The sequence below is a fragment of the Podarcis erhardii genome (assembly GCF_964252035.2).
Source record: "Podarcis erhardii genome assembly, chromosome: 17".
Classification (NCBI taxonomy): domain Eukaryota; kingdom Metazoa; phylum Chordata; class Lepidosauria; order Squamata; family Lacertidae; genus Podarcis; species Podarcis erhardii.
In genome coordinates, this window is record NC_138515.1 from 32,523,488 (window position 1) to 32,647,867 (window position 124,380).

The 124,380-nt window shown below is 44.3% G+C and overlaps 2 protein-coding genes and 1 long non-coding RNA gene across 3 annotated transcripts in view; 2 read left to right on the forward strand and 1 right to left on the reverse strand.

The window, feature by feature from the left end:
• The first annotated feature begins 32,439 nt into the window (after positions 1 to 32,439).
• On the forward strand, positions 32,440 to 102,305 carry LOC309332632. The gene is made up of 2 exons (XR_014152266.1): positions 32,440 to 32,703; positions 101,627 to 102,305. It is a non-coding gene; the product is annotated as an uncharacterized lncRNA (long non-coding RNA).
• Positions 83,179 to 100,496, forward strand: C1S (complement C1s). The gene is made up of 11 exons (XM_081845094.1): positions 83,179 to 83,326; positions 84,371 to 84,575; positions 85,042 to 85,219; positions 87,078 to 87,203; positions 89,026 to 89,225; positions 89,952 to 90,105; positions 91,587 to 91,702; positions 93,668 to 93,746; positions 95,707 to 95,841; positions 97,390 to 97,464; positions 99,408 to 100,496. The coding sequence occupies exons 1-11, from the start codon at positions 83,307 to 83,309 to the stop codon at positions 100,205 to 100,207; spliced, it is 2,088 nt and encodes a 695-aa protein (XP_081701220.1). The 5' UTR covers positions 83,179 to 83,306; the 3' UTR covers positions 100,208 to 100,496.
• A 7,686-nt stretch (positions 102,306 to 109,991) lies between the features above and the next one.
• C1R (complement C1r) overlaps positions 109,992 to 124,380 on the reverse strand; it is an 18,483-nt gene continuing 4,094 nt past the window's right edge. The window contains exons 3-11 of the mRNA XM_081845064.1: positions 124,079 to 124,271; positions 122,294 to 122,434; positions 121,153 to 121,349; positions 120,046 to 120,193; positions 119,838 to 119,959; positions 116,320 to 116,398; positions 115,240 to 115,377; positions 114,075 to 114,149; positions 109,992 to 111,035 (exon numbers count right to left, since the gene is read on the reverse strand). Coding sequence (XP_081701190.1) covers positions 110,200 to 111,035; positions 114,075 to 114,149; positions 115,240 to 115,377; positions 116,320 to 116,398; positions 119,838 to 119,959; positions 120,046 to 120,193; positions 121,153 to 121,349; positions 122,294 to 122,434; positions 124,079 to 124,271 — 1,929 coding nt within the window. The 3' untranslated portion in view covers positions 109,992 to 110,199. The remainder of the gene's footprint in view (positions 111,036 to 114,074; positions 114,150 to 115,239; positions 115,378 to 116,319; positions 116,399 to 119,837; positions 119,960 to 120,045; positions 120,194 to 121,152; positions 121,350 to 122,293; positions 122,435 to 124,078; positions 124,272 to 124,380) is intronic.

A 124,380-nucleotide genomic window follows, 5' to 3' on the forward strand; every position in this document is an offset into this window, starting at 1 on the left:
AAAAAGACTGGGATCCATCTTGGGCTGGCTGGCTGAAGGCGGGATGCACTGCTGTGGCAGACAAGCCCCTCTTGAAATGACCGTGCTGTAAGATCTGGACTCCCTCCATGTAGGCTGAAGGTGTAAATAGGTGAATAAACCATATTTCTTAAAACTATGACAGTCTCCACCATGTCTCCAAAGGAACAAAGACCTGGGGTGTGCCACCACTCAGCAGAGAGAGGGGGAGGCACCAAACTTTTGCAATACTATTTAGATTTTTAGATTGCTTTCATTTTTTAACATTTGCCAAGGAAACTCCTAACTAATGACCCTAATCCAATTCCGTATTGGGTGGGTGTTAAACACCAGGCAGAGTAAGTAGACCCTGAGAACTATGTATTACGGATTGAATGTGATATGGGGCAAATATTGCAGTGGACCGACACTGATATGATGCCTTAGGTCAGCCATTAGTGAGAAGATGATTTAATATATCAGTACCTTCAAGTTACATCAAAGAGAGCTTCCCTGCATGAAGAAGGAATGGGGACGGTGCTTCAGAGTTACTCTACATGAACACAACTGAAGATAACATGGCTCAACATTTTTGGGGTCTTCCTAAAAAAAAGCTCAATAACGGAATCTTACTTTTTGAAATATGGCAACTGTATACAATAGATATTCAAGGCAAAATGTGTCTGTTAGAGACACATCCTAGTCTCAAACTATTGAGTCCTAAACTTCTGATGTAGTTCATTAGTGCATCTTACTTCATTAAATGCAGCACAAATGTCGCACAGAGAATTTCTCAGGTATGTTTGTAACAAGTCACAAAGGGTTCAATTAAGGAAACAACTTTTCCACAATGCTATGAAGCCAACCGTAATAAGAAGCTGCAGTGGGCTTTATTAACAGAGAGTAAGTGAAGTTGTTCATCGACAAGCCATTAATTATTTTTTTGTTGAATCACCAGTGTGTGTTGTGGCTAATTACGCTAAAATGAGTCCTTGTTTTCTTTATTTTATCTTCACGTTATAACTGCCCTAAAGATCTCATTTCGGAAAAGCAGGATTTGAATATTTATCATCTCCACGGGCTTTGGGCATGTCTTCGAAAACATAGCACATGAGTGCAGTGCCCATTTGGTGTGGGGAACAAGGGCAAGATAATTGGTCCCAATTCTATTCTACTGTCACCACTACCAGTTCTTTGCCCTCTCCATTCATGCCCAGTTTGCACCAATGGCCACAATGCCATAACATCAAACCAATCAACTATATTAGACTCCAGAGAGAAGACACAGATACAAAAAGATTATTCCAATTTAGATGCCTTTTATTTATTGTTGGCAAAACAAAGTACCTACATTTATAAATATGACATTTTCTTTTTAGTGAAACTATATAACATAAAGTGATAAGATTTTCCAGACAGGTAAACCATGTTGGTCTCTTGCAGCAAAAACAAAACAACTAAGACTAACAAATGCCATATTAAATGTATTAGCCATTAAGGTGCCTTAAGTTTCTTTGATAATTTAATACAACTCAACAAAATACACTTTTAAAATATTGCAGTTGTCTAATTGATAGTTGAGGCTATTACCCTAAAATGCCTCAACAAATGTGTATAAAAAATTGGCCACCACTAAATTAGATTTTAATTTGATGATAAGTGAGACTAAAAGAAAATATAAAATTTTTTTAGAAGAAGTGCTAGATTATATTTGAATGAGTGGACATGAGATTGTAAACAAGTTGATAATTTGTTTGGAAAAAACTTTTAACGATGTAAATGGGAGCGGGAGACGCGAGGGAGTCCAAAGAAGTGATGAAATTATGTTTGTGACAGAAGTAAGATTGTTTATTGTTTGTGCATTTATATTTAAAAACTTTAATAAATATTTATAAAAAATAAAATAAAATGCATCAACAAATGTGAACAGGGTGTTGTTGTTTTTTTAAAAAGTTTATATCAGATGTGAACTTCTGAAGCAGTATCAAATTCTAATTCTGAAGTGTTCCCAAATGCTGGATTTATGCAAGATTTCAATTTAGCTCTTCTCTATAGCTTGGAGAAGGAGGGACACGGGTGGCGCTGTGGGTTAAACCACAGAGCCTAGGACTTGCCGATCAGAAGGTCGGCGGTTCGAATCCCCGCGATGGGGTGACCTCCCGTTGCTCAGTCCCTGCTCCTGCCAACCTAGCAGTTTGAAAGCACATCAAAGTGCAAGTAGATAAATAGGTACCACTCTGGCGGGAAGGTAAACGACGTTTCCGTGCGCTGCTCTGGTTCGCCAGAAGCGGCTGAGTCATGCTGGTCACATGACCCGGAAGCTGTACGCCGGCCCCCTCAGCCAATAAAGCGAGATGAGCGCCGCAACCCCAGAGTCGGCCATGACTGGACCTAATGGACCTAATGGTCAGGGGTCCCTTTACCTTATAGCTTGGAAAGGGGGGGGGGGGAGCAGGAAAAAAAGCCTTCCTCTTGAACACCTTCCTGAGGAGCTCTCATTTTATGTAGAAAATCCCTAATGGAGAAGTGATAAAAATTCTATCACCTCATATTATACCGGGGAGAAGTCACACATGCAATGTCACCTGTGGGCTGACCCTGAGCTTTAGCTGCGGGCGATCTGAAATTTTGGAGGACCCCCAGTGCTTGTTTCTTGAGTTTAGGTTTCCTTGCGATAAAGGTGACTGCTTGTGCTGAAGATAAGATGGAGAATGCTGCCACACACACGAAAAAACCAGTGCTGGAAAGTGGAATATCAAAATTAATTACACACCACGCGACGTAGTATAAAACATAGAGAATTAGGAGGCACATCAAGGTTTTGCTGGCATTTCTGTGAGCACTCAGATTGGGTACTCCAGATCCTGTCATGGTCCTCTTCATTTTCTGGACATGTTTCCAAATACCCTGAAGAAGTTGTATTAAATGGAAGGATGTGACAACAAGGGGCCAAGTAGTGTCCATTAAAGTTAAGAACAGCTTCCCAGGAATGTTGTCGTAGGGGCGGGAAAAGGACTTTGAATGATTGTTGGTGAGATTGGCTGAAGTTTCAGGAAACGTGTTACGGAAAACTTGGTAAACTGCCAGCAGACTAAACACAAAAGTTAGCCCAAAACTGAAGCATATTAGCTGAAACGTATACTTAATGCACTTCGTCTTCATCCACAGCAAGAAGGGCTGTTGGGTGTTCATCATCTCCAGGTTGTAGTATACAAATAATGAAGAAGTAATCCAGAAATTACTGTGGTTACCGAAGAGGAAAAGCAACCAAAACAGTAGCATGCAGAACCCCGTGAAGATGAGCTCCCCAAAGCAGAAAAATGAAAGCACGCCTGTGGCTGAGCTGCCCTGTACACAGAGGCTGGACAGTCCGAGTGAGAGCAAGATTTGATCATTAGGGGTCAGGGCAATGCCTTTAGCCCAACTGACAAGATTCACTGCTACAATAAACACACTGGCGGCTGTTCCCACAAGGGACTGGCACACATAGATGATGAGGAGAAAAATGGCAGAGACAGACGGCATGTTTGCCCCCTTACTTGGGTAACTGGTCCTCTTCTACCTGGTGCCTTCGAGTATGCCAGTTGTACTGCCAGTATTCTGCGACAGCTGAACGGGGGTCCACCGAAGAAGCAAATAATGTTGATGGAGATATTTGAAGAGAAGTTGCACTTATTTCCATCAGAAGCACAGCAGATGCAAATATTTGAGCTGTTCCGATTTCTATTTATTTTGCTTAGCCTTTGAAACCATTTTGTGTTTCTGGCTGTGAAATAAAAACAAAGCGGGATGTGGCAGCCCTTGTTCTGCTTTGTTGAATACTGTCATTCACTCATGCTGTGTACATAATAAATGTAACTTCTTGATGTGATACTTGAATGCTGTCCCTGTCTTGAGGATATTAAGGACAGAAGCCGTTATAAACAAATACAGATCAGCTTGGAATTCGTCTTGAGTGACTGCCCAGTTAGAACATCTTTAAAGGGCTAAATACAGACTCTGCTTTGTTAATAGTTAATAGTCACATGCATACAGTGACAAGTGCATGTAGGTTCCGCTTGCTGAACTGTTGTGAACAAAAATTGCCATTTTCCCTTATGAGGTATCCAAGAACCCATATAGAGTCCTTACATAGGTTCCCTATTGGTAGGAGAGAATAACACAGGCCAACCAGAGAATATTGAGAAGCAAAGCAGCTAGTAAGCCTGATCTTTATTCAACTGTTGCAACAGGGTGCTCCCCTCACCCGCAGGAAAGGAGGAGGAACCCAGAACAACGGCATGCAAGACCTTATACAGACTTTTGAAATTCCCACCCTGTAGATCAAGACCCCCCCCCCCCAGAAACATCATACATACATCATAGAAGGGGTGTAACCTAAGACCACCCCTCAGATACATCACACCTACATCACAGAAAAGGCGGTCTAAAACAGAAATTTGAATATTGTTTTTCTCCTGTTGTTGTTTATCTCCTGTCTGGCAGGTTACTTGATTGGATTTCCTGGGGAGCCTGGCCAGTCTTTTGTAATGATAAATACTTAGTTCCTGGGCCATGTCACAGGCTCACACCCTATTCATATCTAAAATGTGCCCTTAAGACAGGATTTGTGAGGAAAGAGACAATGGGAGGTTTCCCACTTTGACCTTGCAGAGAAAACATTGGCTCAGTTTAGGAATCAAAATGGTTCCAGGTTGGTCTTCCTGTGCTGATCTATGTACGTGTTTGGTTGGTACACTTATGAACATTACCATATATCTAAGACCATAAAATTCCTATCACAGAACTCAATGCATTCCCAGGAAATGGTACTTTAGGCAAGCATTTACCTCACGGGTTGGCAATTTCCATTATTTCCAATGGAAACATTTCTAATCCATGATTTGTCCAATATCTTTCTTTCCCCCACCCACCCCAATGATTTCTTCCTGAAATGGCTGCAGCCAACCAAGTTTGGGTATAATCCTTTGTGTTTGGAAAACTGAATTTGTGAATACCGAGCCTTCTGATAGCAGGACCTGTGTATCACAGTTCCGATAGCGCGACCTGCATTGCCATTTCTTTTGGTCAAATTTCCTTCTTTAATCTTTCAGCCTTACTCTCTTCCTGCATTATAGCTGCAACCCTGTTTCTGGCACTTTCCCCAACTTCAACCATCTTGTAAAACCTCTCTACAAAATATTTTAATTTCATTAACCATAGAGTATGTTGAAGTTAGGGACACGGGTGGCGCTGTGGGTTAAACCACAGAGCCTAGGACTTGCTGATCAGAAGGTCGGCGGTTCGAATCCCCGCGACGGGGTGAGCTCCCGCTGCTCAGTCCCTGCTCCTGCCAACCTAGCAGTTCGAAAGCACGTCAAAGTGCAAGTAGATAAATAGATACCGCTCCTGCAGGAAGGTAAACGGCATTTCCGTGCGCTGCTCTGGTTTGCCAGAAGCGGCTTAGTCATGCTGGCCACGTGACCTGGAAGCTGTACGCCGGCTCCCTCGGCCAATAAAGCGAGATGAGCGCTGCAACCCCAGAGTTGGCCACAACTGGACCTAATGGTCAGGGGTCCCTTTCCCTTTACTATTTTGAAGTTAAACGGTCAGCTTTTACAAGGTGTGCACCTGAACCCACTTGTATGCACCACTCCCATGTATTTCTACACACACTATCAGGAGGTTTAGAACCTTTTGCTGGAATTAAGACATGTGTCTGTTACGAATATATGTTTACCCTTAACCCTTAGCTCAGCTCCAGCATCTCTCAGGTGGATGCCATTGCCATTCTAAGAGAACAAGGAAGAAGTTCAAGTTGAGCTCCAGCACCTCTTTTTCTGGAAAAATATTGCTGGAAATGAAGGTGCTGCTTTCAGACAGCAAAGTTACAAATATCAGCATATTTTATGAAATCGACGTGAGTATTTTTGGATGAGTGATTGCCATTATAGTCTTGTTGTTTGTACCACTGTTTTGTTCTTTGTACCACTCCAGAAGCTCTGGAGCCAAGTGAGGATTACCAATTAAGATCCACCCTCTATTGTGTGGGCAGGTAATCCCTCCCCCTACCTGGCCTGGTTTCCCTGGCAACACTTCCCCCAGGTGGGATTGGACAACTCACTGGGGTAGGCGGGGACCTCCAGGTATCCCACCTGAGGGAAGGCAAAGCCTATGTTGATGGGGCCACTCCAGATCCAGGGCTGCGCACGTCCACGCAAAGGGCGCCCCCCGTTTTTTAAGTGGGGAGCTGTCATTATAGTCTTGTTCTTTGTACCACTGTTTATTTCCTACAAATTCCTGTCTGTTTGCTGTTTTGTTAACCTTGTCCAGTTTGTACTTGAAAGGACAAATCTAGTGAAAAATGACTAAGTGGTTATCTTGTTTGTTTCTTGAATCCTAAGGTTAACTTTGGTAGAAGATTCTATCCAGCATTGTTTTTCTAGAAAAAAACGGGTCCTAGAATTCACCAGTAACACCTCCCTTGTTCTCTTAGAATTGAGTCTGGCAGGGGGGAAAAGCCCTGATTCTATTGTATATTGTATATCTACAGGATGTGATCATTAAAGTTCAATAGTAACACCAGATTAGCCTGCCGATCTTTCTTTAAAGTACTAAGAAGTCAAGATATTTCACACATGCCTTCAAGGTCACATTTAAGATAAAAAAATTAAAATATGTCAAAACTGGGATCTCTTTTTCCATCAACTTATCCCAACTTTATTAATATCATATTCTGCAGAAATAAGCTGTAGAAAAAGTCCAGACTGACAAATACCAATACTCAGCTTCGTGATGTTTAAATCCCCTAGTTTCCATTTTCCTTAGGAAATGTAATTCTAGACATTCCTGCTATTGGCCGGCTAATTAAACACCCTGCTTTAATTATACAAATAATCAAATCAACTTCCCACACAAACACAATAAACATATTAAATAATTAGATAAATATGTTTTCAGCTGGATTAAAAATAGTAACACTATCAAATAAACTTTCTTCAAAATCAACAATTCAAAAAAGAGTCATGCATCATTGTTTGTTAAGCCAGATGCAAAGATGATATTTAGCACCTCTGTAGAATTTGCAAATATGGCAACAGGACGAATGATACAGATTTAGTAATAGTATCTTTCCAGGTGTGATTTGCATCTGAAGAGAATCAACAACTGAAAATAGCTCCTTCCTCTCTCTACAAGCATTTCTGTTATAGATAAAAGGCGGAAAGATTGAGCTCTACACTGGTCATATAAAGGGAAGCATCAGCAGCAGACAGGGCTAATATTCAACATTATAGTGGACGAAACGCTTTTATTACGTGCTCAGAAATATGCCAACCTCATATGAATTGTTCGGCTTCATTCTTCTTTTTATTGAAACCCTCATAGGAATGGTGGGAAATGGATTTATTGCTATCGTTAACTTCATTGACTGGCATAGAAGCAGAAAACTTTCCCCAGCTGACATGATCCTGAGCTGTCTTGGCTTGTTCAGATTTCTATTTCATCAAGTTGTGATACAGTCGGCAATATTCAGCCTCTTTTTCATGGACGCTGTTCGATTCACGGACGTAAAAATGGCAGGCTACAGCAGCTGGACATTTGTTACTACTACTGACCTTTGGTTTGCCACTTGGCTCAGTGTCTTGTACTGTGTAAAAATTGCTAACTTCTCCCACCCTCTCTTCCTCCAAATGAAGCGGAGATTCCCTGGGCTGGTGCCTTGGCTGCTTCTGGGAACTGTGGGCTTCTCTGCCATCACCACCACTGTGGCAGTAATAGGAGGTAGCAAAATGACTAAATGTAATCTGTTTGAATCATTCCCAAGCAATAACAGTGACTCGAAAATTAAAATGTCTAATGACTGTTGGTATGTTGCTCTTCTATATACCGCTCCAAATTTCCTTCCCTTCATGATATTTTTGTCCTCGTCCATCTTATTACTAACTTCTCTGTGGAGACACAAAAACCTTCTACAAAGCAGTGCTAGGGATGCCAGCACAGAGGTTCACCTGAATGCCATCAAAGCCCTGGCTTCTTTCTTCATTCTCTACATATCTAGCTTTCTCGTGGAAATGTTGAGCATACTCAACTACTGGATAGGCATTACAGATATTTGGGTACACATACTTATTTTAAATGTGTTGGCTTCATATTCCTCTGGCCATGCTGTTATCCTGATCTTCATGAATCCCAGGCTGAAACAGAAATCAATAAGGATGCTACATCAACTAAAATGTTGAATGGAGCCATCATCTTAAGGGTCACCAAGACCTTATGGAAGTGACACCCCCTTGCAAGAACAATACTATCTGTGTGTGTGTGTGTGTGTGTGTGTGTGTGCATATGCATTGAGGATACAGTCTACCAGACATTCCCTTGCACAAGACTGCCTGGCCATTGTAAGGAAGTTTGCACAGGAGAACTTCCTGCTGGGTATCCCCTTTTCTGAATTTTACTCTGTTTGCTTAATGATTACTATGTCAAAATTTAACAACGATTGTTCTGTCAAAGGGGGTTTCTCCCCCATACCCATACCAGTGGAGTAAGTGCCTCAGAGAGAGGAAGCACCATTGAAATTGGAATGAACCAAGTAAGCTAAAAATGGGGGACCCAGCACCTGGCACCTAAAATTGGATAAAGGAGTGTTAAGGAAGGCAGTTAATGGGTTAAATCTCTATGAGTCAGTAGAGATTACTCATGCCCCACAATGCAGCTGTAGGCATTTTGTGACTCTCTTATCTTTGTTACTGGACACATTTGGCAATTAACTGTCTCGGTTTACAAAATGCTGATGGGTCCTGGTAGGACACTGCAGGAGTTGTTGAAGGCTATCTGTTGAAACTGTGGATTTGAGTGAATACTTTTTGAAGAGATCGCCTAAGAAAGAACTTGGAAAACCGTCACAGATCAGAACTCAAAAAACTCCATCAGTTGCTAGGCTCTTAAAAAACTGAATTTGGACTTAGCTGTGAACCTTAACACAGCAAGGACTTTGAAGCAGCAAAATGCCCTCTCTGGGCTCAGAGAGAGAAGGCATCATGTAGCCTTAATAAAGTGTATATGTATAAACAGATTGTGTGTTTTGTGTGTACCAAGTAAAACAACTTTCCTTAAACAACTCTTTTGTGTTGGTGAGATCAACCACTTGACAGAAGCATCTGTGGGCATACAAAGATAACAAGAATTGCAGGAGGAAGAAAAACACGAACCCCAACAAGTTGGTGCCAGTCATGCCTCCCTGGGGAGAGCATTCTTTAAGTGAGAGAGCAGCACTGAGTCACACTGCTCTTGTGTCTCCCCTCCCCAAACGACAAATGGAGGAGGTGGGACAGGGAGAGGAGTTTGCTTCATGTCTGGAGACACCGTTAATGTGAGGTGTGTATGCTGTTGTGCATGCACAGAAGGCAGCCATTGGCCTATTGGTATTGGGGGACTTCGACATTCATGCTGATGCCACTCCCTCCTCACAGGCTCTGGACCTGGTGTCTTCCATGGAGACACTAGGGCTCTCCCAGTTTGTATCTTGCCCCACACATCAAGCAGGCCACACTCTGGATTTGATCTTTGGCGTAGGTATAGATGTGATCATGTCTCCTTCGATGAAGGTGCCATGGTCTGATCACTACGCTCTGAAAGCCAGGATTGGCTTTCCACCCCCACCCTGCTTAGGTGGTGAGCCGATTTGGGCTCGCCCGCAGAGGCTGATGGACCCTGATAGATTCTGCCAAGCCTTGCCAGACCTTGCTCCCCTTGGTGACTCATTGACTGAGCTTGTTGAGGGCTGGAATATCCAGCTCCTGGCAGCCATCGATGAGATCGCACCTAAGCGCCCTCTGCGACCCCGCAGAAACCGGGCTCCCTGGTTTACCGAGGAGCTCCGGAAAATGAAGCGGGACCTCAGACGGCTAGAGCGAGTATGGCGGGGTGCCCATGACGGAGCCTCAAGAACATCTTATAGGGCTTTTATGAAAACCTATGAAATGGTGGTGAAGGCTGCTAAGAAGTCTTACTTCTCAGCCTCCATTGCATCTGCTAGCTCTCGCCCACCGCAATTATTTAGTATAATTAGGTCTTTAACATCCCTTGAGGGACAGCCAAATTTAAATAACAATTTGACACACAGCTGTGAGGTATTTACGAGCTTTTTTGCGGAGAAGGTCTTGTTGCTCCGCCATGACCTCCCTGCCAATTTGGATACAATAAAGGAACTGGAGGCCCCTTGACTGTCCTCGGGTCCAGTATTGGACCACTTCGACCGGATATCCCCAGCCGATGTGGACAGACTCCTCCGAGCTGGAAAGCCCACCACCTGTCCTCTCGACCCGTGCCCGTCTTGGCTGATTAGAGCGTGTCCAGACGAGGTGCGGGCCCTCCTAGGGGATATCATCAATTTGGCACGGGGACATTCCCAGGGGAACTGAAGGAGGCAGTGGTGCGCCCGCTCTTAAAGAAAACATCATTAGATCTATCCAATTACCGCCCGGTTTCGAATCTTCAGTTCCTGGGTAAGGTAATTGAGAGAGCGGTTGCTGAACAGCTTGGTGGGTTTCTGGATGAAACATCGGCTCTGGATCCATTCCAGTCTGGCTTCCACGCTGGTCATGGGACCGAGACGGCTCTGGTTGCCCTAACAGATGATCTTCATAGACAGCTGGATAGAGGCGGGTTGGGGCTGCTGATTCTTCTAGATCTGTCAGCAGCTTTTGACATGGTCGATCATGAACTCCTGGACCACCGCTTTGCCGACGTGGGGATCCAGGGAACAGTCCTTCAATGGCCGCGCTCGTTTCTCTCTGGTCGGGGACAGAGGGTGGCGCTTGGGGGGAATTGTCATCGCGCCACTCCTTGGTGTGTGGAGTACCTCATGGTGTGATACTCTCCCCGATGCTTTTCAACATCTTTATGCGACCCCTCGCCCAGCATGTCCAGAGTTTTGGTCTGGGTTGCCCTCAGTATGCTGATGACACCCAACTCTATCTGCTGATGGATGGCCATCCTGACTTGGCCCCAGACACACTGACCAGATGTTTGGAAGCTGTGGCTGGATGGTTACATGGGAGCCGGTTGAAGCTAAATACTTCGAAGACAGAGGTCCTGTGGCTGGGACAGGACGATATGGGATTGGGGGGGCAACTCCCATCTCTTGTGGGGGCACAATTAGTGCCAGCACTGTCCGTTAAGAGTTTGGGTGTAATCTTAAACCTCCCTTTCCATGGAGGCGCAGATTGCAGCTATAACAAAGGAGGCATTTTTCCATCTCCGCCAAGCTAAGCAGTTGGCTCCTTACCTCTCTTGCCCTGACCTAGCCACTGTGATCCACGCGACGGTCACCTCCAGACTGGATTATCGTAACTCACTCTACGTGTAGCTGCCCTTGAGACTGACCCAGAAACTCCAGCGGGTGCAGAATGCTGCAACGAGACTCTTTACGGGGTCTTCGCTGCGAGATCACATTCACCCGGTGCTATACCAGCTGCACTGGCTCCTGGTAGAGTACAGGATCAGGTTTATTCTGCTGGTTTTAACCTTTAAAGCCCTACACGGCCTAGGACCCGCATACCTATGGGACCGCCTCTTGGGGTAAACAAAACCTGCGTCCAGTCAGGCTTCCCCTGCGCGGCTCTGTTGGGAGCTGAACTGGCAGGCGAGCAGAGTAGCAGCGGTCCTGCGTCTGTGTGAGATAAGGGATAAATCAAGTCCAAAGACAGTTCGGTTCTTATCTCTAGAATCGTTTATTTACAAAGCAGTAGATCCATTGGAAACCTCCGACATTCTCTGTGCTCCCAAAAGCACACACACGCAGCCTGCAGCCTGCAAGCTGAGCTGCGTCTCAGGCAGAAGCGAAAGCAAGTCTGAACAGTGACACAGACTGTGACGTACTTCTCTGCATTTATACAGGACACCATGGAGTTTTAACCCTGTCAGTTCCAAACTCCACACCCCCTCTTGTCCTGCATCTGGGGACAATAGCCAACAATGCTTTCCCCATACACAGACCCTCACAGAACTCCTCGTGCTTCTGGAAGGTCAATGGTTTTGTGAAACCATCAGCGAGGTTCTTGGTTGAGGGACAGTATTTCAGAGCAATTTTTTTTTTAATAATATTTATTAGAAATTTCCAATTACAAAAAAAAAAAGAACAAAACATCCCAATTTAAAATCTTATTTTCAGTAGCATCTTTCCAGGACTTCCCCTCCCCTCCCCCTCTTGTATTCCAATTCTTACAAATGAATTCAGCAAATTCTTATCCCAGATTTTGAACTTATTATCATTAGCCCAGTTTTAAAAATATTTTCCCATCCCCTAAAATCGACCTGTTCCCTTCCGCGCGTTCCCTCCTTTAATATACAGTACAGATTAAAATAATCAAATATAATTAATTAAAATAAAATTGTAAAAATATAATTAAGATAATCAAATATAATTTTACACCCTTTGGATTCCAAATTTCCCTCCCCCCTTTCCCGGTTGCGTTCCCAATGTTCATCAACGTCTGATGTCTTCCTGGAGCTCCCACATCTATCTAGGCCATAGTCCTTTACCAGTCATCTTTAATTTCGAATGTCCAATCTTGGAAGGAGTCTATCTCAAAAAGGCCCATTTCTTCCATCCAGATTTTTATATTTAGGAGTAAAAACTCCAATTTTTACTCGGCCTTTTGGCTAAGATCAAGTGTAGTATTTCAGAGCAATTAGCCCCTCATGAACGCTCTGACATACATTCCGGAAACGTATGTCCAAATGTTTGGTCCTCGCCTTGAATTGCCCCGTCTCAGCCAATTTGAGACACGGTTGATTGTCTTCATGCACCACAACGGGCAGACAATTCTCTCCACAGATTTCCTCGACCAAACACACATAGAACTCCAGCTCTCTGCAAACATCTGATAGCGCACTGAACTCAGCTTCAGTAGATGAAAGCGCTATGAGACTTTGCTTCTGGGACCTCCACCCAACTACTGAGTCCCCAAACTTCACCACTAGGCCTGACACTGACTTGCGGTCCACAAGATTAGCCCAATCTGCATCCACCCATGCAGTCAGCTTGACACCACCTTCAGCTGACATCTTGAGGCAAAAGTCTTTGGTATCTTGCAGGTAACATAGCACCCGCTTTATACCATTCCAGGCCGGCACACTAGGACTTGAAGCCTCTCTACTGAGCAGACTGACAGCAAACGCTATGTCTGGTCTGTTCCACTGTGACAGATACAACAGACTACCCAGAGCTGACTGAAAGAGTTCAGTATTTTCGAACACCACACGTTCTACTTGCTGACACTCCTTCACGTATCCAGCCTCCATGGGTGATCTGGCACCCGCACAATCAGACATCCTGAACTTCTTAAGCAACTGCTCAATTTTACCTTTCTGGCAAAGCAAGAAGCTTCCATCACTTGCTCTTGTGATCTCTACGCCAAGATAGGACTTGACATCTCCAAGCTGCTTTAGCTTGAACCGCTTTCCAAGCTCCCTAGCAAACTTCTCCACCTGTTTACCTGTCTGTGTCATAATCAAAAGGTCATCAACGAACACCTGAACCACTTGCTGTTTCAAGCCTGAATCTTTAATGTAAAGACAACTGTCTGCAACAGATCTCTTAAAACCTAGCTCTTCTAAGGCTTCATGTAGGCACATATTCCAATTTCTGGCAGACTGGCGTAATCCATAGATGGATTTGTGCAACCGCCACACGACGCCTGGCTCACTGACTTCAAACCCTGGAGGAGGAAGCATGTACAACTCCTCCTGGAGGTCTGAGTTCAGGTAGGTGACATCTACATCAAAATGGTTCACCATCCAACCTCTCTGTGCTGCTATCGCCAAAAGCGTTCTCAAAGTCTCCGCTCTCGAGGTCGGCGAATATACCTCTGTGAAGTGGACACCCTTTCTCTGTGTGAATCCTCGGGCCACTAACCTCGCTTTATACTGTGGTTCTCCCGCTTCTGTGGATTTCAAGCGGTAAACCCATCTGCAGCTCACAGCGTGCTTGTTAGCCGGCAGCTGAGTGAGTGAGAACACACCAAGAGACTCCATTGAGTTCATCTCCTTCTGCATCGCCTCACGCCATTTGCTAGCTTCTTCCTGAGGCAACTTCTGAACATCCTCAAAGGATTCAGGTTCACATCTAGCCACACCAACCCAGACACTTGTGGCTTCATACCTTTCAGGTGGCTTTCCCTTGGTTGACCTTGCTGACCTCCTCAGCGTGAATTCTGGAATTGCGCCTGATTCACCTGGGCCAGCTACACCATCCCCTGTGTCTGAAACCTCCCCCTCTGACCTGCTGCGCCATTTCGGGCATACAGCTGGCTCTGCTGGCGAGGATGGTTCACTCCTTAGCTCAGACTTGACAGAGACCTGTGGAGGGGTCCTGGGACTCCCTTTTGGAGAGATACGGAGCCTCTCCCTTGGAGATCCCGGCTCTGGACTCTGTGGCTGTGGACTGTGCCTCGTCCTCCTCCTCTTCCTCACCTGAGTCTAACAGAACATCCGGGTTCCCGTGAAGACGCTTCCACCCACTCTGCTCGCAAAACTCAGCACTGCCACTAATAAGCAGCTTAGACTGGTTGCCAGTAGGGTATGCGAAACGCCACACCTTTGAACCCGGCTCATAGCCTACAAAGATCATCTTCCTAGATCTTGGCTCACCCTTTCTGCGCATGGCCTTTGGAATGAGGACCCAAGCCTCACAGCCAAAAAAGCGGAAGTAGTGCACTTTCGGTTTCTTCTGATGCAGTAAGAAAAATGGTGTGTTGCCTACACTGGAATTGTACACCCTGTTCTGCAGAAAACATGCTGTCTTATAACTCTCAGCCCAAAAGCGCTGTGACAAACCCGAGTCTGCCAACATAGCGTTCGCTGCTTCCTGTAGCGTGCGAAATTTTCTCTCTGCAACCCCGTTCTGTTGCAGAGAGTAGGGGGCTGTCAATCGATGACTGATACCTTTCTGCCTGAAAAACGATTGCAGCGCAGAACCTGTGAACTCCCCCCCCACGATCAGATTGAAAGGAAATCACCCTGGTAGAGAACCGCAGCTCTACTGCGGTGATCCAATCCCTGATCAGCGCAGCTGCTTCTGATTTCTGTTTAAGCGAGAAAACCCAAGAATGCTTTGAAAAATCGTCAATCAGAACCAGAACCCATTTAGACCCAGCTAAAGAAGGTGTTGGCATGGGCCCTGATAAATCCGCATGCACAAGTTCAAAGGGTTTGCTGGTTCTTCTCTCTGACCTGGGGTACGTGCATGTTGTGACCTTCGATTGCTTACAGACTTGACAATCTAGGTATCTGTCACATGCCTTGAACCTACACCCAATTGTGTTGTCAATGGCCTTCCTCACATATGACCACCCAACGTGCCCAAATCTCCTGTGCCACAGGTGCACACAATCATGGTGTGGTGGGACATTTGCACACTGCACTTGGGCATCTTTAATGGACTCTCCACTAGCCCCATTTTCCACCAGTCCCATTTTTCCACCAGTCCCATTTTCAATAGGCATCTGCACCAGAAAGAGCCTGTCTTTTCTCTCAACACTGTAGATCTTCTTCCCATTCCTGTAGAAGGAACACAAATTGTTAGAAAACAGAACATCAAAACCATCAGCAGCAAGTGATGACACACTTAAAAGAGAATGTGCAAGCTCTGGGACCACAAAAGCTTGCACCTCGTGATCTATAAAAGAACAATATAAAAACCCAGTTTCAGTCAATGGTCTTTGAGACCCATCTGCTAATGTGACATAGCGTCCAGTTTTAACTGTCTTGCAGTCCCTCAGGAGCTCTCGAGACTTCACGAGGCAATGAGAAGCTCCCGAGTCAATTACGAGAGATAAAGTGTCTCTCTGGCTGTTTTCCAAAGTTGCCATGGCGTTGCTTGCACCCCCACCGGTTGCCATGGCCACAGCCTCCCCCCAACTAAGGCTTTTGCCTTTTCTCAGAGACACCATCGCAGCTGTGAGGTGATAAGACATCTTGTCTTTGTTTTTCTCCTGGCCTGCTGCTTTCCCACGTCTCTGCTGAGAACCGACCCTGGGAACCTGCTTTGTTGACATTCCACGCCGGCCGGTCTCCTTTCCGCTATCCTGTGCCTCTAGCGGACAATGCCCTTCACTGTTGGACTTCGCCTCAGAGCACAAACAACTCTTGGAGACTTTGGCTTTCTCAGAGCTCTTGGAACGGCCTGCACCCCCACTCCTGGGTGCCCAGCTGCCTGAGGAACAGACTGCAACTGCCTTCCTCTTCCCAGCTCTCAGCCTCTCTCCAGCACACAGTCCATCACACAGATGTGTTGAAGCATAGAAACAGCTTCCAGGAACAGTCCCTGCTCCCTCTGAGCTCGGAGCTCTCTCTGGGCATTCTCCAGCCCCCTCTGGTCTGGCTCCCACTGCGGCCTGACATGCCGTCTTCAGTGCCTGCCACGCGACCCAGGGCTTCCTCCCTTGGAGCTTTGGCAACAGTCAAGCATCAACACTGGCCCCCTTCAGTCTTTCACTGGGGATATTGTAGCTCTCATGGCCCTGCTGTGCCTGGGCAGCAGCCATCTTCCACCCACCGGGGCTTTAAGCGTACTCACGCGTTTGCCAGCAAGCTGGACCTCCGAAGCAGCCGTCTTCCTTGGCTTTTGGCTCCGCTCTCCAGCATTCCCCACTGCCCTTCCTGGCAGGAGCTCTCAGCAACGCAACGCTGGCAGTCTTCCTCCCTTCTCACACTTGTCAGGAAACGCGTAACCCTCCATAACCTTTTGGGGTAAACAAAACCTGCGTCCAGTCAGGCTTCCTCTGTGCGGCTCTGTTAGGAGCTGAACTGGCAGGCGAGCAGAGTAGCAGCGGTCCTGCGTCCGTGTGAGATAAGGGATAAATCAAGTCCAAAGACAATTCGGTTCTTATCTCTAGAAGCATTTATTTACAAAGCAGTAAATCCATCGGAAACCTCCGACATTCTCTGTACTCCCAAATGCACACACACGCAGCCTGCAGCCTGCAAGCTGAGCTGCATCTCAGGCAGAAGCGAAAGCAAGTCTGAACAGTGACACAGACTGTGACGCACTTCTCTGCGTTGAGCTCCTCCCAGATACAGGACACCACGGAGTTTTAACCCTGTCAGTTCCAAACTCCGCACCGCCTCTCCTGGTAAGTCCCACAGAGGAATTTACGGTCTTCAAATAAAAACATCCTGAAGGTCCCAGGCCACAGAGAGGTTAAGCTGGCCTCGACTAGAGCCAGGGCTTTTTCGGCTGTGGCTCCGATCTGGTGGAACACTCTGTCACAAGAGACTAGGGCCCTGCGAGACTTGACATCTTTCCGCAAGGCCTGCAAGACAGAGCTGTTCCACCAGGCCTTTGGCCAGGGCATAGCCTGACTCTCTCCCTCGGCAATCTTCACGGAGCTCCGGCCCAATGGTTGCCAGTGGCTTGATTTGAATTAATTTTATAATGAATGATTTTAGAGTGTTGTGCTGTACTGTTGTACTGTTTTATTGTTGTTAGCCGCCCTGAGCCCGGCTTCGGCTGGGGAGGGTGGGATATAAATAAAATTTATTATTATTATTATTATTATTATTATTGAATTAGATTTGTGAGTGTTGATGGTGTGGAGAGACAAAGTGCATCACTTGGAAATATCTCTGTCCAATCTCTGGTCTGTGCATCAGCAGAAAAATGTGACTTGAAAGGCAGTGGCGAGAATGACCTCCCTGCATTTCAAGCCACTAATGTGTATGTCAAAACCCAAGTCTGAGAAATGTGGTTTCAAAATTGGGATCTCTTTTTCCATCAACTTATCCCAACTTTATTAATATCATCATCTACAGAAATAAGCTGTAGAAAAAGTCCAGACTGACAAATACCAATACTCAATTCCTGATGTCTAATTCCCCTAGTTTCCATTTTCCTTAGGAAATGTAATTCTAGACGTTTCTGCTATTGGCCGGCTAATAAAGCACCCTGCTTTAATTATCCAAATAATCAAATCAACTTCCCACACAAACATACTAAATTATTAGATAAATATGTTTTCAGCTGGATTAAAAATAGTAACACTATTGAACAAACTTTCTTCAAAATCAACAAATCAAAAAAGAGTCATGCATCATAGTTTGCTAAGCCAGATGCAAAGGTGATATTTAGCAACTCTGTAGAATTTGCAAATATGACAACAGGACAGATGATACAGATTTAGTAACAGAATCTTTCCAGGTGTGATTTGCATCTGAAGAGAATAAACAACTGAAAATAGCTCCTTCCTCTCTCTACAAGCATTTCTGTTATAGATAGAAGGCGGAAAGATTGAGCTCTACACTTGTCATATAAAGGGAAGGATCAGCAGCAGACAGGGCTAATATTCAACATTATAGTGGAAGTAACACTTTTATTACGTGCTCAGAAATATGCCAACCTCATATGAATTGTTCACCTTCATTCTTCTTGTTATTGAAACCCTCATAGGAATGGTGGGAAATGGATTTATTGCTATCGTTAACTTCATTGACTGGCATAGAAGCAGAAAACTTTCCCCAGCTGACATGATCCTGAGCTGTCTTGGCTTGTTCAGATTTCTATTTCATGAAATTGTGATACAGTCAGCAATATTCAAGCTCTTTTTCTTGGATGCTGTTCGACCAACGGACATAAAAATGGCACGCTACAGCAGCTGGATATTTGTTACTACTACTGACCTTTGGTTTGCCACTTGGCTCAGTGTTTTGTACTGTGTAAAAATTGCTAACTTCTCCCACCCTCTCTTCCTGCAAATGAAGTGGAGATTCCCTGGGCTGGTGCCTTGGCTGCTTCTGGGGACTGTGGGCTTCTCTGCAATCACCACCACTGTGGCAATACTAGGCAGTAGCAAAATGACTAAATGTAATCTATTTGAATCATTCCCAAACAATAACAGTGACTCGAAAATTAAAATGTCTAACGACTGTTGGTATGTTGCTCTTCTATATACCGCTCCAAATTTCCTTCCCTTCATGATATTTTTGTCCTCGTCCATCTTATTACTAACGTCTCTGTGGAGACACAAAAACCTTCTACAAAGCAGTGCTAGGGATGCCAGCACAGAGGTTCACCTGAATGCCATCAAAGCCCTGGCTTCTTTCTTCATTCTCTACATAGCTAGCTTTCTCGTGGAAATTCTGGGCATACTCAACAACTCAATAGGCATTACAGATGCTTGGGCACTCATACTTATTTTAAATGTGATAGCTTCATATTCCTCTGGCCATGCTGTTATCCTGATCTTCATGAATCCCAGACTGAAACAGAAATCAATAAGGATACTCCATCAACTAAAATGTTGGATGAAGCCTTCATCTTAAGGGTCACCAAGACCTTATGGAAGTGACATCCCCTCGCAAGAACAATACCATCTGTGTAAGTGTGTGTGTGTGTATGCTGGGTATGCTCCTGCGGGGTATGCCCTTTTCTGAATTTTACTCTGTTTGCTTAATGACTTATTATTATGTCAAAATTTAACGATGATTGTTCTGCCAAATGGGGTTCCTTCCCTGTTCTGTGCTTTGATTTCAGATATTGATATTAACCTTCTCTTAATTATTTACACAGAATTGTGGGGTGGCTGCTGTATGAGCCAACAGTGCTGTGGAAAAGTTGGTTCTACCTCTTTGAATGCTCAGTTCACCAGTGGAGTAAATGCCTCAGAGAGAGCAAGCAGCATTGAAATGGGAATTGACCGAGTAAGCTAAAAATGGGGGACCCAGCACCTGGCACCTACAATTGGATATAGATGTGTTAAGGAAGGTAGTTAATGGGTTAAATCTCTATGAGTCAAATGGGCACATTTGAGTTACTTGGCACATTTGGTAATTAACTTTCTGTATAAAAGGGCTCAGTTTACAGCGTACTGTGTGGGTCATAATAACAGTTATTGTTGAAGGCTATGTTTTGGAACTGTGCATTTGAGGGAAGACCTTTTGAATAGATCGTCTAAGAAAGAAGTTGGAAAACTATCAGACATCAGAACTCAAAAAACTCTTTATCAGTTGCAAGGCTGTTAAAAAATGGAATTTGTACTTAGCTGTGAACCTTAACACAGCAAGGACTTTGAAGCAGCAAAATGCCCTCTCTGGGCTCAGAGAGAGAAGGCATCATGTAACCTGTATAAAGTGTGTAAATAAAGTGTGTGTTTTGTTTGTACCAAGAAAACAACTTTACTTAAAACACTTGTTTTGTGTTTGAGCTTAACTACTTGACTGAAGCATCTGTGGGGCATACAAAGATAACAAGATTTGCAGGAGGAAGAAAAACACACACACCCCACAAGCTGGTGCCAGGCATGCCTCCCTGGGGAGAGCATTCTTTAAGTGAGAGAGCAGCACTGAGACACACTGCTCTTGTGTCTCCCCTCCCCAAACGACAAATGGAGGAGGTGGCACAATGAGAGGAGTTTCTTCATGTCTGGAGACACCGTTAATGTGAGATGTGTTACCAGCTGACCACCTCTGCCCAACTGGCCAGTTTTTGAAACCAGATGTTGAGAACTAGCTCCTCATCAGAAATCTGAACATCCTACATTAACAAGCCTCTGGAGATCCGTCCTTGTGCTGGCTCCAGCATCACTTCACCCACATGCAGTGCACCAAAAAACGCAATAGAATAAGCTGCCTCCCTGGGGGGAGCATTCTGTAAGTGAGAGAGCAGCACTGTGACACACCGCTCTTGTGTCTCCCCTCTCCAAACGACAAATGAAAACATCCCTGTCCCTTCTCTGGTCAGTGCATCAACAGAAAAATGTCCCTTGAAATGCAGGGGGAGAATAACCTTGCTGTATTTCAAGCCACTCATGTACATGTCATAACCCAACTCTGAGAAATGTGGTGGGGAAAAGGGGAGGGCGAGGGAGAGCACTGAGTCGATCTCTGACAGGAACTTATAGTGTTCCCTCTCTCTCTAAAAATCTGATGGGGAACCAAGAGCTATGAGACATGTTAGGGTGTTTAATGTTGAATTTTCACCTGTCTTCTAGCTGTATATTTCAAAACAAGAAAATACCAGCAAGCCCCCACTGACTTAATTCTTAAGGAGCCAGGCCAGCAAATCACTGGAACCTCTGAAGTGTCTCACTGCTTGGATAATTTGTATGTATTTAACAGTATATTTCTGGTTACAGATAGGTAGCCGTGTTGGTCTGCCATAGTCAAAACAAAAAATTCCTTCCAGTAGCACCTTAAAGACCAACTAAGTTAGTTCTAGGTATGAGCCTAGGTATGAGCCTTAATCAGTATATTTCTGATTAAAATACCTATTGCAAAGTCATTGCAAATCCCTGGTGCCTTTCTCACTCTCTCTCTCTTTTACCCAGACAAAACTGACATGGGCCTCTCAGAATGAGGAATGTGGCAAAAACAAAATAAACACTAGACCTCACTATCATGCAAAATAAAAGGTTACTATCATCATCATCATCATCATCATCCTCATTTGTATATCACCCTTCATCCAAAGATCACAGGGCAGTTCACAACATAAGAATACAAAATGGAAACATAAAATACATAATAAAACAAAACATACCAATAACCCTCCTTCCATTGACACATTTAAGGGCAACAGAATGTTAATCAGCCAAATGCCTGGTTGGTGAGAAACACTTTCGCCTGGCATATAAAGATTTTGAAGGCACCAGGAGAGCCTCCCATGGGAGGGCATTTCACAAACAGGGAGCCACCACAGAAAAGGCCCATTCCTGTTTCCCCACCCTCCAGACCTCTTGCTGAGGCACACGAAGATGGGCATTACGTGATGATCACAAAGTTTAGGTCGGTTCACATGAGGAGAGGCGATCCTTGAAGTATTTCACCCCTGAGACGTTTAAGGCCTTCCTCCAAGGTCTTACTCCTAGCCAACCTGGAATTTAGGAGCAACAGCTACAGACCTGAGGCAAGGCATTCTGCAAGTTGGAAGAGGGGCTGGCATCCATCACAGACACTAACTGCCTGTGCTGTGTGCCCCTTACCCAGCCTGCCCCACTTCCCACACCATAGCTCCCCCTATTCCAAACCACTGTAATTAGGTCCCCTTTCTTCTCCCCAGCTCCTCTCTTGCCACACATCCCCCCAACTGCCCTCCAATTTAATTATATATTGGTTAAAACCAGTTTGAAAAATTTAAAACATTTTAGGCAATGGCAACAATAATAACAAACCTGAAACCAGCTGAACCATGTCCCAGCCCAGATGCCTATTCAGCTGCCTCAGCTTTCAAAGCTGTAGTCAGTGTGGGCCCACATTGCTAGGCCAGGTGGAAGAGGCCCGCAAGGCCGGGAGCAGGTCTCCCAAGACTCGTAGCCAAGATATATCAATACGTCAATAGTTATAAGGAAATTCAAGGAGAGCGCATATCAAGACTGAAGAGGGATGGCCTGAAACCCAACAGAGAGCCTGGGAGGGCTACATTTAATCCCTGGGTCTGATATTCCTTATCCATGATCTAACCTAGCACCCTTAATTACAATTACCAGGGCAGGGGAGGCATTTTCTATTTGACCTCAGGTAGCAAACTGTATTGGACAGGTTTTGACTTCCCCTCTCCTTTACACGTCTGTAAAATCTCTCCACACTTCCTGATGTTTAATTCCACCAATTCCTGTTTACCAGGGAGTGTAATTGTAAACATTCCTCCATTGGCCTGACAAATATAACACCCTGCTTTAATTATTCAACCAATTAGAACAACTTGACGTAGAAACTAAGTCAACTTATTGAACCTTTGAAGAAGAAGAAAAGTATGTTTTTGGATGGATTGGAAATGTTGATACTGGTGAACAACCATTAATCAAAATAAACAAATCATAAAAGAATCGCATACCCTTGTTTGTTAAGCTAGATGCAAAGATGATATTTAGCACCTCTGTAGAATTTGCAAATATGATCTCAGAAGAGATATTACAGATTCAGCATTTGACTCCTTCCAGGTGTAATTTGCATCTGAACAGAATCAACAAATGAAACTATCTCCCTCCTCTCTCTACAAGTTTTTCTGTTGTAGGGAGAAGGCAGGAGTAGACCTTGCAGATATTGCACATTACGGTGGAGGAAACACTTTCATTGCATGCTCAGAAAGATGCCTAACTTACTTCAATTGTTCGGCTTTGTTATTCTTGTTATTGAAACCCTCATAGGAATGGTGGGAAATGGAATTATTGTTATCATTAACTGCATTGACTGGTTTAGAAGCAGAAAACTATCCCCAGCTGACATGATCCTGAGCTGTCTTGGCTTCTTCAGATTTCTATTTCATGCAGTTGTCATACAGAATGCAATTTCTATCCTCTTTTTCATGGAGACTGATCAGTTCAAGCACCTAAAAGTGGCAAATTACATCTCATGGTCATTTATCAATACAGCTGTTCTTTGGCTTGGCACTTGGCTCAGTGTCTTGTACTGTGTAAAAATTGCTAACTTCTCCCACCCTCTCTTCCTGCAAATGAAGCGGAGATTCCCTGGGCTGGTGCCTTGGCTGCTGCTAGGAACAGTGGTCTTCTCTGCAATCAGCACCATTGGAACAGGTTCATCCAAAGCCAATGTTTCTAAATGCAATTCTTTTGAATCACTTCTGACCAATAATAGTGACTCGGAAAATGAAATTTTCAACTCCTGCAAGTATCTTCTCCTTCTATATGTTGTTCCAAATTTCCTTCCCTTCATGATATTTTTGTCCTCGTCCATCTTATTACTCACTTCTCTGTGGCGGCACAAAAAGTTACTACAAAACAATGCAAAGGATGTCAGCACCGAAGCTCACCGGAACGCCATCAAAGCTCTGACTTCTTTCTGCATTCTCTACGTAGCTAGCTTTTTTGTGGAAATTTTGGCGATAGTTTTATTTCGGATGGGCATGAAAGGCATTGGTAAGCAATTTTTTCTTTTCAGTTTGATTCTTGCATATTCCTCTGGCCATGCAGTTATCCTGCTCTTCATTAATCCCAAACTGAAACAAGAATCAATCAAGATGCTACATCAACTAAAATGCTAATTGAAGCCACCGTCTCAAATTCTACCAAGACTGTATAGAAGTGGCTTCTTCTTCTGCAATGACAATGCTGCCTGCCTGCCTGCCTGTGGGTGTACATGTGACACATATGCACTGAGGACAGTCTTGCAGATGTTCCTCTGCACAAGACAGCCAAGCCATTGTATAGAGGTTTGCACAGGAGAACTTCCATCTTCGTGTGCCCTTTTCTGCATTTTTGATACCATATTCACTCTGTTTGCTTAATGATTTATTATATCAAAACTGGATGACAAGTGTTCTGCCAAAGGAGGTTCCTTCGCTGTTCTTTGCTTTGATTTCAGATATCAATATCAATCTTCTTCTGATTAATTCTACAGCAGCAGGGGGTGGCTGCTGTATGAGCCAACAGTGCTGTGGGAAAGTTGGTTCTACCTCTTTCTTTGAATGCTCAGTTCACCAGTGGAGTAAGTGCTTCAGCGAGAGCAAGCAGCATTGAAATGGGAATGGACCGTGTAAGCTAAAAATGGGGGACACAGCCCCTGGCACCTAAAATTGGATAAAGGTGTGTTAAGGAAGGCAGTTAATTCACTATATTCACTTTATAAAAATTCACTATATTCACTCTGTTTGCCTAATGATCTATTATTATATCAAAACTGGACGAATATTCTTCCAAAGGAGGTTTCTTCTCCCTTCTGTGTTTTGATTTCAGATATCCATATCAACGTTCTCTTAATTATTTACACAGTAGTGTGGGGCGGCTGCTGTATGAGCCAACAGTGCTGCGGAGAAGTTGCTTCTACCTCTTTCTTTGAATGCTCAGTTCACCAGTGGAGTAAATGCCTCAGAGAGAGCAAGAAGCATTGAAATGGGAATGGACCGAGTAAGGTAAAAAATGGGGGACACAGCCCCTAGCACCTAAAATTGGATAAAGGTGTGTTAAGGAAGGCAGTTAATGGGTTACATCCTATGAGTCAGCAGATATTACTCATGCCCCAAATTGCCGCTGCAATCATTTCATGACTCTCTTATCTGTGTTACTGGACACATTTGGTAATTAACTTTTTGTATAAAAGGGCTCAGTATACAACATACAGTGTGGGTTATGGCAGCAGCAATTGTTGAAGGTTATTTGTTGGAACCATGGATTTGAGTGAAGATTTTTTTGAAGAGATCACCTAAGAAAGAACCCGGAAAACTGTCAGACTTCAGAACTCAGAAAACTCCATCAGTTGCAAGGCTCTTAAAAAACTGAATTTGGATTTAGCTGTGAACCTTAACACAGCAAGGACTTTGAAGCAAAATGCCCTCTCTGGGCTCAGAGAAAGAAGGCATCATGTAAGCTAAATAAAGTGTGTTTTGTGTGCACCGAGTATAAACAACTTTGCTTAAAACAATTGTTTTGTGTTTGAGCTTAACTACTTGACTGAAGCATCTGTGGGGCATACAAAGATAACAAGATTTGCAGGAGGAAGAAAAACACACACACCCCACAAGCTGGTGCCAGGCATGCCTCCCTGGGGAGAGCATTCTTTAAGTGAGAGAGCAGCACTGAGACACACTGCTCTTGTGTCTCCCCTCCCCAAACGACAAATGGAGGAGGTGGCACAATGAGAGGAGTTTCTTCATGTCTGGAGACACCGTTAATGTGAGATGTGTTACCAGCTGACCACCTCTGCCCAACTGGCCAGTTTTTGAAACCAGATGTTGAGAACTAGCTCCTCATCAGAAATTTGAACATCCTACAATAACAAGCCCCTGGAGAACCGTCCTTGTGCTGGCTCCAGCATCACTTCACCCACATGCAGTGCACCAAAAAACGCAATAGAATAAGCTGCTGAAAAGAGTCTCGCCTCATAAGTGGACCAGCAAACAATTCTTAACTTGCTGCGCATCTTAGATAAAAGGACAAATGTGACCGGCTTCCTACCTGGCGACATAGGTGGCTGCAATCTGCCCTAACCCTCCAGAGCCTTGCACACTACAAACTTTGCACAAGGATCTCTAGAATAAAAGGATTTACAGAAAAATGAAATGGCAGAAGACTGAATTCTAATGGACTTCACAGCACGACCCATGTACCACAATTGAGCCAAATACTGCAACACCTGATGCGTGGATGGTGACAAAGTATTGTCGATTGTGAAGTGCTGCAATTGAAATGCTAAGAAGTCCATTCAGGCCTTCTTATAAGCCCTCAAAGTGGAAGGAGAAACAGAAGCTACTACTCCCTGAAGGACTAGCTGCTGCCAAGGTTCCAAAGCTGAACCAGGAAATATTTTGGAAGCTGCTGGGCATCCGGAGCCAGCGATCTGAAGTGCTCCATCTGAAAATGGGATAGGGCATCAGCAATATCATTAGTAGCAACAGGAATAAATCAAGCAGAAAACACAATATTGAACCTGAGGCACCACAGCACAAACATATGCAAAAGGGCAGAGACTCTGCTGGAGCATGACGACTGCCTTGCCAAAATGCTCACCATGGCCTGATTATTGGATCAAAAACTGATCCACCGGTCCTTGAACTCCATGGTCCAGATGTGCACTGCTACTACAATAGGGAAAAACTCAAGAAACGTTAAATCACAGGTAATGGCTGTGCCCTGCCAGTGCTCAGGCCACGGCTGTACACACCAATGGCCACAGAAGTAAAGCCCAAATCCCAAGGATCCAGCTGCATCTGAATGGACCTGGAAATCAAAGTGTAGGTTCAAAGTATCCTGCCACAGTGATACTCCATTGAACTCCCTCAGGAATTCCAGCCACATCTCAAGGTCTGCCCTGACCTTGGCATGCAATCACATCCGATGATGGGGTAACCGCAGGCCTACAGAAAGTCTGGGACAACCCGGAGTGACCACCCTGCAGGCAAAATTTAAATGGCCTAATAGGGACTGAATCTGCCTCAAGGTAACCTTCTCCTGTGGCAAAAACTCCAAAACAATGTCACAGAGGGCCACCAATTTTTCCTCAGCCAATGAAGAAATCTATGCCACAGTATCCAACTGTATTCCAAGGTAAGGCAGCCTCATGAGTGGACCTTCAGTTTTATCAGCCGCCAATGGAACACCCAATTCCGAGGTTAAATCATTAAATGCATGCAATAATAGCAAGCATTAGTCAGAATTGGCTGCAGAGCTTAATAAAAAATCATCGGGGTAATGGGAGATGCCCCTTAAACCAGTATTGGCACGCAAGGCCTAGCCCAAAAATGTACTGAAGGCTTCAAAAGCTGCACAGGATATTGAGCAGCCCATAGGCATGGCCTTATCCACATAATAAGCTCCATCCAACTGGAACCAAAGCAACTTAAAATAATGTGTATGAACAGGAAGTAAGCGGAATGCAGATTCCACGTCACACTTCACCAAAAGTGCACCCTTCCCAAAGCTCCTGATCAACTTGACCGCCTGATAAAGGTGGCATACTTGACAGAACATAACTCAGGAGGAATAGCATCATTTACAGATGAACCCTTTGGATAAGATAAATTATGAATTAAGCAAAATTCCCCTGGAGCCTTCTTGGGTACCACACCCAAAGGGGAAAGGTGCAAGTCAGGGTAAGGAAGGCACTTACGGTATTTTTTGCCCTATAGGACGCACTTTTCCCCCTCCAAAAATGAAGGGGAAATGTGTGTGCGTCCTATGGGGCAAATGCAGGCTTTTGCTGAAGCCTGGAGAGTGAGAGGCATCGGTGCGCACCAAACCCTCTCGCTCTCCATGCTTTAGGAAGCTATCCTCAAGCCTTGCGAGCCCGATGGGAGTTCCCCCCGGGCTCGCAAGCCTTGCGGGCAACAGCCTGTTCTGGGGGCTGGGGTCAGGGGAAGCTCGGGCTTCCCCCACCCCCAGCCCTGCAAGCTCTGGGAGCGATGGCAAGGTTGCGCAACCTCGCCTTCACTCCCGGACCCCCAGCCCCGAGGCTAAAAACAAAGCCAGGACAGCAAGCGGGATCCATCCCACTCACTGTCATGGCTTCTTTGCTCTTTGGGGCTCGGGGGGATTTTTTTTTCTTTATCCCCCCCCCCAAAAATAAGTGCATCCTATGGGCCGGTGTGCCCTATAGGGTGAAAAATACGGTAAATGGGCCAGCCTTCCTTCCCAATGCTAGTTCCTCCCTGATCTTCTTCCTAGCAATATATGGCATCTCCCTCACTGATTTTTGATTTTCAACTTTTCCAGCCCTGGGTGGGAACACCACTGGGATATGAAAGCCCTCTAAAAATCCCAGCCACAAATATGAGGCAGCAGACGTGCCAGGATACCTGAGCAGCCATGCAGGCAATGCAGGCAACTTAATGGGAGTGCGAGCTAGGGTCAATAAGACATCACTTAGCATCGCGGGATGCTTGGGGAGAGGCTCCTTTTAGTTCCTGCTGGGAGCCTCTGCTCATGCCTTGAAAGGGCCGCTTAGCCCCACATAAAGCAGCAGGGTGGCCCCCAAAGCAATTGTTGCATGCATGGGAATACCTACAACCCTGATGCTGGCAAGACCCTTTATTGTATTCCCAGCAAAAGAGTCACATCCCTGACTTCTTAACATCCTGCTTCGGTTTCAGCTGCTCAGTGGACTTATGCTCAAAATCAGGAGAGACATAAGTAGTCCACACATCGAGATCCTTTCAATCCCATCAAGCAGAAGGGATCCTGGCGGCCAGGCATCTAAATCATAGCTTATAGCTGCCACCTCTCCAGCCAATGTGCAAGCCTTACGCACCAATGATTGATACAGTGGTGCCCCGCAAGACGAATGCCTCACTAAACGAAAAACCCGCAAGACGAAAGGGTTTTCCGATTTTTAGCGGCTTCGCAAGACGAATTTCCCTATGGGCTTGCTTCGCAAGACGAAAGCCCATAGGGAAATCTCCGGGGACAGCGGGGAAGCGCAGCGCGCCTTCTCCTCTGTTCCAGGACCTGTCCTGAAGGCTTGCGGTGGGAGGTCCGGGAACAGAGGAGAAGGCGCGCAGCGCTTCTCCTCTGTTCTCGGGGCTTGCGGTGGGAGGAGGGTTTTTCCTCCCCACCGCCAACCTTCAGAACAGCATTCTGAATGTTGGCGGTGAGGAGGAAAGCCCTCCTCCTACCGCAAGCCTTCAGGACAGGTCCCCCTTCTCCCCTGCCAGCCTTCAGAAGAGTTCCCCGCAGGGCTCTCCAAGCTGCGGATAGCAGCCTGCTGCCCCTATCCGCAGCTTGGAGAGCCCTGCGGGGAAGTCTTGCAGGGCTCCCCAAGCTGTGAATGTCTGCCCCGCGCGAGGGGCGCTCTGCTTAAGAGCGCCCTTCGTGCGGGGCAGCAGGCTGCTATCTGCAGCTTGGAGAGCCCTGCAGGGAAGTCCTGCAGGGCTCCCCAAGCTGCAGATGTCTGCCCCGCGCGAGGGGCGCTCTGCTTAAGAGCACCCCTGTGGGGCAGCAGGCTGCTATCCGCAGCTTGGAGAGCCCTGCGGGGAAGTCCTGCAGGCTCCCTAAGCTGCGAATGTCTGCCCCGCTCGAGGGGCACTCAGAAGCAGAGCGCCCCTCGCACCGGGCAACAGGCTGCTATCCGCAGCCTAGGCAGCCCTGCAGGAATTCTTCTGAAGGCTGGCGGGGGGAGAAGGGCTTTTCTTCCCACCACCAGCCTTCAGAAGTCTCCGTAAAAACAGAGCCACTGTGAAATTGAGCCCCGTGGGCAGCGAATAAACAAGAAGTGGCAAGCTTCCTTAGCGAGGAGCACTCAGGGTCTCAAAGCCCAGTGGGGCAAAAGCCCCTCCGGAGGAAAATAGAGGGGATAGGGGAAGGGATCAAAAACCAGGGAGAAACAAAACTAAACAATTAAACAAATGGGGGGGAGGAAGGGGATAACAAGAAATATATCACCATAAGATGATCGTTGCAGGTGAATCTCGGCGGGACACAGGACATGCTGTTTGCTGTTCCGATGCATGAGCCGAAAGAGGAAGCTCTGGGTCACGTGCATATAGGTCCCTAAATCCTTTTAGACTGCACCCCATTGGCCAGATTAAACCCAGCAACAAGGGACCTACCAACCGGGTCTCACTGCAACACATGCCCTCTTTTAGGGAGGACACGATTTAGTACACACGCTCATACTGTTTGTAATTTGGACCAATCATAGGGAGACAGCATGAAATATGCTTAAAGTGCCTTAAAGGGAAATGGGGTGAAGGAAACTAAGTGTTTTGATTGGATTAGAAATTTAAACTTAATGGAATGTATGGAAATGTGCATTGTCGATTTCCATACATTCCATTAAGTTTATAAAATGGTAGGGAATCTATTGGCACATGGCCAGTTAATTTGGGGAAATATCCCTGCTGGTCCTTTCTGCACAGAAAAGAAAATATTCTGGACTGCTTTTTCACTCACTGTTTCATGTGGTTTTTGGCTATTTGTGAGACAGAGCAGGCTCTTGCTTGCACCAATTCCTATTTACCAGGGAGTGTAATTGTAAACATTCCTCCATTGGCCTGACAAATATAAATCCCTGCTTCAATTATTCAACCAATTAGAACAACTTCACATAGAAACCAAGTAAACTTCCTGAACCTTTGGAGGAAAAAGTATGTTTTGGGTGGATTGGAAATGTTGATACAGGTGGGAAAATATCAATCAAAATACACAATTCGTAAAAGATTCACATTTCCTTGTTTGTTAAGCCTGATGCAAAGATGATATTTAGCACCTCTGTAGAATTTGCAAATATATTATCATAAGAGATATTACAGATTCAGCATTTGAGTCCTACCGGGTATAATTTGCATCTGAACAGAATCAACAAATGAAACTATCTCCCTCCTGTCTCTACAAGTTTTTCTGTTGTAGGGAGAAGGCAGGAGTAGACCTTGCAGATATTGCACATTACGGTGGAGGAAACACTTTCATTGCATGCTCAGAAAGATGCCTAACTTACTTCAATTGTTCGGCTTTGTTCTTCTTGCTATTGAAACCCTCATAGGAATGGTGGGAAATGGATTTATTGTTATCGTGAACTGCTTTGACTGGTTTAGAAGCAGAAAACTATCCCCAGCTGACATGATCCTGAGCTGTCTTGGCTTCTTCAGATTTCTATTTCATGCAGTTGTCATACAGTATGCAATTTCTATCCTCTTTTTCATGGAGACTGATCAATTCAAGCACCTAAAAGTGGCATATTACACCTCATGGTTATTTATCAATACAGCTGATCTTTGGCTTGGCACTTGGCTCAGTGTCTTGTACTGTGTAAAAATTGCTAACTTCTCCCACCCCCTCTTCCTGCAAATGAAGCGGAGATTCCCTGGGCTGGTGCCTTGGCTGCTGCTAGGAACAGTGGTCTTCTCTGCAATCAGCACCATTGCCACGGGTTCATCCAAAGCCAATGTTTCTAAATGCAATTCTTTTGAATCACTTCTGACCAATAATAGTGACTCGGAAAATGAAATTTTCAACTCCTGTAAGTATCTTCTCCTTCTATATGTTGTTCCGAATTTCCTTCCCTTCATGATATTTTTGTTCTCATCCATCTTACTACTAACTTCTCTGTGGCGGCACAAAAAGCTACTACAAAACAGTGCAAAGGATGTCAGCACCGAAACTCACCGGAATGCCATCAAAGCTCTGGCTTCTTTCTGCATTCTCTACGTAGTTAGCTTTTTTGTGGAAATTTTGGCGATAGTTTTATTTCGGATGGGCATGCAAGGCATTGGGAAGCTTTTTTTCCTTTTCAATTTGATTCTTGCATATTCCTCTGGCCATGCCGTTATCCTGCTCTTCATTAATCCCAAACTGAAACAAGAATCAATCAAGATGCTACATCAACTAAAATGCTAATTGAAGCCACCATCTCAAATTCTACCAAGACTGTATAGAAGTGGCTTCTTCTTCTGCAAGAACATTGCTTCCTGCCTGTCTGCATGTGACCCACATGCACTGAGGACAATCTAGCAGACGTTCCTCTGCACAAGACTGCCAAGCCATTGTATAGAGGTTTGCACAGAAGAACTTCCATCTTCGTGTGCCCTTTTCTGCATTTTTGATACCACATTCACTCTGTTTGCTTAATGGAACAGCAATTATTCTGTCAAAGGAATTTCCTCCCCATTTCTGTGTTTTGCTTTCATATATCCATATTAACCTACTCTTTACACAGAATTGTGACTTGGCTGCTGTTTGAGACAACAGAGCTGTGAAGATGTTGGTGTTTCTTAATGGCTGTGTCTATTTCCTTGAACTGTCAGTTCACCTGTGAAATATGTGCCTCAGAGAGAGCAAGCTGCATTAAAATGGGAAAGGACAGAGTGAGCTAAAAGTTGAGGAGCCAGCCTTTTTGTATGATGTTCTACCTGTAATAGGAGAGCACTGAGTGGATCTCTGAAAGGAGCTGGTTGTGCTGGCTTTCTCTCTGAAAATCTGGTGGGGGAGCCAAGAGATATGAGACATGTTAGAATGTTTAAAGATTAGCTTTCACCTGTCTTCTACCTATTGTTGTTTAGTCATTTAGTCGTGTCCGACTCTTCGTGACCCCATGGACCAGAGCACGCCAGGCACTCCTGTCTTCTACTGCCTCCCGCAGTTTGGTCAAACTCATGCTGGTAGCTTCCAGAACACTGTCCAACCATCTCATCCTCTGTCGTCCCCTTCTCCTTGTGCCCTCCATCTTTCCCAACATCAGGGTCTTTTCCAGGGAGTCTTCTCTTCTCATGAGGTGGCCAAAGTCTTGGAGCCTCAGCTTCAGGATCTGTCCTTCCAGTGAGCACTCAGGGCTGATTTCCTTCAGAATGGAGTCTTCTACCTGTATGCTTCTAAATCAGAAAATACCAGCAAGCACCCACTGACTTCATTCCAAAGGAACTGAACCAAGAAAACACCAGAATCTCTGAAATGTCTCATGCTTGGATATTTTGTGTGTTTTTAACAGCATATTTCCAAATCAAATAGGACTTGTGAATCCCTAGTGCTTTTCTTTACTTATTTACCCAAACAGATCTAAATCCACGGGGCTCTCAGGGTGAGGAAAGTGGGGGGCATACAGTGACCTCATTTTTCATGTGCAATTAAAGTCACAATATATCAGTCTGTTGGTACTTTTAAGTAATTGAAAACAATGTTATGAATCGGGTGGGAGGAAGAAACTCCTCAAAATATCTACATTCAGTGAAGGGTCAGGGTTTGTGGATTCCTGGACTAAGCAAGGGCTGGGAATGACACCAGCTAACTTTCTCATGGGGCCAGCCTGGTGATGGTGGGACATTGACGAAACAGTGCAGCTGATGGTCAGCCATTAGACCCTCAAGGGAAGGCATCAACCAGACAGAAGGCTCTGCCAGGCACAGAGGGAGGTTGCCAGGGTAACCATAGGGAGAGCGGTTGTTGTCTTACAAGAGAGGTTATCAGAGCAGGGGTTTCGGGAAAGAAGAATCAGGAAGTGATGGAGAACTCCAGGTGGCGACTGAAGGGCAGCTGCCATGCTGGCTGGTTGGAGCAGGCTGTTAAACATGTGGGTGGTGCTTTGGATGCCTCTGAATCCAGTGTTGGGAAGGACAATCTTGAGATGTTAAATATTGGTGAACAAACTTTAATCAAAATTTAGAAATCATAAAAGAATCATCTATCATTGTTTGTTAAGCCAGATGCAAAGAGGATATTTAACACCACTGTCGAATTTGCAAATATGACAACAGAACAGATGATATGGATTTAGGAGGAGAATCTTTCCAGGTGTGATTTGCATCTGAGCAAAATCGACCACTGAAAATAGCTTGGTCCTCTCCCTGCAAATTGTTCTGGTCTTGAAAGAAGGCTGACGTATTCTGCTCTCCGCTGCTCATATACAAGGCAGCATAAGCAGCAGACTGTGCTAATATTACACTGGAAGAAACACTTTTACTTTGGGCTCAGAAGGATGACTACCTTATTTGAATTGTTTGGCTTCATTCTTCTGGTTATTGAAACCCTCATAGGAATGGTGGGAAATGGATTTATTGCTATCATTAACTTAATTAACTGGTTTGGAAGCCGAAAACTATCCTCAGCTGACATGATCCTGAGTTGTCTTAGCTTGTTCAGATTTGCATTTCATGCATTCGCGATACAGAATACAATTTTTCTCCTCTTTTTCATAGATACTTTTCTGAAGAACGTACATATTGCATACAGTGCCTTGTGGCTATTTGTTAATTCTGCTAACCTTTGGTTTGCCACTTGGCTCAGCGTTTTGTACTGTGTAAAGATTGCCACTTTCTCCCACCCTCTCTTCCTGCAAATGAAGCGGAGATTCCCTGGGCTGGTGCCTTGGCTGCTTCTGGGGACAGTGGGCTTCTCTGCAATCACCGCCACCATCGAGACAATAATGACCATTAGACTCAGGTCTGAATGCAAGACATTTGAATCACTTCTAAGCAATGACACTGACTCAGGAATGAAGACACTTAACTTTTGTTGGAATTCCATGCTTCTATTTGTTGTTCCAGAGCTCCTTCCCTTCATTATATTTTTGCTCTCATCCATCTTACTACTAACTTCTCTGTGGAGGCACAAAAATCTTCTACAAAACAGTGCAAGGGATGTTAGCACAGAAGCTCACCTGAATGCCATCAAAGCTCTGGTTTCTTTCTCCATTCTCTACATATCTAGCTTTTTTGTGGATATATTGGCATCGTACTTCTCTCAGATGGGCATGGCAGACATTGGGATGAATATTTGGTTTACTGATGTTACTGCTGCATATTCCTCTGGCCATGCCGTTATCCTGATCTTCCTTAATCCCAAACTGAAACAGGAATCAGTCAAGGTGCTACATCAACTAAAATGCTGGATGAAGCCACTATCTTAAAGGCTACCAATTCTGCCAACTATTTTGCAAGAACTATATTGTCTGCCTGTCGGTGTGCAGGTGCACACATGTGCTGAGGACACAGTTTAGCAGAAGTTCTGCTGCACAAGACTGCCAAGGCCTTGCAGACATAGAATTCTAGAATCCTAGAATTGTTGAGTTGGAAGGGACCCTGAAGCTCATCTTGGCAACAGCTGTCCCTGGGTGGGTTCGAACCACCATCCTTCTGGCTAACAGCCAGATGCACTGACCCATTGCTCCCTTGGCCCATTGTGTCATTCTGCAGGGTAGGCCCTTGAAGTTAGGTTGGTAGTTTTAAGGAAAATCCTTATTAAAAAATGGAGATTTAAAATAATGTTATAAATGGGGGGGGGCTCCTCATAATTTCTACATTCAGTGAAGGGTTGGTGTGATGGCCTGGAATTCAGACTCAGATGCTGAACCTGAGGGATCCCAGCCTGCACAGGAGTCCCCGCCTCAAAACCAGCTGAGCCGGGGCTGGGGCATGAGCCTGAAGGGTCCTCACCTGTGCTGGATCCTGAGGTGCAGGGATCAGCTGAGTCTGCTCTGGCTCCTGAGGTGAGGACCCATTGACTGCAGCTGCTCCATTCTCAGCCCCGTCAGAGGAAGCTGAGGTGGCCTCTGGGTCCGGTAGCCCTCCGGCCTGTACTTAGCTGCAAAGGCTCAGGGCAGAGAGGCGGAGGGAACTAAATTCCCGCAGGAGGAGTGCTCGCCTCCAGGCCAGGAGAGTCGACTCACCAGAGGATTGGGGCCGCCCTATGCCTCGGGGCAGATAAAAGCCGGCCAGCCCCAGTTCCATGTTATGGGAGCAACACTGTTGGTTGCTAGTTCCTGCCTGAACCCTGTCCTGCTTTCCTGCCTGAGCTCCTGACCCGGCCTGGCTCCCTGCTTGCATGCCTGTTCCTGACTTCACCCAGCTCCCTGCCCTGCACCCAGATTCAGCTACTACGGACTGCCTCCACGTTGCACCTTTGACTATGGACCGGACTTGGACCTCGCCTGGACTGTTATTCCTGGACTAAGCAAGGAATAACACCGGCTAACTTTCTCATGGGGCCAGCCTGGTGATGGTGGGACATTGAAGAAACAATGCAGCTGATGGTCAGCCATTAGACCCTCAAGGGAAGGCATCAACCAGACAGAAGGCTCAGCCAGACACAGAGGGAGGTTACCAGGGTTAGATTGGTGCATGATGTCACCACAGGAGGAGGGGTCTTACAAGAGAGGTTTTGAGAGCAGGGGTTTCTGGGAAGAAGAATCAGGAAGTGGGGAGAACTCCAGGTGGCGACTGAAGGGCAGCTGCCATGCTGGCTGGTTGGAGCAGGCTGTTAAACATATGGGTGGTGCTTTGGATGCCTTTGAATCCAGTGTTGGGAAGGACAATCTTGAGGTTTTAAATAGTGGTGAACAAACAATAATCAAAATATAGAAATCATAATAGAATCATCTATCATTGTTTGTTAAGCCAGATGCAAAGAGGATATTTAGCACCCCTGTCGAATTTGCAAATATGACAGCAGAAAATATGATATAGATTTAGGATTAGAATTTTTCCATGTGTGATTTGCATCTGAATAAAATCAACAACTGAAAATAGCTCGGTCCTCTCCCTGCAAATTGTTCTGGTCTTGAAAGAAGGCTGACGTATTCTGCTCTCCGCTGCTCATATACAAGGCAGCATAAGCAGCAGACTGTGCTAATATTACACTGGAAGAAACACTTTTACTTCGGGCTCAGAAGGATGTCTACCTTATTTGAATTGTTTGGCTTCATTCTTCTGGTTATTGAAACCCTCATAGGAATGGTGGGAAATGGATTTATTGCTATCATTAACTTCATTGACTGGTTTAGCAGCAGAAAACTATCCCCAGCCGACATGATCCTGAGTTGTCTTGGCTTGTTCAGATTTGCATTTCATGCAATTGGGATACAGAATGCAATTCTTCTCCTTTTTTTCAGAGATATTTTTCAGATGAGGAACGTACATATTGCATACACTGCCTCATGGACATTTGTTAATACTGCTAACCTTTGGTTTGCCACTTTGCTCAGTGTTTTGTACTGTGTAAAAATTGCTAACTTCTCTCACCCTCTCTTCCTGCAAATGAAGCAGAGATTCCCTGGGCTGGTGCCTTGGCTGCTTCTGGGGACAGTGGTCTTCTCTGCAATCATCACCACCATCAAGGCAATAATGGGCAATAGACTCATGTCTGAATGCAAGACATTTGAATCACCTCTAAGCAATAACACTGACTCAGGAATGAAGACACCTGACTTTTGTAAGCATTCCATCCTTCTATATGTTGTTCCAGATTTCCTTCCCTTCGTGATATTTTTGTTCTCATCCATCTTACTACTGACTTCTCTGTGGAGGCACAAAAATCTTCTACAAAACAGTACAAGGGATGTAAGCACAGAAGTTCACCTGAATGCCATCAAAGCTCTGGCTTCTTTCTCCATTCTCTATGTATCTAGCTTTTTTGTGGAAAGAATGTCAGTGTTCTTCTCTTGGAATGGCATGCAAGGCATTGGCATGCACCTTTTGCTTACTAATGTGGTTGTTGCATATTCCTCTGGCCATGCCATTATCCTGATCGTCATTAATCCCAAACTGAAACAGGAATCAGTCAAGATGCTACATCAACTAAAATGCTGAATGACGCCACCATCTCAAAGGCTACCAAGACGTTATGGAAGTGGCATCCTCATTTGCAAGAACAATGCTGCCTATCTCTCTGTTGGCTACCAATTCTGCCTTCTCTTTTGCAAGAACTATATTGTCTGCCTGTGGGTGAGCAGGTTCATGCATGTGCTGAGGACACAGTTTAGCAGAATTTCTGCTGCATAAGACTGCCAAGCCCTTGCAGACATAGAATCCTAGAATCCTAGAATTGTCGAGTTGGAAGTGACCTTGAGAGGCATCAAGTCCAACCCGTTGCAGTACAGGAATCCTGCCCACAGCTGTCCCTGGGTGGGTTCGAACCACCAACCTCCTGGTTAACAGCCAGATGCTCTCACCGATTGGACTCACTGACCCATTGTGTCATTCTGCGGGATATGCCATTCTGCCAGGTATGCCCTTAAAGTCTGCATTTGTTTTTCTACTCTGTTGCAAAGATTCTGGTACCGTGTACCCTTGAGCAGGGACATCCTCTTATGCCCCAAATTATGTGTGCCCAGCGGCGCATGTGATTCAACATGACATCATAATTTCATGTTACAACGTGACGGCACGGTGTCACATTACGTCATGTGCGCCACAGCGGCACCTGAGACCCCTGGAAGTTGTGTCCAAAGTTTCTTCTGGGGAAAACCGGAAGCCACACCAGAGGCCTTGCGAGGCCTCAGACACAACTTCCAGTTTCTCCCGAAAGTCACATTGGAGACCTTGTGAAGCTTCGGACAATATCTCCAAGGCCCTGCAAGGCCTCGGATATGGATTCCAAGGCCCTATGAGGCCTCTGATTTGACTTTTGAGGCCCCACAAAGCATCAGAAGTTGCAACAAAGGCCCCATAGTTTGGGTGCTGAGCACCAACCAAAAAAATGTTGTGGGTGTATGGGCCCCCAACACCCCCTTTGTTTGCCCTAGAGTGCCCCCCAGAAAAAACCACTGGTGTTTACTATGTTTGCTTAATTATTTATGTGGAAACTGAACACCAATCATTCCAGCAGTTAATGTTCCACTTCAGTTCCATCTTTTGCTATCAGATAGCCATATTAACGTTCTTCAAATTATTTACACATTTTGAGGTGGCTGGTGTATGAATAATCAGAGCTGTAAAATTGTTGGCATTTCTTAATGTCTATGACCCTTTCCTTAAATGGTCAATTCACTTGTGGAATATATGCCTCAAAGAGAGCAAGCAACATGGAAATGAGAATGGAAAGAGTGAGCTGAAAGTGGGGAATCCAGCCTTTGTGTGTGGTGGACTTCAACTTGAACACCCCGGTTTTCTTCGGATGCTAAATATCATATTGGCATCTGGCATCTGGCTTGTTATAAGAATTTTAAGGTTATATATATATATATATATATATAATGTTCATAAATGTACCAAGCAAGCACATACATAAATGTATAGACCACATGTCTGAGACCCACAGAAAAAATCCTGAAACCATTTGTCTCTTCCAAATTGTCTTCAAATATTTCTCTGCAAGGTCAAAGGAAATGGGGAGCCTCCCCATCGTCTCTTTGCTCACAAATCCTGTCTCAAGGGCACAGTTAAGACATGAATAGGGTAAGCCAGTCACCTGGATTCAGGAATTGAGTAGTTATCATAATAAAAGAGTGGCCAGGATGCCCACGTAATCCAATCGGGTAAGCTGGCAGACAGGATAAAAACGCACTCAGATTTCTGTTGTAGTCCATCCTTCTCTGATGTACTGGGGGGTTGATCTTGGGCTACACCCCTTCTGTGATGTATGTAAGATGTATGGAGGGGTGGTCTTGGGCTCCAGGGTGGGCAGTTGAAAAGTCTATATAAGGGCTTGCGCGCATGGTTTGGTGTCCTCCTCCTCTGTCCTGCGTGTGGGGGGAGACCCTGTTGCAACAGCTTTAATAAAGATCTGGCTTACTAGCTGCTTTGCTTCTCAACATTCTCTAGTTGGCCTCTGTTATTTTCTCCTACCGATGGAGAACCTACAAAGGACTCTATAAGGGCTCTTGTGTACAGTGGTACTTCGGGTTACATACGCTTCAGGTTACATACGCTTCAGGTTACAAACTCCGCTAACCCAGAAATATTACTTCGGGTTAAGAACTTTGCTTCAGGATGAGAACAGAAATAATGCGGCAGCAGCGGGAGGCCCCATTAGCTAAAGTGGTGCTTCAGGTTAAGAACAGTTTCAGGTTAAGAACGGACCTCCAGAACGAATTAAGTACGTAACCAGAGGTACCACTGTACCCCATAAGGGAAAGGGAGCAGCTTTTTTTTACAACAGGCTTAAAAAAGAATGATATCATTCTTTGTTAAGCCAGATGCCAATATGATATTTAGCACCACTGTGGATTTTGCAAATATCAGAAGAGATGATATTGAAGAGATGATATTGAATTACTAATAATGCTTCCAGGTGTGATTTGCATCTGAACAGAATCAACAAATAAAAATAGCTCCCTTCACTCTCTACCAGTGTGGTGTAGTGGTTAAGAGTAGTAGACTCGTAATCTGGTGAACCGGGTTCGCTTCCCCACTCCTCCACCTGCAGCTGCCGGGTGACCTTGGGCCAGTCACACTTCTCTGAAGTCTCTCAGCCCCACTCGCCTCACAGAGTGTTTGTTGTGGGGGAGGAAGGGAAAGGAGAATGTGAGCCGCTTTGAGACTCCTTCGGGTAGTGATAAAGCGGGATATCAAATCCAAACTCTTCTTGTTCTTCTTCTTCAGCTTCCCGATCTACACAGAAGGTTTCTACTTTTCTCAAATGAATAAAGGGCAGCATCAGTAACAGACGGTGCAAATACAACATATTACAGTGGGGGAAAACACTGTTATTTTGTACTTACAAAGATGTCTACCTTACTTGAATTGTTCAGCTTTCTCCTTCTCGTTATTGTGACCTTCACAGGAATGGTGGGAAATGGATTTATTGCTATCGTTAACTTCATTGACTGGTTTAGAAGCCGAAAACTATCCCCAGCCGACATGATCCTGAGTTTCCTTGGCTTGTTCAGATTTGCATTTCTTGCCATTGTGATACAGACTGCTATTTCTCTCCTCTTTTTCAAGGACACTTTTCAGAAGAGGGACGTATTTATTGCATTTGATGCTTCATGGCTGTTTGTTAATACTGCTGACCTTTGGCTTGCCACTTGGCTCAGTGTTTTGTACTGCGTAAAAATTACAAACTTCTCCCACCCTCTCTTCCTCCAAATGAAGCGGAGATTCCCTGGGCTGGTGCCTTGGCTACTCCTGGGGACAGTGGTCTTCTCTGCAATTGTCACCACCGCCACAATAACAGGCAGTACTGTCATATTTAAATGTAGATTATTTGAAGCACATCTAAGCAATAACAGTAATTCGGGAAATGTAATGTCTGACTTCTGTAAGTATCTCATCCATCTTTATATTGTTCCAGATTTCTTTTCCTTTGTGGTATTTTTGTCCTCATCTGTCTTAGTGCTAACTTCCCTGTGGAGGCACAAAAATCTTCTACAAAACACTGCAAGGGATGTCAGCACAGACGTTCACCTGAATGCCATCAAAGCTCTGGCTTCTTTCTCCATTCTCTATGTATCCAGTTTTTGTGTGGAGTTTTTGGACATAGTCCTGTCCTTTATGGACATTAAAGATGACTGGATAACAATAAATTTGTTTAATGTGGTTGCTGCATATTCCTCTGGTCATGCCGTTATCTTGATCTTCGTGAATCCTAAACTGAAACAGGAATCAATCAGGATGCTACATCAACTGCAATGCTGAATAAAGACACCATCTTAAAGGCTACCCGGACCTTATGGAAATGGCATCCTCATTTGGAAGAACAATACAGTGGTACCTCGGGTTACAGATGCTTCAGTTCACAGACACTTCTGGTTACAGACTCTGCTAACCCAGAAATAGTACCTCGGATTAAGAACTTTACTTCAGGATGAGAACAGAAGTCACGTGGCAGCAGCACGAGGCCCCTTTAGCTAAAGTTGTACCTCAGGCTAAGAACAGTTTCAGGTTAAGAACGGACCTCCAGAACGAATTAGGTTCTTAACCCAAGGTACCACTGTACTGCCTGCCTCTCTGTTGGTGTGCATGTGCACATGTACACTGAGGACATTCTACCAGATGCTTTCCTGGTCAAGACTGGCAAGCCATTGGAAGGAAGTTTGCACAGGAGAACGTCCCGCTGCGTATGCCCTCGAAGTCTGCATTTTATGATACTATATGTACTCTGTTTGCTTAATGATTCTCTATTATGTCAAAACTGAACACCTATTATTATGCCAAAGGAATTTCCAGATCACAACCTTGCCTGTAAAATGGCCCATCACAGGGAGGTTGACAAACAGTGCCTCTCCAGGGAAGGGTCCAGCTACGTCGGCAGGCATTGCTTTGGTCTGCACCAGGGGAATAAATAGTGCATCTGGCAGGGCCCCTGCACCCAGTTGGCAGAGATGCTGAGTTCCGCCTGACATCGGGAACCTCTGGCGTGTGTGTGTGACATCACATGTGTCAGGAGGAGACCGTGAGGTGCTATGAGGCTCAATGCCACCCTGGGGTGCCTGGGGAGGCCTGGCCTCTCAAGATTGGGGGGAGGGCTTCACCCTGTGCCCACATATTTGGGATATGTGCTGCAACAGAAAAATGTGGCTTGAAATGCAGTGGGAGGCGGGAATAACCTTGCTGCATTTTAAACCGTGAATGTGTACGTAGCCCAACCCTTTGAAATGGGCTGGGCCTGGGAGAGCTACAGAGAGTGTGCAGAGAGCTGCTCTCTGAAAGGAGCTGATGGTGCTGGCCGTCTCTCTGAAAGTCTGATTGGGGAGCCAAGAGCTATGAGACACGTTAGGGTGTTTAATGCTTAGCTTACACCTGTCTTCTGCCTCCATCTTTCTAAATAATAAAATACCAGCAAGCTCCGGCTGACTTCATTACAAAGGTATCAAACCAGGAAAGCACTAGAACCTCTGAAACGACTCACTGCTTGGATACTTCATGTGTTTTTAACCTTATATGTCTAAATAAAATAGCTATTGCAAAGTCACTTTGCTTTTCTCTCTTTTTACTCACACAGTATTCGCACCGTATTCAGTATTTACCACACTGTATTCACACAGTGAATAGTAGACTCCATTTTCATGCACAATAAAAGGTCACAGTCTATCAATATGTCAGCAGTTTTAAGCATATATTTTTTAAATGAAGATTTAAAATAAAATAGAGGGAATAGCAAAGGGAGACGGAGGGCTAATGCCTGTTTAAGTAATTTGATTGATCTTTATTACGGCCATTGGCCCGTCACACGACAGTTTCATACCAACATAATATACTTAAACCTCCAAATTTAAAATCGCTAAAACTTACAAAAGACATACAGAAGCCAAAGCAGAACCAAAAACAAGGATCACCATCATATATTACAGTAAATTTGTAACCTAAGCTGTTTAAGTAATTTTTTTTTTGTTATTTAATAGCATTTTAATAATTTTTGTTTTGAATAGGTACTGTATTTTTCGCTCCATAAGACGCACTTTTTTCCTCTTAAAATCTAAGGGGAAATGTCTGTGTGTCTTATGGAGTGAATGTGTGGTCCCTGGGGCTGGGGGGGGGACGCGGGCTTCCCCCACCAGCCCCGACCTGCTCTTTGTGGCTGGCGGTGGGGGAAAGCCGGGCTTCCCCCCACCGCCAGCCCCACAAGCTCGGGGTGCAGCGGGAGAGTCCTGATCTCCTGGCTTCAGCGAAAGGAACCCGAAGCCTCCGGAGCGCAGCGGGAACTCCCGCCGCGCTCCGGAGGCTTCAGGTTGCCTTTAATGAAGACGAAGGCAATGTGGGAGAGGGAGAGCTGGGCAGCACCCCTTCAGCGAAGTGGGAGGAGAAATGGAAGGGGCTCCATTTCTCCTGCCACTTCGCTGAAGGGGCGCTGCGCAGAGAGAGGGAGAATTTTTTTTCTTGTTCTCCCCCTCTAAAACAAGGTGCGTCCTATGGTCAGGTGCATCCTATAGAGCGAAAAATACGGTATGTTCTTTGCATATCTTATATATTGTATACATGTTTGATGGACCACTGGTTGAAACATATTTAATTATATTTTGGTTTATTTCACTTTCCCAAATGCGTATTTAAAGGTTATGTTAGTTTGAATCTGTCTCCCAGGCAGGCTCCCAGCTTTGCAAGGAAGTCACTTTAGTCTTCAGCCAGTAAGCCATGGTGCAAATGCGAGAGAGAGGTCAGTCTGCAAAATGGAAAGAGGAGGCATATTAGGGAGGGGGCAAGGAAGAAGGGCTGAGATGAGTGCTGTCCCACCACCTTTGTACTTTCTCTCCATCCAAAGACACATTAAAAAAAACACCCTTAAAAAGAATGAACGGATAGTGAAAATCAGAAGTAGAGAGGGGTGGCCTGAGAAAGAGGCTTGGACAGCTGCATTGGGTCCCTGAGACTGATGTTCCCTATCCTTGGTCTAACCTAGCACCCTGAATGTACTACAGTTCCCAGGGCAGGGGCATCATCTGTATGCTTCTGTAAAATCTCTCTATAAAGGCAGAAAACTTGGAGAAAGAATTATGTTGGATTTACACTTCCTGGTGCTTAATTCCTCCAATTCCTATTTTTCTAGGAAGTGTAATTATAAACACCCCTCCTACTGGCATGCACAAATTAACATTTTATTATCCAACTAGTTCATCTTTTAGTTATACAACTAATTAGAACCACTCACAAATGCAATAAACTTATCATTTGATAAAGAGCTATGTTTTGGGATGGACTGAAACTGCTAATACTGGGGTGGGGACATTAATCAAAATAAACAAATCCTGAAAGAATCACAGGTCCCTGTTTGTTACACCAGATGCAAAGATGATATTTAGCACCTCTGTAAAATTTGCAAATATGATGTCAGAACAGATATTATAGATTAAGCAATAGAGTGCTTCCAGGTGTGATTTGCATCAGAACAGAAATCAACAAATGAAAATAGCTCCCTCCACTCTACAAGTTTTTCTGTTCTAAGGAGAAGGCAGAAGTATTGGTATTCTGCACTTCTCATATAAATAAAGTGTGTCAGTGGCAGCAAACAGTGCAAATGTTACATATTACAGTGAATGAAACACTTTTATTTCATGCTCACAAAGTTGACCCATTTTGGTCATTAAAATAATTAAAGAATGGGGTCCATGTTTCTTGGAAGGTGTCTCTTAATAATAATAATAATAATAATAATAATAATAATAATAATAATAATTTATTTATACCCCGCCCATCTGGCTGAGCCTCCCCAGCTACTCTGGGCGGCTCCCAATCAAGTGTTAAAAACAGTAGTGTTACATATTAAAAACTTCCCTAAACAGGGCCGCCTTAAGATGTCTTCTGAATGTCAGGTAATTGTTTATCTCTTTGACATCTGATGGGAGGGCGTTCCACAGGGCGGGCGCCACTACCGAGAAGGCCCTCTGTCTGGTTCCCTGTAGCCTCACTTCTCGCAATGAGGGGACTGCCAGAAGGCCCTCGGCGCTGGATCTCAGTGTCCGGGCTGAACGATGGGGGTGGAGACGCTCCTTCAGGTATGCAGGTATATATATTCAGGTATATGCCTTTAATTGCCCCCCTGTGTCTTGTGAGACATCCAGATATTATTTTCCATATGTTCTGAGTTGTTTCAGTCTGGTTCTTCAACTGCTAAGCTATCGGTAATCATGTTGCCATCAATGAAGCTTACTAATTCTCTGTGGTGCAGGGTGGCGCTTCAGTCTGTTGGACTCAGCTACACAGCTGCAATTATAACTCAGCAGCTAAACATCACAATATTCTGATATACAATCATACCTCTTTGAACGTCTGCAATTATAACTCAGCAGCTAAACATCACAATATTCTGATATACAATCATATCTCTTTGAACGTCTGCCCCCTCGATCATCCATTTTGGCGGATGTCCGCAGCAAATCCGGAAGTACTGGAACGGGTTGCTTCCGGGTTTGCTGCTTCACGCATGCGCAGAAGCGCTAAATCATGCTTCGCACATGTGCCGAAGCGCTAAACCGCTCCACGCTCAGAGTGACGCTCTGTCAAGCATCTCTTTTGTTGAGCATCCAGGGCTCCGGAACAGATCCCAGACACTTGACGAGGTACCACTGTATCACAATGTCTGAAATTGGAGATGAGGCATGGGAATGAGAGATGGGTCAGTCACGGAGATCAGATGTGTAGAGGGTGAAGAGGAAGCGGAGTCACCTCCACCGCCATGGTTTGAATAGAAGGGAATGGGGGATGCATCAAGCTGCTGTCAGTGGAGCAGCCAGAGGTGGCAGCCTGTGAAGATGCATGTCCACTGTGGCTGCTGCTGCTTTTCTGCTGACTGAGAAAAGCTGCTCTGCCTCAGTGCTGTGGGGATGATTAGGGAGGCAGGAGAGGATATATTATTTAATGACATCCTTCCTAACTTGCGCTAGCAAGTTCCATATTCTAGCAGAGTTCCAAACATCCCCCTTTTTAAATTACGCAGCGATCAGCTTGTTGCTGACTCATACTATTAAAGGTTCCTTCCTGGTAAAATCCCTTCTAATCCCTCTTAAAAAGAATAAACACAAGAATCTGATTAACGTTAACATAAAAGTAGTTTACTCACCGATTCATTCAGGTTCGCAGACATATCCCTGAAGGCAGGCTTAGGTTACATAACAACTAGAACTATTCCATGAAGAAGTTAGTCCCAACAAGTGACTGCAACTAAACAGTTACCTCTCCAAACACACAGCAACATACAAAATGGAGACGACACACTGATCAGAACATGGAGACTGTGTGCTTCTCCATGCTAGTACAACAGACCAGACCCTCTTCAAGTCACATGTAGTGGAAGTCTGTCCCAGCTCAGAAGGAAACAGGAAGTCTTCTCCTGAGTGGTACAAAACATCCCTTAACATGTCCACTGTAGAACTGTTGTACTTGACTGCAGTTTTACATCCCACAAGTGCCAAGGGAAGGTAATGGCATGGTGCCTTGAAGTGAGGGCAATCACCTGCCCTGTTTTCCCTCAGCATGAGGGAAGGCAGCTCAGATCAGCGGTATTATTGGCTGAGATCACAGTGGAATATCCGGCTGCCCTGCTCTCCCTCGCATTGCTGAATATTGCCAGGTCGAAATTGCTATTGTGGTGTGGTTTCAAAACCAATTTCAGCCAATATCTTGCAAAATTGCATGGTGCTAAAACAGACCATAAAAATTGTGATATTACCATGCAAAAATGACCAAAAAAAAGTTGTGGGGATGGGGCCACGGACCCCCTGTGTGCATTCCGCAGACCACCAGTGGTCCCTGGACCCCTAATTGGGAACCGCAATAGATTGCCCTATATTAGGGAAGGAGACCCTTCAGGTCATATGCTGGCCTGTTGTATAAGGATTCAAACAAGGTAAACGTGCTTAGGCCCTCTCCCCTATGCTCCAAACAAAGTGCAAAAGAATGGGCCTGAGCTACCTGAAACCAGGTAGTACGAATGCCTTTTAATTTTTTTTTATAATATTTATTAAGTTTTTTAACAAACAGGAAAAAAAGAATAAGCAGGTAACAAAAATCACATAAAGAGAATCTAAATACAATACAAAAAACAAGATTTAACATAAAAAAAATTTAAAAAAATAAAAATCCCTCTTTCTGATGTCTTCCAATCATTTACTTATTTTCCTGACTTCCTCACACCTCCCATTTTTATATTCCATTTAAAAATTTATTCAGCAAATTCATACCCTCTTAATTTAACCTTAATTATTTATCCTCACATATTCTAATTTCAAATTTTCATCTTATATCAATCCCTTCATACATATTATTATTTTTCCTTATTGCTAGAACCACTTCATTTCATTCCAACGTCATTAGCATTCGATAATTTTACAATGTTTCTTTAGATAGATTTTAATTTTTTTCCAATCTTCTTCCACCAACTCTTCTCCCTGGTCTCGGATTCTGCCGGTCATTTCCGCCAATTCCATGTAGTCCATTACTTGCATCTGCCATTCTTCCAAGGTGGGTAGGTCTTGTGTCTTCCAATGCTTTGCAATGAGTATTCTTGCTGCTGCTGTAGCATACATAAAGAAAGTTCTATCCTTCTTTGGCACCAATTGGCCAGCCATGCCCAGGAGAAAGGCCTCTGGTTTCTTAGAGAAGGTATATTTAAATACCTTTTTCCTTTCATTATATATCATCTCCCAGAAGGTCTTAATCCTTGGGCATGTCCACCAAAGGTGAAAGAATGTACCTTCAATCTCTTTACATTTCCAGCATTTATTATCGGGCAAATGATAGATTTTTGCAAGCTTGACCGCAATAGATTGCCCTATATTAGGGAAGGAGACCCTTCAGGTCATATGCTGGCCTGTTGTATAAGGATTCAAACAAGGTAAACGTGCGTAGGCCCTCTCCCCTATGCTCCAAACAAAGTGCAAAAGAATGGGCCTGAGCTACCTGAAACCAGGTAGTACGAATGCCTTTTAATTTACCTTGCAGTTCCTCTTGGGAAATTGTCTTCTCTCTGGAAAGCAGGTCATGTGGATTGTATAAATGCCTACATCTTCCCAATCCTTGAACTGTTGGCATTTATCTCTGTGTCTGAAAGCTGGATGATCCAGGAACAGGAATGGTGGTGAAGGGTAAGAGGCCAATGTTTTGCTCCACGTTCTCCATGCCATCGGTTCTGATCTTGTAAATGGATTGTCCATTTTCCTTACCTCCTTCAAGGACAAAGGTAAGAAAGGGTTGCCTCTTATACAAAGCGTGGAGGGGACCATCTCGAGTTGGACTGGGGGGTCCTCTGTTCTTCCCCTGAGCAATGGGAACAAGGATTTGATTTGAAAAGCATCATAGTATGACATTAACTTAGGCAACTCCCATTCCTTCTTTTGTTCTATGTCCATAGAGAGTTTTGTTGCTTATCCTAGATTTTTGCATCCCAACACAAATGCATTGAGTTTGTTTTGCCATCTCTTTTGCTAAAGAGGAGGGATAGGCAGAACTTGAAAAAATGTAAGAACTTAGGTAATATTTACATTTTTACCATGGTTGTTCACCAAAGCCAGCTAAGGCCCTGCTGGGTCGATAATCTGTTCAGTCGATAATCTGAGCGTCAAATCCATTGATTGCTTAAAGAGGTGCAAGTACTTAGAAAAAAATGAATCAATTCTTTAATTGAATAGACACAATTAAACACCCTGTATTATTTCTCTGACCAATTAGAACCACGTCCCTCACAAACACAATAAATTTATGAAATCATTTGATAAAAAATCTGTTTTCAGATGGATTAAAAATAATAATGCTTGTGAACAAACATTAATCAAAATAAACAAATCCTAAAAGAATCATGTATTCCTGCTTGTCAAGCCAGATGCAAAGATGATATTTAGCACCACTGTCGAATTTGCAAAAATGACAGCAGAATATATGATATAGATTTAGTAGTGGAATCTTTCCAGATGTGATTTGCATTTGCACAGAATCAACAAATGAAAATAGCTCGCTCCCCTCCCTGCAAGTTTCTCTATTCTAGAAAGAAGGCAAAAGTATTCTTTTCTCCACTGGTCATATAAAGAGCAGCAGCAGCAGCAGCAGTCTATGCTAATATTACACATTGCACTGAAAGAAACGCTTCTATTTCATGCTCAGAAAGATGCCTACCTTATTTGAATTGTTTGGCTTCGTTCTTCTAGTGATTGAAACCCTCATAGGAATGGTGGGAAATGGATTCATTGCTATCGTCAACTGCATTGACTGGTTTAGAAGCCGAAAACTATCCCCCGCTGACATGATCCTGAGTTGTCTTAGCTTGTTCAGATTTGCATTTCATGCCGTTACGATACAGAATGCAATATTCAACCTCGTTCTCGTGAACCCTGTTCCGATGCTGAAGATAAACATTCCATCTGATTTCTCATGGCTATTTCTTAATACGGCTAGCCTTTGGTTTGCCGCTTGGCTCAGTGTCTTGTACTGTGTTAAAATAGCTAACTTCTCCCACCCTCTCTTCCTGCAAATGAAGCGGAAATTCCCTGGGCTGGTGCCTTGGCTGCTTCTGGGAACTGTGGTCTTCTCTGCAATCACTACCACTGTGGCAATAACAGGCAGTATCATTGTGTCTAAATGTAATCCTTTTGAATCACATCTAAACAATAGCAGTGACTCAGGAATTAACACGACCAATTCCTGTGAGTTTCTTATCCTACTATATATTTTTCCAAATCTCTTTCCCTTCACGATATTTTTGTTCTCATCCATTTTATTACTAACTTCTTTGTGGAGGCACAAAAATCTTCTACGAAACAGTGCGAGTGATGCCAGCAGAGAAGCTCACCTGAATGCCATCAAAGCCCTGGCTTCTTTCTCCATTCTTTACGTAACTAACGTTTTTGTGGGAAATTTGTCAATAGTTTTTTCTCGGATGGGCATTTATGACATTGGAGTGCATTTCATTTTTTTAAATGTGATTGCTGCATATTCCTCTGGTCATGCTCTTATCCTGATCTTCATCAGTCCGAAATTGAAACAGGAATCAGTAAGAATGTTACATCAACTAAGATGCTGAACGAAGCATTGAATGAATGAATGAATGAATGAATGAATGAATGAATGCACTATCGTGTCAAGACTGAACAGCAAGTGTTCTACCAGTATAGGTTCCTTCTTAGTTCTGTGCTTTACTTTCATACATCCATATTAACTTCTTCCCCATTATTTACACAGCATTGTGAGGTGGCCTGTATATGGTTAATCAGAGCTCTGATGATGCTGATTTTTTATTAATGGCTGCAGCTCTTTCCTTGAATGGTCTATTCACCTGTATGTTATGTGCCTCAGAAAGAGCAAGCAGCATTGAAATGGGAATGAACAGAGACAAAATAAGCTGAAAGTAGAGGATCCAGCCTTTCTGGGGAGAATCTTCTGCCTGAAGTAGGAGATAATCTTCGGGGACACTTTCCAATCCTGCAATTTTAAATGTGGGATCTGCTAAAACCAGTCTGACTAGGTAGAATGTTGAAGATTACTTTCGTAGACGTATCGTTTGTTACAGTGTTTGCAGGTAGATAGCAGAGAATGACTAAGGAATATACAGATATTGTACCTGAAAACCAGGGACAGGCGGGAACACACATCAATCGAGGCTCATCAAAGTACCTGGCTCTCGCTCCGGTATGGATTGTGGGAGGCAGGGAGATGCTAAGTGCAAAAGCACTTTGCCTGTCGATAATCTTCCCCTGTTACCATTAAGAAACAGAAGTTCTGTTAATTAGAGCTTAATTTGGACTAATGTACATGCACATGCGAGAATAGATGAGAGCATAAACTGCGGAACTCAACCAGCTGCAAGTTCAGGTCTGAACTTGAGAGATGATGTCATTCAGTACAAAAGGTGGGGGGAGGGGAGCCTACGGCTTCTTTATATGAAGTTTTCTTCTCTACGTTTATGATTTGGCAACCCTCCCTTGAATGCTAATTCAGATTGTATATGTGCAAGTGAGGAGGGATGAAACTGGATTGTAGATATGGAATATAACATTAAATGGAACTGTGTGTGTAAAAACAACAACAACAAGGAAAAAGGGAGGGAAGCTCTGGAAACTTGTGATGGAAACTTAGAGCTGACTCTTCCCCATCCTTTATTATTTATGGACTGAACTGAATAATGTTCCAAGGACTTGGAATTCAATATAATTCGAAGTACAACCGCTCAGTTATCTCCAGCCGGACGGAAGGATGAAAGGAATCTGCAAACTTGCCAAGGAAGTGATAAGGTTCATTACTGGGACAGTGTGATTTTTGCAGCTGTTGTCAAAGTTGCAAAACAACGAAGCATGGGACGGAGTAATGGAGCAATTTCTGACACAACAATGGGATATTAGCTCTACCCAAGGCATGATGGAGAACAGCAACAACCGGGAAAAGATAGACATAACATTTTACAAGGACAGGAAGAAACATCACGGACAGAATAATTGTCACACATAGGAAGAACAAGGATATAGTTTGAGTGCCTCACTTGTAGTTTCATAAATCATTTAATGTATCAACTTGAATAGAAGTTATTATTACAGTACTGCAGTAGTTGTATATATGATTATTATTGTGATTGGAATGTAAGTGAAATTAATAACATTTTGGAAGGCAGAATTAAAGAAAATCATCAAACCATCAATTCTAGCATGCAGTAGGCCACCTAAATTATATCATTTGGTATTTGAATTATTGGTATTAGTAATTGTATTTTAATTTGGCATTGTTATAATGAGATTATTATTGGACTATAATTGAAAACTAATTAAAATTATTATCAAAAAGAAAGAAAGAAAAGTCTGGTCTCTGCTCTGTTTCCTGTGAAAGCCTGCTAGTGATGGATAGTCTTAATTGCCATTACAGTGGTACCTTAAGTTACAAACTCCACTAACCTGGAAGAGTTACCTTGAGTTGAGAACTTTGCCCCAGGATGAGAACGGAAATCGTGTGCCAGCAGCACAGCGGCAGGAAGAGGCCCCATTAGCGAAAGCACACCTCTATTTAAGAACAGTTTCTGTCCTCTCTTTTGCTCAGCTGAATAAACAAGTGTTTGTTGGATCTCCTCTTTCTCTGGCTATTATTGATTCTCTGTGCCAAAGACAGCTGAGATTTGAATAGCGGAGCCAACAACAGCTTCTTTTTTTTATTTGCAAACCATATCTATAATCTAGTTTGCTACCACTCTGCTTGTTGCTTTAAAATATTAATGTGGCTTCTAGGGGGTTTGCTGAGTCAGTTATGAAAATTTAAAAAAATATGAAGAATCCATTTTTAGGGTGTGTCCCCCTCCACATACTGACTTTTCTAGCATGCGTCTATACATTACTGCTAATTAAACTTTTAATGAGCAGAAGAATCTCTGCTTCTTAATGATGGCGGAGGAGGATTACCAACAGGCAAAGTGGCTTTGCACTCAGCGCCTCTAGGCCTCCCGCATTCCATATTGGAGCAAAAGCCAGGTACCAAGACGATCTGCAAGTGAAGTCTGTTCCCCCCTGGCGCTGGGGGGACGTTGCAAGGATAATTACCCTCAATCATCCTTGTTTTCTCCTTCGCCAACGATCTCCCATTGTCATGGGAGCTGTCTCCATTAAGGCAGCCAGAACTGGAAGCCGTGTCTGCAGTGAAGTTAATACCTAACTACTTAAATTCTCCATGCGCTATGGCAAATGGAGAGTTAGCTAGTAACCAGCCTCTTGTACTGTTTCTAAATTGATAGGAAGGAGAACAGATTTAGAGTAGCCGATTTGCAATCCTGCTACCCTGTGATACATTTATCGCTGCCACTTAAGTGGTTGAAGGGCTGTTACTGGATTTTGCAAAGATAAGAGGGTGTCATCTGCAAACATACTTTGTGTACCTCATTCTGCACAATAACACCGTCTGTAGATGCATCTTTGCATAGTTGGATGCCTAGTACCTCCATGAACAATGCAAACAGCAATGGCAACAGAGGGCAGCCCTGCTGGGTGTCCCTTAAGAGGTCAAAACCTAAGCGTCAAATCCATTGATTGCTTAAAGAGGTGCAAGTACTACATAAACAATGAATCAGCAATTAATGATTTCGACCGTAATGAAAGGTGGTCTGAACTTTCGTCTTGGCTTCATGACCTTCAAACAACTAACCCAGGACTTCCTCAAATCCTCTTAGGCGACTTTAATGCAAGAATAGGTCCCAACGACGATGCTATATTATCTTCCGCAGCACTCCTGGACAATCCCCTGCAGCCCCCCTGGGGAAACAGATGCTCTCTTGATCCCATAACAAATGCGTCGGGGAGGCTGATGGCCCAGTTGGCCATCGAAAACGATCTTTGCATCGCAAATGGCAACGTTACTCCCTTATCCTCGCAGCAGTTAACGTGCATCTCTTCCCGGGGGACCAGTGTTGTCGACTACATTCTATTGACGCCGGAGCTATTCTCAATTTCTACAAAAATGGAAGTGGCTGAATATTTTGGTGGTGACCACCTTCCATTGACGTTAATGTTAAACCTAATAGAGCCATTCTCAGTCCCGTCAAACTATAGTTCCACCGCACAAAGCTACCCTGTATATAAAACAAAGAAACGGACAAGCCTCAGTTCCTCTCTTGCCCTGGACATACAAAAATCACTTGATATGCCTACAGTTCTTTCTGACTCAATTCCGCCCGCTGACCAATACCGGAAATTAATTGATGCTTTTTCAACAACTTACATAACCATCACCTCGCCTACCCACCAACGCTTCTTCTCTGAATCACCCTGGTTTGACAAGGAATGTAAAGTCCTAAGAAGGCGAATTAGGAAAATGGTCAGAATCATCAAATTTTCCAACGACCCCCAAACCCGTGCAGAGCTTCTAGTTACTAAAAGGACATACAGAAACATGATTCATTGCAAGAAACAGCAACACATCCTTGAGGCTTGGTCCACTCTTCGTTCAGCTGTGGAGAGGCATGACTCCCGCTCCTTCTGGCGCTTAGTTAGGCCTTCGGCACCACCCAATTCAGCTACTCTGATTTCCGCTGACGAATGGATCGCTTATTATTCAGCCAGTTTCGCTTCTCCAAATCATCTTACAGATCACCTTCAATCCCCGTCGGACCTCTGTTCCTGTTCTCTTAGTTCTACCTCCTCAGTAAATTTTACCTCAACCCGCATCTTCAACATCATAATGTCCATGCGTAGGCATAAGGCCCCCGGCCCAGACATGGTCCCGTTGGACCTTTTCCTGACTGATCCTCTTTGGTGGAGTGAACAGCTGACTCCTGTATTCACCGCTATCTCCTCCGCCTTAGACATCCCCGACTCCTGGAGAGAAGCTACAATAGTTCCGATTTTCAAAGGCGGCCAGCAAACATCCCTAGGAACTATCGCCCCATCAGCTTACTATCTATTCCGGGGAAAATATTTGCCGCTGTCTTACTGGAAGAACTTCTTTCATGGGTCCATGAGAGAAACATTCTACCGCCAGAACAGATTGGCTTCCGGAAGTCAGCATCAACCATGGACCACTGTCTAACTCTCTATCACCTTGCCAGTAAATACACTGCACCAAGGCAAGGCCACCTGTTTGCCGCCTTCATGGACCTGGAGGCCGCCTTTGATTCCATTCCTAGGCAGAGATTATGGTCCAAACTTGCCCATTTGGGAATTGATCCACACCTCCTTTCCCTAATTATTTCCCTTTATTCAAACACCACAGCTCGCGTTCGAATTGGTCCCAACGGCTACCTTACCACCCCATTCCCAACGGCCAGGGGCGTCCGACAAGGTTGTCTCTTGGCCCCTTTACTGTTTAATCTTTATCTTCATGATGCCCTTTCCCCTTTGAAGCTAGCAACTAAGTACCCTCCTCACTTAGCAGGCCACCCCGTTGCTTCCCTTTTCTATGCGGATGATGCCGTCATTTTATCCAGAACAGCTGCGGACCTAGCAAATGCAGTTAATGCATTTATCGCCTATTGTAAGGCAGAAGCTCTTAATATTAATTATAAAAAATCGAAAGTTCTCCACTTCACTCGTTCCCGCAAACTCAAGCTGGAGCCGCTTAAGATCACAGGTGGCTACTTAGAAAAGGTAAAAGCCTTTAAATATCTAGGCTTAATATTTACTTATAATCTCTCCTGGACCACCCATCTACAATCTGCCTCTCTTGCTGCAACCACGACCTCTAATGCCATTGTCCGATTCTATCACCAGAAGGGCGGCAAACACCTTCCAGCAGCAATTCAAATGTTTAATGCCAAAGTTGTCCCTAAACTATTATATGGCTGCGAAGTATGGACTACAGCAATATCAGATAACTTGGATCGCGCACTTCACATGTTTCTGAGATCTCTTTCCGGCGTCCCAAGATGTGTCTCTGGTGCAGCCTTACGACTTGAGTTCGCCCAGCCCTCAATTGTAAAACGAGCATGGAGTCGAGCCATTTCCTACAGCTCCCACCTACTAGCCTCGGATGCTCGAATTAGAGGTGGTTTCTCCAATCTGATCCTGAGAGATATTCATAATTCTCCTTGGAAAACTACAATTAATCTTAAATTCCGCTCTCTTCTCAATTTGAACCGCAAAACTGTTTTTAATTTAGAGTGTATTAGCCCGGCGGCCCTACCTCTAATCAAAAAGAAGCTCCAGCAACTTGACTTCTCTAACACAGCTTCCCATGCAAGAGGGCCGTGTTCAGGCTTAGCCCTAGCTATTCCACCCCCTGAAGGGATCCCTCTATACTGTTTTACAATTCCTTCGGAGGCTAAACGAAGGGCCTTTACCTGTGCCCGTCTCAACTGTTTTCCTACAGCAGTTCTGTCGGGTCGTTACTCCAGAGTTTCCATCGCAAATAGAACATGCACCTGCAATGACACGGCTCTGGAGACTATGGAACATGTAATGCTCTTCTGTCCCAACTGGACAGATGAAAGATCTCGGTTTCTAACTCCTCTCGTGAACAAGCTTCATCTCCCAATCCAGCCTTGGATAGTGTCCCTTCTTCTGCAGGATTCTGACTGTTGGATTACCGAGATGACAGCTAATTTCCTGCTTAGTGTGATGAAGAGGAAAGCGGCGCCAACTCCTTCCTCAATACCACAGATGTAGTCGATACGCCGCACAATCGAACCTGTTTTTTGTATTCTCTGTCACTCGATGTTTTAAATCTCCCGTTACCTTTGTTATCCCCATTTTCTCAAAGTATTCGCCCAGAACGGCATACACTTTTATCTCCCCACCCCCATTTTATGTTGTTATTTCTATGTATATTATGCTATGGCCGCATGGCTAATGCAATAAAATCATTATTATAACAATGAATCAATTCTTTAAAAAAAAATCTTCTATTGGCATGCACAATTGAACACCCTGATTTATTTCTCTGACCAATTAGAACCACGTTCCTCACAAACACAATAAATTTATGAAATCATTTGATAGACATCTCTGTTTTCAGATGGATTAAGAATAATAATACTGGTGAACAAACATTACTCAAAATAAACATATCCTAATAGAATCATGTATCCCTGTTCGTCAAGCCAGATGCAAAGGTGATATTTAGCACCACTGTCGATTTTGCAAATATGACAGCAGAATATATGATATAGATTTAGTAATGGAATCTTCCAGATGTGATTTGCATTTGCACAGAATCAACAAATGAAAATAGCTCGCTCCCCTCCCTGCAAGTTTCTCTATTCTAGAGAGAAGGCAGAAGTATTCTGCTCCCCACTGGTAATATAAAGAGCAGCATCAGCATCAGTCTGTGATAATATTACACATTACACTGGAAGAAACGCTTCTATTTCATGCTCAGAAAGATGCCTACCTTATTTGAATTGTTTGGCTTCGTTCTTCTGGTGATTGAAACCCTCATAGGAATGGTGGGAAATGGATTCATTGTGATCGTTAACTGCATTGACTGGTTTAGAAGCCGAAAACTATCCCCAGCTGACATGATCCTGAGTTGTCTTAGCTTGTTCAGACTTGCATTTCATGTCGTTTTGATACAGGCTGAAATATCCAACCTCTTTTTCGTGGACGCTATCCTCATGCTGAACCTAAACATTTCATCTGATTTCTCATGGCTATTTCTTAATACGGCTAGCCTTTGGTTCGCCGCTTGGCTCAGTGTTTTGTACTGTGTGAAAATTGCTAACTTTTCCCACCCTCTCTTCCTGCAAATGAAGCGGAGATTCCCTGGGCTGGTGCCTTGGCTGCTTCTGGGAACTGTGGTCTTCTCTGCCATCACCACCACTGTAGCAATAACAGGCAATAACATTTTTTCTAAATGTAATCTATATGAATCACATCTAAACAAGAACAATGACTCAGCAATTAACACATCCAATTCCTGTGAGTTTCTTATCCTACTATATATTTTTCCAAATCTCTTTCCCTTCATGATGTTTTTGTTCTCATCCATTTTACTACTAACTTCTCTGTGGAGGCACAAAAATCTTCTACGAAACACTGCAAGGGATGTCAGCACAGAAGTTCACCTGAATGCCATCAAAGCCCTGGCTTCTTTCTTCGTTCTCTATGTAACTAACTTTTTTGTGGAAATCTTGTCGATAGTTTTCTTTTCGAAGGGCATTAACGTCAATGGGCTGCATTTAATTGTTTTTAATGTGATTGCTGCATATTCCTCTGGCCATGCCGTTAGCTTGATCTTCATGAGTCCCAAACTGAAACAGGAATCAATCAAGATGCTACATCAGCTAAGATGCTGAATGAAGCATTGAATAAACGAATGAATGAATGCACTATCGTGTCAAGACTGAACAGCAAATGTTCTACCAATATAGGTTCCTTCTTAGTTCTGTGCTTTACTTTCATATATCCATATTAACTTCCTCCAAATTATTTACACAGCATTGTGAGGCAGCTGGTATATGGTTAATCAGAGCTCTGAAGATGCTGGTTTTTCCTTAATGCCTGCAGCTCTGTCCATGAATGGTCGATTCACCTGTATGTTATGTGCCTGAGAAAGAGCAAGCAGCATTGCAATGGGAATGAACAGAGACTTGAAAATGAACAAAAGTAAGCCGAAAGTAGAGGATCCAGCTTTTGTGGGGGGGAATCTTCTGCCCGAAGTAGGAGATGATCTCCTGCCGCACTTTCCAGTTCTGTGGTTTTAAGTCTGGGATCCGATAAACCGGTTTAATTAGGACAAATGTTGAAGATTATTTTCATAGACGTATCATTTATTCAAATGTTTGCAGGGAGATAGTAGAGAGTGACTAAGGAATATACAGATATTGTTCCTGAAAAGCAAGTGCTGCAAGCAAGGGATCTGTATAAATAACAAAAGCCTGATAGTTTTGAGTCAGGCTGTGTACGCTTTATCATTTCCCCCCAGCTCTACCTCTAGCGCACTCCCACCACTGGTGTTTGAATCCAAGGACACGTGACTGAAGCCACAATCCGTATGTGTCCTGCACTTCTTGAGAAATGCTGGTGTTCAACGTGTTTCACCTCAAACCAGCTTCCATCTGATAGAAAGCTGTAAGTTGCGGTTTCTTTTTTAATTTTATTCAGTTATTATGTTTGCTAGTCCGTTTCCTTACCAAGTAATTCAGAGAGACTTACACTAAAAAAAAACTCAGAATAAAGCCCAGGCGTAAAGAAAAGACTTTATAGTGGTACCTCGGGTTAAGAACTTAATTCGCTGTGGAGGTCTGTTCTTAACCTGAAATGGTTCTTGACCTGAAGCACCACTTTAGCTAATGGGGCCTCCTGCTGCCACTGTGCCGCCACTACATGATTTCTGTTCTCATCCTGAAGCAAAGTTCTTAACCCGAGGTAATATTTCTGGGTTAGCGGGGTCTGTAACCTGAAGCATATGTAACCCGAGGTACCACTGTACTTGGGGGCTAAAACTGGATGGTAGTGGTGGCTGGCCTGCCTCCCTGGGGAGAGCATTCCACAAGTGAGGGGCCACCACTGAGAAGGCCTGTTCTCATGTCACCACCCTCCAAAGTTTCCATGGAGGAGAAACACAAATAAGGGCCTCGGATGATGACAGCATGATCCACTTTGGTTCTCCTGGGAAGAGGCAGCTAAGCTGAGATGCATATTTTTCGAACAGCTCTTCAGCATGCTCACAACACCCCACTGAATTGGAGTTGGGGATGACACAGGTGCAGGAAAACAAGTCAGGTAATGCAAAACGGTTGAAAGACATCCCCACCCATTTTTTATTTGAGATGTAGCAGTGCGAGTGAGGGACAAACCACTAATTTGTACCTAGCTCACGTCTAGGAAATGAGAGCGAGAGAGTGCTGAATTGATTTCTAAAAGGATCAGATGGTGCTGGCTGTCTCTCTGAAAATCTGACGGGGGAGCCGAGAGCTATTAGACATCTGTTAGAGTGCTTAATGCTAAATTTTCACCTGTCTTCTACTTGTATGTTTCTAAGTAAGCACAACTATTTCAAAATGCCATCAAGCATCCCTCTAAGCCTATTCCTAAGGAAACCAAATGTCTGAAACTTCACACTGCTTAGAGACTTTGTGTGTTCTTAACAGTATAAGGTAAAGTTAAAGGGACCCCTGACCATTAGGTCCAGTCGTGGCCGGCTCTGGGGTTGCGGCGCTCATCTTGCTCTATAGGCCGAGGGAGCCAGTGTTTGTCCGCAGACAGCTTCCGGGTTATGTGGCCAGCATGACTAAGCTGCTAATGGTGAACCAGAGCAGTGCACGGAAACACCGTATACCTTCCCGCTGGAGCGGTACCTATTTATCTACTTGCACTTTGACGTGCTTTCGAACTGCTACGTTGGCAGGAGCAGGGACCGAGCAATGGGAGCTCACTCTGTCATGGGGATTTGAACCATTAACCATCTGATCAGCAAGTCCTAGGCTCTGTGGTTTAACTAGCTATTGCAAAATCACTAAGTTCCTAGTGGTGGTTGTTTGGGGGAGGTGAGGGTTGTTGTTGTTTTATTGTTATTATTTCTATCCAATGCAAACAGCAATGGCGACAGAGGGCAGCCCTGCTGGGTGTCCCTTAAGTTGTCGAAACCTGAGTGTAAAATCCATTGATTGCTTAAAGAGGGGCAAGAACTTAGAAAACAATGAATCAATTCTTTAAAAAATTCTTCTACTGGCATGCACAATTGAACACTCTGTTTTATTTCTCTGACCAATTAGAACCACGTTCCCCACAAACACAATAAAGCTATGAAATCGTTTGATAGAAATCTCTGTTTTCAGATGGATTAAAAATAATCATATTGGTGAACAAACATTAATCAAAATAAACAAATCCTAAAAGAATCATGTATCACTGTTTGTCAAGCCAGATGCAAAGATGATATTTAGCACCACTGTCGAATTTGCAAAAATGACAGCAGAATATATGATATAGATTTAGTAATGGAATCTTTCCAGATGTGATTTGAATCCGAACAGAATCAACAAATGAAAATAGCTTGCTGCCCTCCCTGCAAGTTTCTCTATTCTGGAAAGAAGGCAGAAGTATTCTGTTCTCCACTGGTCATATAAAGAGCAGCAGCAGCAGCAGCCTGTGCTAATATTACACATTACACTGGAAGAAACACTTCTGTTTCATGCTTAGAAAGATGCCTACCTTATTTGAATTGTTTGGCTTCGTTCTTCTGCTGATTGAAACCCTCACAGGAATGGTGGGAAATGGATTCATTGCTATCGTGAACTGCATTGACTGCTTTAGAAGCCGAAAACTATCCCCGGCAGACATGATCCTGAGTTTGCTTGGCTTGTTCAGATTTCCATTTCATGCCGTTTTGATACAGATTGCAATATTCAACCTCTTTTCCGTGGACACCTTTCAGATAAGGAATGTATATATTGCATACAGTGCCTTGTGGCTATTTCTTAATACGGCTAGCCTTTGGTTTGCCTCTTGGCTCAGTGTTTTGTACTGTATAAAAATCGCTAACTTCTCCCACCCTCTCTTCCTGCAAATGAAGCGGAGATTCCCTGGGCTGGTGCCTTGGCTGCTTCTGGGGACCGTGGTCTTCTCTGCAATCACCACCACTATGACAATAACAGGCAGTATCACTGTGTCTAAATGTAATCATAATCTATTTAAATCACATCTAAACAATAACGTCTCAGCAATTAGCACGACGAATTCCTGTGAGTTTCTTATCCTACTAGATATTTTATCAAATTTCTTTCCTTTCATGATATTTTTGATCTCATCCATTTTGTGGAGGCACAAAAATCTGTTACAAAACAGTGCAAGGGATGTCAGCACAGAAGTTCACCTGAATGCCATCAAAGCTCTGGCTTCTTTCTCCATTCTCTACGTAACTAACGTTTTTGTGGAAATCTTGTCAATAGTTTTCATTTGGATGGGCATTAAGAACAATGGGGTGCATTTAATTCTTCTTAATGTGATTGCTGCATATTCCTCTGGGCATGCCATTATCCTGATCTTCATGAATCCCAAACTGAAACAGGAATCAATCAAGATGCTACATCAGCTAAGATGCTGAATGAAGTATTGTATGAATGAATGCACTATCATGTCAAAACTGAAAAGCAAGTGTTCTAACAATATGGGCTCCTTCTTCGTTGTGTGCTTTACTTTCATATATCCATTTTAACTTCCTCCACATTATTTACACAGCATTGTGTGGTGGCTGGTATATGGTTAATCAGAGCTCTGAAGGTGCTGTTTTTTTCTTAATGGCTGCAGCTCTTTCCTTGAATGGTCAATTCACCTGTATGTTATGTGCCTCAGAAAGAGCAAGCAGCATTGCAATGGGAATAAACAGAGACGAAATAAGCTTAAAATAGAGGATCCAGCCTTTCTGGGGAGAATCTTCTGCCTGAAGTAGGATATAAGCTTCTGGGACACTTTCCAATCCTATAATTTTAAATGTGGGGTCTGCTAAACCAGTTTAACTAGGTGGAATGTTGAAGTTTACTTTCGTAGACCTATTGTTTGTTACAATGTTTGCAGGTAGATAACAGAGAATGGCTAAGGAATATACAATGGTACCTCGGGTTAAGAACTTAATTCGTTCCGGAGGTCCGTTCTGAACCTGAAACTGTTCTTAACCGGAGATACCACTTTAGCTAATGGGGCCTCCCACTGCCGCCACACGATTTCTGTTCTCATCCTGAAACAAAGTTTTTAACCCAAGGTAGTATTTCTGGCATAGCAAGAGGCCCCATTAGTGAAAGCACGCCTTTAGTTAAGAACAGTTTCAGGTTAAGAACGGACCTCCGGAATGAATTAAGTTCATAACTAGAGGTACCACTGTATTAGCTTTCGCACTTGCTGAAGAATGGAACAGAGAAGGTGCCTATGTTAGGATAGAATAATAGTATTGAAACAGGCATTGAGGAGTTTCCTTCCTGTGTCTGATCAGCTTGCTCAAGGTCTGTAGTTAGGCTGGTCTGATTACAGCCAGGAGGCCCCGAAAGGGAGGGGGAAAGAGGGAGGGGGAAGTGGGAAGGGGGGGGAAGAAAGAGCTTATAAAGAAATAAGAATCATCTCCTCATTGCGGCACTTCCATTCCTTTGTTTTGGACGTGTTCTGCCCTCTCTTTTGCTCAGCTGAATAAACGAGTTGGATCTCCTCTGTCTCTGGCTATTATTGCTTCTCTGTGCCAAAGACAGCTGAGATTCGAATAATTAAACCTCTGCTTCTTAATGGTGGCGGAGGAGGGTTACCAACAGGCAAAGTGCTTTTGCACTCAGCATCTCCCTGCCTCCCGCATTCCATATCAGAGCGAAAGCCACGTACCGAAACAACCTGCAAGAGAAGTCAGTTCCCCCCTGGCCCTGGGGTGGGGGGACTTGCAAGTGTAATTACCCTCAATCATCCTTGTTTTCTCCTTCGTGAACAATCTCCCATTGTCATGGGAGCTGTCTCCATTAAGGCAGCCAGAACTGGAAGCCGTGTCTGCAGTGAAATTAATACCTAACTACTTAAATGGAGAGTGCCATAGTGCTTCTTGTAGTGCTTCTAAATTGATAGGAAGGAGCACAGATTTAGAGTAGCTGATTTGCAATCCTGCTACCCTGTGATACATTTCTAATTGCCGCTTAGGTGGCTAAAGGCTGTTACTGGATTTTTCAAAGATAAAAGGGTGTCATCTGCCAACATACTCACTTTGTGTACCTCATCCTGCACAATGACACCCTCTGTAGAAGGCCTCTTTTTTTTGTTGGATGCCTAGTACCCACATGAACAATGCAAACAGCAATGGCGACAGAGGGCAGCCCTGCTGGGTGTCCCTTAAGAAGTCGATAACCTGAGCATCAAATCCATTGATTGCTTAAAGAGGTGCAAGAACTTAGAAAACAATGAATCAATTCTAATAAAAATTTTCTATTGGCCTGCACAATTAAACACCTCACTTTATTTCTTTGAGCAATTAAAACCACATCCCTCACAAACAGAATAAATTTATGAAATAAATTTGATAGACATCTCTGTTTTCAGAGGGATTAAAAATAATAATAGTGGTGAACAAACAATAATCAAAATAAACAAATCCTAAAAGAATCATGTTTCACTGTTTGTTAAGCCAGATGCAAAGATGATATTTAGCACCACTGTCAAATTTGCAAAAATGGCAGCAGAATATATGATATAGATTTAGTAATGGAATCTTTCCAGATGTGATTTGCATGCAAACAGAATCAACAAATGAAAATAGCTCGCTCCCCTCCCTGCAAGTTTCTCTATTCCAGAAAGAAGGCAGAAGTATTCAGTTCTCCACTGGTCATATAAAGAGCAGCGGCAGCAGCAGCCTATGCTAATATTACACATTACACTGGAAGAAACGCTTCTATTTCATGCTCAGAAAGATGCCTACCTTATTTGAATTGTTTTGTTTCATTCTTCTGGTGATCGAAACCCTCACAGGAATGGTGGGAAATGGATTCATTGCTATCGTGAACTGCATTGACTGGCATAGAAGCCGAAAACTATCCCCGGCTGACATGATCCTGAGTTGTCTTAGCTTGTTCAGACTTGCATTTCTTGCCATTGTGATACAGACTACAATATTCAACCTCTTTTTCGTGGACACTGTCCAGATTCTGAACCTAAAAATTTCATCTGATTCCTCATGGCTGTTTCTAAATACAACTAGCCTTTGGTTTGCCGCTTGGCTCAGTGTTTTGTACTGTGTAAAAATCGCTAACTTCTCCCACCCTCTCTTCCTGCAAATGAAGCGGAGATTCCCTGGGCTGGTGCCTTGGCTGCTTCTCGGGACTGTGGTCTTCTCTGCAATCACCACCACAGTAACAATAACAGGCATTATTATGACTAAATGTAATCGTAAGCTATTTGAATCATATCTAAACAATAACAATGACTCAGCAATTAACACGACCAATTCCTGTGAGTTTCTAAGCCTACTAGATGTTTTTCAAAATTTCTTTCCTTTCATGATATTTTTGATCTCATCCATTTTATTACTAACTTCTCTGTGGAGGCACAAAAATCTTCTACAGAACAGTGCAAGGGATTTCAGTACAGAAGTTCATCTGAATGCCATCAAAGCCCTGGCTTCTTTCATCGTTCTCTACGTAACTAACGTTTTTGTGGAAATCTTGTCAATAGTTTTGTTTTGGATGGGCATTAACAACAATGGGGTGCATTTAATTCTTTTTAATGTGATTGCTGCATATTCCTCTGGTCATGCCATTATCCTGATCTTCATGAGTCCCAAACTGAAACAGGAATTAATCAAGATGCTACATCAGCTAAGATGCTGAATGAAGCATTGAATGAATGAATGAATGAATGAATGAATGAATGAATGCACTATCGTGTCAAGACTGAACCGCAAGTGTTCTGCCAATATAGGTTCCTTCATAGTTCTGTGCTTTACTTTCAGATATCCATATTAACTTCCTCCTTGTTATTTGGGAATGAGCAGAGACGAAATAAACTGAAATAGGAGGTGCAGCCTTTCTGGGGAGAATATTGTGCCTGAAGTAGGAGATAATCTTCTGGGACACTTTCCAACCCTGTAATTTTAAATGTGGGATCTGCTACAACCAGTCTAACTAGGTAGAATGTTGAAGATTACTTTCATAGACCTATCGTTTGTTACAATGTTTGCAGGTAGATAGCAGAGAAGGGCTAATGAGAGACCAGGGAGAAGAGTCGGTGGAAGAAGACTCGAAAAAGTTTAAAGACTATTTACACAAATACTGTAAAATTAATGAATGTTAGGAAAATGTTGGAATGAAGTTATATGGCTTTGGTAGAAATGTTATAAGGAACTAAGTACAAATAGATTATTAGTGTATTAAAGGGAAAAATAAGGTTAGAATATGTTAAGGTAATTACAGGACAGAAAACAGAGGGAGATGGAAAGGAATTGCTGAAACAATTAACTGAAGTGGAATACAAAAAGGGAGGTGTGAGGAGGTCGTTGAAACAAGTGAATGAAAGATAAGATATTGAAATTGTTTGATGTGTTTTAAACTGTTTTTGTTTTGCTTTGTTAGTTTAATGTTTTAGTGTTAGTGTTATGTAGTGTTTTTGCTTTTGTATTGTATTGTATTGTTTTGTTTAATTTTTTTCCCTTTTGTAGTGTTTAAATTGATGGGAAAGTAATAAATATTTTTTTTAAAAAAAAAAAAAAGCAGAGAATGGCTAAGGAATATACAATGGTACCTCGGGTTAAGAACTTAATTCATTCCGGAGGTCCGTTCTTAACCCAAAACTGTTATTAACTGGAGATACCACTTTAGCTAATGGGGCCTCCCACTGCCGCCGCACGATTTCTGTTCTCATCCTGAAGCAAAGTTCTTAACCCGAGGTAATATTTCTGGGTTAGCAGAGTCTGTAACCTGAAGCGTCTGTAACCTGAAGGATCTGTAACCTGAAGCATCTGCAACCTGAGGTACTACTGTACAGATATTGTACCTGAATACCAGGGACAGGGGGGAATGTGCTTCACTCGCAGCTTGTCTTGGTACCTGGCTCTTGCTCCAGTATGGATTGTGGGAGACACAGAGGCACTGAGTGCAAAAGCACTTTGCCTGCCGATAATCCTCCCATGCTGCCATTAAGAAACAGGTTGTCCTGTTAATTAGAGCTTAGTTTGGACTAATGTACATGATCCTACACCGCCATTAAGAAACAGGTTCTCCGGTTAATTATAGCTTAATTTGGACTAATGTAAATGATCATGCAAGGAGAGATGAGATCATAAACTGCGGAACTGAACCAGCTGCAAGGTCTTTAAGGTCTGAGCTTGAGAGAAGACGTCATTCAGTACAAAAGGCGGTGGGGGGAGGCGAGCCTATGGCTTCTTTATATGAAGTTTTCTTCTCTACGTTTATGATTTGGCAACCCTCCCTTGAATGCTAGTTCAGATTGTATATGTGCAAGTGAGGAGGGATGAAACTGGATTGTAGATATGGAATATAACAGTAAATGGAACTGTGCGTGTAAAAAAAAAACAAGGAAAAGGGGAGGGAAGTTCTATGTTGCAAGAGATTTACGATGGAAGCTTACAGCTGACTCTTCCCCAACCATTATTATTTACAGACTGAACTGAATAATGTTAAAAGGACTTGGCATTCATTTAACTGGAAGTACAACCGCTCAGTTATCTCCAGCCGGACAGAAGAATGAAAGGAATCTGCAAACTTGCCAAGGAAGTGATAAGGTTCATTACTGGGACAGTGTGATTTTTGCAGCTGTTGTCAAAGTTGCAAAACAATGAAGCATGGGATGGAGTAAAGGAGAAATTTCTGAAGCAGCAATGGGATATTAGCTCCACCCAAGGCATGATGGAGAACAACCGGGAAAAGAGAGACATAACATTTTACAAGGACAGGAAGAAACATCACGGACAGAATAATTGTCGCACACAGGAAGAACAAGGATATAGTTTGAGTGCCTCACTTGTAGTTTCATAAATCATTTAATGTTTCAACACGAATAGAAATTAATAATGCAGTTATTGTATATGGGATTATTAGTTTGATTATAGTTGATTATTAGTATATGGGATTAGTTTGATTATAATTGATTATTAGTATATGGGATTATTAGTTTGAATGTAATTGAAATTAATAAGATTTTGGAATGCAGAAATAAAGAAAATCATCAAACCATCAATTCTAGCATGCAGTAAACCACCTATATTATATTATTTGGTATTTGAATGATTGGTACTAGTTATCGTATTATAATCTGGCATTGTTATAATGAGGCTATTATTGGACTGTAATTGAAAACTAATAAAAATTATTATCGAAAAGAAAGAAAGAAAAGAAAAGAAAAGCAGGTGCTGCAAGCAAGGGATCTGTATAAATAACAAAAGCCCAACAGTTTTGAGTCAAGCTGTGTACGCTTTACCATTTTCCCCCAGCTCTAATTCTAGCGCACTCCCACCACTGGTGTTTGAATCCAAGCACACGTGACTTAAGCCACAATTCGTATGTGTCCTGCAGCTTATTGAGAAATGCTGGTGTTCAATGTATTTCCTCTCAAACCTGCTTCTATCAGATAGAAAGCTTCAATTTGTGGGTACTTTTTTAATTTTATTCATTTATTGTGTTTGCTAGTCCACTCTCTGGAGGAGGAAGGGGGGTACGGAGGGAGCGGACCGCCCCTGGCACCAGTATTCCAGTAGGGTGCCATCGCAGCGGTCTTGCTTCCAGACCTGGATTTTCAAATTTTCTGTCTTGGATGGGGGGGGGAGATATATCTCTACCACATTATTGTCCCCAGACAACAATACCTACCTACCTACCTACCTACCTCTCTGCACTGGCGTACAAAGTGGGGCAGGGGAGCGCACCGACCCAGGCACCATTTGGAGAAAGGGTGCCATCGCGGCCACCCCCCAGGACATATGCCGCGCCTTCCCGGGACGCGCGCCAACCATGCCCCCACCTGTTCTCCACTCTGGGGGCTACAGCAAGTTGCTCCGTCACTGCCACTCTTCCCCCACGGCCTCCTCTTCAACCTCTCGGATGTCCTTTTTCACCTTGGGGCCTTGGCAAAAATCTCTGCAGAGGGAGCAATTTTGCTGGATCGATATAAAACTTTTGCAACTTTTTGAAGGAAGCAGCTTTCATGTTTTCCGACAATTTGACTGAAAAATAAAAGTCTCTGAGCTGCCCAAAGATTTCATCCACTTTCCCAATCTGTTCCTTATTTTCTAAATAGACGGGTGCATTGAAATAAGGTACTTTGCTCTCCTGAGTTACGCATTTGCAAACAATGTCACCTTCACAGGGGTGCATAAACTCTCCCAGGATGACTACACTTTCTGGAGGTCCTTGGTCATATGATCTGTTTAAGCTTTCTCGTCCACCACCTCCATGGCAAAATCCACCTCTCCCACCACCCCATCCACCTCTATTGAAGCCCCCACCGCCACGATTGAAGCTTCCGCCACCTATAATGCGAACACATTATCCATCTATAAAACTTGGGGTGGGGTGGGGGCTTCTTGGAATCCAGCCACAAAATGAATAAAAAAAATTTCAAAAAAATCCCCTGGTGCTTTATTGGCTTACCACACTTCCCAGTTCAGAGAACTGGCTGGCCCAGCAAATATGTTCTAGGGGTTGAAAAGCTGATTAGCCAAGAAAGCCTTTGAATCAAGCTTAAAATAATAATAATAATAATAATAATAATAATAATAATAATAATAATTTATTTACACACCCAGACACTCTGTATGGCTTCCAGCAAAATATTAAAAATACAGTAAACCATCTGAAATTTAAAATTTCCCTAAACAGCCTTCAGATGTCTTTTAAAAGCCATTTAACATTTTGTGGCAGCAATAAGAACTACAGTAGGAAGGACTGTGTTAAAGGATTTTGTGGGCCCATTCAAAGTGAGTCCCATATGAGATGGGAAGGGCGATGATGAGACAAATGACACCACAACAGATATTTGGAATTGAAAATGGCCACAATTTTATTGATTACAGATGATGGTAAGTATTGGCACAGGCACTGGATGTGTATCCTAAACCAGCCTTGTTCCAGAAGGGTGATGTTGAACAGGGTCATGGCTGGGTTAAGGGTCACCTCAAGATGCAGGTCCACAGTTGTGAACACACACCCCCCAGGCCACCACTAGGAAGATCTATGGCCAGTCTGCTCTGGACAGATTCTTCCGCCCAGACCCCTTTACTGGGGTACCTTGAATATCATCCTCCTTGTAATGGGAGGAGGGAGATGCACCATCTCATCACCCACCCAGGAATAGACTAAGAGTTCCACCCAAAGCCTTAACTGCCAAAGTTGTGACTATTGCTATGAGGAAGATAAAAACCTCCAGACAGGCACAATTTTTCTGCAGGCACAATTCCTTCACGGCCCCAAATATGGTGACCAATGATCTCCACAGCAAGGTCTTTAAGACAAGCAACCTACAGAGCCAGAAGGCACAGCCCGCGTACAAGGTGGGCGGGCGCGTTGACCTGCTGCTGACTGCACTGCGGGTGTCCAGCTTAAATACCCCATTAGTGGACCAGAGTGAAGGCTTGCTCCCTCCAGTTGGCCTCTGAAGCCCTGCCTCTCATGTTGCCCCCTCACTGGACAGTTTAAATCTTTTATTTTGGCAGCGTATCCTGTCATCCTCAGCGGCAGGCTGGCGCTTCAAGAAACAGCCAGCCACAAATACGGAGGGGCCACCTTCTGTGGGGTGTGAAACACAGAGCAGTCAAATGCAACATTACTAGAGTGGACATGTTTAGACATGGGGAGGGATGTTTGTTCAGCCAGCAGATAAACTTACTGTTTCCTCCCGGGCTGGGACAAACTTCCTCCACATGTGGCCAGAGGTGGGCATGACCTCACCTGTGCAGGTAACAAAAGTACAGGACTGGCCAGTACATCTCCTTCTTCTCCATTTTGCTTTCATCGAAGAAGAATCAGCCTGAGATGCTCTCTTGGCTTGCAACCAAGAGAGGACAAAGGAACTATCTCCTTATGGGATAGATTCCAGGTGTATATATTTTGTAACTTAAGTCTGCCTTCTGAGATCCTTCTGAACAGAATGTGAGTAAACTATTTTATATACTTTTATACAAGACTGTGTCGTGTCTATTCCTCTTGAGGAGAAAATAGAGGGGAATTACCAGGAAACTTATTTTAGAAGCATATACAATCCTGGCAATACATTATCCACTGTGCATGTTTAAAAAGGGGGAATGTTACTCTGCTAAATTATAGAACTTGTTAACACAAGTTGGGAAGGATATAATTGATCAATATAGCCTCTCCTGCTTCCTTGAACATTCCCACACCTTCCCACTCCCCAAACCCAAGAAGCCACGCCAGGTCACAACCATTAACCTCCCCAAGAAGGGTGTAAGTGATTTTTCTCCCCTATCCTGTCTCTCATGGTGCAGGCTACTGCCTGTGCTATCATAGGTAACATGAAACTTCACATCCCTAGATGATGCTATAGGGCAAGGACCTCCAAGGCCACCTTCTGGAATCCATACACCACCACCCACAACAAAAATGGAACAAAACACAGTGCTCCCAAAAATGATATTTAGCACGTATGTGGATGTTGCAACTATGACATCGGAACACATAATATTGATTTAGTAATAGAATCTTTCCAGGTGTTGTCTTGGTTGTCTTCACTCCTGCCCTGGCTATATTCTTACGGGGTTGAGGTTGTGCTAGATGATCTCCTTTGATTTTTAAGAGTGGGATCTGTTAAACCAGTTGAAGCAGTCAGAATGCTGGATGTTACTTTCATAGAAGTATCCCTTTTGTATACAGTTTGCAGGTAGGTAGCAGAGAATGACTAAGGAATGTGTAAATTGGGTCCTCCTCCCAGAGGGCCGTGTTGTGGTGAGATCATCAGGACTGACCTCACTGTTGTGGTTGGGAACGACTGGGCAGCCACAACGACCCAATTGGAAGTCCCAGGTTGCTAAGCAGATCTGGCCAATGGGATTTCTCTGAAATAACCAGGGACTTTTTATATACCGCTGCATGTTGCATTGAGCTTCCTCTTTTTTGCTTTGTGCACTGGACCTGAGATGGAGCTCAACGAGAGAGAAAGTGTCTTAAAAACTGGTTGAATATTTTCCTTTTATTACCCCCGTTCTTAGCTCAGAGGCTTTCTTTGCCCTTTGCCCTCTTTTCTTCCTTCCCCCCTTTAAACCTTTTTCTCCCCCCTTCCCCTCTCCCCTATTTCTTAATTCTCCCCCATTTTAGAGCCACCCTGGGATCACCTGTTGCCTTGCCCCTCCAGAGCTGATTGCTCCTGTAACAGAGGCTTTTCTGTGGCTGGGAGCCCATTGTTTTAATTCCCCCCTTTAGGAGGGCTGCACCCAGCTCGTTTTCCTTGGCAACATGGGGTTGTTTTATGGGGCTTTCCCTTCTCAAGAGGATTTGGCTGGCCTGATTGTTAATGGACATTCTTCCTTAGCCCAGGAGCATTTTTCTGGGTGCATGCATTTATTTTACCCGTCCTCTAAGGAGGGTGGGATGCCTGTTTAGTGCCTTAACTTTAATTGGAACGCCTATTTCTTGCACAAAGTGGCAGATACCGTTTGTGGGAACCCCTGATTTTGGCAGGAGCACCATCTTGGATTGCTTGAGAGTGACAGATGCCATTTTGTGTGCTTCTAGTTTTGGCTCAAGTGCCATTTTGAATCCCCTTTAGGCAGCAGTCGCCATCTTGGGGCCTTGGAATTTTAGCTTCATTGCCTTACTACCAGCCCCTCCTCAATTGCTTAAGCTTAATGCCTCCTAAGAGGATTTCAGCGTCCGCTGATGTTGCCTTGCCTCCTAAAAGAGCCATTAGAGGGCCTTTGCAGTCCTTGAGGTTGGATCGGTCATCCTTACCACCTAGCCAGGTGTCTAGCCAACGAGTCCATTATGTCAGGCTTGGCTGGGGACCCTCGGGCCTTGTCATGTTTTTCTGCAGAATTTGATGGCCTACTGCAGCGTTTTAGTTCTGCTGGTGATTCTTACCCAGGGCCTTCCTCATCTATGGTCCTTGAGGCCCATGGTCCTTCTGATTCCAGTGAGGAAGAGGAGGGATTTCCACCATCCAGTGCTCTATTTAAGGAGTCTCAATTTTCACATATCCCAGTGCCTTCTGCTTTACGCAGAAGCCTTAGGAGCCTGGATGTCCCCAGACAGCGGTGGGATGAGGGGTCTGAGTTGCCCTCCTGTATCTGTCCCCCGATCCAGGTCTTCAGAGACTGGGAATTCTGCTGGGCCAGGGCCAGTCAGTCACATGCTCTTATAGTTCTTTGCAGACAATGGCTGGATCTTCCGTCCAGGCACCCCCTCTGGCTTCATCTGAGGAAGACAGTTTGCCGATTTCTCAGTGGCCTTCCACTGTGGGGAAGCATCACCGGAGGAAGCATTCAAAAAAGCGTGCCAGGATTGATGGGGAATCAAGATGGGGAAACCTCTTTTTTCACAGGTTCATCTTCCTCGAGCACTGAGGGGGAGGGGGAAGCCTCCATGAATTTCTCTTGGGGCTTTGGAAAGGCCCTTCCTGGCCTCCCAAAATGGGTCTGGGACTGCAGGGCCAATTCACGGGGCAACTGAGGAGTGCAAAGATGGTGCTCTGGTTGAGGATGTTAAAATCCCCACCAACTCTGCCAGCCTCATCGAACCAATGCCTAAACAAAAAATTCACTTTCTGTAATCAATTAAGTTGTGGCCAAAATTATGCCAATAACTGGACTACATGGAATTGGCGGAAATGACTGGCAGAATCCGAGACCAGGGAGAAGAGTTGGTGGAAGAAGATTGGAAGAAATTTAAAATCTATCTACAGAAACACTGTAAAATTATTGAATGTTAATGACGTTGGAATGAAACGAAGTGGTTCTAGTAATAAGGCAAATAAGAATATGTAAGAATGGATTGATATTAGATGAAAATTTGAAGTTATAATATGTGAGGATAAACAATTAAGGGTAAACTAAGAGGGTATGGGTTTGCTGAACAAATTTTTTAATGGAATACAAAAAGGGGAGGTGTGAGGAAGTCATGAAAATAAGTAAATGAGTGGTAAGATATTAGAAAGAGGGATTTTCTTTTTTTTCTTCTTTATGTTTATTTTTGGTTTTTGTATTTTTTGTGTTTTTCTTTTACTATTTTGTAACCCTTTTCTTGTTGAAAACTTAATAAATATTATTTTTTAAAAAAAACAAAATTATGCCAATAACCTAAAACTAAATTCCTTGTCATGCGTAAATTTATTTATTGAGGCGGCTCCTGGGGGTCTTCACACGCAAATACTGTTCTGAAAAGAGGACGCTGCAAACAAGGGGTTTGTATATAGAATAACAGACTGACAGTTCCAAATCTAGCTGCCCATACGTTAGCATTCACTCTGGTTAACGTGGTTTGAATCCCACGACCAAAGGTAGAGGCTGAGACATCTCCCCCAGCCGTTGGGTGCTCAAGGATGGTGGCCGGGCTGTGCCACACTGCAACAGACGCATCACAATTCAGGTCAGGGAGCAGGTACAGGGAGTGGAAGGGGGAAATCATTTGGGGGGACAACAACAATTGTTGTTCCCTGTTTAGGGAAGCTTTTAATATCTGAAGAACTATCGTATTTTAATATTTTGTTGGAAGCTACCCAGAGTGGCTGGGGAAACCCAGCCAGATGGGCAGGGTATAAATATATTATAACAACAACAACAATTTTTATATGCCTTCCATCTGACTGGGTTGCAAGATTTCTCTATAAAAGCAGAAAACCTGGATAAAATATTTTAATTTCATTAACCATATATTATGTTGAATGTACACATTCAGCTTTGGGGGGTTTTAATTCCTTTAGCTTCTACTTTTTTATGGAATGCCACTCTATTGGTCTACATAATGTAACATCCCACTTTAATTATCCAGCTAATTAGAACAAATACCCATTTGATAAAGACATATGTTTTCAAATTGATTAATAATAATAGTAACACTGGTGGACAAAGATTAATCAAAATCAGCAAATTGTGTGTGTGTGTGTGTGTGTGTGTGTGTGTGTGTAGCCAGATTCAAATACAATAATCAAAATGTCTGTGGAATTTGCACACATGACATCAGAAGAGGCTATATCGATTTAGTAATAGAATTCTTCCAGGATTGATTTGCATCTGAACAGAATCAACAAATGAAAATAACTCCTCAGCTCTCTAAAATCTTTTCTGTCCTAGATAAAAGGCAGAAGTATTGTCCTCCACACAACTCAGACACATACAGTGTGGTGGCAGTAGCAGATGGAACAGATGGTGGAAATATTACACATTTCAACAGAGTTGACATTCTCCTTCACGCTCAGAAAGATGTCTACCTTATTTGAATTGTTCGGCTTCATTCTTCTGGTTATTGTGACCCTCACAGGAATGGTGGGAAATGGATTTATTGCTATCGTTAACTGCATTGACTGGTTTCGAAGCAGAAAACTATCCCCAGCTGACATGATCCTGAGTTGTCTTAGCTTGTTCAGATTTGCATTTCTTGCCATTGTGATACAGACTGCAATTATTATCCTCTTTTTCGAGGACACTTTTCAGAAGAGGGACCTAAGCATTGCATATGATGCCTCATGGCTATTTCTTAATACTGCTGAACTTTGTTTTGCCGCTTTGCTCAGTATTTTGTACTGTGTAAAAATTGCTAACTTCTCCCACTCTCTCTTCCTGCAAATGAAGTGGAGATTCCCTGGGCTGGTGCCTTGGCTGCTTCTGGGGACTGTGGTCTACTCGGCACTTACCACCACTGTGGGAACAATGGACATTACACTCATATCTGAATGTAGTTCATATGAATCACTTCTAAGCAATAACACTGACTCAGGAATTAAGACATCTGACTTTTGTAAGTATTCCATCTTTCTATATGTTGTTCCAGATTTATTTCCCTTCATGATATTTTTGTTCTCATCCATCTTACTACTAACTTCTCTGTGGAGGCACAAAAATCTTCTACGAAACACTGCAAGGGATGTCAGTACAGAAGCTCACCTGAATGCCATCAAAGCTCTGGCTTCTTTCTCCATTCTCTACGTATCTAGCTTTTTTGTGGAAATTTTGCATTCTGTTCTGTCCTGGATGGACGCTGGGGACCTTTGGGTAACAATATTTTTTTTTAATGTGATTGCTGCATATTCCTCTGGCCATGCCATCATCCTGATCTTCATTAATCCCAGACTAAAACAGGAATCAGTAAGGATTCTACAGCAGCTAAAAAGCTGCATGAAGACAGCATCTTAAAGGTCATCAAGTCATCATAGAAGTGTCATCCACTTTTGCAGGTACAAAATCTTCTGAGAACCACCTAGAAGAAGTTCCCCTGCACAAGACTGCCCAACCACTGCAGAGTGGTTTGCATAGGAGAACATTGTACAATATTGTCTGTCTGTGGGTTTGCAGGTGCCCACATGCTCTGAGGACACAACCTAGGAGAGGTTCTCCTGCACAAAAATGCCCAGCTATCGCAAGGAGGGTTGCACAGAAGAACTTTCTGCTGGGTATGCCCTTGAATTCTGTAGTAGTGTATTATACAAACCTCCATAGACTCATGCACGGCTATGAAGAGGGCATTTGTCTTCCCGCCAACAGATTCTCCTTTTGCCTGCACTTGACATGTTAAATATTGTTCTCCTCCCTAACCAATTGATCATTTTTGCTGTTGTAAATTATGCTTTTGATCTCATTTCTATCTGATGTTGATTTGCAGTTGTAATTGCAATATAAATAGATCAGCCTAGGGAAAGAGTTAACTGGCACCCCGACAAAGTCCTGGCAGGTATCCAATTTCTCTTCCTTTGTCCGTCCAGCCTTGCCAAAGCCTTACCATGTCTCCAAACTCCCATCTTGTCCTGCCATCCAAGATAACAACCCCTTTTTCTTCTCCCACGTAATAATTGACTCAGACCAGCTTATTAATTCCACATCCATTTAAAATTATTCTCTTTGTTTTATATTCCATACACACAGTTCTTTTTTTATTATTTGTAAACCATATCTATAATCTAGCTGCCTCCTACTCTGCTTGTTGCTTTAAAATGTTAATTTGGATTCTAGGGGGTTTGCTGAGTCAGTTATGTAAACAGAAAAAATATAAAGAATCCATTTCTAGTCTCCCCCGCCCCATACCATCTTTTGCACCAAATGAAGTCTTCTTTCTCATTCAAATCTTAACAACCTTGCAGCTATTTCAATTCAGCAGTTTGTAATCTTGTCCTGACTTTTCCAGCATGCATCTATACATTAATCCTAATTAAGCTGTTACTGAACAGAAGAACCTCTGCTTCTTAATTACAGCATAGGAGGGTTACCAACAGGCAAAGTGGTTTTGCACTCAGCACCTCCCTGCCTCCCACATTCCATATCGGAATGAAAGCCAGGTACTGAGATGATCTGCAAATAAAGCTCATTCCCCCCTGGCCCTGGGGGGAACTTGCAAGGATAATTACCCTCAATCATCCTTGGTTTTTTTCCTTCGCCAACAATCTGCTGTTGTCATGGGAGCTGTCTCCATTAAGAGAACTGGAAGACATGTCTGCAGTGAGGCAGGAACGCGGGTGGCACTGTGGTCTAAACCACTGAGCCCCTTGGGCTTGCTGATCAGAAGGTGGCTGTTCGAATCCCTGCAATGGGGTGAGCTCCCGTTGCTCTGTCCCAGCTCCTGCTAACCTAACTGTTCAAAAGAACACCAGTGCAAGTACATAAATAGGTACCTTCAATGTGGGGTTCCGTAGGGCTCAATTCTATCCTCCATGTTGTTTAACATCTATATGAAAGTGCTGGATGGGATTATCCGGAGGGTAGGAGTATGTTATCAGTTTGCTGATGACACTCAGCTCTATTTCTCCTTCACATCTGCAGGTGAGGCGGTGGAAGTGCAGGACCAATGTCTTGCCTCAGTAATGGACTGGATGAAAGCCAACAAACTAAAGTTCAATCCAGATAAGACTGAGGCACTGTTCATGGGTGCTTCCTCAGACAGGATGGTTGGGAGGTCGCCTGCTCTTGATGAGGTTACGCTGCCCCTAAAGGAGCAGGTTTGTAGCTTGGGTGTACTCCTGGATCCTCTGATGTCCTTGAGGCCCAGGTCGCCTCAGTGGCCCAGAGTGCCTTCCATCAGCTTCGGCTGGTGGCCCAACTACACCCCTATCTGGACAGGGATCATCTAATTATTGTTGTCTATGCTCTGGTAACCTCAAGGTTAGATTACTGCAATACATTATACGTAGGGCGGCCTCTGAAGACGGTTCGGAAACTTCAGCTGGTGCAGAACTCAGCGGCCAGATTTCTCACTGGAACTAGACAATTTGAGCATATTACACCGATCCTGGTCTAACTGCACTGGCTACCAATTAGTTTCCAGACCCAATTCAAGTGCTGGTTTTGACCTATAATGCCTTAGGCTCAGGACCGCAATACTTTAAGGACTGCCTCTTCCCATATGAAGCTACCTGGACCCTGAGGTCACCTTCTGAGGCCCTTCTTCTTGTGCCTCCTCCTCGCGAGGTCAGGATGGTGGCAGCACGAGAACAGGCCTTCTCTTCAGTGGCTCCCCGTCTGTGGAATGCCCTCCCCAGGGAAGTTCCCCTGGTGCCTTCACTATACATCTTTAAGCGCCAGGCAAAAACATTCCTCTTCAACCTGGCCTTTGCCTGACCTGACATCCTATGCCCTTTTTTAAATGCTGGCTCTTTCCTGGGGGGAGATAGTAATCTGGTTTTGGTTTTGATTTTATGTAAGTGGTTTTTAATGAGAACCGCCCTGAGACCTTCAGGGATGGATAGAGAAACAAAATAAATAATAATAATAATACCACTGTGGTGAGATGGTAAATGGCATTTCCATGTTCTCTGGTTTCCGTCACTGTGTTCCATTGCGCCAGAAGTGGTTTAGTCCTGCTGGCCACATGACCCAGAAAGCTGTCTGTGGACAAACGCTGGCTCCTTCTGCCCGAAAGTGAGATGAGTGCTGCAACCCCATAGTGGCCTTTGACTGGACTTAACTGTCCATTGGTCCTTTACCTTTTACCTGCAGTGAGGTTTATACCTAACTACTTAAATCCTCCATGCGCTATGGGAAATGGAGAGTTAGCTAGGAACCAGCCTCTTGTAGTGTTTCTAAATTGATAGGCAGGAGCTCAGATTTAGGGTAGCTGATTTGCAATCCTGCTACCCTGTGATACATTTCTAATTGCCGCTTAGGTGGCTAAAGGCTGTTATTGGATTTTGCAAAGATAAAGGGGTGTCATCTGCAAACATACTCATTTTGTGTACCTCATTCTGCACAATGACACCCTCTGTAGAAGGCGTCTTTGTATAGTTCGATGCCTAGTACCTCCATGAACAATGCAAACAGCAATGGCAACAGAGGGCAGCTCTGCTGGGTGTCCCTTAAGACGTCAAAACCTGAGCGTCAAATCCATTGATTGCTTAAAGAGGGGCAAGAACATAGAAAACAATGAATAAATTCTTTTAAAAAAATCTTCTATTGGCCTGCACAAGTAAACACCTTACTTTATTTCTCTGACCGATTAGAACAACGTCCCTCACAAACACAATAAATTTATGAAATCATTTGATAGAAATCTCTGTTTACATATGGATTAAAAATAATCATACTGGTGAACAAACATTAATCAAGATAAACAAATCCTAAAAGAATCATGTATCACTGTTTGTCAAGCCAGATGCAAAGATGATATTTAGCACCACTGTCGAATTTGCAAAAATGGCAGCAGAATATATGATATAGATTTAGTAATGGAATCTTTCCAGATGTGATTTGCATGCAAACAGAATCAACAAATGAAAATAGCTCACTCCTCTCCCTGCAAGTTTCTCTATTCTGGAAAGTAGGCAGAAGTATTCTGTTCTCCACTGGTAATATAAAGAGCAGCAGCAGCAGCAGCCTGTACTAATATTACACATTACATTGGAAGAAACGCTTCTATTTCAGGCTCAGAAAGATGCCTACCTTATTTGAATCGTTTTGTTTCATTCTTCTGGTGATCGAAACCCTCACAGGAATGGTGGGAAATGGATTCATTGCTATCGTTAACTGCATTGACTGGCATAGAAGCCGAAAACTATCCCCGGTTGACATGATCCTGAGTTTGCTTGGTTTGTTCAGATTTCCATTTCATGCCGTTTTGATACAGATTGCAATAATAAACGTCTTTTTCGTGGACACCTATCAGAAAATGAATGTATATATTGCATACAATGCCTTGTGGCTATTTCTTAATACGCCTAGCCTTTGGTTTGCCTCTTGGCTCAGTGTTTTGTACTGTGTAAAAATCGCTAACTTCTCCCACCCTCTCTTCCTGCAAATAAAGCTGAGATTCCCTGGGCTGGTGCCTTGGCTGCTTCTGGGGACAGTGGTCTTCTCTGCAATCACCACCACTGTAGCAATAACAGGCAGTATCATTTTGTCTAAATGTAATCCATTTGAATCACATCTAAACAATAACAATGACTCAGCAATTAACACGACCAGTTCCTGTAAATTTCTTAGCCTACTATATTTTTCCCCGAATTTCCTTCCTCTCATGATATTTTTGTTCTCATCCATTTTATTACTAACTTCTCTGTGGAGGCACAAAAATCTGTTACAAAACAGCGCAAGGGATGTCAGCACAGAAGCTCACCTGAATGCCATCAAAGCTCTGGCTTCTTTCTCCGTTCTCTATGTAACTAACGTTTTTGTGGAAATCTTGTCAATAGTTTTGTTTTGGAAGGGCATTAACGACAATGGGGTGCATTTAATTCTTTTTAATGTGATTGCTGCATATTCCTCTGAGCATGCCATTATCCTGATCTTCATGAATCCCAAACTGAAACAGGAATCAATCAAGATGCTACATCAACTAAAATACTGAATGAAATATCGAATAAATGACTGCACTATCATGTCAAAACTGAAAAGCAAGTGTTCTACCAATGTAGGTTCCTTATTAGTTCTGTGTTTCCTTTCAGATATCCATATTAACTTCCTCCACATTATTTACACAACATTGTGAGGTGGCTGGTATATGGTTAATCAGAGCTCTGAAGATGTTGTTTTTTTCTTAATGGCTGAAAACCAGAGATGGGGGAACGGGCTAGTCTTGGTACTTGGCTTGTCTTGGTACCTGGCTCTCGCTCCAGCATGGATTGTGGGAGACACAGAGGCACTGAGTGCAAAAGCACTTTGCCTGCTGTTAATCCTCCTACGCCACCATTAAGAAACAGAGGTTCTCCTGTTAATTAGAGCTTAATTTGGACTAATGGACATGCACATGTGAGAAGAGATGAGCTCATAAACTGCGGAACTGAACCAGCTGCAAGGTCTTTAAGGTCTGAACTTGAGAGAATACATCATTCAGTACAAAAGGCGATGGGGAGAAGCGAGCCTACGGCTTCTTTATATGAAGTTTTCTTCTCTTCGTTTATGAATTTGGCAACCCTCCCTTGAATGCTCATTCAGATTGTATATGTGCAGGTGAGGAGGGATGAAACTGGATTGTAGATATGGAATATAACATTAAATGGAACTGTGTGTGTAAAAAAAAAAAAAAACAAGGAAAAGGGGGGGAAGCTCTACGTTGCAAGAGGTTTGCGATGGAACCTTAGAGCTGACTCTTCCCCATCCTTTATTATTTACGGAATGAACTGAATAATGTTAAAAGGACTTGGAATATATTTAATTGGAAGTACAACCGCTCAGTTATCTCCAGCCGGACGGAAGGATGAAAGGAATCTGCAAACTTGCCAAGGAACTGATAAGGTTCATTACTGGGACAGTGTGATTTTTGCAGCTGTTGTCATATTTGCACAACAACGAAGCACGGGACGGAACAATGGAGAAATTTCTGAAACAACAATGGGATATTAGCTCCACCCAAGGCATGAGGGAGAACAACTGGGGAAAGATAGACATAACATTTTACAAGGACAGGAAGAAACATCATGGACAGAATAATTGTCACACACAGGAAGAACAAGGATATAGTTTGAGTGCCTCACTTGTAGTTTCATAAATCATTTAATGTATCAACATGAATAGAAGCTATTATTACAGTACTGCAGTAGTTGTATATATGATTATTATTGTGATTGGAATGTAATTGAAATTAATAACATTTTGGAAGGCAGAATTAAAGAAAATCATCAAACCATCAATTCTAGCATGCGGGAGGCCACCTAAATTATATCATTTGGTATTTGAATTATTGGTATTAGTAATTGTATTATAATTTGGCATTATTATTTTTTCCAAATTTTTTATTGATTTTCCACATTTCTTTGTATCACCTTGTAACAGTTCTCCAAAATCATCTTTCTAATAAAATTAACTACTTCAATTTACTATCTTCTTCTCTTTTCTTTATAGTCTAAATCCATAATGGTTTAGAATTATTTCTTATTCTAATCCTAAGCCTATTTGATACTTTCAAGTGACTTATAATTATCACAAAATATTTGAATGTACACAATCAGCTTCCTGGTTTTTAATTCTTCTAACTTCTGCCTTTTTATGGAATGCCAATCTATTGGTCTGCATAATAGCTCTACGGGACCGCCTCTCCTGATATGTCCCACGGAGGACCTTATGCTCTTCAAATAAAAACATCTTGGAGGTCCCGGGCCACAGAGAGGTTAGGCTAGCCTCACCCAGAGCCAGGGCTTTTTCAGTTGTGGCTCTGATCTGGTGGAACACTGTCACAAGAGACTAGGGCCGTGCGGGACTTGACATCTTTCCGCAGGGCCTGCAGGACAGAGCTGCGACACCAGGCCTTTGGCTAAGGCACAGCCTGACCCCCTTCTTTGGTAATCCTCACAGAACTCTAGCCCAATGCTTGCCATTAATTTGATTTTGAATTAATTTTAGAATGAATTGATTTTAGAATGCTGTATTACTTTTACTCTTGTTAGCTGCTCTGAGCCCGGCTTTGGCTGGTGAGGGCGGGATATAAATAAAAAATTATTATTATTATCATTATTAATAATCATTTCTCTAACACCCCACTTCAATTGTTGTTGTTTGGTCGTTTAGTCGTGTCCGACTCTTCGTGACCCCATGAACCAGAGCACGCCAGGCACTCCTGTCTTCCACTGCCTCCCGCAGTTTGGTCCACTTCTATTACCCAGCTAATTAGAACAAATACCCATCTGATAAAGACACATGTTTTCAAATTTATTAATAAGAATAATAGCAATGTTGGTGGACAAAGATTAATCAAAATCAACAAATCTTCTCTCTCTCTCTCTCTCTCTATATATATATCACTTTGTTAAGCCAGATTCTAATACATTAATCAAAATGTCTGTGGAATTTGCACACATGACATCAGAAGAGGCAATATCGATTTAGTAATAGAATCCTTCCATGGTTGATTTGCATCAGAACAGAATCAACAAATGAAAATAACTCCTCAGCTCTCTAAAACCTTTTCTGTTCTAGATAAAAGGCAGAGCTATTGTGCTCCACACAACACATATACATAAAGTGCGGTGGTGGCAGCAGATGGTGCAAATATTACACATTACAACAGAGTTGACATTCTCCTTCACGCTCAGAAATATGCCTAATTTATCTGAATTGTTCTGCTTCATTCTTCTGGTGGTTGTGACCCTCACAGGATTGGCAGGAAATGGATTTATTGCTATCGTTAACTGCATTGACTGGTTTCGAAGCAGAAAACTATCCCCAGCTGACATCATCCTGAATTGTCTTAGCTTGTTCAGATTTGCATTTCTTGCCGTTGTGATACAGTTTGCAATTCTTACCCTCTTTTTCAAGGACACTCTTCAGAATAAGGACCTAAGCACCGTATATAATGCCTCGTGGTTTTTTGTTAATACTACTGAAATTTGGTTTGCCGCTTGGCTCAGTGTCTTGTACTGTGTAAAAATCGCTAACTTCTCCCACCCTCTCTTCCTGCAAATGAAACAGAGATTCCCTGGGCTGGTGGCTTGGCTGCTTCTGGGGACAGTGGTCTTCTCTGCAGTCATCACCACCATCAAGGTAATAATGGGCAATAGACTCACGTCTGAGTGCAAGACAATTGAATCACTTCTAAGCAATAACACTGTCTCAGGAATGAAGACATCTGACATTTGTCAGTATTCCATCTTTCTATATGTTGTTCCAGATTTCTTTCCCTTCCACTAATGACCCGTTGCCACTTTGTGGGCAAGTGTGCATCATGTTGCACTCTGTGCTACTCTAGGAATCAGTTTCCCTTGCTAAAAGTTAGTAGGGGCTGCATTCCTATGGCTTCCGTGAGCTGGGTTTTAACTCCATTTCTCTGCCCACCAACCAGGCCTGCTTCAGGGGAAGAAGACAAACAAGCCAGCGTGCTTTGTTTGTCTAAATCTGAAGTCCAACCACAGTGGATTTGAGGAAGAAGGCCAAGATGGAGCTCTTGCAGACTTGGTAAGTTATTGAATATATGAACTAATAAGGTGAGACTCTGGCCAGCAACTACTTTTGCTGAAGAAGGGGTTGGGGGAGGCAGGCAAGGCACACACCCCTCTCCCCACAAGAGTTTGTGGCTTTGTTCTACAGTGGAACCTCAGTTTTTGAACGTAATCCATTCCGGAAGACCCTTCGACTTCCGAAACATTTGAAAACCGAGGAGCAATGGGCGGCCGGCACAATCCATTGAGAAAAAAATAAAAACATGCAGTGGAAGCCATTTGACTTCCAAGGTGTGTTTGAAAATGGAAGCAGGTTTTTGGCATTTGGCTTCTGAAACGTTTGGCTTCTGAGATGCTCAAAAACCAAGGTTCCACTGTAATAGTTGCCGAAGATGCTTCTTGTCCACACTCCTCGTTTGCTACAGGATCATTACAGGTCTAAATACTACCCATCAGAGAAAAGCATCTTCCTCAGTGGCCCCCATTGCTGACCTCAAATCTAGGAACCAAATTCCCTCAGTTGTGTTTTTAGCAATGCAACTTTACCACCTACTCCCTAGATAGTAGAGGCAACCCTGTGCTGCTTAGGGGTGCTGAATCAAATTGACTTAACTCTTCCATCCCTTGGGTCATAGGTAGATGGGGCAGAGAGTAGAATTGGTAGCCACTATCAATATTCCTTTCTCCTATTTAGTGGGATGCGGGTGGCACTGTGCCTAGGACTTGCTGATCAGAAGGTCGGCGGTTCGAATCCCTGTGACGGGGTGAGCTCCCGTTGCTTGGTCCCAGCTCCTGCCAACCTAGCAGTTCGAAAGCATGTCAAAGTGCAGGTAGATAAATAGGTACTGCTCCGGCGGGAAGGTAAATGGCATTTCCATGTGCTGCTCTGGTTTGCCAGAAGCGGCTTAGTCATGCTGGTCACATGACCCGGAAGCTGTACGCCGGCTCCCTCGGCCAATAAAGCGAGATGAGCGCCGCAACCCCAGAGTCGGTCATGACTGGACCTAGTGGTCAGGGGTCCCTTTACCTTTACCTATCAATATTCCTTTCTCCTGTTTAGGGGCTTTGTTTCCTGCTTCCTCTTGGCTTGCACTGAGGCAGCTTCCATGTACGGGGAAATCCTGTCTCCAAACTATCCTCAGGCATATCCCAACAATGCTCTGGAATCCTGGGAAATCAGCGTGCCTCCTGGTTACGGCATCCATCTTTACTTCACCCACCTGGACATAGAGCCGTCTCAAAACTGCCAGTATGACTCCGTGAAGGTACAGGGGCCCCATTCCACTGCTGGGGCAGATAGATACAGAGCATTGGGGTGTGTGCTGGTGCTGAACCGATGTGTCTAAAACACTGAGCCTCTTGGGCTTGCTGATCAGAAGGTTGGCAGTCCAAATCCGCGTTACGGAGTGAGCTCCTGTTGTTCGGTCCCAGCTCCTGCCAACCTAGCAGTTCGAAAGCACGCCAGTGCAAGTAGATGAATAGGTACCACTCTGGCGGGAAGGTAAACGGCGTTTCCCTGCGCTGCTCTGGTTCGCCAGAAGCGGCTTAGTCATGCTGGCCACATGACCCGGAAGCTGTATGTCGGCTCCCTCGGCCTATAGAGCGAGATGAGCGCGCAACCCCAGAGTCGGCCACGACTGGACCTAACAGTCAGGGGTACCTTTACCTTTACAATCTATTTCTATAAGCAGAAGCTAAGAGAGACTTGTCTTGTGTGTCTGTCACTTTTAGGTCCTGATTGGTAACCACATTGAGGGTCAGTTCTGTGGGCAGAAGAAGAGCCGGACTCCTGGCTCTCCTGTCCTGGAAGAATTCCATGTTCCATATAACACGTTGACAGTCACCTTTCAGTCTGACTTTTCCAATGAAGAGCGATTCACTGGCTTCGCTGCCTATTACATTGCAGAGGGTAAGCCCTGGTTTCTCTCATCCTGGTGTACGAAACCCTTTGTAGATATAGTATTCCTCCCAGCAATGCTTTGGGATGGCTATAGGAGGAACCCGTTCAGATTCCACTGAATGGACAAGCCAGATTCTTAGCAAGGCTCAAGGGCCCACTTCAAGATTAAATATCTCTCCCTACCCCCCAGCTAAGTAGAAGGGCAGAGTATTAAGAACACTGGTTATGGAAATTGTTTAGGAATTATAGCAAGGATATCATAACAGCTTAAGCCATCATCTAAGGCATCTGCATATTTAGTACATAGATTGCTTAGGATGCAGAACTAGGAGTTGACCAAGAATGGAGGTGTTTCTGAGGAACTCTCACATGTGGTCTGAAATGGCCTGATGGTTGTGTGCATAAAAGACCACAAACGTCCCAATAGTCACCCTGGGTGATAACTTGAAGTCATTGATTCAAGTCCTAACCCCCAGAGCAGGAGAAAACAAGCTTGTTCCATCCTCCATCTGGCAGCCCTTGAGATATTTGAAGATGACTATCCTTTCTCCTCTCAGTCTCCTCTTTTCCATGCTAAACATACCCAGCTCCCTCAACCGCTCCTCATTAGGCTTGGTTTCCAGACCCTGGATCATCTTGGTTGCCCTCCTCTGCACATGCTCCAGCTTGTCAACCTCCTTCTTAAATTGTAGTGCCCAAATAAAAGTTATTTATTTCTGCCCCACCTTTCCCCCTTACGACACTCAAGGCTGCTTACAGATCTGTTTTGGATCCCATAAGAGATGACTGTCTTTTAAGCACTTGGGGGGTCAGGCTCCCAACCCTGAGAGGAAGGCAAGTGGAAATTTATCAGAAGTGGCAGGGCCTACCTGAATCTGGGTGTTCCAATAAGGCTGTGTGAGGGTTGCAAGAAAGAAGGTATACCGTATTTTTTGCACCATAACACTCACTTTTTTCCTCCTAGAAAGTAAGGGGAAATGTCTGTGCGTGTTATGGAGCGAATGCCAACGGGTGGCGGGGGGGATCTGCTGCAGTCATGAGCAGAGGATCCATGGTTCCCCTTCCTTCCCTCCTCCGTGGCTCACTTTGAAACAGCAAAGCGGGAGAAGAGTCGCTGAGTGAGGAGGAGAGAGGGGCAGAGAGCCTGCTTGCTTTAAAGGAGCAAAGCGGGAGAGGAGAGGAGCCGCTTACACGAGTGTAAGTGGCTCCTGTCCGGTTGGCTCCTTTAAAGCAAGCAGGCTCTCTGTCTCTTTCTCCTCCCCACTCAGCTGGCTAAATAGCATTATTAGCAGCATCCTTCTCCACATACCCCATGCGTACTCCTTGTCCCTTGAGTGCTTTTCCTTCCCTCCCCACTTAAAACGTGGTTACAAAGCACGGATCCACATGGATCCTCGGGATTTTTGCACTGGGTCACCCCAAATTCACCATCAGATCACATAGCATGTCCATGGCTACATCTTGCACCAAAAAAATCATGCACCCACTGTTGCCTGGGGTCGCAGTGGTGCAAAAACGTGGTTACAAAGCATGGATCCACATGGATCCTCAGGATTTTTGCATTGGGCTACTCCAAACTCACTGTCAGATCACATGTCTGTGGCCACAGCATGAACCACAAAAATCATACATCCACTGTTTCGTTTAGAATATTTTTTTTTCTTGTTTCCCTCCTCTAAAAACTACGTGTGTGTTATGGTCTGGAGCGTGTTATAGAGCGAAAAATACGGTAATTGGGACTCTACCTTAAATGAAGGATCTCTTCTCCCTTAACCAGCACAGGGTTTATCCCACTGTCTCTTTTGCTTTCTGCCTTTTATGATATTCCACACACATTCTTACCTCCATCTCTGTTCACTTCTTGCAGATGTGGATGAATGCACAGATTTTGTGGAAGAGGCCTGCAGCCATTACTGCAACAACTATATTGGTGGCTACTATTGCTCTTGCCCACCTGAATATTTCTTGCATGAGGATCTGAAGACATGTGGAGGTAGGAGCCTGGTTGCTACTGCTCCAGCAACCACAGTCCTTATCCCCACTGCTGATACGGTACTTGAAATGGGAAGAACTTCAGCAGTCTCCCGTGGAACTGTGGCTGTTTACACACTATACCTTTAAAGTACATTCAAAGCACACACACCCTCAAAGAATTCTGGGTACTGTAGCTTGTTACGGGTTGCTAGGAATTGTAACCCCGTGAGGAGTAAAATACAGTGGACACTCGGGTTGCAAACGTGATCCGTGTGGGAGTCACGTTCGCAACCCGTAGCGCCGCGTCTGCGCATGCGCGGGTCATGATTCAGTGCTTCTGCACATGCGCAAAGCGCGATTTAGTGTTTTTACACATGTGCAAGCACCGAAACCCGGACATAACCCGTTCTGGTACTTCCGGGTTCGGCACGGTGCACAACCCAAAAATACGCACCCTTAAGTGTCTGTAACCCGAGGTATGACTGTACAGTGCCCAAATTTCTTTGAGAGAAACATTGCACTTTAAAGGGTTTGCAGCTTTTGAACATCCACGGAGGCTGATAAATGACAAGAAACTGTGGTTGCTCACAAGGAAAGGAAAAGAAACTAGCATTGCATAATAAAGAAATATAATTAAATCATCCCAAACACTGGGAGCTAAGACCCGCCCCCCCCTTGATGTAATGGAAGGAGACTTAGAATGAGGAATCTGAAAAACGGGTTTGGCTTTTTACAAAAAGCGGCTGAAGGATGTTTAGATAATGTGTCATACAGCTGGCCAAGGGTGCAGCGAGATGCAGCCTGCATAGACGTCATTCAGGATTCAGAACTTAGATCTGAGCCCTTGAATCTTAGAAATATGTTGCTAAACTGTGGGAGACTAAGTGAGGGCATAGAAAACGGAGTCAAGGAATTTCTGGTGTGACTTTGCCAAGCCCAGTGGAAACACAGTCAAGATAGGCATGTACAAATTCTTGGCACTAATTCACTTGAATATATATTTTTGTTTCTTATTTCTTATTAAGATTTTTAAAATCACAAAAGAATAAGTCACATTTTAAAAGCGACAACCTATCACAGAAACTCAATACAGTAGAAAAGAAAAGTTGGCTTTGCTTACATGTACTATTGAGCTAGATTTTTTTTTCTTATCACAGCATGCGGGCGCATGTTGCTCAGTCATCCCAACGTCGCTCCTCGCCTGGCACAAGCAGGAGAAATCTTTGGCTTCCCAGTACACTTGATCCAAGTCTCCCTTGCAAGGCATGATGGCTAGCAAATTACCGAAAGTGGCTTCTTAGGCAGCAACAAACCACATTCAAACCATGGTGCCTGGTTCGAAGGCTGCAAGAAGCCAAGACTTCTTGGTTTGTTTCTCCTGCTTGGTCCATGGAAGCAATTGTGCAATGTGCAGCAGCACACTGCTCATTCATGCTCATTCATGCTCATTCACTGCTCATGCATGCTAAAGCCCATTAAGCCAGAAACCCCAGCATATCATAACAGGTAATACTGGGCAGCATGACATCATTTTGAGGCTGAATCCTGACAAGACAGAAGTACTGTTTTTGGGGAACAGGAGACGGGCAGGTGTGGAGGACTCCCCGGTCCTGAATGGGGAACTGAGCCCCTGAAGGACCAGGTGTGCAGCCTGGGAGTCATTCACTGTGCAGCAATCCCTCTTGCTGTTCTGGCTTCTGGGATTCAGAATATTTTTTTTCTTGTTTTCCTCCTCCAAAAACTAGGTGCATCTTATGGTCTGGTGCATCTTATAGAGCGAAAAATATGGTAATCTCACTTTGTTACGGATCTCCTGACTGTTTCTCTTCCCTAAACTCTAGTGAACTGCACTGGGAATGTGTACACTGACTTGTCCGGGGAGATCACCAGCCCCAACTACCCCAGCCTGTACCCTGAGAACTCGCACTGCGATTACCGTGTCACCCTGGAGCCAGGATACCGCGTGGTCTTGACCATTGGCAAGAAAGACTTCGACATCGAGCCGGCTGACTCGGAAGGAAACTGCCCTGACTCCTTGAGAGTATGTGGTGGCTTAGATAAAGAGAGGGGTGTCTTTGCTCCTGTTCTGAATACATCTTAGCTTTGTATCCCTAGAAGCCAAATGGCAGACCGGAGTCCCACGGGTGACATTTGCCGTTGGGGGTTGTGGCACACTTGGGCAGGAGCAGGAGGCCTGGTTTGGGGCACGGTGTCCGCCCCTTACTCCTGCTTGCCTTTGCAGCACCACACTGTTGTTTGCGCACCAGCTTAGTAAACTAAAAGGGGGAAAACCCCAGGACATGGGAAAGAGAGGACTGCATAGGTACACACACTCTTATGGTCTGCCCCGCAGAGGACCTTAAGGTCCATGAATAATCATAGTTTAGAGGTCCTGGGCCCTAAGGAAGTCAGATTATCCTCTACCAGGGCCAGGGCCTTCTCAGGGATGGCTCCGACCTGGTGGAATGCTCTGTCCCATGAGACCAGGGCCCTGCAGGATTTAACTTCCTTCCACAGGGCCTGTAAGACAGAGCTATTCCACCTGGCTTTCAATTTGAACTTAGCCTGATCTTTTATTCCCCTTCCTTCCCTCCCTCCCCCTCCCCTCTTTATCCTTAATCCCTCAAGTACCAAATTTCTGCTTCCCATACACCTTCTCCTCTCCAAATCTTGAGTGTATTTCTTTTAGATGCATTTCCTGCCAAATATGCCTCTTTTGTCTTCCTCTATTTCCCTCCCCCCCCAATCTGTTTCGTTCTTCTTGCAGTTCTCAGCAGGCGACCAGCAATTTGGCCCCTACTGTGGCAACACATTCCCTGGCCCTCCAGAAATCAAGACTAGAAGCAATATACTTGACATTTTCTTCCAAACAGACCAGTCAGAGCAAGGCAGAGGCTGGAAAATCCGCTACTTTGGGGATCGTGAGTAGATATCCCATGAGAGCAAACCTGTGGGGCAGACTCGTGAGCACTCTGGGACAGAGATATGTGTCGTTCTTAGGAGAATGGGCATGTGCTTGCAAGTAGCAAAGGTGCACCTTGAGTTGGAAGTCTAGTGCAGGAGAAAACAACTGCAGACAAGGAATGCCATTCAAGCAGAATGGCCGCTGTTTCTGAGAGCAGTTGTTCTTGGGGTGAATTGCTGCAGGAGAGAACACTTGAGGTTTGCTATGCACCCAAATAGAGACGCAGGTGGCGCTGTGGGTAAAAGCCTCAGTGTCTAGGGCTTGCCGATCGAAAGGTCGGCGGTTCGAATCCCCGCGGCGGGGTGCGCTCCCGCTGCTCGGTCCCAGCGCCTGCCAACCCAGCAGTTCGAAAGCACCCCCGGGTGCAAGTAGATAAATAGGGACCGCTTACTGGCGGGAAGGTAAACGGCGTTTCCGTGTGCTGCGCTGGCTCGCCAGATGCAGCTTTGTCACGCTGGCCACGTGACCCGGAAGTGTCTTCGGACAGCGCTGGCCCCCGGCCTCTTGAGTGAGATGGGCGCACCAACCCCAGAGTCTGTCAAGACTGGCCCGTACGGGCAGGGGTACCTTTACCTTTACCTTTTATTCACCCAAATTGTGAATGGGTATTTGGGTATAGCTAAGACTAGCAAATCTGGTGCACTGCTGGCAGAACATCTAAGGGGTTGGCTGGTGTGTTGACAAGTGGCTTCCTGGCTAGGGATGAGCCCCACCAGAACTGGAAGCAGGGAAAGAAGGAAAACCCAATGGGGACCTTGGGGTCTTGAATTTCAGTGGCACCCTATACAGAGCCAAAATTCCACCTCCTCTTGCCTTTCACTCTACACCATAGTTGCAGTGGCCCCTGCAGCAACCCCGAGGCTCCACCAACCAGTCACCCTAAATCCACCTCTGTAAAACCCATAGAAATCTGAGAAATCTCCTGATCTCTAGTGGGCAATGGGAAAATTGAAAGGGGAACAAGGGTTCTAGCTGAAGGCCCTGCAGGCTACAGCTGCTAGTTCTCAGGAGACAGGGTGAACCAATCCGTTCTTCCTCATCAGTGGAACCTGGTCCATTAGGGCAAGGGAGGCACTGCCCGTCATGTCATGGTCCTATGCCAGATCCCACAGAAAAGGCAGATAGCTTTTCTCCTTCTGAGTCTTGGTGCTGCCTTTGTAGAACTCAACAGGGAGGAGGGAGGGGGGCAATACTGGAATCACGTGTCTGTGCCTGTCAATGGGCGCCAACCTCTACTTCTTCCTCTTGTTGATGCGGTTGAGAGTCGAAGAGGCTCAGAGGAAGTTGCATTAAATAAAAGCATGGCTTCTGTTGACTTGGCTGTGACTGCTGGGGACAGAAAATGACAAGGGGCATGTGCATGTGAGAGAGAGCATGTGCCAGGTGATTCAGTGATTGTTGACTGGTTTCCTTTCCCCCCCCTCTCCATTTGCAAAGCAATGCCCTGCAAAGAAACTGTCATTCCGCATTCCAATATGGAACCCATGAGAGAACGTTACGTCTTTAAGGATTCAGTGAAGGTGACCTGTATCAAAGGCTATGAGATTGTACTGGTAAGTCCGTGCCCACCAAGGTCAGATAGGCTCTGAGAATCCCCTTGACATGAACAGTACATTGCTGCTAGTTCTACGCTGATATCCATTGCGCCTCTTCTCCATCTCAACATAGCAGTGAGAGAGGATTCTTTATGCACTGATGTCAGGGGCCCAGACCAGTGGGCAGCCAGGTCTTCTGAAATGCAAGCTTCAGGCAGATTGGCTGGCTGAATAAACAACTACCTAGGAACAATCTTCGGGATGCGGGTGGTGCTGTGGGTTAAACCACAGAGCTTAGGACTTGCCGATCAGAAGGTCAGCGGTTCAAATCCCCGCGACGGGGTGATCTCCCGTTTCTCGGTCCCTGCTCCTGCCAACCTAGCAGTTCGAAAGCACATCAAAGTGCAAGTAGATAAATAGGTACCACTCTGGCGGGAAGGTAAACGGCGTTACCATGCGCTGCTCTGGTTCGCCAGAAGCGGCTTAGTCATGCTGGCCACATGACCCGGAAACTGTACGCCGGCTCCCTCGGCCAATAAAGCGAGATGAGCGCCGCAACCCCAGAGTCAGTCACGACTGGACCTAATGGTCAGGGGTCCCTTTACCTTTACCTTTAGGAACAATCTGGGACCAGGCAGGGGCTTGATTAACCAAATGAGAGCTGGGTGGCCTCCTTCAGGGACAAGCTTCCCACAATAAGAGTCTTTATACTTGCTGGTGGCACCAGATTGGTCTTCCCATATCACCAGACGTTCCAGGCCAGGTGGATTGTGGGCTATTATATCAGCCTCCTGTGGCCAGCAGTATTAGCAGCGCAAAGAGCCGGCAGCCATTGTCTGATCTACAGGGCTGTTGACATGTCACCAGCCACCCTTCACTCCCCCTCAGTACTTGACAATTGGTGCTATGGCCACAGACCAGGAATCCTGAGAGACACAGCCCTCTGGCAAAATCAGGAGGAGGAGGAGGAGGAGATGAATCTACTCCAGGTGTGTTGCATGTGATGCTGAAGTCACCAGAACCTGCATCTCCTCCTTTGAACCCCAAGGAGATACTTCTGCCACAGAAATCTTCAGATGATCAGCAGAGTCCTCAGGATATATCCCCCCATCTTGAAACCTCAGTTCCTAGAAAGCTAATAGCTACAGAGGTACGCCCTGGCTCTTAAGCTGGCCAGATATGATGCTTCAGCTGCAGGATCAGTCACTGTGCTCCTGAAACCTACACTTAGGTCCCTTTCTAAGGCCCTGAGTGTGGCAGATATGTAGTCAAATCTAACAACACAAAGTTTTGCTAGTTAGCAAGTGAAGGGGTTAAGACCATAGAGCTGCATTGCTGATAGGCAGACTCAGGCCATAGAAATGTAATTGGTAGAGAAGGCTCTGTATGATGTCATTTCCCATCCTCTCCTGGGAAGGAAGAAGCAAAGAAGTATTTCCTGTTTTGTCTCTCTCTCTTCCACCAGCCATGTATATGGACATCTGTCCGCTTGCTCCAGCATCAGGCACTTGCCTGAAGCTTTTTTTTGCTGTAAACACAAGTATTTTACGTGCCTTTATTTTTACTGCTGTTGCTGCTATGGACAAATGCTTGACTGTGAGAAAAATACATGCTTTAAACTTCATTTTCAGTCTGTAGCCTGTTTCTTTGATAAACTGGATAACAAAAGGGGGAGACCAGCCTAATGGCTAGTTCCTACACTTGCAATCAAACTGTTCAAGATGGGATTTAAACTCTGTTTAGCCCCATGCTTTTAAATGCAAGCGGTAAGCTTGGAGATGAAATGCCAGCAGTCTTGCTTAGTGCAAATGTTCCACCTCCTTAAACAGCTTTTTTGCATCCTCTCCATATATCTTCTCACTTTACACAAGGGCCCAAGACTCCCCTCATGTAACAAGGGAGAGAGAGCAGTGTGTATGTCATTCTGATACATTTCTCAACCAATGAATTAACTCCAGTATCTCTCAATTCTGTTCCCGTCAGTCAAAAGGCAGTCTCACATCCTTCTACTCTGTCTGTCAAAGCAACGGCGAGTGGAGCAACTCTGATCTCGAATGTGTCCGTAAGTGCTTGGCTTCCTATATTGGTGGTCCATAACATACTTTCAACTGGTCTTGAGACCACAGGGATCATAACAGAGAAGAATACTTGAGAAGCAGGAGGCTTTCTGAAGTTTTGACAAGATGCTGAAGAGGCAAGCCACTTCTAAATTTAAACTGGAAAGCAGCTTGCTTCTTCAGCAGTGTGAGTAATCACAAAGAAACTTCCAGCTCTCTTCATAGCTCTCTTCATAGCTGAGCTGGACAGCAGCCACACAGAATGATTGTTCCCCTTTGTGGTGGCTGTGTAAGGTAAGAAAATACAGTGATTCACAAAGTAATAAGGCAACCAAAATAGTGGTCCTCAGCGGTGCTCTTTTCTGGGGCGGGGGGACGCAGAGGGACACATACCCCTAAACATTTTGTGAATCTTTGTACTTTTGTCCATTTACTGTATTAATTTCCCCCGATTTGAACTATAAAATGGTGGTTTTCTTGAGTCAAAATGAGAGTACCCCTAAACATTTTTAAAGGAAAAAAGCACTGGTCCTCAGTACAGTTAAGCTTAAACACCATTGTCTGGATTACCCAAGATAAATGAGAGACTTTTCAATGGAGAGGGCATTTATGCCATTCCAGTTCTAGGCAATGGTCCTGGAAGGAGATGGAAATAGGAAGGGATAACTTGGAAGTTAAAGACTGGCACCCATGAAGGCTTTCAGTGGTTCCCCTGGTCAGGTGCCCCAAACTTTGAGCTCTCATTTGCGGGGGGAGTATTTAGTCACCCTAGAAAGAAAGCTGTGGGACCAAATGTATAGATAAGTGATTTCTATAGCTTGTATATTGTTCTAGATTTTTGGGGGGCAGGGGCTAAACCCTAGAAATTAATAAATGGTAGGATTTTGATTATTTGTAATGTGAAGGGAGAAATACCAGCTGCAGAGGAATTCCTGGGCTAGCCTGTGCAAAATGACCTGGCCAAGCTAGGACCATTAAGAAACAATAGAGGGTCATTGGCAATGCAAGAGAACTGTCCTCCCCACTTGTCCTGAGGTGTGAACAGAGAGGGGGGGTTGGGAAGGTTGCCAGGGTAACTAGGTGTGGGGTGACAGGAAAAAGAGAGTCTTGAGCAGGGGTTGCTGGGAAGGAGAAGGAGGAAGAAGGACTGGGATCCATCTTGGGCAGGCTGGCTGAAGGCTGGCCTGAGAGAGGTGCCTTGGACCTCCCACTGCTGTGGGAGACAAGCCCCTCTTGAAATGACCATGCTGTACAATCTGGACTCCATGCAGACTGAAGGTGTAAATAGGTGAATAAACCATACAGTGGTACCTCGGGTTAAGTACTTAATTCGTTCCAGAGGTCCGTTCTTAACCTGAAACTGTTCTTAACCTGAAGCACCACTTTAGCTAATGGGGCCTCCTGCTGCCGCTGCGCCGCCGGAGCACAATTTCTGCTCTCATCCTGAAGCAAAGTTCTTAACCCGAGGTAATATTTCTGGGTTAGCGGAGTCTGTAACCTGAAGCGCATGTAACCTGAGGTACCACTGTATTACTTTAAAGCGATGACAGTCTCCACTGTGTGGAGTTAATTATCCAAAGGAGCACAAGCCCCCTGGCAGATGGGGGGGTGGGGTGCCCAACTTCTGTAACAATATTTTTCCTGGTACTGAGGGACCATAATCAGGAGCAGCAGGACATAACCAACTTCCCATGCTAAGCCTAAGGTTGTCACCGGTCATTGCCTCTCTGATTTTGGGTTATGCCACACCCCCTCCGTGGCAGCCCTCTTGCGAACGACACCCTCACCAATTTCTCAAAATTTGAGGTGTGCCCCCTAGTCCAAAAAGGTTGGCACCATACATACGAAAAGAAGAAATGGAAAGTATGTTCAGGCCTGACAGAATATGGGTTGTCCAAGATGAGGTGGCAGGTGGCAGCAGAGTGAAGATTCTTGTCTAACATCCCATCTCCCCCCCCCCTGCAGCTGTAAATTGTGGTGAGCCTGAGCACCTTGAAAATGGGAAAGTCACTTACCTGTCAGGAGCCGAGGACAACACGGAGTATCAAGACACGATCAGCTATTCATGCAACGAGAAGTTTTATACAATGCAGGGCAAAGGTAATGATGTGTCCCATCCTTTTCAGAACCAAGCATCTGATTCAGAGCTTTAAAAGAGTGTCATTGTACTCAGTTTATGATGACAGAATTAGAGGTGGCAATGTTACGACAAACTCATTCCAAGAGTCTTTCACTTACCCTTCATCCCAGTATCGTTGTGAAACTTGTTAGTGTGTTTTCACTCGCTTTGCTTCCACTAAAGCAACACCGTCAAAAGTGGCTGCTTTCTTCTTATAGGCAGAGTCAGTGTAGAATTTAATGAGTCGTAAACACTGAAACGATTCCTTCCAAGGCACAGTTAAAATGTACGGTGTGTGCATGTGTGTGAGAGAGAGACAAACAAAGAACAAAGTTGAGATGAACAAGGAGACGGGGATGTGAAGCTCTTCCTGCAGAATGTTTCTGCTTCCACCTTCTTCAGCTGATGTGACTCAAAGTGTGCTGTAGCCAAGGTGGCCGTTCCTTGGCTCCTCCAGGCAACCTCTTTTTTGAGCATTCATTCTCATTGCTTTCATGCACAAAGCTTGCGCAGAGGTGATGCAATGGGTGGGTTGTAGCGTAGTGCTAAGAGGCATAAAAAGTAAAAAGGTAAAGGACCCCTGAATGGGGTCCAGTCAAAGGCAACAATGGGGTTGCACTGGCTGAGGGAGCCAGTGTTTGTCCGCAGACAGCTTTCTGGGTCATGTGGCCAGCTTCTGGCGCAATGGAACACTGTGACAGAAATCAGAGCACACGGAAACACTGTTTACCTTCCTGCCACAGCGGTACCTATTTATCTACTTGCACTGGCGTGCTTTCGAACTGCTAGGTTGGCAGGAGCTGGGACAGAGCAACAGGCGCTCACTTCGTCACGGGGATTCAAACCACCGACCTTCCGATTGGCAAGCCCAAGAGGCTCAGTGGTTTGGACCACAGCACCACCCGCGTCCCTACTAAGAGGCACAGGGGTGTGTGGAACAAGGTCCACTCATGCAACTGGACTACTTCCCCCCCCCACACACACACTGTGTGCCCAGGGGCAGTCAATCTCATTTCACCACCTGCGTCAAATTAAGAATGTGTCATGCCCTGCTCCCACCCACCATCGCTCCTTCTCTCCACTTATGCCTCCTCCAAACTCGATGAGAGCTCAGGCACTCCTCAAGGCATTGCCGCTCATTTTATTCCAGCTGGTTTTGGACTACAACTCCCATCAACCCTAGCTATCAAGACCAGTGGTCAGGGATGATGGGAATTGTAGTCTGAAAAAACAGCTGGAGACCCAAGTTTGGGAAACACGGAGTTAAAGCATAGCTAATCTGTGTTAAGCGACCCAGTGTATCCATTCTTGGTTAAGCACATTAGAAGTGCTTTGCTGGATCAGATCTGGAGCCAGCATTATTTACAGGAATCCCACGGACAAGAAGACACTACATGGCTTGCTAGAAATTGGCCAAAGGGCCACCAATGGCCTGCAATCTGTTTTCTGATCTCGCCTGCATTTGGGTATGAAACACAGATTAAAAACGAACAACTGAATAGTTTCTATGTATTCTTTTATTCTGAAAGGACTTTATAGGTGTTCAGCCAGTGGGAAATGGGTGGATGAAGATGAGAAAACGGAGATTCCAGTTTGTGTCCCAGGTACGGTATATAGCCCTCTATTTCTAAATGTGGATATTGTGGTCAAAGTGCTGTGACAAGAGTCCACCACATTGTCTAGTTTACAGAAGAGCCTGCCAATATTTTAAAATTCTTGCTTCCTCTGCTGGGACATGTTCTTGAATTGCCTCAGTGATTCGAGATGGTTGAAAACCAGAGCTTTAAAACCTGCTCTCCTCTTAGATGTTTCCGCAAAACACCAGTCCTGCAGGAAGCAACAATGTTCCATGTTTCAAGAGTCCCTTTTTGCTGATCACGTTGTTGAGCACAGCCATCTTGGGGGGTTAGGAAAAGGAAAGAGAGCATAGACCCACTGAAATATATTCAGAGTCGTGTGTGGATTTCATGCTTTTATTCAGCTCATAGTAGTGAGCAATGGAAGTTCCCCCGAAATGTCTGCTTTATATACATTATTTACACAATGGGCCCCACGTGACTGGCCAGTTCCAGGATTCTCCTGTAGGCCAAACAGGTTGCGGATTCACTTCCACCTGGAATTGGATTGGGTGGCTCCTGCGGACCAGTCAGACTGCTGCATTCTGGATCCTACTGTTCTAGGACCAATCAGACTGCTGCATTCTGAATCCTATTGTTCTAGGACCAATCAGACTGCTGCAATTTGGATCCTATTCAACTCAGTACATAACACCCACAGTAGAAGAAGAGGCACAGGAGCCGAACCTGCAGCTAGTTTCTAATAGTTTGCACCTAGCCCTAGTCTGTCTGCTGTGTACATTCAGCAGTGATGGGGCTTGGTTCTGGTGGGCTCCTGCAGGTTCTGAAGAACAAAACACCCCCTCCTGCGTACCCGCAACTGATACCTATTGGGCTATTTTTAATGGGCCATTTATTTATTGTTCTTCATGCACATCGCTGATTGTATAATTCTTTGTGAAGCAATTTCCCTGAAAAGCAGTAAGTCTTTTAAATAAATAAAGCAAGCAAGCAAATCTCAGAATGGGGATACATGCATGGGCATAGTCAGGATTTATGTTGGAGGGACGGACAGGGTACCCACCTGTCCTGTTCCAGAACCAAGCTACCTGCCACACGATTGGTCAGTTTGCAGAAGCCATGCCTATCACTCAGTCGGGTTGCCAGTTGCGTCGCTAGAATGCACCACAACAAATTAGGTTTAAATATGGTTGAGATTTATGTTTGTTTGTTTGTTTGTTTGTTTGTTTAATTTTATTTGGAAAATCAATAAAAAAGTTTGAGGGGGGAGTGGGGAGAATGCACCACAACATCATCCAAGTGACCTCAGTTAAATTGAATATTTCAATTTCAAATATTCTGGTTATTTCTACTTCGAGTTAAGTATTTTTTATTTAATTACTTGAATGGGGGGGAGCTGCTCCCCATGGCCATGCACATAGATATGTGTATAGCCCATAGAGATGCGTATAGCAGGCTTCATTCTCAATACAGTCGTACCTTGGATCCCAAATGCCTTGCAAGTCAAAAGTTTTGGCTCCCAAATGCCGCAAACTCGGAAGTGAGTGTTCTGGTTTGCAATTGTTCTTTGGAACCCGAATGTCCGACACGGGTTCTGCGGCTTCCAATTGGATGCAGGAGCTTCCTGCAGCCAATCAGAAGCTGTGATTTGGTTTCTGAACGTTTTGGAAGTTGAACAGGCTTCCGGAATGGATTCCGTTTGACTTCCAAGGTACGACTGTACTACCCAGTTAATGTTTCTGGGCAAAGTTAACAAGCTGCAGCAAGCAAAAACTTTGGGAGAGGTCCACACACATGCATGCCCAGAGGCCCCAAAACCGGATTCAACTTGAACCCCCTATCTTAAAGTTATTGCTCGCTTTCCCTCACGTCAGTGAACATAAATGGTTTTGATTATTTCATTTGTGCAAATCCGGTCTTCCTGCTGCTCACAAGCTCTTATTTCTGCTGTTGTTCTGTCCTTTCTCTAGTTTGCGGAGTTCCCTCTGAGCCCGTTAAAGGGACGGGGAGGATTTTTGGAGGCCATCAAGCCGAGAAAGGAAACTTCCCTTGGCAAATCTATTTTGAATACCCACATGCTGGCGGGGCTCTGATTTCGGACCGCTGGGTTCTGACTGCAGCTCACGTGCTGGATGAGACCCGGTGCCCGGTCATCCACGCAGGGATGCTTCGCATTGGATCAAATGCCATGGAAGGCGCTAGGCCACTGGATGTGGAAGCCACGTTCGTCCATCCCGACTGGTTGGAAATGGCAAACAACCAGGCCCGGACAAACTTTGACAATGACATTGCTCTAGTGAAGTTGGCGAAACCCTTGACGATGGGTCCTACCATCTCGCCCATTTGCTTGCCTGGTGCATCGTCCGACTACGACTTGCCGATGGGGATCCTGGGCTACATATCTGGCTGGGGCAGGACGCCTAAGACACGTGCAGCGATACACCTTAGGTACGCCCGGATCCCTGTGGTTAACATGGACAGGTGCCGAAACGTGAGACCAGATCCCCCAGCAGATTCTTTGACCTATGTGTTCACAGACAATATGATTTGTGGAGGGGGCAACGGGAAGGACAGCTGTGATGGAGACAGTGGAGGGGCGTTTGCCGTCAAATATCTCCACGACGAATTGCACTACTATGTCGCTGGCCTGGTTTCTTGGGGGCCAAAGTGCGGCACCTACGGCCTCTACACTAAGGTGTCAAATTACGTGGACTGGATCGCAAACGTCATGAGCCAGAATGAGACCAGGAGGATGCATTCGTGTCTGTAAAAGCACCAGGCTTCCTTGATGTTTTGGGCTCTTGGCATTTCTCCAAAGTGTGACCCAAGCTGTTCTTGGACTACAACTCCCATCATCCCTAGCTAGCAGAGACAGTGGTCAGGAATGATGGGAGTTGTAGTCCAACAACAGCAGAAAACCCTAGTTAGAGAAATACTGGAAATGGAAGAGAGGGGAGGTTGGAGTGAAGGTCTGTGCACTGCCAGTTTCTTTACACAACCTGCTTTCTTGAGAAGCAAATAGAGAGACCAAAAGCTTTCAGGCTGGATTTGTTCTTAAATGATTTCCTGTCTGCTTAATTTCTTCTTTTATATCTTATGTCCTTTTTTTGTAGCTGCTTAAATTCCTTTGAAAAGTGCCCTATGCCACAGATCTTTTTAAAAACAAAAACAAAAAAACACAACAACACACATTTTATTAGAAGAATTTCATTTATAAAAAAAGAGAGTGAGGGGGGTGGGAAGAAAGAGAGAAAAAAGTGAGTGAAAAAATACTGTTACATACCCATACATTGATATACAGGTGTGTATATTCTTATTATCCCAATGCACATATAATTGTCAATAACCTAATATGTTCTGTGTAAACAGATGGTGCGAATAGGGATAAGAACTTCATATTTGTAGCTGCTTATGGTTTGAACCAGCTGAAGAAACACAGTGCTCATCTCAACTTGTGCTTGCCCTGCCACTTTCTCCAGGGGAAACCTGATCTTTACTGCTGAATTGGAGCAAACATCAATTTGGTTTCCTCCAGACTGAAGTTTGCTCTGAGTGGGTTTTCCGGGGGAGAGGAAGAACAGCCCTTCAGTGGGGGGGGGGGGAGCCTGTTCATACCTTTAAGAAAATTATTAGAAAGGTCTCCTCAGTGTTGGAGAAGGCAGGTGTGACTATACTTCAGAGACAGCAGGGGCCAACATTTCTGGCAATTGTGTCACAAGCAAAGTCCAGAAATCATGACAGTGTCCTTCTAGTGCGTGTAGAACACAAATGGGGGGGGGGGAGCAAAGACAGACCCTCCAAGTGTCCCTATTTTCCAGGGACAGTCCCAGATTTACAGAAGCCGTCCTGGTTTCCGATTTGATCCTGGAAGGTCCTGCTTTTCCTTTGTTGTTGTTGTTTAGTTGTTTAGTTGTGTCCGACTCTTCGTGACCCCCTGGACCAGAGCACACCAGGCACTCCTGTCTTCCACTGCCTCCCGCAGTTTGGTCAAACTCATGCTGGTAGCTTCGAGAACACTGTCCCACCATCTCGTCCTCTGTCGTCCCCTTCTCCTTGTGCCCTCCATCTTTCCCAACATCAGGGTCTTTCCCAGGGAGTCTTCTCTTCTCATGAGGTGGCCAAAGTCTTGCAGCCTCAGCTTCACAATGTGTCCTTCCAGCGAGCACTCAGGGCTGATTTCCTTCAAAAGGGAGAGGTTTGATCTTGCAGTCCATGGGACTCTCAAGAGTCTCCTCCAGCACCAGAATTCAAAAGCATCAATTCTTCTGCGATCAGCCTTCTTGATGGTCCAGCTTTCACTTCCACACATCACTACTGGGAAAACCATAGCTTTAACTATACAGACCTTTGTTGCTTTTCCTTAGGACATCCCTATTTCCATCAGAAAAATGTTGGGAGTTTATGCAAAGAGCACAAACCAAAACCCCTTTAAAAACCATTCCAAAAGCTGCGTAGGGAGGAGGAGAGAAACAGTTCCTCGTCCTCAGTGATGCCGTAGAAGCTTTCTAGCAGATGACCATACAATCTATAATGTACATATCTCTATTGCAGTAAGTTTTTTTCTTCCTGGAGGGTGGTTTGGGTTTAAGGAGGTGCCACTAGGAAGTGCAACAAAGTCTGGTTTGCTGCCACTGATGCATAGTGGGGGGAAACAGCATGTACTGTGTGCAACAGGAAGACAGGAGCACTTCCTTGTGTCTGATAGTTAGCCTACCCTTGGAACAAGCCCTCGCTGCTTCTGTTGCTGCTACAGAATCTCCACAGCTCCGTTTGTATGTTGAACGCAGCCCTGATTTTACAAATACATTACATATTGCTTGTAACACATACTCAGATGGATTATATTAAAAAGAGAACCAAATGCAGAATCGTGTGCTGCCTTCTTGACACCCCCCCCCCCAGACTGCAAAGGATCTTTACTGCTTTGTTAATGTATTGCTCCTGGCAGTCAAATGTTGACATTTTGTGAAACTTTGGGCTTGACCATATTTGAGCTGGATCTCACTTAGAATCCACGTTGACTCCATTCAAATTTGGCCTCATTAGTCGAAACATGCATGTATTTGCAGTTGAAAAATCAAAACCACAGCAATATACTCAGAGTCACAAAGTGATTTCATGCTCTTTATTCAGCTCATAGTGGTGAGGAGGAATGAATGAACCATGCCAATCCCAGTAAGCTAATGTAGGGGCCCTTGACCACAAGCAAGTCCAGTTGCCGCGTCCGCCCTCGGTATTGCACCCTGAAGGTCCCCACCCCCATTGTGGGGACCTTACGTTTCTGGAAGTCCCGGAAGGTGAATGGGGCCGGCCTGAGTTTGGGACTCCCAGTAGGACACAGTTTCCTTAAGGTCCTTGCCGAGATTATGGATAGAGTTGAGCCCGTGTCCAGCTCCATGCGGCAATATACTGCAATATACTCAGAGTCGCAAAGTGATTTCATGCTCTTTATTCAGCTCATAGTGGTGAGGAGGAATGAATGAAAGTCCCCTCAAAGTATCTGCTTTATATACATTATTTACACAATGGGCTGCACATGATTGGCTAATTCCGGAATTCTACTGTAAGCCAATCAGGTTGTGGATTCACTTCAATCACTTCAATCTGGAGCATGATTGGGTGGTTCCTGCCAACCAATCATACTGCTGCATTGTTCTAGGACCAACCAGACTGCTGCCTTTTGGATCCTATTGTTCTAGGACCAATCAGACTGCTGCCTTTTGGATCCTATTGTTCTAGGACCAATCAGACTGCTGCCTTTTGGATCCTATTGTTCTAGGACCAATCAGACTGCTGCCTTTTGGATCCTATTGTTCTAGGACCAATCAGACTGCTGCAGTTTGGATCCTATTCAACTCAGTACATAACAACCACCTTCCTCTTCAATACCGTCTTCTAATTTGTTGCTTTAAATGTGTTAATTTTGTACAAACGTATATGTGCAAGAATCAGATGAGCAGTGTGCATTTTTTTAAAAAGAAACAAACGTGTTTGCCTAGGAATTGCACAATAGCACACATCCAGGAATTCCCAACTCAACACAAGCTTGCACACTCACATTTTATGTTGTCTTAAAATGATAGGCATTTTGCATTCTGAAACAGGAAGTTGGTTGTAGGAGAAATCAATACGGTAATATAGAGTTAAATCAGTAAGAGGAGAGGAAGCGTAGCAGGGAGATCTGGAGAAACCACTGTTTTTCATTATCGCACAAATCTGATTTTTAGAAAAATGGTTGTGGTTTCTGAAGCTCATTTGAAATCTTAAAAATAAAAGTTATCAGTATATAAAATAACAGTTAAAGTTATCAGTATAAGCACTGATAACTGGGAAACATTGGCCTGCAAGGGCTCCAATTGGAAATCAGCCTTTACCAAAGGTGTCATGTACTGTATTATGTATTCAATGGTACAGTGGTACCTCGGTTTACAAATTTAATCCATTCCGGAAGTCTGTTCTTAAACCAAAACCATTCTTAAACCAAGGCGCACTTTCCCTAATGAGGCCTCCTGCCGCTGGTGCCCTTCCACCGTTTGGATTCCATTTTTAGGCCGAGGTAAAGCTCTCAAACTGGGACACTATTTCCAGTTTTGTGGAGTTTGTAAACGAAATTGTTCTTAAACCGGACTGTTTTTAAACCCAGGTACCACTGTATGTGTTTGCCTGAGCTTGAGCCTGGACTAAGGATTCTGATCTCCTGTGTTCTGATTCAATACATGATATCCAATTGAGGCACTTAACCATAAGCCTGCATTTTTATCAAAGCTTCTATATATTTCAATCAAGGCTTGTATTTAAAAATGAGCTTAAAAAAGGATTTTCAAATGTTTCATGCCAGGCAGAGAAAACCTTGGCCATTCTCCTAAGACAAGAGGGCCCCATTGATTTATAGTAGAAAAACAATTCTCAAAGTCATAAAAAGGGAGAATTACATATGCTGCCCCAAGGCTGAGAAAACACCATTAGGAATGGGGAAGATAATACCAATGTGCCTCCCAGTAAAATGAGCCAGATCTTCTTTCTAAGGTTCAAAGGCCAAGAGCAATGGAGAAGCATCTAGCTGGCTGTGAAAGGAGGGGTGCAAACTGAAGAGGCTTCTTTTAAAAGTTGTGTTTTACTGAGTTTCTTCCTTTTTACTTTGAAAAGCTTTATTCTTTTAAGAGGCTACCTATGATAAATGTATGAAATATATTAGCTTAAATATATTGGCTTAAATGTAATTATGCAAAGGATTTAAGGAATGCTAGATTCTTATTTCATATGGTTGTAAGAGTTGTATTTATCCTGAAATTAAGTCAGCCACCAGCCCCCCCCCCCTGCCAGACAGAAGACGCCATCCAAGCAGTCTTGATATATAGTTGTCAGGCATTTGTTTAGAAACATTAAATGAAGGAAATCTTTCAATGTTGATGTGAAACTCAAGATCCTTGACATCTGTTGAACATAAAAATGTAAGATTAAACATTTGTTTTAGAAGGCAATAGGGCAAGAAGGGCAAGAGGTGAGCTGGTAATTAAGATTCCATGTAAGATATATTATTACTTATATGTCATATATATAGCTCTTTGTCTCCCTTATAAGGGCAAGGAAGTGGGTGTATCTTTTGTGGGTGTATCTTTTGTGATTGGTTCTACCAAACAGCCAATAGGAATTTCAACCAGGCTGATTGGACAGAGGCAGCCACAGGAGGAGCAAAGGGGGCTGGATTAAGGGAATATAAGTGCTGGCCAGAATGGCAGGAGGCGAGGCCAGAGCTTGGTAACCATGTACCACTGTGCCTCTTATTTATTTGTCTGACAAATAAATTACTATTTTAATTTCTCTATTGCTGCGTTGAATATTTCATTCCAGCTAAGCGTTAACCACAAGCAGGGTGCTACACAATCACAGAACATTTCAGGATTTGGGCCTCTGTCATTGGCTCTTAAACACTGACTCCTGATTCGCAGCTTGGAAGTTTAGACAGCCAATAACGTAGGGAGTGGGAGTGGCCCGGGCCTTCAGAAATGTATATAAGCAGTTGGTTTGCCCCTGTTGTCCAGTTCTGTTAGTTCAATAAAGGTTCTTGCTGTTATCACTGTATCTTGCCTCGTGGGAACCCACCTACACTTCAACATGGACTTTGAAGACGCAGGGCGAAAAGGAGAAACAAGCTAAGAGGAAGGCACCTCTGGCAAACCCTCACTGTGATCAACTCCCACCTGGAAACCTATGATGTCCCCACTGTGGAAGGACGTGTGGATCCAGAACTGGCCTCTGCAGTCACTTATGGACTCACTGTGAAGACTGTGTTCATGGAGACATAACTGGTGTTATGTTCCTGGGGGAAAAGAGACACTTGGAGGGTCTGGAAAATCCCGTATTACTGGGTCCAGCTTTGGGGGGCTGTAAGCACTCAGAACTTTCCCCCCACCCCTCTCTGCTGACTCCTGCAGCATGCCAGTGGTCACATATTACACACCCACCCACCCATTTCACAGATTGTTTCCCTTTTCTTTGAACCTCCCAGTTGCTCCACCATTTGTTCAGAAGCTCAGGTACCATCCGTGTCTTGAAAAGTACATTGTGCTGAAAGAGGCAAAAGACTATTGCTTTTCCAGCTTCCTCCTCCAACAATATATACTTTTCAAGATGGAGACCCCATAACAAAGTGGGCATTGAGCAGTCAGTCAGTAGGATGCTGGGAGATTTGGCAGGCACCAGAGGAAGCCTTCAAGGTCGCATGCCTTAACCGGAGCTGTATAAAATAGTGACCTAGCTAGAAAGGTGCTTTTTAAAAAGGAAATTCAAGAAATCCGGGGTTCTCTTAGTTATGTGTTGGGATACTACATGTGCAAAATAGAGCTGTAGCAGCAGCTGTTTAAATAAACACCAGGGTCAGGATCCTAGGAAATAATGACTAAGCAGGCTGGGATTTTCCCCATCTGGGCTCAGTAACTAGGAGAAAACAAAGACACAGTTTCATGATCTTTTCTACCAAAACAGTAACATTCTTTCCTCATTAAAATAAAAAAATAAAAATCCCCAGATTTCTGCATCTTAGAAATTCCTTTGGAGGAGCAGAGCTATCCCAAAGCACTGAATTCAGGGAGTGGCAAAGAGGAAGGGAAGGCTTGAAGGAGTTTCCAAAGAGGAGGGACAGAAGGATTGAAAGGTCACGAGGAACTCAAGGGAGATAGATGTGCAGGGAAGTCGTGTTCCTGCACTTCCCATTAGCCATTTGTTCACAGGCTCTCCTGGGGTGTCATAAAGCTTTGAGTCCTGACTTCCTTTTTCTAAACAGAAAGCTGAAAAAGGGCACACCACCCTGCCTCCTTTTACCTGGGATAAATGATTTTTATGTAGTGGGTGGGTGGGTGTAACCACAAGGTAGGCCAACCCTATGGACCAGGTGTTGTTGTTGTTGTTGTTGTTGTTGTTGTTGTTGTTGTTTATATACTGCCCTATACCCTAGGACCTCAGGGCAGTTCACAGAATAAAATGAAGATATAAAACCACAAAACACATAATAAAAACAACAACCTAATACCCTCCCCCAAAAAACACATTTTAAAAGGGCATAGGATGTATAGGCATAGGCTGAAAAGTGGGACAGAAATTGATCTGCTACCCCCCCCCCCCAAAAAAACCTAATAACTACCAGCAGGTTGTTGAAAGTCTAGAGGGTGAAAGCCAGAGTTTTGTAGGGAAACAGTGATTATTGAATGACCGAGAGGCTTAATAAAAGGCATGTGGGGAGCTGAAGCCTCCTAGATTTTGTGCTTTGTGTAGACACACGGTTTGTTGTCCTGGGGTGAGAACGCTTTCGGGATTGTTTTCCAAGAATCTCCCCCAGTTTGGTGCTTTTCAGATGTTTTGGACTACCATGTCCATCACCCCAGACAGCATGTGAGACAAGGTGCCCTGTCAAGGTTCTGTTGACCATCTGTCATTCTCAGGGTGAAGGCCAGACTTTAGCTGCTCTGCAAACAGTGCTCCAAATGCAGCCCTTTACTTTTGCCCACTGAAGTGAATGGCAGCCCTTACGTTATGTGGCAGAAAGAAAAGGAGTGTGTTCAGGGTGATGTCTTAACCTCATCTTTGCTCCTGCTAACCCCCACTTACTCAAAACACAACTGTCCCTCCAACTGCATTGCCAAACCTGTGTACAGTGGTACCTTGGTTGTTGAACTTAATCCATTCTGGGAGTCCGTTCAACTCCCAGAACCATTTGAAAACCAAGGTGAGGCTTCTGATTGGCTGAAGGAGCTTCCTGCACTCAATCAGAAGCTGCACAAGCTGTGTTGGAAGTTTGGCTTCCAAAAAACGTTTGCAAACCAGAACACTTACTTCTGGGTTTGCGGCATTCGGGAGCCAATTTGTTCGGGAGCCAAGCTGTTCGACAACCAAGGTACCACTGTATTTGCAAAGTCCCATTGTATTTCCTGGGTCATGGCAGGTTGCAAAAGAACATTGGGTTAGCATGATGGCTTTATGTATACAGTGAAAACAGAAAAGCACAGAAGAGTCTTAAAACAGAACTCAAAGTTTTGTGCAGCAGTAATTTTAATATTTGTAGAATGCCATTTTTGTGAGGCAATAAATGCAAATTTACAGTCAGGCAGGAGCATTCTTTGGGGTGCACATAAGATGTGATCAAGAATCTCTTAGCCAATAGTGGGACAAGTTCTAGAAGTCAGGATTGCACCATCAAGAGTTGGAATAAAAGTATTTCACTAATATAGCTTTATCCAGTAGAGTAGTTGCATTAGGGAAAAAACATCAGCAGTTAATTTGACTAGTAGTGAAGTAGGTTCTCTGGAGATGTATGACTAATAGTGGCCTTTTAAAGGAAGACTAACTGGGCTAAAGCCTGACTCACAGATTCACATTTATCACTTGAGTACTGTACACTTGACGACTGTGTGATCATCAGTCACCCTTCAAAAGCAATAAGATGTGGAAGTTCTGTGTGACATATTAGATCTGTCATGGCTCCATTGAAACATGAAAGTTTGGATGGGGCAGTCACCAAGCGATAAATATGCATGTGTGAATCAGTCCTTCGTTACCCCTTAACCACAAAGAGCCCAGTTGTAGCCTGGGCACAATGTGAAGCCATTTTATCTAGCTCTCAGCAGTCCTAACAAATTTGAATCAAGGCAGGGAGAAATGTTTTATTTGTAGCGGGCGGTGGGATTGAGCTCAAAAGTGGTTAGAGGTGTTCTACATTTAAACCTCTTTGGTGTTTGAATGCAATAGCCCAGGAATCTCCAAAAGTGAAGGAGGCTTGGAAACATTTGATCTATGATTCTGTTATTCATGTCCTCACAGCCAAACCAGGGGAAAGGGACCCCTGACCATTAGGTGCAGTCGTGGCTGACTCTGGGGTTGCGGCACTCATCTCGCTTTATTGGCCGAGGGAGCCGGCGTACAGCTTCCGGGTCATGTGGCCAGCATGACGAAGCCGCTTCTGGCGAACCAGAGTAGCGCATGGAAACGCCGTTTACCTTCCCGCTGGAGCAGTACCTATTTATCTACTTGCACTTTGACATGCTTTTGAACTGCTAGGTGGGCAGGAGCAGGGACCGAGCAATGGGAGCTCACCTCGTCACGGGGATTCGAACCACGACCTTCTGATCAGCAAGTCCTAGGTTCTGTGATTTAACCCACAGCGCCACCCACGTCCCCTAGCTACGGTAGCCGTGCCTTTAATTTTTTTTAAAAAATGATATTTATTAAAAGTTTAAAGATTACAGAAAGAAGAAGAAATAGTAGTAATAGTAGCTTGCAGATATTAACAGGGAATGATTTCCTCCAAACTGTGAAAAGTATCAGCTGCTAATTTTTGTGGGCCATTATCCTGTTAAAGGCAGAATAAGCACAACAGCCTTTTTTGTTGTTGTTCCTCATCCACTGCCAACATTAGTGTAAAACTCACTGCTAGGTGGCAATGACTTTATTTTAGATGAGCCTAAGAAATGGAGGAGGATGGAAGAACGGAAGCCCGTTTTGGACTATTTAAAGAAATATTATAATGTGCTGGATTTGTGAGCAGGATTTGAACTATGAACACCAGAAATGATTAGCGACTATTGCATTATGGCTATGGTATAGAAGAGTGAAGATAAGTTGGGGCAATAAGTATAAAAAACACCACGGAAAACAGAAGAAAAATTATTATGTATGGGAATTTTATGTGAAATTTGTGGAAAGTCAATAAAACGTATCATAAAAGAAAAAAGAAATGGAGGAGGAGAGGATGTCAGATTCAGGCTTCTCGGCCATCCTTTGGAGAATGGAGCTGATCCTGAATGTAGTGCCCATGAATGTAGTGCCCATGACTATCCCTTGTGGCAGCCACCCCTGCCTGACATATTTGGATCCACTGACAACTTCTACAGCTGCCTTATTAACCACAAGAAACTAGCATTCTTCCTAGCACAAGGATGTAATCAAAGGCATGCTGTGCTCCTTTGGGGAAAGTGACACAGGAATATAATACGTTGTTTCTATCTGTCCCTTACTAAAGCAAGTAGTACAGAAATCTTTTAGCGATTATAACACTGACAGAGTTTCAAACAAGCTATCGTTTATTTGATTGTTATATCAACCAGCTAAACCTTAGATTGATTAATGTAGAGGATTTGCTAAACCGTGAGTTAAGGTCCTACTTATTCAGTCCTGGGAGGGAGCTATGAAACAATACATTGGAGGTGACAGTTCTTTACAAAATGGCGGGAGCTTCCACTGAATCACAACGGATGCTTACATTCCAATATGTTAATCTGACCCTTGCATTGAGACCCAATCCTTCCCCACTATGCCCTTGATCCAGTCCAGGTAGTTCATTACTTTGGTGTAAAAGCCATAGCCGTTGCCACAATTGATGCCCCAAGAAACAATCCCTGAGACCGCCCAGCGCCCAGTCTGCGGGTCGCGCACAGCAAAAGCCCCCCCACTGTCGCCCTGGCAGGTATCTTTTGTTTCGTGAGGGGAACCTGCACAAAACATGTTCTCTGTGAAGACCGGGTCCCGGCCGTCAATATTCTGCCCTTTCAGCCACTGCTGACAGGATGAACGCCTTGCTACTGGAATTGGTACGTATTTTAGCTTGTAAGCAAGGATGTTCTTCTCTACTCCGAAGCCACTGGCATAACCCATCCATCCTTGAGCGTAGAAGGTGCTGTTCCCTGGATCCGGGAGACAGATTGGCAGTATGTTACGCCCAAGTGTCACTGGGTCCTCCAGCTCCAGGAGGGCAATGTCCCCGTCAAAGTTCTCCGGAAGGCCCTGGTTGTACGCTGGGTGGATGTAAACCTTGCGGACGGGGCGATTGCCCAGCTTTACGAGTTCCTCCACATCCGTGTGTCCCAAGAAGACTTGAGTCTTCTTAATCACCTCAGAGAGCTCAGGGCTCGGAGCCATCCGAGATGCACTGCTCAGCTTGGGGTACAAATTGTGCGCTGCGGTCAAGATCCAGCGGTCACCCAGCAATGCCCCGCCTCCACGTCCGGTGACGACTGTTTTCGCTTGCCATGGGAAACTGCCTTCTGGCGCCTCTTGGCCATCAATAATCCGTTGGGTTATTTTGATGGGATTGTCCGGTCTTCCACAGACTGCAAGAGAGACAATATGGTCAAGAAAGGCAACAGCCCCCTGCTTTTCCCCATTGCCCACGTGACATTTCCTTATTCTGAATGCTTCCATTCGCTCTTAACAGAACATGTCAGACCTTCCCCACGTAATCAGCTTTTCCCCACCAGCATTTGCTCTTATTATTAACACACTTAGCCCAGTACCTGGAGATTCAGGACAGATAAAAGAACATACTCTTCTTAAACAGGGCATTGTTAAACTGTGTCATTCACCACCATAAGCTGGGTGGCTTTATCCAGTGCTTTTTTTTTCTGGGAGGGACTCGTGGGTACATACACCCCTAAACATTTTGTGACTCAAATTTTAAAAATTTTAAGTTTCTTCTCTAGCATGGTGAACCGTCAGTTCTGTTGCTAACCCCGATGGAGGCTGCATTTCCTGTCACGGTGTTTCCTGAGTTTCAGACGGAAGCGAACGTTTAATGTGTGAAGTAGTGTAGAATGTGGATGTGTGGAATCGGGAAGATGTTAGTGCACACAACCTCGTGCCAATCTGGAAGTTATTGTGAGCTATCAGCTGTGTAATATGAGGTAATGCATGTTCTTTGTACTTTTGTCCATTTACTGTATTTATTTCCCCTGATTTGAACTATAAAATGGTGATTTTCTTGAGTCAAAATGAGAGTGCCCTGCAGCTCAGATGAGAAGTTTTCTTTTAAACATTTTTTAGAAGAAAAACAAAAGCACTGGCTTTATCATACAATTGTAGAGGATAAGGCTATAAATGGCTACTTTTCATGATGGGTAAACTCTAGCAGCAGGACTAGAGGCAGAAAAACACCACATACTAGTCAATGGTTCATTGATCCTTCTCACCTCTTGAACGGTGTCCCTCAGCTTTAGCTTCGACTTCTCATCTGAGCTGCAGGCTCCACCCTTACTCACTGCCTCTGCAGAGTGCCTGACACAAAAATCTGTTTCTTCCCCCCTCCCTGCTCCAACAAAATAAATCGCCCATCCCTGGCAAAGATCCCTTTTAACCAGGAATTGCTTGAACCTCAGAACCTTAGGGCAGAGAGAACGTGCTTCACCATCAGGCTCTTGTCTCTCTGTTCTTGATCCCATCTTTTCTCCCTCCTCTCCCTTAACCTCATGTTCTGTCTTGCTCTTTTCTGCAGTTACAGATAGGTAGCCGTGTTGGTCTGCCATGGTCAAAACAAAATAAAAAAATTCCTTCCAGTAGCACCTTAAAGACCAACTGAGTTAGTTCTAGGTATGAGCTTTTGTGTGCATGCACACTTCTTCAGATACACTGAAACAGAAGTCACCGGACCTTTCTATATAGTGAGAAGGTGGGGAGGGGTATTACTCAGAAGGGTGGTGGGAATGGGTGATTGGCAGATAGCTGCGATGAGCCTGTTGACGACTCTTAACGACTGCAATAGGTCTAACAGGAAAAAGCAAGGGGTGAAAGGTGAAAAATGGCTTTGTCATGTATAATGAGATAAGAATCCAATGTCTTTGTTCAAACCAGGTCTCTCCATAGTTTTAAGTTTGGTGATAAGTTGCAATTCAGCAGCTTCTCTTTCCAGTCTATTTCTGAAATTCCTTTGTAATAGAACAGCTACTTTGAGATCTTGTATAGAATGTCCTGGGAGATTGAAGTGTTCTCCTACTGGTTTTTCTGTCTTGTGGTTCCTGATGTCGGATTTATGTCCGTTTATTCTTTGGCGTAAGGTCTGGCCTGTTTGTCCAATATAGAGAGCTGAAGGACACTGTTGGCATTTTATGTCATACACAATGTTAGACGATGAGCAATTAAATAGTCCCGAGATGGTATGTGTGATGTTGTTGGGGCCAGTAATGGTGTTGTCCGGGTGTATGTGGCAGCAAAGTTGGCATCTGGGTTTATTGCAGGCTCTGGTGCCAGTGTCCGTGTTAGGTCTGGTTGTAGTAAAAGCAAACCTTTTTAGAACTAAAATACCCAGCAGATGAAGTTAGACAACAGATCAACAGAGCCAGACTGATACCCAGAGAGAACTTGCTGCAAGACAGACCCAAAAAAGAAAATAACAGAACACCTCTAGTCATCACATACAGCTCCCAAGTTAAAACAGTACAACGCATCATCAGAGATCTACAACCTCTCCTGGACAATGACAGTTCTCTTTCTCAAGCTCTGGGAGGAAGACCTTTCATTGCCTACAGACAGCCACCCAGTCTTAAACAACTCCTAACCCACAATAATACTACAACCAGACCTAACACGGACACTGGCACCAGAGCCTGCAATAAACCCAGATGCCAACTTTGCTGCCACATACACCCGGACAACACCATTACTGGCCCCAACAACATCACACATACCATCTCGGGACTATTTAATTGCTCATCGTCTAACATTGTGTATGCCATAAAATGCCAACAGTGTCCTTCAGCTCTCTATATTGGACAAACAGGCCAGACCTTACGCCAAAGAATAAACGGACATAAATCCGACATCAGGAACCACAAGACAGAAAAACCAGTAGGAGAACACTTCAATCTCCCAGGACATTCTATACAAGATCTCAAAGTAGCTGTTCTATTACAAAGGAATTTCAGAAATAGACTGGAAAGAGAAGCTGCTGAATTGCAACTTATCACCAAACTTAAAACTATGGAGAGACCTGGTTTGAACAAAGACATTGGATTCTTATCTCATTATACATGACAAAGCCATTTTTCACCTTCTCACCCCTTGCTTTTTCCTGTTAGACCTATTGCAGTCGTTAAGAGTCGTCAACAGGCTCATCGCAGCTATCTGCCAATCACCCATTCCCACCACCCTTCTGAGTAATACCCCTCCCCACCTTCTCACTATATAGAAAGGTCCGGTGACTTCTGTTTCAGTGTATCTGAAGAAGTGTGCATGCACACGAAAGCTCATACCTAGAACTAACTCAGTTGGTCTTTAAGGTGCTACTGGAAGGAATTTTTTTATTTTCTTTTCTGCAGTGTTTGCCTGGTTTGTTTGTTTTTTAGACAACATGAGGGGGAGGATGGAAGAGTGCCGATTACCTGGCAGGCACACGGGGATGTCCTCATGGTCATCTTGGTCCGTCCAAGACCCCTTAGCAGAGCAGGTATATATATCTGAGGAAGGAAACCAGAATAATGAGAGCACAGTCTGAATAAACTTTGCCTGCTTAAACACCTCATTTTTTGACTCTGTAAGGGCAGATCTGCACAGGCTGGGATGAAAGGAGCCATTCTTGGAAGGAACAATTCTCTCAGTTTCTCATTTTTTCCAATCACAAATTCAGTTCTCTCTCCACATACCTGCAACAACTTGGGATTATTATTATTTTTCAGCTCCGAAAGACAAGACCCAGCAATTGTACTGCTTCTCTTGCCTTAACTTATTTCCCACCTTCCTTGTGTCTTTAATGCAAAGTAGCATTAACCACCGCCCCAGAATTGACCCATTTCTGCTTTTGCAGCTTCTGCTACACAGTACCGTACTTTTCCATCTATAAGACGCCCCATGTTTTGGGGGACTCAAATTTAAGAAAATTGGGGGGGGGGAGAGATGGCACCGAGTTGTTGAGCTTTTTTAAGGAGGGATTGCCGAAAATCGCTCACCCACACACGCCACAAAATCTGCCTCCCTTCTGTCCCATCGCCAGCAGAAGCTGCCAATCGCCCACACAAATGCCCGAGCATCAGCCAATCAACATCACCCATTGACGCAGCAACCAATAACACGCACAATAGCCGCTGACAGCTGCGGCAGCAACCAATCAAACGTCCACCCTATGCACTACCCATGTATAAGACGACCCCCACTTTTTAGCATGATTTTTAATTTTTTTTTAAAAAAATAGTCTTATACAGGGAAAAGTACAGTAAGTACAGTAATGGCAGAGCTGTGCTGCTGCCCTAATGTGATCATGCAGCCTCTGTGAGGCAATTATTTTCCATGCGTAGATGCCACAAAAGTGGAATCCCATACTGAAATGGCTGTGAACATGGCTGAGAGACCCCTCGTGGAATGGAGGGGAATTCCTGCGTCCGCACTTCACCTTTAAAGCACATTTAAAGCACATTCTTTCCTGGGAACTGTAGCTTTACCTGTCACAGGGATGCAATTCTCAGCAATGCTTAACAGACTATAGGGTGTGGACAGAATGGAAAAGGAAGGGGACTGAGGGGGGGGGCACAGTTTGTGCTGAGCAGGACTCACCTCCTCCATTACTGAAAAGGCGGTAATAGCGTTCTTTGCAGCTGTACTTGACAACTGACAGGTAGTTGTTATTGTTTGGCTGGGACTCATAGCTGAAGTCCCCGTTGGTCAGGCTTTTCGGTTCGCCGCAGTTCACAACTATGAGGCAAATTCGACAAATAAATGAAGGGGAGGGAATCTTTCTTTCAGGAATCCTTTCCAAGTCCAGCTCGGTCACAATCATTCAGTGGTGATTTCCTGCTACCAGTTGCCTTCTAAAAAAACCCCCACACCTCTCAAGATGGCTTCCCATCCATGGAGAAATGACTACAGACCCTCCAAGCATCCCTATCTTCCAGGGACAGTCCCGGATTTACAGGCGCCATCCCAGTTTCTGATTTGATCCCAGAATGTCCCGCTTTTCCTTAGGAACAAGAGTCTCCTAACAATTATCAGCATCCTTCACAAAACCTTCCCTCTGGGGGAAGAAGCCACGACTGCTTAAAGAGATTTGATGCTGTTTCAACGTTGAGTGCAGAAGGGGCCTAGACCTTGGGAACAGGCCTAGCCCTAGATGTTTTGGCATTTGAAGGCTGCCCCCCACCCCATCCCACTAGCAACTAAATGACCTTAAAATAAATGAATAAAATCAATGGCAACTTGCCATCTTTTAATAGTACCGTATTTTTCGCTCTATAAGACACACTTTTCCCCTCCTAAAAAGTAAGGGGAAATGTGTGTGCGTCTTATGGAGTGAATGCAGGCGGGAGGCTCTGCTCAGTGCTCCCTTTAAAGAGCCACATGGAGCATGTGTGCAGCTCTTGGGGGCTTTTCCCCAAGGAGGGAGAAGGGCAAGCTGGCAGTGATGGGCTGCCCTTCTCCCTCCTTGGGGAAAAGCCTGCAAGCGCCGCACACATGCTCCACACGGCTCATGAAAGTGCTGGGCAGAGCCTGGGACGCATACAGTCTCTGCTCTGGGCTCCCTTTAAAGAATATTTTTCCCCCTTGCATTTCCCCTCTAAAAACTAGGTGCATCTTATGGTTAGGTGCGTCTTATGGAGCGAAAAATACGGCACTTCAGATCTGTGGCTAGCTACTCACTTTCACATCGGGGCATTGGGCGGTGCCACGTCCCATCCTTTTGGCAGACAGCGGTGAAGGATTTCAGTGGCTTGTCTCCCTGCTCAAAAACAAAAAGGCAGAGGACAAGGAGGGGACATTTTATCATATGTGGTGGGATTGTAAGGTAATTAAAAAAATTTGGGAAATGATATATAACAAATTGAAGAAAAGATTCCATTTAACATTTGTTAAAAAACCTGAAGCATTTCTATTAGGGATTGTAGGGAAAGATCTGCCAAAAAAGCTGAAAAACATCTTCATGTATGCGACAATGGTCATGAGAATTTTAAGAGCACATCCTGTAGAAATCGACCAGCTATATTTTATCTGCACAATCAGAATGAATTTCAGGAACCAAAATGCTTTTTCTGTGCAGCCTGAGCAGGAGCAGTGGACGACGTCATAGCTAATTGTTGTCACTTAACTTCACTTACCCCACCCCCTGCCCTGCTCATAGTTGGGAAGACTATCCCTGCATTTATGAATGGTCCGTGTCACCATTAAGAAAAAGCAGTTGGACTAGGCCAATAGATATGTGGACTGTCCCTGGATCAAGTGACTTTTCTTCTTTAAGTTCTCAGAGCTCTTAACCTAGCTCAAGGTTGCCATCTGAACTAACCAGATGAATCAATCACAGTCAGTCCATCATTTGAAACATAAGAGTTAAGAGCCATCTTGCCCCAAAATGGCAACTATACATTCAGTTTTGGATTAAGGAGCCATTTGGTGCCTAGCTTATATATCTGAGTTTCTAACACTGGTCTTAGGTATCTGTTCTCCTGTCCCCAGACTTCTTGTGGCATTACTACTAAACAAAAACCAATTATTTGTACGCTTGTTGTTAGTCAAAAAGGCTGAGAAGCTATTCAAAAGCAGTGTTTTTTGTTTTGTTTTTAATAGAAAAGACTCGTAACCGCTACGCAACCCACCCACCCACCACAGTGGACTTTTCAGCGTTCTAGCCCCCGGCACACCTCCATTTTCAGAGAAGTCTGGAAAGGCATAAAAACAGGCTAGGAGGTGAACAGGGTGTCCCTGTGCCATAGAGAGCTCTCTCACATCAGACATAGCTCCAGGAAGGCAAGCTGACAAGCTACAGTTGGCAAGAATTATCTTTCTTATTTTGTTTTGTTTTGTTTTGTTTTGTTTTGCCTTTCTCCTGACACTTTGCAGCACTCATGAAAATTGATAAAATGAGCAATGTGTTCTAGCTCAGGCTCCTACATATAGTGCTCCTTTGGTTTGGTCAACCTTAGCTGGAGTCCAAAATGACAAGAACAGCTTTGCTGCACCCCACCTGGGATGGCTTCATGACCCACCTGTTGGATCCTGGCCAGTGGGTGGAAGACCTATATCTTAAGATAGCAAATACTGTTTTAAAAATTTGTTCAAAATTCTACCTCAGATTCAGGATCACTGGGTGGCAGTTTTTCTTATTTTCATTGTGGATATATGTGTGTGTGTGTGTGTGTGTTAAGGTACCAAGGGGTTGCTCGAGAGCAAGTAGGGAAATTCCTCCCTGCTCGGCTGTGAATCCTTGCTTTTGATGCCAAAATAAACTTTCTCTGTGCAGAGAGCCACTCTCCCGTGGCTGGCTCATTCACTGGCAGAATCTGTGAGTGGGCGGCCCTTAAACCTTCCCCAGCAGAGGAGTTTCTTGACGCCCAGTCTGCGCCTCCCCTCTCAGCGTGGAAGCCTACTGCGCAGGGAGGGTGTGGGTAACGGAGGACCTCTCTCCTCCCCGCTTTGCCCAGGCAAGGTGTCCTGGCACTGCCTCGCCTCCTCCGAGCCCTGAAGCTCATCTCCACTGGAGGCATGGTTATTCTCCTCCGCTGAAGAGGTGCTGCTTCCCATGATATTTGGGAGCTCTCTGTAATCCATCTGGCTTTTCCCCTCTCCCCCCTGAGCCGATGGCAGTTCCCTGACAATATATATATTCTGATGCTCAACTCTGCACAGAAGCCACACCCTCTGCCTTGAATACCCTGCTACCCTAGATATCAAGTGTGGAGGGCGTTGGAGGCTTAGCGTGTTTAGGAAAATCCTCTTGGACATGCTGAAAGGAACTCACCATTGCTACTTTAAACCAGCCTTTCCCAACACCTCCCATCACCTCTGCTTTGAGACCAAAACATCTGGAGGGCACCAGGTTGGGGAAATGCGGTTTTAGATCCAGGCAGAGCTGAGTCATAACTACCAAAACAAATTCTGGGGCTGAACACTGGATCAATTTAAGGCCTGCTTGTTTGTTCTGCTCTACTTTCGATTTCCCCACTTATTCATGACGCTGGCCAGAAATTATGCAATCGTCACATCTCTTTCTGCCTTAATCAGATCCACAAGCGCAGATGCCTTTGGGAGATAAATATTTGTTGAATCAGATGTTTCTCTTGCCCTGACATATTCCTTAAACTGTTCCTAGGATAAAAACTGGGAGATGTAAAACGGAAGAGAAGCGTTTAGGAATGGAGGAGAAAACACACACACACACAAAGCCTGAGGGATCATGAGGACATCATAGGAGGGAAAGGCTTAGAAGGCAGAGAGATAAAGTCATGGAGAAGCCACTGAATGTACACATTATACCTTTAAAACACATCCAAAGCACATTCTTTCCTTCTCTAAAGGTTTTGAGGTGTTTAATAAGTGTTTGCGCTAGTGTAATTGAGATTCATGTGTGTAAACCTACTTCTGAGCATCAGCAATTAGCATGTGATAAGTTAATTTAACCTGGGCAAAGGTCCAAAGTGTGTACCAGCCTTTAATCCTACGTGTTGATGAAGTCACACAAGGAATCGTGCTTGTATGTGCCCTGGAGACCAAGACAGGTTGCAGAACAAAAAGGAGGCTGGTCGTGCTGCCATAAAGATAAGCTGGCACCTTTAGGGGTTTCTTCATTGCAGGGGGTTGGACTAGTTGGTCTCTTCCAACTGCAGTTCCATGTTTCTATGACTGAAGACTAAAGGTTGTATATATGTGTAAAATAAGCCATATATTATTAAGACACTAGCCTCCATTTTTGCAGTGCCGGATTGCCAAATACACAGAGGAAGCCTTTTAGGGCCTTCGCAACAATGGATCAAAATAATATTGATTTAGCTGATTAAAGTTGGTTGGTAAAATAAAAAATGTATTAGGAGATAATTTGCAAGGGGGCTCCCGAGATTTTGACTGCCTAGGGTTCTCTACAGGGTTTAATCCAGCACTGCCATTGTGCCTAATTTCCCCATAAGAACACAGACACCAATGGAGGGCCAAGACCCCCTGAAATCTTGTGCACTGCTAGGCAGAGATTGGTGTGGCTTGCAACACTGGTGTCAGAAGTGGAGTCTCTTCCTTGCCCCGCTCACAAAGTGCTGGGCACTGCTGTTTATTAAGTCTTGCTGGGAATTGTAACTCTATGAGGGGTAAACTGGGGTGCCGATAATTCTTTGAGGGGGGAAATGTGCTTCAAATGTGCTTCAATGTGTCCTCAGCCCTAGATAAATGAGTCCCACCTCCATCAGCCGATATCCAGTCCTGCAGCTGGCAATGAAGTAGTCCTGGTATTGATACAATGGCTGTAGGTCTTGAATGACGGTGAACTCATCATTTGGAACAGGCTGTGGGCAAGAGACTCCTGTTGGAGATAAGAGAGGAATGAAGGAAGCAGTGGCAGATGGCTGAGTACCATTTATCTCCCTCTGCTGGATGAGGATACTTTACTTTCTGTGCTGTACCGGATCTTCCACCCACGGCTGTATCCTGAATCATCCGTGTGGAAAAGTACGTCCACCGAAGAGCCATTGGTTTCGATGCTTCCTGGAGACGTTGTGCCACAGAATTCGCCAACCTCTTCCCCACCAACTTGGATCTGGTGAGGAGCAGAGAGTTTGGGAAGAAGAGTTTGGATTTGATATCCCGCTTTATCACTACCCGAAGGAGTCTCAAAGCGGCTAACAATCTCCTTTTCCCTTCCTCCCCCACAACAAACACTCTGTGAGGTGAGTGGGGCTGAGAGACTTCAGAGAAGTGTGACTAGCCCAAGGTCACCCAGCAGCTGCATGCAGAGGAGTGGGGAAGCGAACCCGGTTCACCAGATTACAAGTCCACCGCTCTTAACCACTAATCCACTAATCCTTTGGGAGCAAAGTATTTGCTGTCCGTACGAGTGTGGATGCTATTCAGCACTACACTTACTACTACGACGACTACTACTACTACTAATTTATTTGTACCCCACCCATCTGGCTGGGTTTCCCCAGCCACTCTGGGTGGCTCCCAACAGAATAATAATAAGCGATGAAACATCAAACATTAAAAACTTCCCTAAAGAGGGCTGCCTTCAGATGTCTTCTAAACATCAGATATTGTTGTTTATTCCTTTGACATCTAATGGGAGGGCGTTCCACGGGGTGGGCGCCACTACCAAGAAGGCCCTCTGCCTGGTTCCCTGTAGCTTCACTTCTCGCAGTGAGGGGACCGCCAGAAGGCCCTCGGAGCTGGAGCTCAGTGTCCGGGCTGAACGATGGTATTTGTGAATATATTAGCTATTTCAAAAACACTCTAATGATTTCTCTTTCCAAAAGAAGTTCAGCCTGCGGGGAAGGTGGCAATGAACATACAGAACAACATTCTCGATATATTCAAAAAACGGCTTTCAAGAAAATAGCAGGACTTCTTTATTCCACATGCTGAGAACTGGATACTTCAAAGACAGATTGCAGACATTTGTACATTTTGGAGCATCCCTCTTTCCTCATTTATGATCCATTTGGAGTAAGCAGGGCTGAGTGGAACAGCCCCAGCCAGGGGTAGAGTGATCTACAATACCTTGAGCTGGTCATAAGGACAGCGGACTTGCTGGTGATCATCAATTTCGAAAGGCTCCAGGAATTTGAGTGTGATGATCAAGCCCGCTTCCACTCGTATGCTGTAGTTGCAGCGTAAATCAGCTGGGTAGGGCTGAGGATAACCAGGGCTTGACAAGTACCCAGATTGCTCCGTGAACAGTTCGTTGCTGCAATTCACTGCAGGGCAAGGAAGCAAAATAAGGTTTGCTGAAAGCCAGGGACCCACAGAGCATCCTTTCCTTGTAGGTGGTCCATTCTTCTCTCTTTCACCACACTATTCAACTGGAAGAATGATCGGTCCCTGTTCTGTAGCCACAATTTCTAACACAGATTATGGACCTCACCTATATCACCTATATGCAGGAAAAGCTCCCCTTTTGTCGCTCCAATGACCCATACTGTGAACGCAACAGATTAAATGGGATTATGAAGGTAGCTAATCCACACAAACAGGAACAGCATTTGCCATGTTCAAAATACTTCACATGCTTGATTACAGTAATCTTTACATCCCCACTGTAGCAAAAACCACTACCATTTTCTATACATTGCAGGTGTGAGACTGAGGCCAAGAGAGAGCGGCTTACTTAAGAAAATTATTATTATTATTATTATTATTATTATTATTATTATTATTATTATTATTTCCTAAATTTATTATTATTATTATTATTATTATTATTATTATTATTATTATTATGTCCTACCCATCTGGCTGGGTTTCCCCAGCCACTCTGGGCAGTTTCCAGCACATATAAACATGTAATAAAACATTCCTGATACAGGCAAGTTTTTAATGTTTAGCGTTTTCTTCTGTTTTTATGTGATTAGTCACGAACGGCTGACATCTTGGACCACAGCTTTCCATAAGCACTAGAATGCAGTAGCCCTCCGTAGTCCCACCCATTAGCTTTCTGCAATATACACACTATAACTTTGCAGCGTGCATTCGAAGCACACTGTTTCCCTCAAAGAATTCTGGGCGCTGTCAGTTAAAGGTTGCTGGGAAGTGTGACACTGTGAGGCATCAGCGACAGTGCGCAGAATCCTTTGCAGAGGGAAATGTGCTTCAAATGTGTTCCAGAGGTATAGCGTGCATACAGCCTGGCTCATCCTCTTACCTTTACAGGAATGTTGGTCACTCTGGAGACGGTAGCCGGGCTGACAAGAGCAGAAGTAGCCCCCTATGTAGTTGTGGCAGAAGTGCTGGCACCGAGGTGCGCCATCTTCGATGTCGTTTTCAAGGGCGCACTCATCCAAGTCTGGGGATATCCCACAACGAGAGTTAGAAAAGGTTTATACACTAATTTGGCTTAAAGGTTTGCAGGGGGTTGGACTTGATGACCCTCAGAGTCCCAACAACAACAACAACAACAACAACAACAACAACAATTTATTATTTATACCCCGCCCATCTGGCTGGGTTTCCCCAGCCACTCTGGGCAGCTTCCAACAGAACACTAAAATACAATAACCTATTAAACATTAAAAGCTTCCCTAAACAGGGCTGCCTTCAGATGTCTTCTAAAAGTCTGGTAGTTGTTTTTCTCTTTGACATCTGGTGGGAGGGCGTTCCACAGGGCGGGTGCCACCACCGAGAAGGCCCTCTGCCTGGTTCCCTGTAACTTGGCTTCTCGCAGGGAGGGAACCGCCAGAAGGCCCTCGGAGCTGGACCTCAGTGTCCGGGCTGAACGATGGGGGTGGAGACGCTCCTTCTATGATTCTATGCTCTGTGATTCTAGTCAGACTGACCTTTAACCTTTAGAAAGGTTAAAGCTTACTGGGAATTGATATATAATAAATTGAAAAAAGAAGTTTAAAATAACATTTGTTAAAAAACAACAACCCCAGAAGCTTTCCTTTGGGGAATTATAGGGACAGAACTACTCAAACGGTATAGAAATTTATTTATGTATGCGACTACAGCGGCAAGAATGTTGTTTGCCCAAAAATGAAAAGAAGAAGAAATCGTGATGAAAGAAGAATAGATACAAAAACTAATGGAATATGCAGAAATGACAAAACTTACCAGAAAAAAAAGAAATCAAGGTAACAAACTTTTTATAAAAGAATGGAAATGGTTTATTGAATATTTGCAAACAAACTGTAAACAGAGAAGAACATTGGCAAGATTATTGTAATAACCTGCAGTTTTATAAGATTATACATTTAAAGTAGATGAATAAATGATTAAGTTAATTTGGAATATGCAGGAAAATATTAAAAAATAAATTTAAGGAACTGTAGAAGGAGGGGGAAGGAAGTCGAGTTTCGAAATGTTAAAATGACAGTAAAATTATTGAAATGTATAAAACTGAAAATCATAAATAAAAATTTTAAAACAATTCTAGTCAGACTGAAGCTGGTTTGAAAAAAAACTCCCACATCAAATAGCACTGTTTCTCAAGAAAAAAACAGGATCAATATGACTTGTGCCTAATATTGTGTGCATGCGGCTTTGAAAACTAGCAGTGAGAGCACAATGGATGGTAGTCTGAACACACCTGACACAGGGGGGCGACTTTATACTGAGAGACCCCTCCCTACTCACAGTAGTAAGCTTTGTCCATAACTCCCCAGTCAGGCCTCTGCCTGTACAGTCGTACCTCGGAAGTCAAACTGAAGTCCTTTCAACTTCCAAAACGTTTGGAAACCAAGGTGCGGCTTCCGATTGGCTGCAGGAAGCTCCTGCAACCAGTCGGAAGCCTCAGAACCCACACCAGACGTTTGGGTTCCAAAGAACATTCGCAAGCCGCAACACTCGCCTCCAGGTTTGCGGCGTTCGGGAACCCAAACGTCCAGGTCGAAAGGCGTTCGACTTCCGAGGTACGGCTGTAGTCAGACTGCCGTCATTTGCATCAGCCCCGCCTGTCCCCTTCTGTAGAGAATGGAGGCTCTGTGCTTACCTACTGCTTGATAATAAGCCTGGAAGCCCTTGTAGAAGACATTGGTGCCATTTTCTTCATTGGAGAAGTCGGAGTGGAACAGCAGCCGCATTCGGTTCCCAGCTGACAAAATCTCTTTGCCTCTAGGGTGGTTGCCGGTGGTTGAGTCTTGCTGGCCGCAGAACCGGCCTAAGTCTTTCTTGTTGGCTGTGATCTGCCAGAACCCAGTAAGGGAAGGAGAAAGTATTAGAAACAGTGGTCTTAATAGACCAAGATCCAAAGAACCTCATCCCTAGGTTGCATGCACCCAAGCCCAGTGGGTT

Bases quoted from the DNA above. Each gene is read 5' to 3' on its own strand.
- C1S (XM_081845094.1), top strand. From the start codon at position 83,307: ATGGAGCTCTTGCAGACTTG. The intron at 84,576-85,041 runs GTACAGGGGCCC...TGTCACTTTTAG, and splicing joins GCCAGTATGACTCCGTGAAG to GTCCTGATTGGTAACCACAT. The intron at 97,465-99,407 runs GTACGGTATATA...TCCTTTCTCTAG, and splicing joins GATTCCAGTTTGTGTCCCAG to TTTGCGGAGTTCCCTCTGAG.